General features: G+C 43.0%; 1 protein-coding gene and 1 non-coding gene across 4 annotated transcripts; both read right to left on the bottom strand.

The window, feature by feature from the left end:
- Positions 1-18175: 18175 nt before the first annotated feature.
- trnae-cuc (transfer RNA glutamic acid (anticodon CUC)) lies at positions 18176-18247 on the bottom strand. The gene has a single exon. It is a non-coding gene; the product is annotated as a tRNA-Glu (tRNA).
- Positions 18248-24357: 6110 nt separating this feature from the next.
- On the bottom strand, positions 24358-126120 carry rerea (arginine-glutamic acid dipeptide (RE) repeats a). Of its 3 annotated transcripts, none has more exons than XM_089012354.1 (22): positions 125686-126120; positions 101238-101742; positions 90202-90272; positions 65210-65315; positions 63264-63360; positions 61068-61172; positions 56951-56999; positions 55796-55920; positions 55125-55224; positions 53529-53627; positions 46904-46984; positions 37191-37353; positions 37002-37094; positions 35849-36048; positions 34804-34965; positions 34612-34725; positions 32913-34243; positions 31666-31888; positions 30870-31587; positions 28117-28260; positions 27871-28051; positions 24358-26702 (listed from the first exon to the last, which is right to left on the bottom strand). In XM_089012354.1, exons 2-22 carry the CDS (start codon positions 101596-101598, stop codon positions 26669-26671), a joined length of 4557 nt encoding a protein of 1518 aa, XP_088868480.1. In that variant the 5' UTR covers positions 101599-101742; positions 125686-126120; the 3' UTR covers positions 24358-26668. The 3 variants fall into 3 exon arrangements, with proteins under 3 accessions (XP_088868480.1, XP_088868472.1, XP_088868488.1); XM_089012346.1 differs by having other exon boundaries at positions 28117-28290; positions 125686-126119; XM_089012362.1 differs by lacking the exons at positions 61068-61172; positions 63264-63360; positions 65210-65315; ... (1 more) ...; positions 101238-101742; positions 125686-126120 and adding an exon at positions 59756-59983.
- Positions 126121-144179: the final 18059 nt, after the last annotated feature.

The raw sequence follows: 144179 nt of genomic DNA, 5'->3' as shown, positions 1-144179 counted from the left end.
TCAAGGGTGGCTGGACCAGAAGAGAAGTAACATCGTGCATTTTTTTTCCCAAGTTTTACAATTTTGGGGAAATGTGCGATGCAACTCAATGTGAAGTTGCCACTGCTAGCACCAGCATATCATAAAAGACGCCATTCCAAACAAAAGCCAGTTTCTAGTTTTGACAAAAAGGTCATTTGGAATGCTTTTGAAGAAAAAAAAACATGAACACAATCTATCCCATTCGGTGTATTCTGAAGAAACGTGGGTTTCAGATGGAAAATAGGTTTCTTTTGCAACCTCGCACATATATTTTTGATACTCCTAACCGATTCCAGATCTTTCTACATATGAAACCCTTTTCGGGACAGTCGTTACATTGGATGGTTTATCATGTTATTAAGTGACATGGTGCATGAAAGGGTTAAACACAAAAAAAAGCTACGCTACCTTCATGGTAAACTATCTTGCAAAATTGAGCGATTGATCAATATTAGCATCCCTGTAACAAGTTCGAGGTTAACACATGAAAAGCAAAAACGGATACAAACTAATTATTCACGGGTATACTACACAGCACAGGTGTCAAAGTCAAGACCAGGGGGCCAAATCTGGCCCACTACATCATTTTATTCGGCCCGAGAAAGCATATCGAATAGGTCAAGTTCCATGCTAGCAAAAGTCTGAACCAAAATTTCAAATTGTCCCATGTAAACCACAATAACAGTTATTAGTTTTGACGATGAATTTGAAAACTAGTTTGCCGGCCCTGGTGCTTCTTTGCCTTGCAATGTTTTATACACTTTTCAGCAAATTTCTGGTGAGGCGTGGGGAGTTTTGTTACCGGCTGCCGAGGCTATTTTTGCGTAGCACCACATACTGTCTGTTAGGACCAGGGGCTTTTCTCTGATTGCACACTCCTTCCACCACAACCACAACCCTCCATCCCCCCTCCCCAGCCGCTATGCCGTCCTTCCCCTCCGTCAGGAATCTATATTTCATAAGCGAGCTGTGGAGCTCTAGCGCCCAATTATCAGCAGATAAGGCGCAGGAAGCCCTGGAGCGCCTGCACGGCTATTTAGACGGACGGCGGGAGGGCGGGAGGGGGAAACTCAGGCGGGGGTTGGAGGGAGCGGCAGAGCAAAAAGGCAGGCAGGCAGGGACTCAACCCCCTGAGGGGTGCGTCGCCCTCACTGCGCTATTTACCCCCTCCCCTCTCTCCCTCATTGACAGCCTCCCCCTACCCCCTACCTCTACCGCCGCCCTCGCTTCCCTCCCCCCCATCAGCGGCAGGGTTCAATTAGTGCCGGCGGCGGCAAGCACCCGCCGCCCCGCTAAGCCTGCGAGCCCGAGCGTCTATCAGCACACACCGACCAACAACACGCAAGGCTGACTTCATCCGGCGCGCTTGCGTCACAACCGACTTGCAAAAAGCTCAGAAGTGAGCACAACAAGGCCAGCTATAGTCCACTTTCGCCATTTTATTTCACCTCCCTGTCTTTCTCTGTTGTTGTTTTAATTGAATCTAGATAGAAATACAGTCTGCAATCAGAGCAAAGTGTAATCTAATGGTCTCAACATCGCAGGATCGGGAAGCGGGGGGAGTCAAACTTGATGTGCTCCTCACGTTTTTTAGAAACCGATGGAAAAACAAAACGCCGACTGGCACCGCTGAGCAAGGTCAATCAGGGGTCAGGCGCGGCTCACGGATACGAGACGGATATCGATTCGCGGGGACAGGCCGCAAGTGCACACACATTCTTTCCCCTCCTCTTTTTCCTCTGCAGTCACAGGGCAGGCGTCAGCCAATAGATCAGCCAGGAGCAGGAAATGGCCCAGGTCAGAGGGGACAGGGTGTGTGCGTGTGTGTGTGCGTCTGTGACAAAAAGACTAACAGCCTGCTGAAAGCCACTCTCAGACAGAGACATTCAGGACCTTCTGGCTTTATCAATTCACCTCGAATCAGTAAAGAAAAATGGCCCAACCAAAAAACACTGATGGCCTCCATTTTACTGCCCCTGCGTGTCGTGTCTTACATCCCGTACATACAAGTCAGCCACTTTCACCGGGATTTAAGGCTGTTTACGAGTGTATCTATCTTTCGCAAAGCTTTGATAACGCATCCCTTTTACCCGCCTGAGGTGTGTGTGGCGTTGTTGCCATGGTGCGGGGATAAGACGGACGTGAGGCGAGGCCGCATCGGCAGGACCGCAGGCTCAGCTGGAGTCCTGCGCGTACGGCGTCTGCCGGCGCACAGGGCGTCATGTGTGTGCATGTGCCATGTCTGATTGCTGTGCATGACTGAACCAGTATAGGCCCGTGTATGTGTGCCTAAATGTGTCTATACTGTATATGTGAGGGAAAGTCAGAGGGTAGTGAAGCGGAGGAGGGCAGGCGACGCTTCCAGGCATAGAAAGCAGGCCATCTCCCACTATGGACGCTTTCAAAGAGGAAGGGGAGGAGGTGCGTGGGGGCTGAGCTTGAAAGAAATGAAGCAGCAGAAGATTCCAGCCTATAAGAGTTCATTTGCATGTGATAAGCTTTTCTATTCTGGTCACACCTAATAATAAGTGCATATCACGCCTAGTCTAATGGGGAGAGTCATACAATGGTGTTCAACGGGCGCTTTGCGACGCAGCGGAATCGCCAAGGTCAAACAATCTCTTCCGGGATAATGGCTGGAACACAAGTTTTTCCGTCTTGGAACTGGAATGCGAGTGGCTTACTTCACCCGTGTAGGGGATAGCGGACGCCGTATGATGAGCGTTTATTGGGCTAAACTAGCCACCCATTCATTGCCGAAACTATATTTGTTGGATTTTTGGTTTTACTCAAGCACTTATTTGAATTTGTCTCGTTTTTTTTTTTTGTCGCGGTTCAGTTTATGACCAACGGGTGGCACTGTAGGGCCCTGCCTGCAGCGGCACAGGTGTTGGTCTTTTTAATCAGTGGCAGTTAAAAAGACTCCCGGCACGACAATTCAGTGTCGGGTTATTGTTGGTTTCACCCTGTCAAGTTTGTTTCGTCTTGTCATGTTTTACTCGTGGTTTTGTTTGGTACTTTGGACCTTTTTGTTCTGATGACTTTGTTGTTTGAGATTTTGTAGCTGTTGAGTTTATTTAATACAATTTGTCAATTACACGTTCCTCCCTTCTGTCTGCATTTTTGGGGTCCACCACTACCACCGCCTTGTAAATCGCGACATTTTTCATGGCATCAATAGATAACACACGGCAAATTTATTTATATAGTACGCCATACACCGCACCACTCAAAGTCCTTCACACCACATCTAAAGGTTTGAACAACAAAATTCAAATGAACAAAACATCTTATTCACAACAGATATTGAATATACAGATATGGAATAAAAAGATTTAAAAAGGAAATGAAATAAATTCTAATGATTTTTTTAAATGACTAAAAAGTCAATTGAATTTGACTTTAAAGACATTTGAAAGACCTTAATTGAAGGAAATGTTTTGTGGGCGGAGAAAACGTTAAAAAAATCACAGTCGAACCTCAGTTTTCAACCACAATGCGTTCCAGAAACCTGTTCAAAAATCAAGTTGGTTGAAAACCGGAACAGTTCCCATTTATAATCAATGTAATCAATGTCTGCTTTTTTTATAGTGATTGAAGAATCCAAACACGCCTGTTCAAAATGGATCGCTACACGAGGAATATGTCTCGTCACAATGAGACGTCACATGAGGAATGTGACATTTAAGGAAGCGGGGGGGAGTCAAGTGGTGCATTCAAGTGCACTCAGTTTGGTCGAGAAACAATATTTGGCTGTAAACAGAGGCATAAAAAACCTGAAATCTTTGGTCGAGAACTGAGACCTTCAAAATCTGAGGTTTGACTGTATTTAAAGTACTTGGGGATGACTCCATTTCCAATGGCAACTTATTCCATTTGTGTGCAGCATATCAGCAAAATGTCGTTTCCCTCAATCCTGCTGAAATGATTTTGCAATGCGTTGAACAGAATTCAGTGCATTTCTTTTTACTTGACGGTGAACATGCAATGACCTCGGACAGCAAATACAACCTGATGACTAATGCAAGAGGAACCAATTTGGAGGCTGCGTCCTTCAAATGACCCCCTCACGGGCTGCGTCCTTCAAAGACTTTTCCAAATGATGGCATAATTTTCAACGGGCCGATCGACTTTTTGATTGACGGTGTTCTGTATCGCCGCAAGATGGCGGTAATGCACTCTACTGGTAGGAAATACAAAGTGTCGAAGAAGAGTGTTGTCGAGGACAGTCAACGACTAACAACCTGGATCGCAAACGAACTTGTAGTTTTTCATGCGTCTACGTGTGTTGTTGACTGTGTACTTTTTCAGCAGCCTCTTTAGAGGAAAACAAGTTGAAGACAAACGACAAGCTCAGAGCGACAGCATAACAGGAGGAAGCCAACTTCCCCAGTTGACACTCTACGTGGAGAGTCCCCCCGGCTGCTCAATTCAGACATCTGGCATCAGTTAGCTTTCAGCGCTTTGACGCGTTTCCTGTGCTGCTGCTGCTTCACGCAAGGCCGAACGGCCACGGTGCAGCCCTCCCGGCGCTACGAAAGCCAAACCCTGGAGATGATCCGCGGCGTGGCTTAGAAACCCACATACTAACACGAAATAAACCACATGAAGGAGGAATTTCAAATCACGTTGAGTTTGGCTCAAAAACTTGACGATAAACGTGTGACGGTGATATTGTCATCTTTGTGATCATTTGATGTCACCTCGAGAGATAGGTGAAAGGTGGGGAGGGGTGATGAGCAAACAGCAGTGTCTCCCTAAAATTTTGAATACTGTCAATCAAAGAAAGCAGTAGAATTCAAGCCAAGGTTTGACTGATTTTTGCTAAATTGATCACTGGTCTGCAAAATCCTTCTGATTAAAAATTATTTGAGAAATCATCGGCTTTTGAGCCACCCATGGCGCGATCGTTATGCTCACAAATTGTTGTTTTTTTTAACCCCACAATTTGGATCAATTACTCACAGTATATCATTACATAAACATTAAATGCAGCGTAAGAAACTTTAGACTGTCTTCTGTCAGAGTTAATTTCTAAGTTATATGGGTTTGGAGTTGTCTGAGCTTGAAATGGGGGCGACTGTATACAAAAGGCAAATGCTGCCTCGTGGGAAGAAAAAACATTGTTACAGGTCTGAACAAAGCTTGAAACGCACCACCTCACAAGAAAAAAACAAAACCGAACAAATTTGGGAATGGTGTTCCACCTCATGCTTTTTTTCAATTCCCAAACAAATTCCGGAATGGCAGTGAATGAGCTCATCTTTTTTTTTTTAACAGGAAATCCAATTCCTATCTCCACTTTTATTCTGTATGCCCACTGACTAATCAAATGCTCACAAATGAATTTTGACCAGTCTGTTCTTTTCAAAGAAACTGCACACCGAATTAATTCCATTTAGTCTTTATCGATGAAAAGGTTTCTTCAGCCGTCATTTGTACGTCAGCGTTTCATCAGCCGTCATCTGTACTTGTACTGCACGTTGAAGGTGTCGGATGTTAGTTTTAAACAAATGTGTTTAGTTTTAAACAAATGTGTTTAGTTTTAAACAAATTCTCCAAAAAAAGACTTTCAACATCGCAGGGATAATACTAGTGGGCCTCAATCGGCAGTACATATGCACCTAAAAGCTAGCAACCACTTATTTGACGACAATGAGGTTAAAATCTTAGCGAAAGAAAATAGATGGTTTGAAAGGGGAGTAAAAGAAGCTATTTTCATAAAACAGCAAAATCCTTCCCTAAACCACCATGGTGGGGTGAGGTTCAATTTGGATCGTTCATACAACAGACTGCTTAGGCAACATAGGCTTAGTTATGCTGATGAGGTGATACCAGAGCAAATGGGGCAATCAGGCAAATGAAGAAACAAACCAAACAAAAACAAATAATACTTCCCACAAAGCCTTGCAGCTCTGCGGTGGAGTAAAGCCTCATGGGTCACGCAAAGGATTATGGGTCGTGAAAGTAGTCACAAAAAAAGCATCGAAAGACACAAAAGCACGGCAATGAAGAAGGAAAGGGGTGACAGGAAGGAGCTTTTGAATAGGATTTCCTGTATAGGAACGACTCCCTACATGAATAGCGTGCAAAACAATCTTTGAGTTAACGGTGCTTCGTTACAGCCGCAGCTGTTGTGAAAATGGTGTACATAAAAATGTGTTGTTTACTGTGCCGACCTGGTTAATGGTGCACACATGAAACACCCCAAAAATGTAAACCTAAAGATGAAAAAGACCAAAAGCTATTTTTTAATTCATTTTGCATATGAGTACAAGAAAGCCATTTTGGTTTAGGGCTTAGAATCAAGTGGTATCTCAATTTACGTACTTAGTTGGATACATAACTTTGCTTGTGACTCAATTCTATATAATTTTTCCAATAAAATGATAGACCGTCCATCGATCCATTCATCCAACCAAATACATCCATCCAAATCCACCCATCCCTCCACCCATGAATCCATCCATCATCCATCCATCCAACTATACATCCAAACCCAACCAAAATCCATCCACCCATATACATACATCCATCCAAATACATCCATCCATCCATCATCCATCCATCCATCCATCATCCACCCCATCCATCATCCACCCCATCCATCCAACCATCCATCCAAACCCAACCAAAATCCATCCACCCATCCATCCAAATACATCCATCCATCAACCATCCATCCATCCAAATCCATCCATCCAAACCAACCAAAATCCATCCATGCATCCATACAGCCATACATCCAAACCCACCCAAAATTCATCCATCCATCCGCCCCATTCATCCATCCATCCACCCCATCAATTCATCAATCAATCCATCCACCCATCCATCCATCCACACATGAACCCTGCATCTTTGCTCTGTGAGGCCGACATGCTTATGCCCCTCAATCAGTTCAATTGTATCTATATATTTTACATTTTTGCAACTTTATGTCATTTTCAGGAACCCCCCAAACACCACGTTTGATCAAACATGAACACGACATTGTTAAAAGAGCACAAAGCCATATTTCCTTTCGGCCCAAAGACAATGATATGAAACAGAGCTCTAATCATTTCTGGTTTTCTCACACCTCTTACATTGGAACCGTGTTCGATAAGCGAAAACAAAATTCAGGAATGGCTTCAGATGACAAAATAAAGGTGTTTAGAAATGTTACTAGGATGTGTATTCCCGTAAGAATATGCACCGACATTTAGTCAAACTTGAAAAATTCCATGGACAAAAGTTCAGTTAAAGCATAGCATTTTTGTCCTGGATAGGTAATCCACACACATTACACACTTGCATAACTTCATCATTATCTCATGTTATTATTAGCACATTATTTTTATTCTGGGACAGCCTCCATTTTCACCCATTCTGTCTGGCGTGAGTGTGAACGAGGACAAATGAAAGTTTAAGGAGGCAGTATTGATTTGCGTGAAGGTCAGGGTCATCGCTGTCGAAAAAAAAACTAACATCAACAAACAACTGCCAGCAGCCTCCTTAGCTAAGCGACTCACCTTTTGACCTGGTCAACCGTTGCCATGGCGAATAACCCTGAACCAGAGGACCTATATTTTTTGCCACATCACAGAGCTCGGCGCGGATTGTGCAACAAGCAAACATGTTGACCATATGTACTGAAACAAATAGTGAAAACAACAGGACAGAAATTGATGATGTTTCAAATTGCCATTATTCATCGTCTAAACCGAGGATGGGTAACTTCATTAATGGAAGGCGTGGCAGTTTTTCATCAGCCATATTCGGGGCCACACATGAGCTGTGGCCCCGAATAACGTAAAAACGTAAAATATATATGTATATGCGGTGGAATCTATGTAAAATACGCTCAGTAGAAGTCATTTGAAGTGATTTTCCAAATTACGGACACAACTTGTCCGTAGGCGTCGGTTGTCCTTGAAGGGACTGCTCTCCAGCACACCCACAAGGACTGAAACCAGAATGGCAGTGAAATGGTGGTTACAACCACCAACGTCCAATTTAGCTCCACCCCAAATGACTATTGGGTGATTGTTTTTTTTCATTTTCAACAGCCAATAAAGTTTTCAAAAGTAAACATGGCGTCACATGACGCTATGTTAAAAACCGCCATGGAAATCATGAACAAAAAAAAATTGGTGGCGGGGTCAAATGTTTAGTTCCACCCCGCTGCACTCTGTAGCCAGCGCCACTCACCAATGACGACGTTCCACTTTGCCGGAGCTTTGGCGCCATCGGGTAGCATCTTAGGTCATTACAAAAAGAAGTGAGTGAGAGTGTACGCGAGGACTTTAGTGGATTTGATTTATACCCCGCGCATGAAATACTGAAGACATTGCCTGTTGTAAATCATCACATTGGGCCGTAACAAACATCACCCAAAACGTCATCCCTTTGCAACCTTCCAACTCATGTCGGACACCCCGAGAGACCCCTGGCTCACGCACTCTTTCCATCTCGCCTCCAAGTCGCCCCGTTCATCGCTCGCTCCCTCTCATGCGCCTCCCTCCCTGCTAAGCGGCGAGCGAAGCAAGCCTCTGGCAGTGTGTTCCTATCCTGCAGGCGCCCTCAGGTTCCAACCTGTCAATATCTCAGCAAAGAATCTTGGCTGTGCCGTGGCTCAGTTAACTTCCTCACCCGCCGCAAAACGCCGATGGAGGTGGTGATGGGGGTGGGGGGTGTGGGGATTCTGACCCGCTGCCAGCCCAGAGGCAAGCGGCCGTCACCCTCGCAACCCCCCCCCCCCCCCCCCCCAGTCCCTTTGGCAAACACACCGCGTGCATAGCCATAAAGGCCAGCATCCTGGCAGCCACAGCCTGCAATATGGCAGCTGACGGCAGTTTTTCTGCTCACTGACGTCTTAGATGTTTTGGATGGCGGTCACGTCGAAGCTTGCTGAGGGTAAAAAAAAAAAAAAAAAAAGGGAAGGGAAGGGGGAAGGGGGTTTGAAGAGGGAAGCTTGTGTCCTCAAAATTAGGGAGCGAGAACAACAGAGGGCAAAAAAAGGCAGACATTTTGAAATGATGGAAGTTTCGTGACAAGGGAAGTCAAGGTGAGGTTTTGATGTTGGTCTCCGTACTGAATGCACATATGCCTCATCCCAACGTGTGACAACATGTCTCATGTGTGCGCACGGTGACGCACAACCCCCCCAACACACACACACACAAAGTTCCTGGCGGCGAGGCACGGCGGCTGTCTGCTTGGAGCTCAGGTTACTGCCAACCGGCGGGACAGACTTTATGGAAGCCTGCTCCCACACCCACTCGAACCATCCACCAGGCTCCGGAGGAGGTATCGGGTTGCCAGTTCAGCGCCGGACGGGCTTTGCGCTGGCGGCAGCTTGTGATCTCGGTTTTGTGTGTGGATGTGTGTGTGCTGGTTTGATCTCCCACTCTATCCACGTACAAACGTGAGGGTAGTGACGCACAAAGCTGCCGTATCCTCCAGGTAGCGTTTCCTCCATCATATAGCAAAAAAAAAAAAAGATTCCAGCCTCAGAGCGTTGCCTCAAATACAGTTTGATGAAGAGCATGAAACGCAAACAAAGCGAACCCGCAGTTAAGAGTTGTTTGTCAATGTGTCCACAAACCTCAACGCACGAATGATTGGCTCATCTCGGACAAACAAAAGGGCAAAGGTCAACAAGAGATGAATTTGTCCTGATGCAATTGACAATGGGCAACTGTTGTTATTGTTGTTACTCTTGAGCGGTAGCCTTCTGTTGTCATTCTTTTGGTCACTATTAGCGATTTCTATTAACCTCTGCTGCGAAACCAGTAAGTTCGGAGCATTTAGCCCTTGTTCAAACTGCTAGCCTAAATCCGATGTTTACACCAAGCCGACTGAAAATGGATGGTTATTTTTGTAGTGACAAATCACATGAAATCGGATATTTGTGAATTGCTATTCTCTTTAGAAATGTCTGACTTTTTTCCCCCAATATGTCTACTCAATTCCTTAGTAGTCACCAATACGGACAATAACTACTGATACTGTCCTGATAAGTACTTTTTAGAAATACGTAATTTTATTTAGTTACAGGGCTGCATGTTTTGGGTATTTTAGATGCTATAAAACGTTTTTCTGGTGTCAGTTAGGAAACAAAAAAGTGACGTCGGTTGTCCTTTAAACCTGCCACCCTAACTGCACGTCACTGGTCAATAAAACTACAGTCACTGTAAAAATGTTTTGCTACTGAAGTTTTCAGGAATCACACGATTCGGAACATAAATTCTCATCATTGTTACAATTTTTTTTCTCACACTTCAATAGTATTTGGCTGTATTCGCATGAGTATGTTTATTTTTCCATTTCAATGTCTTTCTTTGACGGTGAAATATTAATTCCTCAACAATTTTTAGTGAAAACTGAGGCATGGGGAAATGCATGGTTTCCACCCGCCATCCGCAAATATATCATCTATTTATTTCTATACAATTTGCCATTCACTTTTGCATACACATTATTTATTATTCATGAACATTTGCCATATATACACGATTGACTTATATTTATTCTGCTCAGTCTTATTGCCTACTGATATGAACACGTGCACGGATATTTTAAATTTAGATATGATAGTTAATGTACACTCCCACTATCTTCTTTGCTGCCATAACATTGGAATTGTTCACTTTCTATTGGGAAAAATGCTTATTATTTTCAAATGTTTAAAACGTCACTCTTGTGTAGCTGTTTACACCCTTACTTACTATTGTTGCATTTGTGTTGACGCTTGTGTAGTTGTTATTTAGCATTTTAGTCCCAAGTGCTAGCGGGTTATTGCGTCGGGTTCGGTGAACGTAAACCAAGGGTGTCAAACTCATTTTTTGCCACCTTGTAGTTATGGTTTCTTTCCAGGGGTCGTTATGAATTTGGAAAAGCCATTAGAATGTTTAATCCTCGCCTTATATTACATAAAGAGGGCACAACAAATTCATGAATCACTAATGTTCAAATATGAAGTCAAAAATAATGACTGTTATTATGGTTTTCATGGGACAATTTGAAATTTTGGTTCAGACTTAAGCAAGCATCATGAAATTTCACAAGATTGATTTGCTTTTGTGGGCCGAATAAATTGATGTTGAGGGCCAGATTTGGCCCCCAGGCCTTGACTTTGACACCTCTGATTTAAACAGTGACATTGTTCAGGAGAATGTAAAAATATATGTAGATTGAAATAATAACTTAAAAAAAAATCTGATGTCAGCACTAAATCGTAATTGGGCACTTAGACGTGCAGTGTTACTTCAGTTTGGGCAGTGAAGCAAAGGAGTGGCAGACATGACGGAGGCCCCCGTCTACACTTATGGTTCGAACTGTCGCTCTTTGGGAGTTGTTGGCCCGACAGATTGGGGGAAACTGGAACGACGCAAAATCCCCAGTGCTTTTATATCCTGTGACGGCATGAGGGAGCAACAGTCCAGACGTGCCACCCAGAGGAAGCTCATTCAAACCACAGTGATGTCATTCTCTCACTCACAACCCAAAGCTTAACAGCGTGACAGAGTGGAACATGCATTTTCTGGTAAAGGGAGATTTTTTTTTACCCACAGCCAATGCCAGGGAAGCTGGCATTTCCGCCTTTTCTTTTTTTTATTGAGAAGAGGGCCGAAAAACCCCAAATTCGAGGTTATACAGTGCCCCCTATGGATTGGAAAAAGTACTTGAAATTACTCTGCTTGCAGCTTGAGTTTTCATAATTGGAGTAGGTTCAAAACGTTTGGGACTCCCACATTATCCCAACTGAGATGGTTTTACAATTATAAAAGCGAGGCTAAATAAAAGCCAAGCCAATTTTTCTCAACCCCACAAGTATCGGAAATAATATGATCTGATGAATTTGATGTTTCCGCCCGCATGCTACGGAGACAACGGAGCAATGTCATAAAATTTGACCTATTTGAAGGGGGAAGGGCCACTCAAAAGGTCAATATTGAAAAGTCCTGCTTTATGCAAAAACCTTGCAATGGTTCCCCGACTGGCTGGCTCGCTAGCGTGGCATGGAACGCCACTCATGAATAATGCATGGGGACATCTGCCACCCCTGAATTATAGATCTGTGCCGTCCAAGCATATGGGGGGTGGGGGGGGGGAGCCCAGTGAGCGCTAATGGCCAACTCCCCGTGACAAAATATGGGTTAGAGACACGTGAACGATCGTCGGGTGGTGCAACCTTTCAGTCATGTGACTGCAAGATGGACTGTAAAAGTGATTATTTACATGTGAGCCGACACGTGTAATGTGTATATTTGTCGGTGCCGCTGCAAGTCTCCGGTAAATGAATTCAAGCGATTCCACTATGTCGCCGTTGTCTAGTACAGACAAAACTCGTTTTTTGACCATAATCCGTTCCAGAAACCTGTTGTAAACCAATTAGTCGGAAACCGAACCATTTTCCATTATAATCAATGTAATCAATGCTTATCGTGATTGAACAATACAAACACGCCTGCTCAAATTATTTGTCATTTAGTTTTTTTTTCTTTTGGCTTCAAGATGGCACCGCGAGAGTGGCTGGCTTTCCATCAGCTCCTGTATTTTTTTCTACTTCTTTCATTCCTTTCATCTTCCTTTCATAATTCTGCTGCTGTGAAATGTTAATTTCACCACTGCGAGACTAATAAAGGTAAATCCAATCCAATGCAATCCAATCCAAAATGTAACGCTACACAAGGACAACGTGTCGGTCACAATGAGACACGACACAAGGAAGTGACGTATCAGGAAGTGGGGAGGATTTAAGTGGTGCGTTCAGGTGCACTCAGTTTGCTCAAGAACCGATTTTTGTTTGTAACCCAAGTATAAAAAAAACTACATTTTTTTTGTCGAAAACGAAATCTTCAAAAACCGCGGTTTGACTGTAGATCCTTACAAGCTTACCGTCCCACAGAAAAGCCGCCGTCGCGTTTCTATGCGGACTATATTCAACATTCCACGTTAAGACTTTCACGGCATGAACTATCGGGCTACTTTTTTCTTAACCAAACTGAAATGAGTACGTTGATGTCGCTGAAAAGGAAGCTCTCAAACCCTCCGCCTAACAAGCAATGGCTGAAATCTTCGGAGTCTTTCATGCAGGCTTCCTCCACTGAAGTGCAGTCTGCTTGAATATTCTATACTTTAGAGGAGTGCGGCGAAATTAAAGCGCTGTGGGAGGGTTGGGAGGGTTGTTGGCATGCATTTTCTTTGGACCCAGCTGAGCAGGAGGCCCGGTCTAGAAGAGACCACTTCGATCACCGCCTTTCACTGCGGGATTATCCTCTTATCAGCGCCGTAAAAGCCCGACTAAGAAGCAGTGGTAATTAGCCTATCTTTAATTAACGAGCGCCTCCTTCCAAAAGCCACCCACGGCCCGTGTCGGCTTCCGTTTGGAAGGCGGTCAGCCCAATATCAAGACAAGCAGACTTAATCTTGTTTTTCGTAGGAGTAAGAAAGAGTCAACGCGTAGAAAGGCGGCAAAGTTCATTTTCGGGCGGTGAGTAAGCACACCGGAAAGAGGATCTGATGTAGTCTTCTCTTCAGAATCAGAATCAGAATCAGAATCATTTTTATTGCCAAGTATGTAGAACACACAAGGAATTTGTTTCCGGTAGAACACGCTATCGTTGTCAAAAAAAAACTGCTAAGTGGCACTATACAGTTCCATTTTGGCTACTGTTGAAAGAGTTCAAAGAGTTAATGGCTTGTCTTTCATATTTCAAAAAGAGTCTTCGACCAGGCCCATAAGGACTCTTAGTTTGTCGTGCTAGACTCTAACCAGTGACACGTCAAATGCCAAGCTGCAAAACTCACATGTACCATATTTCCCGGTGTATAAGGTGCACCCAAAAGCCTTAATTTCCTTCAAAATATGGCCTTGCGCCTTATATCCACCTTATATGTGAAGTAATATTGAACCACAAAAGGTTTGGCAACTACTGTCAGCAGCCACCGACTCCATTTCCCCACGCAGAAGAAGTTGTGCGTCACCCCAGCCTCTACTGTCTTATAATGTAGGTGTGCCTTATGGTATGGTGCACCTTATATATGTGTAACGGATTTGTGCACTAACATTATTAAATTATGACGGAAGTGACGCAGCGGCGCACAGTATGGCACAAAGTCCCGCCCATAGTTCTCACACCTACTTGGACAAGTCTTATGGTGAGTCGCATTTCTCAGATGGTCTGGATTAACTCGCATTTTCATGACAATATTTTATTTTGTTTCCCCTTTTGTACTGTCTATTGTATCTGATTTGTTCCCTGATTCCTTTCGAGTCCAGATTACAGTGAGACCTCAACTTACAAACACTTTATCTTACAAACTTTTCGTCTTACAAACGTTAAATTTATGAAAATTAAACCTTATAATAAGCACTATTTTCATAATACACACCCACCACGGCTGGCGGAGTGATCTTCGGTGGATGCACACGACCGAACAGCACCAGAGGTTAAGTTACCAACGGTCCTTATGGAAGGTGACTCTCCTTCCATAAGCCATCAACGACCATCAAAAAGGTAAATAAAACTTTATTTTACAGCACAGTTTATTTCTTTAATTACAGTCCTCAATGACTAATGCGCCTCTCTTTCCAAACAGCAATTCCCTTTGACCTTCGACCTCTAACGCCATTCCATCAAAAAATAAATGACCATCACAAATGTAAATAAAGTGACTTTATGATACAATGCCGTATATTTTTTTTCATTACAATACAATAGCACATTTATTATACATAGAATAAGAATATGTTGTGTGTAGTTTTAAGACTTATTTAGTTGAAAAGTAGATTTTATGGAAACCCCGGAACGGATTATTCCCATTTTAATGGTTTCCTATGGGATTTTTTCTTCAAGATACACACTTTTCGCCTTACACACTCTGTCTGGGAACCAATTAAGTTCGTAAGTTGAGGTCTCACTGTACTTTTTATATCATTATTGAATTCAAGTTTTGTGGCGGTGCAAGATGGCTGCCCATTGACAAGTTTTGAAGCACTTGTGCTTCATAGTGCTTTTCTGTTGCGCAATTATTCACAAGATGAAACCCATGCGACTTCACCCATCCCTTCTGCCATACTGTGTTGCAGGTAAACGATTATTTCATTTCGTTTTTATTGTACTGTATTTCGTGTCTCGTGTCATGTTTCATTTGGCCGTGAGTGTCAGTGGCGTGTCGAACTGTGCCACCATTATCCATAGTGAACTGACGACGTCCGAGCGAGGTCTCGCTGTTGTGAAATCCGTCACATATGGAAGAAGTTTGAAAATACACCATTCATTGGTGGTGCGTCTCATACACCAGAAAATATGGTAATCAAAAAGCATGATATTGTGCTCTGCCCCAGAAATTCCGCTGAAAGGATGCTCGGCGCCACCTATGGCAGGAGGCGGACTGATTTCAACCAGTAAGTGCATCCTCCTCCCATCACAGACTGAAATATGAAAGGACTAACAATGTGCCATCTCGACATCGGAAGAAGTTCAACCACTGGCGGCAGTCTTAGGTTGCCAAAATCTGAATACATTCATTTCCCACCAGCGTTTTCACCTTAATTTGCATCTCCGCAACGAAAATGCCGCTGTGTATGGCAGTGCGGTTGCACAAGAGGCCCGGGGGAAGCGCTACATGCACATTTCCTCCTTAAATTTACTCTCTGCTAAGGTATATTCGTGAGTGCTTCTGAAAATTTTGTCTGCATCATGTTGTCTGAACATTAACTCATTCACTGCAATTCCCAAATTTATTCGGGAATTGAAAATATGACATGGAGCGCCATTCCCGAATTTGTTCGGTTTTTATTTGTTGTTGCGGGGGGTGCCAATAAAGCTCCGATCGCGAGGGGGCGGCATTTGCCTTTTGTACAGCCGCCCCCATTTAAAGCTCAGATAACTCCAGACCCATGTAACTTAGAAATTAACTCTTTTTTTCTGATGAAAGAAGAGATTCTAAGGTTTCTTATGCTGCATTTAATGTTTATGTAGTCCTAAAAGTCAATATCCTGTGGGTCCTGGAATTTGAGTGAAAATGACAAAAACCCTGACATTGGAGTGGACACATTTTTTGCACATCGTCTGGCAATGAATGAGTTAACAATTCAATGAAAGCGAAGACCACGGGACTTAAATTCACCGCAAAATGTGAGATCATATACTGTGAGTGGTCGGTCCAAATGGTTGGGTTAAAAAAACAACAACAACAACCTTGGTTGTCAGGAACAGTGGCAGTGCAAGATGGCTGCCCATTGACTTCATGTGGATCACATTGATAAGTAAATACGTTTATAACTCCCATGCTCATCATCTGGAACAACACGAGCAACCAAATTTGAGTTCTTCCAACAGCTCACCTAACCGTTAAATATAAAGATGAAAGAGATGATAGAAACTCAAGCCACATTTAATTTTCGCATGAGCGATGCACTAATTTCTGCAAGCTAATAGAAACTAAGCCACAAGGTCACGAGAAGGAGAAAACGGGGACAACGTGACCGCTTCAGACAAAAAGTGCTCAAGGGAGGGCTGGACGTGGAGCTGGCCCGGACCTGGCACAGACGAGAAGGGGGGTATGGGGGGGTTGCGGAGAGGCGGCGTGGGGACGGCCCCAGCATGCATACATTAGCAGTGCTTAGGCGCACTAATTGCTTCTCACTTAGACAAATCTCCTGCAAATCACGACTGCGCCGCCAGCACTGCCCAGGCCCCCCCGGGAAGTCGAGACGGCAGGCAGGCGGGCGGGCGGGCGGGCGGATGGAGCGGCAGGCAGAGTGGGAGGAAGAGGGGGAGGGAATGGGGGGTGAGTGGAGCGTGTGTTGCAGAGGCGCCTCAGAGCAGAATGGGGGAGGGATGATGCTCCCTTGAGAATGAAGGAAGAAGGGGGGTGGAGGGGGGTCCAACTCCAACTATTGTCCTGTCTCTCTCTCGCTATAGTCAATTCTATGTGCACCATCCCCATTTTTTTCTGCCCGTTTTACAGACGCCACGCCACCAACAAAGCTCCCCTCTCCTACCCCCACACACACACACACACACACACACACAATACTACCCACCACCCCGTCTCTCCACCACCCCCTCTCTCGCCTCACGGAAAAGTAGAGGAAAGATGAAACTCTACAGGGTGCGGGTGGAGGGTGAGGGGGGGATGTTGATGGGGGACGCGGGAGAAAATCAATAAGACAGATGGATAGCCGGATAACAGGGTTCGGCATGCTTGAGCGGTGAGGCAATCCAGAGGTTGCCCACACAACTTCCACATAGACAAGAGGCGAAGACAAAAACAGGACGCGAGAAAAGAGTGAGTTGATCAGCCTCAGGAAGAAGCCGTCATCCGCATCATGCGTGGACAAAGTCACTCACGCACATGCATACAAAACACACACACACAAGTGCAAGGGCAAATATCAAAAATTAGTGCAGAAAATAGCAAAAGCCCGGCACATGTATTCTATTTTTTAAATCAAAATTGGTAATCTACGATGGTGGGTGCCATGAGATGTCTCATCCAAGTGAATTATTCATCAATCCAAGTTTACGCTGTTTTAGTCACAAGGATGAGAGATTCGGTGTAGTTAAAAATATTTTAAAATTTATTTAAAAAAATAGGGAATAAAATCAAGTTCAGAGCCGACTTTGATAAAGAATACAAAGTGAAGTGACAGCAACATCATTCAAGTAAGAGCTACAGTTACACAATATCAATAGCGCCATCTGCTGTGTTTCCTCGCTTCTTCTCTTCATGCTACGCAGCAAGCATGTGTGTACATGTTTGACAGTGGCGCCACCCAGCGACGATAAGCCTAAAGCTCACCTCGTTGCTTGTAGTTCCACCCCGAAAAGCCGTCGTAGAGTCAGATTTAAAAGCTTACTTTGGGAAATGCAGTGTTACTTACTTCACTCTGTTCGTTATTCATGATTATTGTTTTCGCCTTATCATTTCAGCCATATCATTTGTTGTTGTACGACATATCCAAGCTGTCTTTGGGTTATCAGGGAGGTACACCCTGAACTGGTTCGCAGCTAAGCAGTTGCTGTAGTATTTCACAACATAAAACACATTCATTTTTTCTTAGTTTTAAGTTTGAATTGAGCTGCTGTAACTGTACCGTATCCAAAATTGATTGGATAAGACCAGTGATGATTGGTCACGTGTGGCACAAAATGTGTTCCCTGACCGGGAATCGAACCCGGGCCGCGGCGGTGAGAGCGGCGAATCCTAACCACTAGACCACCAGGGACTAACAGACAGTTCGTACAGTGCGGCTCTCAAAAACGAACCACCAAACTATATATTCATCTGTAACAATTTTGGATAGTATAAAACGAGCATCAGTGACAGTTTAATATTTGTGACAGTTTAATATTTGGTGTTCAACATATAATACCACCGACACGACAGTACTTCTGTAGGTTTGGATATTCCACGTCGTCCACTAGAGGGCAGTGTCTGCTAACTTCTATGTCAACGCAGCATGAAGAGACAACACATTCATTTTGCAGTTCGTGGGTTGTCAAGGTTCACTTTGAGTTAAAAAAAAAAAATGAACTAAATTAATGTCTACGTAACATGTAACTTCGTTTATTATAATTTGCAACTTCTTAAACGTCCCAGTTTCCCACCAAAAAGTAAAAGTTGACCAAACTTCTCAATCCAAATTTAAACAATGTCGTAGAGTACATTCAAAACATATTGGTCACTATTTTCCACGTTGAAATAATGACACTGACTGATTTCAATGTCAAATCACCCCCTACCAATTACACAACATTCAGCCCAGCATCACAACCATGATAATTGAGGAAAATAATTTCACATGTTGCTAAAAATAACCCCTCATTCTGAAAGATTATCTGATATAGGACAACATTGTATAAAATGGTGTTGACCAGTGGTGTATAATCACTTCACTCTGCAAATACTTAATGGACAGAAGCTTCTGAGGCAGCATAGTTTGCGCAAAGAGTGTCTGTTCTTTGTTGTAAGCAAAGTATATCCCGCAAACCCTCACTGTTTCCTCAACAGCTGCTAAATACATTAAATCTGCAGCCAGCGACTGGCTTTACAGGATGAGGGAAAGAGAGGAAGAAAGGTTGGGGGTGGAAGGACTGTTGGAATAAACTATCGACTATCACACCTCAGGGCTGCTGGAGAGAACATATTGGAGCCTGTTGACACATGTCCAACAGTCAAGGTGTCATATTGTCATTTCAAATGCATCACACACTGAACGCTTGGTGCGCAAAGACCTCGGGATCACAGTGTCTCATATATACATTCCCACAGACCAAAGTACTGTACTTCTATTAACATGGATACAGAAAATAAAACTTACCTTGTTGAGGAATGGGTTCCGACAGCGAAGCCATTTTTTTTGTGTGTGTTGATGGAAAGGTGAACGTCACTCCAGAAGCCATCTGGAAATTTTCAACCAGGTCCTTCCACTTTGTTGATGATGACAAGATGTGTTGAGGACAGCACTGTTTTTGGTTCTTTGCTGCTTCATAGTTCTGAGGTTGTAGGTGTGAATCTTCATCAGTTTGGGCAGCTTTTCTACAAATGGGCCCGCACTTCTTGCCGCATTCCAAAACATACGTGGGAAGAATCATTGAAAGTTCTTGTTTAGTGATATTCCAAGAGTAGTCTGAGTCTCATAAGTGGTGCGCAAAAATAACTGAATTCGGCGTTTAAAATGTAAAATATTAAAGTGGATTTGTGAATCACAGCTGAGCCATACTACTGTCGTGATTGGCATTTGTTTGCATGACATGTAGGTTGGTGTCTTGCGCCCTGTGTTGCTCGTTAGGTTTTTGTGTCCACCTGTTCTCGGCAAATTGGTCCCTTGTGTCGACTAATCAGCTCCTTTCAGCCACTGGTGTGCTGCCTGCCATGTTCTTTGTTGTCACAGCAGTTGGCTTGGATTTAGTTTCCTGCTTTGGTAGATTGTGATGCCAGAGCGTCTTGTAAATTGCAAAGTTTTCCTTTATGTTGTTATTTAATAATACAGTAAAGTCTCGTTATATCGATATCGGATATATCGATAGTCCCGGTTATATCGATACTATTTCTATGCACGCACGGAGAAAATTACATGCAAACAGGGTCGGATATATCGATAGTCCCGGTTATATCGATATTTTTTCAGACTCCCTTGAATATCGATATAACGAGACTTTACTGTATATACTTTTATTTTGAAGTAAATATTCCACACTGCCTGCACATGAGTTCCATACCTGTCAACCTGTACGTTTTTGCCGTACAAAGTACGCTTATTATGCATTTTAAGACGTGTTCGACGTACACGAAAATCTGGACGGAAAAACGCAAATCTGTCAATTATGGGTACCATCCGGTATACACCGACTATCACGAAACAGCAAATCAATCAAGTCTATATCGTTTTTTTTTCGTTGCAAATGAAGCGAGCGGTTTGATGCTACTGTACGTATGCATCCGCCGCCTGGGGATTTCCCATTGCATCATTCATCATGTAATTTCATCATTTATTAAGAATATGTACAGAATGATATAACGAAACACATGTACAATATAACATGTTAAACTACATGAATAAACACGTTTGAAAAAAAAATGGTGTCCGGTTATTTTGTATTTTGTAAGGAAAGATACGACAGTTTGTAAGGGCATGGAGCCGTGGAGGTTGACAGGTATGTGAGTCAGCTCAGTGTACCACAAATGCATCGGCGACCCGCATTATAATTACATAAAATTTGCAGTGACTTTTAAAACGGTCTAAATCAGGGGTGTGAAATAAAAAACAATGACTGTTATTGTGGTTTACATGCAAAATTTAGCAAACATGGAATTTCACATTTCGCGGGCCAAACAAAATGATGTGGTGGGTCAGATTTGGCCCCCGGGCCTTGACTTTGAAAACCTGTAGCCTAAATAGACTTCCCCACAGGAATTTTTGTCCGTGTGCCTTTTGGTGGGTTTATCAGGCAGCATTCCACAGACAAACTGTCCTCCACAGACTCCCGTGGGAGATAAATTACATGATAGAGGTGAGGAGGGGGGAAAAAAAAAAACAATCGGCAATCCATCTGAGTCACAAATGGACAGCCTCTCGGTGCAGCGGCTAAATGCTTCACCAGCGCAATTTATCACACATATACGCACGGCCATTTGCACAAACAACATCAGGAGGGAGATTCATTGTGTCTGCTGCAGCCCCCCATTTACCATGACACTGACCCCCGCGACCCCTAAGGTTTGTCACTGCGCTTGAGTTGATATTATTTAAAAGTGAGCTGATGAAATTGCATCGGGGAAGAAGATAATTTACTGGCTGTGATTTATTTTGTGACAAGCGGCCTTTTCAAAGGCCCCCACTGCAGGTATGAAACTCAAAGCCTGATCTAAGACACCATATTGATCACTGTGGTTGAAGTACCAATTGATAGATTTAAAGGATGACCGACGTCACTTTTTTGTTTCTTAACTGACATCAGAAAAACGTTTTATAGCATCTAAAATACCCAAAACACGCAGGCTGATATTTTTAGTCAAATGCAAAACACTGATAAAAATGACTTAAAGTGTCCGAAATCTGCAAAAAAATTGAGCTGCGAATTGGGCATTTTCAGAAAGTCCCGCCCCCAGTTCGTGACGTCACGCCAAGACGTCTTGCATTGCTGGAGAATCAAAACAATGGCGTCAGATTCAGAGAATATGCTTTCTTGTTACACATCCAGTTATGAATATGATTCAAATAGTTCTGAAGAGGAAAGCATACATGTTTGCAATCGAATTTATTCCGTGCCATTTTGAGGCAACATTGGGGGGAAATGTCTCACCCAAAAAGAGGCAGAAAATGGCGTCCAAGCCCGTTTACACAGGCTGATAAATTCCTTCCATGGAGCTTGGTCGCCCTCTTCTGGCGTCTTTTTGGTGCAACATGAGGTTTTCAGATCAAAAAAGTACAGCAAAATACATTGACGTGATGGAAGGACTGCTACAATGTGTCTTTGTTCGGTCAGCGGCGTTCCTTCAGTGACGTCACGTACGGACTCGTCACCAACTCAAAAACAAGACTTCCTGAATAGTCAGCGCGAGTCTTAAAACGTAAAATATAGCTATATGCGGTGGAATCTTTGTAAAATACGCTCAGTAGAAGTCATTTGAAGCCCTTTTACATATTATGGACACAACTTGTCCGGAGACGTCGGTTGTCCCTTAAAACAACATTTATACAGCTATGGTGCTCACTAAAGGAAGAATTTCCATGCATAAACATTCAGGAGGATGCTCCGCCCGGATCTCTGCGGCCAGCAGTTTGTTTTATGACAAGGCATTAAAGAGGAGTCTGCTAGTCTGCCAACAAGCTAAGTCGCTACGCTTCATTGGACTAAAACTGGTGTCTGCTTCGTTTGCAATCTCTTCTCTCTAAGCTCAAACATGCAAATCGGAAGAAGAGGAATGCAAGAAACCCGGTGAGGATATCGGCTCGGATGGGAATGTGGGTGCAGGATATCATTTAAAGGACAACCGACGCCTGCGAACAAGTTGTGTCCATAATTTGTAAAATGGCTTCTAATGACTTCTACTGGGCGTATTTTACAAAGATTCCACCGCATATAGCTATATTTCACGTTTTAAGACCCGCGCTGAATATTCCGGAAGTCTTGTTTTTGAGTTGGTGACGAGCGCTCACGTCACGGAAGGAACACCCCTGACCTAGAAAAGACACACTGTAGCAGTCCTTCCATCACGTCAATGCATGTTGCGGTACTTTGTTTGGTCTGAAAATTTCATGTTGATCCGCGTTGCAATTGTAAGATTGCCATTTTATGAGGTTGTCATGAATCCACATGCTCATTGTGAAAATCACCTGTTTCATGACAATATTTCCTCAAGTCACATGTCATTTCCTGGCCAACACCAACCTCTTGTGGATGTCTCGTAAATCACACCACACTGGCAGCTGTGGATTGATTCAGATGTCGCACTACTTACTGAAGAAAAGATGTAATTAAAATTCACATGAGCATCTCAATTTATGCTCACATATATTTTTGAAAATACCAAAACTAACGGATGGATTGATGGAAGAACAAAAGGAGAGCAACAACTGAAAGCAAAATCTGGATACAAAGCTGCTAGGAGACCAGACGGAAGTTGAACAGACGGAAGTTGAACACTAAGAGAGGAAACAACAGGTATTGCCGGATAAAGATGCTAGGGAGTAAAAATCTAAGGAAGAGCAAAGAAGTTGCCAATATCACAATAACAACTTCAAACACAACCTGAGAGACGTTGTATGCGCATCTGAGGTACGAGTGAGGGGAAGACACGTCAGATTAAAACACGTCTGGCTCATTTCTGGCCCAAAAGTGGTATTTACTTTTAAAAGACATGACATTTGGTTGGCCACAGTGAAAGATGGCCGCCACTCCCTTCCTTCCCCAAACATTACAGCGACTCCGCAGGGTATGTGATCCACAGCAGAATGCAATTTAGCAATTTAAGCGATTTACCATCTTGCAGCCTCCCTGGTGTAGTGATCATTTTACTGGAAAACCTCACGTTCACCTTTGCTTGAAATATAAACGATCGTTTCCTGCCGGATTGCTGACACACACATACGAAGCCTCATTCCAAGAAAGAAAAAGGAAAAAAAAAGAAAGAATGTTAGCATATTTTGTTATAGCTATTTGCATGGATGACGTGTTTATTTACCATGATTTGCAAGCGTCACATTTCTTAAACTGCGGTCTTGGATTGGATTGGATTAGCCTTTATTAGTCTCGCAGTGGAGAAATTTAAATTCACAGCAGCAAAGTGATGAAAGTAAGAGGAAAGGAATGCAATAAGTAGGAAAAAGAAAATACAGGAGCTGGTGTAAAGGGAGCCTCTCTCGACACCATTTTGAAGCCAAAACAACAACAAAAAAACCCAAATAACAAATAACGTGACACAACACAAGAGACAGAGTCTTAAGCACCTTCTTTGTTGTATGAAGCAGTTCTAGATGAAAGCGGAAAGGATCAAAGCGTCCTTTTCACCAGTGGATCAGGGACATCAGAGTGAAATGTGTACGTCTGCTACAAGCGAAATGTTGAACGCAAACACGAAGCCGTAGCATCCATTGACGAAAAGAGACGGTCTCACATCTCCTGTTGCACGGAAATCCGCTTCAACTCCAAGCTGCGACAGTTCCACATATATCGGCGCTCTATGTCGACGCTCCTTTCTTCTCATCGCGGGCTCCTCAAACTTTGCTAAAAAAACAAAGCCGAACAAATTCAGCAATAGCGCTCTGTCATATTTTCAATACATTTGGGAAGCGAATGAGTGAAAGATGACAGACAGAAACGAATGGGCAAATTCAAGTCCCAGATTGTGGTGTAACTTAGTCGTTTATTTTAATTCCACAAGTTTTTCAAAAAAATTACAAAATACTCAAATGGAGAGAACACAGGACTCACATTTTTTTCTTATTCTTTCTATTTTTTGTTTACATTGTGTCATCCCATGGAGACTACTCATATGTACAATAAGCTTCAAGATACCAGCATATATAGAAATCTTGGCAGTCAGAACGGACATTCTGCTGCTGCCGCTTTGAAACGAGAAGGTAAACCATTGACAACACTGAACACCAAAGGTTTGGAGACACAAAAAGGGGGTCGGGGGTCGGACTGGGGGTCAAAGGCGCGGACACTGGGGGGGTGATGAGTGCGTCAGAAAATGGGATGGTCAGGCTTTTTTTTCTCCCACCGTAGGTATGACATGGTCATTTAAATGCGAGTACAGTTTCTTCATTTGGCAAAAAAGAAAATGATAAAAACAAGTCAAACAGTCTCTGTTGGAAAACGTGAGGTGAGGCGCACGTTGGTGTGAAACACACACACACACAAGCACACGTCCTGGTGGTCTCATATCGACAGGCCACAGCGAACATGACGGGAGAGGAAGCCACCACTAAAAAGGTCCCGTGATGAATATCAAACTCCCGTACCATTAAAGGACAACCGACACCTCTGGACAAGTTGTGTCCATTATTTGTAAAATGGCTTCAAATGACTTCTACTGAGCGTATTTTACAAAGATTCCACCGCATATAGCTATATTTTACGTTTTAAGACTCGCGCTGAATATTCAGGAAGTCTTGTTTTAGATTTGATGACGATCCCCTACGTGACGTCACTGAAGGAACGCCCCTGACCGAAAAAAAAAGACACATTGTAGCAGTCCTTCCATCACGTCAATGTATTTTGCGGTACTTGTTTGATCTGAAAACCTCGTGTTGCACCAAAAAGCCGCCAGAAGAGCGCAACCAAGCTCCATGGAAGGGAGCTTGTGGAAACGAGCTGATTAATTCCTCAGAGGAGCTTGGACGCCATTTTCTGCCTCTTTTTGGGTGCTACATTTCCCCCCCTAGATGCCTCAAAATGGCACGGAATAAATTGTTTAATCGATTGCAAACATGTATGCTTTCCTCTTCAGAACTATTTGAATTATATTCATAACTGGATGAGTAACAAGAAAGCATCTTTTCAGAATCTGAAGCCATTGTTTTGATTCTCGAGCAAGGTAAGACGTCTTGGCGTGACACCACGAACAAGGGGGCGGGACCTTCTGAAACTGGCCACTTCCGGGTTCAATTTGAAGTAGTTTTTAGACACTTTAAGTCATTTTTATTTGTGTTTTGCATTTCACTAAAAATATCATCCTGCGTGTTTTCGGTATTTTCGATGCTATATAACGTTTTTCTGATGTCAGTTCGGAAACAGAAAAGTGGTGTCGGTTGTCCTTTAAAAAAATGACTTCTGGAACTGTCCAAATTGTTGTTGTTGTTGTTGTTGGTAAATGGGGGGAGGGGTGTGTGGGTTATTTTATATGACTGATTTTGGCGTTAAATAATGACGGCAGAGGATAAAAATAAAATTTCAGTGCAATCAATTTTCGTCGTCGTCAAGGATGAAGTGAAGCTTCAAGTGTTTCAAGTCACAAAGTCGACACGCCGCGTCGACACATTCTGAAAAGGCTGGTGTGCGACGGATGAGTGGGGGTGCCACACGGGTTCGGGAGGACATTGAGGGGGTATCACATGGGCTACGCCGGACTAAATCTAACACGGCAATGTCAGACCAAGGTCACAAATCAAATGGCTCAAATGAAAAGAATAATGCCATGTTGCTCCCCTCTGGAACAAGGGATAATGCATCAACACAACTGCAGCGGAGGTTGAAACCACTTGTTTGTCCACACCTAGTAATAATAATAATTATAATAATTATATGTTTATATATACTATTTACAAATTCAAAAAAAGAAGGAAAAACTCCATGCGGTAGCTCTTCCGAAAGTGATTTAAAAAAAAAAAAAAGCTCCAACGATGTATTAAAATAAATGAGTTTAAGATAGCACTTGTTATTTTCCATAAGCGGCCATGTTTTTTTTTGTGTTGTGTGGGGGGAGGGGAAAGCACAGTGTGTCTTCTTCTAGCACCTACAAAAACAAAATGTCAGGGAAGCTTGTCATGCAGGAGGTCTTAAGGATGTTGTGTCATTTTTATTGGCTAAGAATATGTCCGGGTGGGCGGTGGATAGTGGTGGTGGTGTGGGGAGATAAATTGGATCCAATTGGCTTTTTTTTGCGTTCTTCACAACTTCCTGTCGCCTCCCTCGGTCCGTTACAGTTGTTTGTCGCTCTCTTTCTTCAGTCGGCTGAAAAGGAGGGGAGAATAACACGCGTGTTAAACCTCCTTGTGTTGTTTGGACGTTCCTGTGATGATAACATTTATGATTTTGAAATTTCTTAGTTAATATTTAAACTCATTCACTGGCAGACGATGTGCAAAAAACATGTCTACTCCAGTGCCAGGGTTTTTGTCATTTTCACTCAAATTGCAGGACCATCAGAATATTGCGTTTTAGGACGACAAAAACATTCAACGCAGCATAAAAAAACCTAAGACTGTCTTATTTTATCAGGAAAAAAAAGAGTTAATTCATAAGTTATACACATCTGGAGTAATCTGAGCTTGAAATGGGGACAGCTGTACAAAAAGATAAGTACTGCCCCTTTGTGGGAGGGAAAAACATTAGCAGAGGTCTGACCAGTGCTTTATTGGTATATAATAAGAAAAAACAAAACCCGAAGAAATTCGGGAATGGCGCTCCACGTCATATTTTCAATTCTCAAATAAATTTGGGAATGGCAGTGAATGAGCTAAAGATCTTCTTCTTTTCCTTTCGGCTTTTCCCTTCAAGGGGTCGCCACAGCAAATCAGTGTCCTCTATCTTGAGAGGTTTGATCCGCATGTTTGTTTCGGCCAAGCTTTTACGTCGGATGCCCTTCCTGACACAACCCTCTGTATTTATCCGGGCTTGGGACCGGCACAAGAACACATATGTCCCTTTGTGGCTACAGAACATTGGATACACCGTTAAAAACCTTCGACTTTCTTCTTTCATCAGAAAACAAAAAGTAAAATCCTAAGTTATATGAGTCCAGAGTTATATGAGCTTGAAATGGGGGCGGCTGTACAAAATACAATATAATACATACCTATTGGTTTATATAGCGCTTTAACAACAGCTGAATCTGGAACAAAGCATTAATTTTGAAAAAAAAAAAAAAAAAAAAAAAAAAAGGAAATGCCGCCCCCTTGTGGAAAAGAAAAAATATGATGATTTTCTATAAAAATCACATATTTTTTCCGTGTTGATTATGTTTATAAAAGTTATTCTAAGTGCCTTGCAGGCTAGGTTCGAGAGGACAGTAATTTGCTCTGTGCTGTATGTCATGCAGATTAGCATATTTGACAAGAAAGCTGACTTTCGGTCATGAGTCATTAATATTACACAACCCGCGACGGCGCCCGGGTCTGACCTGTAGTAATCCTCCTGACCAGGCAGCGGGCCTCCGTGCATGTGATGGTGACCGTGCAGCCACTGCTGCTCCATGGCCAGCCGCTGGAGTTCGGCCGACTGGGCGTGCATGGCCTGCAGCTGATGGGCCGCCGACATGGGCGGCGGCAGACCTCCGGGTAGGTCCCGAGGGTACGGAGCTCCTGCGCAAAGCCAAATATGTCAGAGAGGACAAGACGAGATTCCGCCAGAGCGGCCTGTCGCTTACCGAAAACCGGATGGCGCAGCATCTCGTGTTCGTGCGGCGGCTGTCCGAGGAGCGGGTTGGGGATGGCGGCGGGCGGGTAAGGGAAGCGAGCCAGGTGCGGTCCGGCCGCCAGCGGGTCTACGGCCAGGGGGTGCGCCCCGGAACCTGGAGGACACACAAGACATTCACCACCACCTGCTGGGGGTCAGAGCCTTACGTTCAAAGGTACAGGGCAACATGTTCATTCAACATACATGTACAACTTGTCAAGTGCCATACAATAGACAAGCTAGTCATTACAACTAGTTGATATTTATTTCATTGTGAAAGGACAACCGACGCCTCCAAACAAGTTGTGTCCATAATTTATAAAATGGCTTCAAATGTCTTCTACTGAGCGGATTTTAATAAGATTCCACCGCATATAGCTATATTTTACCTTTTAAGACTCGCGCTGAATATTCAGGAAGTCTTGTTTTCGATTTGATGACGATCCCCTACGTGACGTCACTGAAGGAACGCCACTGACCGAGAAAGCGACACACAATGCATTTTGCGGTACTTTGTTCGGTCTGAAAACTTCGTGTTGATGGCGAAATTAGAAGGAAAACTCAGAAATAACACGTTGAATCGTTGTGTGTTGCACCAAGACAACTATTTGATACTAGTTGACACAAATTCCCTGCAGACAAATCAGCCCATTTCCAACGGAGCTCGTGCACCATCTTGTGCATTTTCTGGGCGCTACATTGGAGTCCAGATGGCTCGAATTGATACAGAAGGACTCCTTTCATCGATTAAATCGAATCGATTAAAGGAGTCCTCCCATATCAATTCGAGCCGTCAATGGCAGCAATGTAGCGTCCCAGAAAATGCACAAGACGGTGCCAAAGCTCTGTTGGAAATGGGTTGATTTGCCTGCTGGAAATTTGTGGCAGCGAATATCGCACACAACGATTCACCATCGCGTTATTTATGTGTTTTCCTTCTAATTTCGCCATCAACACGGATCAACACGAAGTTTTCGTCATCAACTCGAAAACAAGACTTCCTGAATATTCAGTGCGAGTCTTAAAACGTAAAATATAGCTATATGCGGTGGAATCTTTGTAAAATACGCTCAGTAGAAGTCATTTGAAGCCATTTTACAAATTATGGACACAACTTGTCCAGACGGAGGCGTCGGTTGTCCTTTAAATTGCATTCGATTCAGCATTTTGGGGTTATCGATCTCATATTTCAGCATTTTGTTACAAGTCAGTATCAGTTATTTGCCATTGTCGACATTGTGAATGATTCATAGAATGAGCATATACGCTACACACAAAACGTGAGGAGTATTGGGCTTCGAGGTGAAATTTCAGGATGGACTGTATTTTACGTTATATAAGGCCAAATGAATGGTGACCCCAATGAAAGGCACCCCAGACTTTTCAATGAATGACAATAGTTTTCCAAATATAATATGTAAAAGTTTTCCAAATATAAGGCACGCCACATTATAAGGCGCTACAGCACAGGTGTCAAAGTCAAGGCCCGCGGGCCAAATCCGGCCCACCACATCATTTTTTTCGGCCCGTGAAAGCAAATCAAACTTGTTAAATTCCATGATGATTGCTAAAATCTGAGCCAAAATTTCACATTTTTGGATGTCAACCACAATAAAAGTCATTATTCTTGACTTCAGATTTGAAAACGAGTTATTCATTAATTTGCTGTGTGCTCTATATGTAATATTTGAAGGGATTTAAACATTCTAATGGATTCCCCAAATTCATAACGGCCCTCGAGAGGAAACCATAACTACAATGTGGCCCGCGGCAAAAAATGACTTTGACACCCCTGCGCTACAGTAAAGGCTGGAGATATGCACTACTTCTTCTACTGGGTGAAATGGAGTTGGTGGCAGCTGCCAGTAGTTGCGGCTCAATATATAACTACACATATAAGGCGCAGGGTCATCTTTTGAAGAAATTCAAGGCTTTTGGGTGCGCCTTATACACCGGAAAATGTGGTACCTAAAATGAACTGGGATCTTTAACAGGAATCATAATTTGATCTTCTCTACATTTTTGAATGCACGTGTCAAGCTAAATGTACATTTATGCTGCTTTTCATCATGATTTGCACATTTTGACACAGCGACGGTGTATTTGGGTCAGAAAAGTTCCTCGGTTGGTCAGGATGAAAAGCTGCTTTTTTTTCCACCCCCGATTGATTGGTGCAGTTCAATTTCCCATTACTTTGAGATTTCACTGCTTGAGATCAGCAAGTTCTAGAAAACGTATTGAAGAGATGGAGCCATTTAAAAGTTTGGAGAAGGTCAAATCCAGGTCATCTGGAGAGTGCATTCAAGGTTTATAATACTACTACTAATAATAATAATAATAATGTTTCTTCAGCCGTCATCTGTACTTTTTTTGAAGGTGTCGGACGTTTTGCCTCCCATCCAAGAGGCTTTGTTAGCGAACTAAAGTCTTACTGGTTGTATCGGCCATATATATATATATATATATTAACAATAATAATAATAATAATAATAATAATAATAATAATAATAATAATACATTTCATTTTGAAGCGCCTTTCAAAACTCTCAAGGATACTTTAGAGTCATAGGATATTCTTTTCTGCGGGTGAGCAGCGGCAGCCACACGCGCCAGCGTTCACTCAACCCGGAAGTCCTATCCTGAAACTTGACCGCCAAGCCCAATACGGCCAAGGCTTTGTGAATAGCGTCGGATGTTTTGTGTATGAGCAGGGCTTTGTTTTACCTTGGTGAAGAGGGTCTTGCTGGTGCAGGTGCAGATGGGAGTGGATGTGGGAGTGCTGATGGTGGTGCGGCGTGACGTTGAACATCTGGAGCCTGGCGATGGGGTCGTTGGCCACGGAGGCCATCCTCTCGGCGTGGAGCCTCTCCGCCGCCAGCCTCTCCGGGTAGCTCATGTCCGGCCGCAGCTGAGGCCCGGCGAGAGCCAGCCGCTCGCGCTCCAACGGGTTCAAGCCCGGGTGGAAGGTGGCGAAGGGGTGAGGGGCCATGTGGGGCAACGTGATGGCCCCGTGCCGGGCAAAGTGCTCCATGGGATTGGTGGAAGGGTGCAGTGAGTCCAATTCGGGAGGTTTGACCTCAAAACCGGGTTTCATCCGTTCCCGCAGCTCCCGCTCGCGGATCTCCCTCTCGCGCATCTCGCGCTCCCGCAGCTCGCGCTCCCGCATGGCCGGGTCGGCGTTGTAGAGGCCCGGCATGTGATAGGCCAGCAGCGGGTCGGCGGGGTTGAGGGACACGAAGAAGGGGTGGTTGCGATTGGTCGGGGACATGACGTGCGGTCGGGCGTATTCGCTGAGGGTGCGCAGGGCGGGCGTGTCGGGACCGATGTAGGGAGGCACGGCCGCGATCGTGGTGGGGGGTCCGTCAAAGGGCGGGCGCATGTGGGCCGGACCGGCCATTTGCGGTTCGCCCATTCTGCTCTCGTGGGCCGAAGAGGAGGCTTTCTGTGGAGGGGGACACAAGTTGTGTTGAGAAAGTGCTCAAATATCGCCACTCGCGTTGAAACGAGCGCAAAAACTCACCGCCGCTCGCTCGGCCTCTTTTTCTCGTTCCCGCTCTCTCTCTCGCTCTTTTTCCCTCTCCCTCTCTCTCTCCTTCTCCTCTCGCACTTTCTGCTCCGCTTCTCGTTTGGCCTTCTCCACGGCTTCCTCGCGTTTCTTGGCCAGTTTGGAGGAAGCCAAGGGAGTGAAGTAAAAATCGGTCCTGGCGCACGAGTTGTAACCGCGGTCCAGATGCTTGTAGAACCTGAGTTCAAAAACAGAGAAGAGAATTATCATCAAAATCAACAGTAACGCATTCCCTGCCACACAATGGAGAAAAAATGTGTCCACTCCAGTGCCAGGGCTTTTGTCATTTCCACTTAAATTGAAGGACACACAGAATATTGAGTTTTAGGACTACATCAACATTCAGTGCAGCGTAAGAAACCGTAAACTCTTTTCTTTCATCAAAAAAAAGAGTGAATTCCTAAATTAAATGGGTCTGTAGTTATATGAGCTTAAAATGGGGGCAGCCACCCAAAAAGGCAAATGCTGTATATTTTCAATTCCCGAATAAATTAAGGAATGGCAGTGAATGAGTAAAGAATGTCAAAATCAGCACACAGGCCATATTTTGAAGCCAGGAAAATTGTCATTTGATTAATGATTAAGTAGGGGGTCGCGGTTGGGGCCATCAAGATCTACATGTTGTGTTGTTTAACCCTCATATTATGTTGAAAAAAAAAAATCACGTTGATTATGTTGTGGGTCATTTTTACCCGGATGTAAAACCCCACACAAAACGGTCAAATAGCTTTTGTGTTTCTGAGATGTTCTAAACATACTTGAAGAGTGAACATACAGTAAAGTCTCGTTATATCGATATTCTCGGGAGTCCGAAAAAATATCGATATAACCGGGACTATCGATATATCCGACCCTGCGCGCATGTAATTTTCTCCTTGCGTTCATGGAAATAGTATCGTAATAAGCGGTACTATCGATATAACGAGACATTACTGTATTTTCTATCCCATTGGGATATTTTAGAACAGTTTTAAAGAAAGGACAAAGAAAGGATATCCAGTGCTTTAGCAAAAACACAAAAACGCAAACGGGTCAAATTGACCCGTCACGTAATAGGAGGACTTAAATCATTCAGGACGGGTTATTTTTATTTTTTTTCTTGTAGGAGTGCGATGGGACAGGAGGGAAAATCATTCAGAAGCACCAAAAAATACAAACTAACATTCGATGGAAAGTCACATCACTGTTTGTTTGGGACGTACCGTGCCGACTGGCTGGCGTGGCTTGGCGTGTTGACGACGGCGGGTTCTGGGGAGGGACTCCTTTGTGGTGGCGGGGGGCTCTCTGGCTCCTCGGTCTCGTCCAGCGGCTCCTCTTTGATGTGCACAGGGGGGAGCCCCACGCCAAGACCCCCGCAAGAGACGGACGCGGGCAGCGGCATGGAGATGGACGAGGGTGGCAAGGAGGAAGACACGGCTTGCAAGCCCGGTACGGGGTTGGGGGGGCCGCTTGGAGGTAGAACTGTACTGTAAGGGTGGGGGGAGAAGGGCAGCTGCGGCGGCCCGTTGGGGTGCGAGACCCCCGCAGAGGGCGGCAGTGAAGGAGCCGGAGGAGGCTGGTGGCCGGACGACGGAGGGAGGCTTTGGGACTGGGTGAGAACCGGAGGCTGCGCTGGGGGGGGCTGAAGCTGCTGCCCCTGCGGCATGAGCTGGAGCGGAGGTGGGTGCGCCGACGGAGGGTGGTGGGTGGAGAGCGAGCTGAGGGGCTTGAGGGCAGGAGGTGGGGGCAGGTTGGACGGCATCTGCGGGAATGGGGGCGCCGACACGTGCGGCGAGTGTTTGTGGGACTGCGGCGTGGCCATCTGAGAGATCGGCGTTGTGGGCGGGGGCTTGATGTGAGGCATTGACATTGGCGCGGGTGGGAGCGGTTGCTCTCGAGGAGGTTGTCCTCCACTGTGAGAAGATGACTGCGAGGGCGGGGTGTGCGGCCTCGGTTGCAACTGGCCCGGTATCGGCGGGGGCGGGACCTGAGACTGACTGACAGGGAAGCCCTGGGCAGACAGCAAGTGGGGGTGGGCCGTCTGAAGCGGATGCGGCATGGGCGGCACGGGGCCGTGATGCGAGCTGGGTAATGACGGAGGTGGAACCGGGGGGCCCGGAAGCGGGGCTTGAGTCAGGGGCGAATGCGGAGAGGGCAGCCTTTGAGGATGCAGGGAGGATCCCGATTGGATGAGAGCCAAGGGGCTCGTTTGAGGAAGAGGCGGCAGAGAGATCGAAGCCGCCGTCGGGGAGAGCTGCGGGGGCAGCGATGGGGCCGTGGAAGGGGGCGGCGGCGGGACAGGGGAGGCGGCCGTCGAGGTGCTTGGCTGACACTGGATGACCGCAGGGTGCTGGCTCTGCAGCAGCTGCTGTTGCTGGGCAGAAGAGTCCGAGTCACTCTCGTTGTCACGAGGGCTGGGGATGCTCGGGGAAGAGCTGCGGTTGTCCTGGTCAATGTCCTTCGGATCGCTGCTCAGCTCCTCGTTGATACTGCGTCCATCCGAGCTCTCGCCCTCGCCCTCACACTCGGAGGGGGAGTCTGCTCGACTCAGCTCCTGTGGATGGAGAGAATCGTGTGTTTACATCACTGGTGTCAAAGTCAAGGCCCGGGGGCCAAATCTGGCCCGCCACATCATTTTATTCAGACCGCGAAAGAGAATCAAGCATGTCAAGTGCCATGATGCTGAACCAAAATGTCAAATTGTCATACGTAAACCACAATAACAGTCATCTTTCTTGACTTCAGATTTGAAATGTAGTTATTGATTCATTTATTGTGCGATTGTTGTGGGATGAAACATTCTCATGGCTTCCCCAAATTGAAAACGACCCCCCCAAGAGGAAACCCTAACTGCAATGTGGCGCGTGGCAAAAAAAATGAGTTTGACACGTTTGGCTTACATACACAAACAGATGAACTCACTTGTGTTTTGGACTTTTTGGCACCCGCCCTCTCGGGTTCTTCTGTGTCTGAAGCTCCCTTCTCGCGCTGACGTTTGGCACTCTTCATGGGTGAAGGAACCTCCTCTTTAATCTTCTGTTGGGGCCACAGACGGATGGGAATTACAAAACATTCAAGAAAGCCAAGTTGAAGGTTGATCACTTGGCGTTTTACCTTGCTGGGCTTCTTCATGGTGTCCGTCTTGCTGTCGGTGCTGTCGGTACTCGCGGCGCTGGGGGACGTACGTCCGCTGGAGCGCAGATCCTCATTAATAGGCGAGGCTCGGCCATCGGGACTGGCTGTTTGCTTCTTACGACCACTACGTAGCGTTGACATCTATTGACGACAACGAATAAGTCTTTCAAAATAAAAGCATGTAAAGTTGGCCCAAGATGACTCAGTGGTGATGGACCCTGAGAGTTAAAGGACAACCGACATCACTTTTTTGGTTTCGTAACTGACATCAGAAAAACGTTTTATAGCATCTAAAATACCCAAAATGATATTTCTAGTCAAAACACCAATAAAAATGACTTAAAGTGTGCTGAAACTGCAAAAAATTGAAACCGGAAGTGGCCATTTTCAGAAGACAAGACGTTTTACCTCGCTCGAGAATCAAAACAATGGCTTCAGATTCAGAGAATATGCTTTCGTGTTACTCATCCAGTTATGAATATGATTCAAATAGTGCTAAAGAGGCAAAGTATAAATGTCGATTTGCAATCGATTAAAGGCCTTCCGGGTCATTTTGAGGGATCAAGACTGATGTGTAGCGTCACAGAAAATGCAGAAGATGGCGCCAGAGCTCCAGTGGAAATAGGTTTATTTTTCAGCTTGGAAATTTTGTCAGCGAAAGTCAAAGAGAGATTCACCATTGCGTTATTGATGTGTTTTCCTTCTAATTTCGCCATCAACACGGATCAACAGGAAGTTTTCAGACCAAACAAAGTACCGCAAAATGCATTGTTTGTCCTTTCTCGGTCAGGGGCGTTCCTTCAGTGATATGACGTGAGGACTCGTCACCAATTCGAAAACAAGACTTCCTGAATATTCAGTGCGAGTCTTAAAACGTAAAATATAGCTATATGCGGTGGAATCTTTGTAAAATACGCTCAGTAGAAGTCATTTGAAGTGATTTTACAAATTATGGACACAACTTGTCCGGTGACGTCGGTTGTCCTTTAAAGGACAGAGAGAAGAAGGGGTAAAAAGTGCGCACCGAGCCTCGGTTGCGTCTGGTCCTCATGCTATGTTTCCCGCTGAGTCCATCTTCTTCCTCTTTGACAGGTTTGAACATAAATGGCGGTGGGTCCACGGGCTTCTCGATGGGAGGTAGCTCCCCGTACTTCTTGAAGTGAATGCGGCAGTCTGTGCACAGCAATATGTTCTCTCTGCCTCCGTGGTGCCAGTCTTTGGAGGCTGAAGGGTTGCAAAAAAAAAAAAAAAGATGTGACATATTTTCAGTAATGACAATACGAATGAGATCAGTGAAGCTCAAGTTAGCAACCTCGCTGATTGCGGCATTGTGTTAATCTGCGTGTGATCAAATGGGCACCAGCTGTGAGTCGAGAGGATAGATAATGAGGTGGTGAGCCATTGAGCTTTGGCCTCGTGTCTGATTTGATCGAATTAGTCTCAACATCATCTGATGCCCATCTGTCTTGCTGCACAGTGATAAGGAGTCAGCCAATGCTGATGCAATCCAGGCCAGGGTCCGTAAATCACAGATGCCCAAACTACAGCCCGAGGGCCATTTGCGGCCTACCATCTATTTTTCAGCGGCCCGTGACATGACGAAAAAAAAATTACATTACATTTGACATGTGCTGTAAAATTAGCTAAAAAGGTGAAGATAGGCAGAGTCAGATGGGAGGGCGTACTGTCGAACTTGGCTATATTTGAAGAGACAAATCAACCATTACCGTTTAAAATAATGGTGTCAAAGTCAAGGCCCGGGGGCCAAATCTGGCCCACCACATCATTTTATTCGGCCCGATAAAGCAAATCAAGCATGTCAAGTTCCGTGATGGTAGCTTAAGTCAGAAACAAAATTTCAAATTGCTGTATGAACACCACAATTACAGTCATTCTTGATTTCAGATTTGAAAACTAGTTCTTCATTAATTTGTTTGACACCCTTGGTTGAAAATAATCATTTGTTGTCAAAACACCATAATGAATAAAGACAATATCAATTTTGGGGGTAAAAATAGCTTTTTCCAGCCGTGTGGCTGATTTGAAGAATAACATTAATGATCCTCAAGTAACTGAAAATTGTTCTCTATCGTTTTTTTCTTCCATTTTGTTTTGTGTGGGGACTTCAAACGAAAAAGTGTGAATGACTCTGCCATAAGCGAATCGCAGCGGCTTACTGGTCGTGAAGCAGTGGCGGCAAGCGTAGCCTTTCAGCTCCTGTTCACTGTCCTCACTGTCAAAGTCATCTTCACTGGCTGAACTGAGGTCCACTAGAAGAGAAAAAGGACATCACACGTTATATACCTTTAGCCAAACGCCAAAGGATATGAGGTCACCCACTCTGTTAGAGAGTGTTAAATACATACAAAATTCACTCGAAGGTGGACGGGAAGGAGTGTTGACAGGAGTTGAAGCCGTTCGTGTCTTGATACGCCGAAAGACGGGTTGGCGGCGATGTCTGCGATGGGCTCGACAGCTGGCTGCCTCGGGGGTCTTCTTCCAGTAGTAGTAGAAGGTAATTAGCTCACCCTGGAAACAAAAAAAAAGTGATGTGAAGCCGATGGAGAATAAAGAAATAAAGAGAGAAATCACAAACCAAAGGAAAAAAATAGAGCAGAATATGAACAATATGTCAAATCGAGAGACGGCAGAGCAGTAGAGTCCATGCCAGGATTTGTAGCTGGCCGGGCATGTTTGCGCTGTAGGCCCGTCTGTCCGAGGATTAGGCGAGAAGCCTGACTGAAGGCGAGGATATGAGGATCAGTGCGCTGGTGGCTGCCTGGGTGGCAGCAGTTTGAATGGGAACAAAAGAAGGTGTCAGGCAGCGCTTTGGAGCTACAAATGGGGAGTGAAATGGCTCCTCGCCCCTTCATTGGAAGAGTCAATTGCACTTTAATCAAACATTTGGTGGGGTGATCTTGCAAGCAAGCCTGTTGAATAAATCCAGCCCGTAGGAAGGCTCGTCAGGAAATCAATCGCCAAATGAAACATTCAACCCTTGCAATCGTGTCGACCAAAGCATTCCGCCCATACATATTAAGTGCAGCTCTCTGGACACGCTCGTAAAACACAAGCATGTCATTTCCTTCTTTTAACTTGTGAGCCAGCACTTGACCCAACACACACACACACAACATACACAGACTGGCCTCCCTTCCAGATTCATGAAGGAGTGGTGCGGTTGTCGAGTGAGTCGTAAGTTAACTGTAACCTTTGAAGTCAAGAGGGCATTCGTTTTTCTAGCCGAGGTCTGTTTAACTGCTGTTTGAGAAAGAGTTTAAACGCCAACTGATTGTTTCATTTCGAAAACTTGACAGATGAATGAGTGCGTTGTGTGCTAGAAGTCAACCCAAACATTTTGTTTACAATAAAAATATTCTAGACATGTCCAAAATCTGACGCGGGGGCCAAAGGCGGCCCGTGGTTGATTTTCATCCGGCCCACAGCCTCCGTCATAAAATCAATAACGCCTGGCTAGCATGTATAATAAATACATTGGGGAGTAGTGCTTAAGTGCTGCCATCTCGAGGCTCAATCAGGAACAGCAAATTCTTATATGAGTAATTGGCTGAATAAATAATAATACAGTAAAGTCTCGTTATATCGATATCGGATATATCGATAGTCCCGGTTATATCGATATTTTTTCGGACTCCCTTGAATATCGATATAACGAGACTTTACTGTAATACATTTTATTTCAAGCGCCTTTCAAAGCTCTCAAGGACACTTTACAGTCACAGTAGAGCATAGATACAATAATAAGCTACAGGGTAGTTTATTTCGCAGCAAAAACGGTTGTTGATGTACCCCCTATTTTCTAGAATAGTGGTTTTCTACATTAAAAAAAAAAATCTAAAATGGCAACAATCGCCAAAAGAACAATCACTTCTGTTCAACTGTTACAAACAAACATGTGTTTAAAAAAAGTGAAGCGAAGTGAATATTCAATGTTCAATGTCAATTCAATTTGGATATGTATGTTTTAAAATGAACCAAAACACGCATTTGATAGCTAAAAATTAAAATAAAAAAGAACATGTGAAACACAGAGTGGCACGCTGAAATGTATTTAAATTAATTTGTGTTATATGTAAAGAAAGTCTGCCAAGGTTTGTCCCCCTACATTTGCAACACAACAAATCTGACCCCTTTTACAAAAACTTTGGAAAACCCTGGACTCAATTCAGATGAATGTTGCATGTGTGGAATATGCATTACTCCCCCCCCCCCCCCTTTTTTTTTAAGTGGGCAGCCATTTTGTCACTTGCTTTCAGGGTGAAAAATAACACAGTTGCTCAGGTAACGACCAATCCCGTTTCATCTTCAGAAAACAAGAGAACCGTCACTATATATATTTTTTTTCTAGTGTTACATTTTCTGTTTAATCTACAGCTTGTCGGTGTCACACTAGCATAAATCTACTGAAAGAGTCGTCAAAAAAGGTTGACCATAACAATCAAAGGAAAAAAAGTTATGTTCAAGAGATTCAAGATGCAATTGTATTCAACTTTATTCTTATCCCAAAGTGAAATTAAATCCAAGTTAATATCATGGTGCTGTAATAATGCGCAGAGAACAAGATTGGTCAGTGGTTGCTCATTAAAAGAGTGTTAGGAAAGTGAGTTTATGCTTTTTCAATGGTTGCTTTTCTTGGCAGAAAATGATTTGCCTCGTGGACTTATGAGCCAGTTTAATCAGGTATCCTCACACGACGGTTGAATTTAAATATGTACCTACGGATGCTGAAAACTTGCTCTTTGCAGTCAAAGCAATACTGAAAACACTTTTTTTTCCTGATTGCTACACTCGAGCACATCTGGAGTAGTTGAATTGATTTCAAACGTGGGAGCTCAGCACAGATGAGGCTGAATAACTCTTTCGATAGAAACTTTTTTTTAATGAAAGATTTTACTGAAGGCACATTTGAAAACTAATTTGTGCGTAATGTCACGACATAGAAACAAGTTAGCAGTTGATAGGCTCCTTCCAACTCCACTAGAGAAGGCACAACATTCTGCATGCGTCATCGTGACTTTTTCTCAGCAATGCCTTCCCGCTTCCTGGTTGCGGCCCGACACCTACGCCTTCAACAGCTGCTTGGCAGACAAAATGTTCTGCCTCTCCATCATTCACACCGTCTCAAGTACCATTGCATTGGGCACGGGTTAACACATGAACATGTGCCTTTAAACGGGCATGAACAGCTCCGTCGATGGACCGGTGTGGCTGGTTGCTAATGGCGGAGCAAGGAGTGGTTAACCAGTTGTCGATGCAGTTCCTGTATTTTCTGGTGTACAAGGCGCACCCAAAAGCGGGTGCGCCTAATACACTGGAAAATACGGTATATGCTAGAGTAGCATAAGAGACATGTCAACCAAAACGCTGGTTTTAGATTGACGTCCGAGAGCAAAGAATTCCAGTCCAGCGTGGCCTTGGCTGGCCGAGCTCTAATTCCCCGCGCCTGTCCACTAAATCATACCAAAGCAGTACAGAGTGCGCTGCCACTCGGTGGAACATGAAATAGTGACAACATAAGCTCAGCATTATGAGGCTTTTTACAGAGCTTCCATCTGCAGGAGCTTTCTGGTCAGTGGATTATCCAACATTGGGAAGGGTTTACCCTCGGAACACGACACTCGGAGCTTCCATTCCATTTATTGCCATTTAAAACGGTTGCCTTCAAACAAACAGATGTGTGACATATACATTGGAGTACAAGATTCGAGTATGCTAATGTTTCTACTCCACAGAGAGCGACCAGGCTGAGAAACAAAGCGAGGGCTTGGGAGTGAAACTTTAGTGATGGGAACAACTCGAATGCTATCAAACGAAGCGCTCGGCATCAAGCGGTGATTCACATGGTGTTGAATCACAACTTACGATGCTCCTGCTTTTAAGGATTAGACCTGATGAGGTTCCAATCATCTAGGCGTAATTGCTGGTTGGGAGGCCAAATGGGAAGACTTCGGAAGTCTCGAGCGAACAGTCACAACAGAGAGAGAGGGCTAAACGTGTGCATTTACACTCTCATCCCTGCTCGGGCTAAGGCATGAACAGATGGTTTGTGTTTTTCCTGGCAGATTTGTGACTGAGCCACAAAAGGCCCCCGCTTTGACAGGAAGCCAAACGGTTAAGGCCATTACTGGCGGGAGCACGGAAAGAAAAAACGAACAGAGGAAAGCAGAAAGAGGGGGTGGGCCGACTGTGGAGGAGAGCCGAAAGGGAGTAAAAAGCCAACAGTGGATAACAATGGACAATCAAGCACACAACCCGACCACAACCTTTTCCAAAACAGCTCTCAGAGAATATGATCACACAACTATTTGTGGGTTACGGTGACTGATGGAGAGTTGTGTAAACATCATTTGAAGCTGCCTGAACTGGCACTCTTCCCGCTTACTGACACGCACCGAGAGGTACGGTTGAGTTTGTTTCAACCGAGGTGAAATTCGAAACTGTATTTATGGATGTGCTTTGTGTTTGGACCACGTGTGTCGACGGGATGCTAATAGTAAAAGCCTAGCGAAGTAAATCATAGGATGCCATCTTGGCACAACCCAGTGTTTTGGGTTGCGTGTGAGAGTGACTTTGGACCAGATGTTTTTTTGTTGTTGTTGTTGTGCTCTTGATCACTTCTGACGACAAAACTGAAAAATAATGTGAATCAAGCCATACATGTGGTTCCCGGACAGATTGTGGTTGCACTGCGCGATGCCTTTCTGCTTCTTTGATCTAAAATCCTATTAATTTATTTGTAATCAATTTGGGCAAAAATATTTGATCACGACAACATTAGAGCCAAGAGCAAATTGCAGAATGGATGTAAAACTAAATTATGGATTATTTTGGGCCGCTGGGTAAATACCTCCTTTGCTTGGCTCACTACGCCTTGTCCTGTCCTCTCTCGCCTCCCTCTTGTTTTGCTGTTGCATCAGTTTCTCACAAGAGGGACTCATCTTTCACAGATAAGAACACAACTCCAATGTGAAATTAAAATATACAATGATATTATTGGATTTCTGAGATATTTTTGCCTCGGCCGGTTGGTGTTCTGTTCACTGTCTTCTCGCCTTATACCACAGGTGTCAAAGTCAAGGCCCGCGGGCCAAATCCGGCCCGCCACATCAATTTTTTCGGCCCGCGAAAGCAAATCATACGTATGAAATACCATGATGCTTACTAAATTCTTAACCAAAATTTCATATTTTTGGATATAAACCACAATAACAGTCATTGTACTTGACTTCAGATTTGAAAACTAGTTATTTATTAATTTGTTGTGTGCTCTATATGTAATATGTGGATCGGATTAAACATTCTAATGGCTTCCCCAAATTCATAACGGCTCTCGGGAGGAAACCATACCTACAATGTGGCCCGCGGCAAAAAATGACTTTGACACCCCTGCCTTATGCTATCCTTTTTTTCAGTTCAGTTAAATTCCCAATTAAAAGAAAGCACAACACAGAACACCACTGAGGGAGTAGAGCACAGGTGTCAAAGTCAAGGCCAGGGGGCCAATTCTGGCCCGCCACATCATTTTATTCGGCCCGCGAAAGCAAATCCAACTCGTGCAATTCCATGATGCTTGCTCAAGTCCAAACAAACATTCCAAATTGTTGTATGTACACCACAATAACAGTCATTATTTTTTACTTCATATTTAAAAACTAGTTATTCACCAATTTGCTGTGCGCTCTATATGTAATATGTATGCATTCTAATGCCTTCAAAATCATAACGCCTCCTGAGAGGAACCCGTAACTACAATGTGGCCTGCGGCAAAAAATGACTTTGACACCCTTGCCTTATACTAATTAACCATGTTCGCTTCATCTAAATTCCCAATTCTGCATGAACAGGAAACGTGCGTGTGTATATTACATTAGTTATTCTTACATATTAATATTTGTAATTAACAAAAAAAAAAATCAGAGGATTCAGATTTCCTGTTTTGAAGCCAGTTGTCAAATTGATCACTAAAACACTGTCAGGAGGAATTTCAATAAGAGGTATGCAGCTCAAATTCCCACAGTTTGATGTCATGATTCAAAAGCGCCCACATCACATTATAATAAACCTAATTGACCCATTCACTAAATTTTAATATAGCCCCAATGAAAGGCGAGCGGTGACGGCGTTTAGTTTCTATGCAGACGGTATTAGCTGAATTGCAAAAGACTAGTTGGCAGAGCGGGGTGCATGTGAAAGGCGGTTAAATAGACAACTCTTCCCTGCTGTGCGGAGCCTTTCAGCAAGAGAATGACTGAATAAGCCCTGCTTTCATGGGTCAGGGATGCACATGCTGAAGAATCAGCACTCGTGTTTTTCCTGCTGTAAGCGCTTTTCCCAATGAAAGCAGATTGGATGACAACAAAGTCTTTTTTTTTGTGTGCTGATAAGACTGTTCCCTCCCCAAAACACAACATGAAGCAGAGCAAGGCGCTCAATTATAAAGGGAATGATAGCTGTCCTAGGTCCATCTTTTAGACAGGGAAAAAAAATACTTTTGCTGAGCTTCTCCTCTTGCTTCCTGTCAGTTCGTAGAACATCACCACGGACAGTCAAGTCTACCAGCCTACAAGTCAAATCAATTGGCACCGCACGGAAGCCGTTCCGTGACACTTTCAACATCTGCCGCTAACTGACATGGGCGTCTGTCGTTTGTAGCTGCTTTAATTAAGATTTCAAGCAAAGTATTTGTAAATCAAACTCCTGCCCAGGGTTCTGGCTGCTGATCTAAGGACGTGACAATTAATTTACTCTGACGTTTGGAACAGATTGGACGAGGGCAAACATCTGCTTTGAGGTTGAGTTGAAAACAGTTTTTTTCCCCCTAGTCGGGCATTTTGTTCATGACACGACCCCGAGGGCTCAAGTGCTCTCTTTTTCTTCAAGGATACAGAGATTGCACACTATCTGAACACCCACTGATAATGAGTTGCTGGGAAAACAAACAAAAAATACTTGTTCCTGTTACTTGTGCCCTCAAATCTCCATGTTTACTGTCACCCAATAAATCCAAGGCTCTCACAAATGACAACGTTCGTCCATCAGTCTGTAAATCCAAAATCTCACTGACATTTCGTTTCAAAGGATGATGTTAACAAATTACAGTGGCTGATGGTAAACCCAGACTCCGCTTATCTGAGGATGCGTTGAAACCAAAACCCAAATCAAACCCAAACACATGCTTTGGGTTTGACACAGGACACAAACTGAAAAAAGGAATTTAAATTTGTGAATGAATGTAACAAGCTCCACTAAGTCATATGTCGATGGTATGCAAGTTGACTGTCTCTGTGAGTTTAGGTATTGGAAACATAATTCTCTATATACGGTATTCGATGACTACTAGCTGATCAGTTCATTGAACACATTATTTCAAGAGTTTAGATATCTGCAGATATTTGTTTATTGGGAATACGATGGTCGACTTGGTGGTGGTGCTGTTCGACTGTGTGGTTTGGTGTTCGTTCGCCAAAAACCTAGACTATATGCTCGCGAATTTAATGTTCGTGAGGCAAAAAGTTTTCGAGTTAAAGGATTCGTGAGCTGAGGTATCACTGTATATTGTGTATAGCGACGTGCATACTAAACATGAAATGCTAACACGCTAACATTTACTTTCTAAGGGGAAAGAGCTAACATCTCAATGTTCCATTTAATTCGGCCACTGAACAGCAACCTCAGAACACCTTTTTGTGGGGGACAAAAACACAAAAAAAATGCCAATGACACTAGTAGGCTGACACTAGTAGGCTAACACAGTTTGCGTTCTGCTACTTTGCCACTTTTACTTATTTTTACTTATTTAATTACTGGCAGGAGAGAGCTGGTTTCCTATGACACCAACTCCGGACTTAAGGAAATGGTGGCAGCAAGGCCAGTCAGACGACACACCCACTTCCCCCTCCGGGCCCATTTTCGGATTTTATATGAAGCATTCCAGAGTGTTAGTCAGGCCTGGTGTGTTTACACAGTGCTGGGTGCTTTGCCCTCAGCTCAGGCTTGTTTGAGCCAATGCTGCAGCTTCAGCGCCGATTCGGCTAATAAGGTCGAACAGGAGGAAACGACAAGAGTACCAAAGCACCCCGAGGGCCTTTAAGGACAGCACTATAGCTCAATCACAGTGGTTCCGACGTGAGAAAAGTAGAACAGAAGTATATATGCGTGAAAAGAGTGGTCACATACCAAATTATTGTTGTGCTCGTGTTTTCGAGGTAGGATTTAGGAAGGAGGCGGCAGCAAATAAACAAGAGCTTTCGTTCGGGTATTAAATGGCACTCGCTCCGATCAGTACAAACGCAAGTTCAGTCATAAGCAGAGTTTTAGTCTGTGCGCAAAAAAGCCAGGCTGCTTAGTGTCGACAGTAAGCTAACGTCCAGCCTTCTTAGCTTTCTCTTCCACTCGCCGTTACACTGCTGTGTCATTTTCTCCCCCTTTTTTCCAACGTGTTTAAAGGGCAGTTTATTTTCCATTTGCTGAGGGAAAATTAATCTTTCTCTGGTGTATGGCGGTGGCAGGTCTCAAACCTGGAGGAGGTCTATTACATCTCCTGCCAAGAAGACTCCCCTCCAGGTTGAATTGAACTCATACCTTTTATTATAGCCAATCTGGACCAAGCATACATTATAATAATTAAACAAAACCTTTGCAGGAAATTGTATCCATATATAATATTGAGGAAATTGTAATTGGGCTTTGAAAACAAACAAACAAAAAAAAATGGCCGCTGGCGTAGAGGTGGGTAAACAAAGCATTGACATTTGGCTAATGCACTAATTTTCAATTCATTTGCAAGTTTAACTGTGCTCTATAATTATTACATGACATTTTGCATACACATTTTTATTAAACCTCAGCTATAATTGACCTGGCATGTCTGTCTGATTTGAAAATGGAATAACAAATAAAAAGTTTCACAAGCCCTGTGCCAAAAGTGCCACTCAACAGTTCACGGGGCAATGATAAAACATGAAAGTCTATAATATATGTATGAGACATATTGCTGGCCTTGACAGTTCAAAGCAGAAAAGAAAATGGAGCTGCATAAAAATGATACAGACTCGAGAGGGTCTCACAGGAACAACAGTTTGCTTAAAGAGTCAAAATCGCCAAAAGTAATAACCGCCCAAGTCAAAAGTGTGCGACTTCCGAGCAACATGGACATACAAATGTCATTTAGTAAACAAATAGTTGAAGGAATATAGCCATCTGGACACGATTTATCCATGGTTGTTTTGCTTTTTTTTTTAATTATCGGCACAAATTTCAATACAAACGAGTTAATCATTACGCTTCTTAGAATTTGACCCAGTTGGTCACAGAGTTAGTCGGTGATGATTAACATGCTGTATGAAGCACGGAGAAAAGTGTGCACACACCCTGCCAGTGTACAGGAACAAACAAAAACAAAACATTTGTATTCATCCATTGTCTCGAAATAGTTTTGTTTAACGCACAAAAATCTAAATCATGAGCCCTGTTAAACCTTACTATTTATTGGTAATGAACAACAAACATCACTTACTATATTATGACTAACATTATTGTACAAGAATACTTTGAATTAATGGATTCTATCTTGTGCAGCCTGTAGAATTCAACTTCATCTGGAAGTATCTGCTCTGAATGTCACAGTGAGAGATTTCCGAAATAGGGTAAGGGAGAAAACTCCCTCAAAGTAATGTGATTGGATTCCCATTATCCCACCAAAGGCTTTGGTATGACATGTCGTTCCACTTACAGGTGCTGCATACTTGCTCTGTATCTCTGACGAATGCGATAAACGTACACTCATAAATCCAAATTGCACAATTTGCTTATGCAGATTAACTGTATTTTATAACATTTTGCAAGGGTGCTGAAAAAAAAGATCAAATGTCACTTTTTTAATCCAATAACAGTAAAATATATTAAAGTAAATATATTAAAACTGACATAAATATATTAAGTAACAGTAAATAATTTTGCCAAGCACTTTTTTTACATTTAACATTTTCAATCATCCTATTTGAGACGCAAAAATTGAAAAGATACATTTTAAAAAGAAGAGGAAAATAAGTAACTGTACCGTTTCTTTGTTAGGTAGGAGCTCCTTCCGGATCCTAAAGAAGTTTTTGCCGAACTGCCTCAAGCCTTTAATGAAGCGTTTCTGCAAATATGATAGACAGAGAGCTTGTTAGTATTTGATTCAGCAATGCTGCAAGAAGCGTTGTTTTCATTTCACACGAGTGCGGTTCAAGAGTTGTGATGCGTATCTAAAAACTGCGTGGGCAATTTAAAGTGCATTGCAAACATAGTCATGTCAGTGCAAAGGAGAATAAATAGTAGGGCAAAAGAGACATTGGGATTATGTGTGTGTGGGAGGGCATGTAAAACAAGACACACATGGGGAGGACATGTTGATCACAAAACTGAAGTTGAAAGGGTACACCGAAACTTTACTCTCAATACATGTACGACACAGACCATTTTGATGTATTTCCATTTCGTTATTCGAGACGGACTATCAACAGACCTGAACCGAAATTAAAAGATCGCAGAATGAAATGATGACAGACTGACACTTATCTGGTTTGACCAGCGAACGTCAGCTCAATGAGAAACTATACAAAAAATCTACCTGACTAAACGCATTTTTATCCTTAAACATGACCAGATTACAAAACATTAAAAAAGCAACCAGACAACCATCAGATTTACTTTCTTGTTCCAGAGGCGAGCCCCCGTCCGTTTTCCCTAAGTAACTTCAGTTTAAAAGCAGGAAAAAAAAGTCCTGGGGGATAAGCAAAATCCCCTAACACCAAATCTCAGGAAAAGAAAGAATCAAGGAGTAAATCCACAATGTCTCCGATGGTATAATACTATTTTTCCGCTTGTTTTTTTCCCAAGCAAGAAATAGCTTGTCACCCTCGCTCTCCCACTACAAAGGGGAAAGGCTTTACATGTGATCTTTCTGCAAGAGCGCCTCTGGATTTCCAGCAGGAGGGAAAACCCGGACAGGATTTTTGTATTTCCCCCATTCACCTCATTCGTGTCGGGGGAACAGCTCCCTGATTCCAACGTGTTCGTGTTTCAAAACTCAAGTGTTTTAACAAATGCCCAAGCAATTATATAATAATACATGTACTTGAAGTTGAAACACAGACATACACAAGAAAACAACAATTCGAAAAAGCCCGAAACTGACACGGCTGGCCGATATGTGATGTGTGGTGTCGGGACATTGGAAGGAGACAAGAGAGGAGGAAAACCAGACACAGATTTTCTCAAACGTTTTCCACGGCGCCTACAATAAGTTATGTAACCAACACAATGTTTACCCAATAGAGTGGGGAACAAAAGCCATATTTACTAGACACAAAACCAGATACAAAAAATACATCCTACTTTTTTTAAGAGAATGACGTAATTACAGCGAGAAAACAAAACAGGAAGGGGGACAATGTATTCATTTCAGTTCAGGCAAACAAGCAGCGTGAACCCTACAATGAAAGAAATCATACTGCAGGACTGAGGTGGTTGATTTGCACAAATGTGACGGTGTAGTGTCTGATTAACCAGCAGATGGAGCCGTCTCCAACCGACGCAATTCAGGCCAGAATTTACTGCCTCAAACCACACCTGAGGTCTGAGGCTTCCAACAAAGTAGCGCCCTAAAACAATCAACTTGTGACATTTGGCCACTGAGGTCAAATAATGACAAAACAATGCCTTGACTATGAGCATTTCAAGTCTTTTAAACATGTGAGGAGCAAACTGGTGACCAAGCACAATCGCTAAGGAATGGAGGGAGACTTCACCAATATTTAGAAACCCTGTCGGAGATACACGGTGGTGTGATGCCTACTTTTTCAGCCGTCGTGAGGTTCACTTCAATTTCTATGTCTGTCCTAATTATGTCACCTTAATTATGTTCCCGCCGATATAATTTACACCGTCTGTCATGCCTCCTCTCCTCCTTCCCCAGTTTTCTTTCTCTTGGTAGCTGCCCCCTCCCTCTCTCCATGTCGGCTCCATTTCAGCTCACTGCTCTCCAAACCCAGCTAATAAATCATCCACCAATCTGCTCCCGGAATCACTCTGCCCCTACTCCTATTGCTCCAGCCCTCCGTTGCTGGGCAACACAGCGCCAGAGGAGTGGTTTGGAGGCGTCGGATAGTGAGAGAGAGGAAGGAGAGGGGGATGAAGGAGGGTGGGGGGGATAAGGCTGGGAGTGCTACCAAATGGCCAGCCGCTGTGCAGAAACAGGCCTCTCTGTCGGGAGTGTGTTTCCCCTCCCTATTGTGGGTGGAGAGGGGACATTGAAAACAAGCTCAATAGGTCTTTGTTGCCTGTGAGCACTTCCTGCTTTATAATTCATTGCTGGAAGTTGTAAAACCGGTTTTCATCATGTGTACATAAACTCGTGTACAAAATATCAGAAAAAAAAAATCAGCATTGCTAGCTATCCCATTTTGATGTGCTATTTTGTGTGCCAAGTCAAACCTTGGTCAACAAAACACCCTTTCACGCAATATGGAGCCATTACAGCAGACTTGCTAAAAGCCATCTTTTCAGAATAAGTCAGGAACACACATAAGGAGCCAGGGGGCGATGGTGGAGTGCCACCTAAATTGAAAGAAGCACATTTGTATATTGTCATAGAAGGATTGCCTGATATATATGACAAGGATATCTAAAAATGACCACAATTGTAGCCTTTGGCCAAATAACTAACTTTTAGAAGTTTAAGACATGTCAAATTGAGATTTCAGAACTAACACAAATTGTCAGATTAATGAGGCTAAGTGTGGCTAGCGAGTGTTGGGACGATAATTTTTTTTACATAAATACAAAGTACCACGATACCAGTACTTGAACCTAAAACTATATGAACTCACACTTAAACTTTCGAGGACAACCGACGTCACTTTCTTGTTTCCTAACTGACATCAGAAAAACATTTAATAGCATCTAAAATACCCAAAACACGCAGGATGATATTTTTAGTCAAATACAAAACACCAATAAAAATGACTTAAAGTGTCAAAAAACTGCCACAAATCCGCTCAAAACTGGGGATTTTCAGAAAGTCCCGCCCCCAGTTCGTGACGTCACGCCAGGTCGTCTTGCCGTGCTCAAGAAACAAAACAATGGGCTCACAGAGTTCAGATTCGGAGAAGATGCTTTCTTGTTACGAATAGATTCAAATAGTTCTGAAGAGGAACGCATAAATGTTTGCAATCGATTAAAGGAGTAATTCGGTGTCATTTTGAGGCATCTGGACTGAAATGTAGCGTCCCAGAAAATGCACAAGATGGCGCCCAAGCTCCGTTGGAAATGGGCTGATTTGTCTGCTGAGAATTTGTGTCAGCGAGTATCAAATAGTAGTCTTGGTGCAACACACGGTGATTCACCATCGCGTTATTTATGTGTTTTCATTCTAATTTGGCCAGTTTTCAGACCAAACAAAGTATCCAAAATGCATTGTGTGTCGCTTTCTCGGTCAGGGGCGTTCCAAACGTGATGTCAGGAATCGTCACCAACTCAAAAACAAGACTTCCTGAATATTCAACACAAGTCTTAAAACGTAAAATATAACTATATGCGGTGGAATCTTTGTCAAATACGCTCAGTAGAAGTCATTTGAAGCAATTTTACAAATTATGGACACAACTTGTCCATAGGCGTCGGTTGTCCTTTAAGGGACCAAAATAGAAAATCAATTTCAAATGCACACAAGCTATTTTGACCTTTTTAATGCACCCAGTAACCTGATAACACGATAAACTATCACTGAAAGGGTAACATTTACTTGAGAAAAATTCTGTGACAACATCAATTTACCAAAGTCTACATGTGCCGACATATATTCTGCACAGGAATTGTGGCCAGATAAACATATCTGAAGAGTTTAGTGAAGGTCCAGGATTATGTGTCAGCAGCTGCTACCAAAGAGACATGTGAGGGCAAGGCAAGTCAAAGTGGAGGAGGGGAGGCTGGCTGACAAGTGACCTTGAAGACAGGCCACTGCTATCATTCCAGTGACACCCGCTGTCACTAGCATTCACATCTCTCATAAGTATAGCCGAGGGTCAGACGAAAAGAGCAGGCGGGGATAATGACGCTCAAATCTGGAGGAGAAGAGATGTAAAAGGAAGGCAAGGCGAGCGATAAATAAATGAAGAGAGAGAGACTCAGCTTGCTTTCTCTGAACCGGGCAGACTGACACAATTCCCTTGAGGCCATAAGGCGGAAAAGGCACAACTGGTGAGCAGATTGCTACTGGATATCCCCAGGTTGGGCATGTGTGGCACAAATGGCCTCCGCACCACACACACTAGACACTACCACTAAAGCTGATGATCATCTCAAGGATCATCAACATTCATGTAAGGTTACTTTGTCACCTTTTCATAGATCGTGGGTGTCAAAGCCCAGAGCCAGGGGGCAAATCTGGCCCGCAACATCATTTTATTCGGCCCGTGAAAGCAAATTAAATTTCCAAGTTGTTTGTTAAAGGACAACCGATGCCTCCGGACAAGTTGTGTCCATAATTTGTAAAATTGCTTCAAATGACTTCTACTGAGCGTATTTTAATAAGATTCCACCGCATATAGCTATATTTTACCTTTTAAGACTCGCGCTGAATATTCAGGAAGTCTTGTTTTTGGGTTGGTGACGATTCCTGATGTCACGTCACGGAGGGAACGCCCCTGACCGAGAAAGCGAAACACTGTAGCAGTCCTTTCATCACCTCAATGCATTCTTTGTTTGGTCTTAAAACTTCGTGTTGATGGCGAAATTAGATGGAAAATACATAAATAACGCAATGGTGAATCGTTGTGTGTTGCACCAAGACAACTATTTCATATTCGCTCACACAAAATCCCAGCAGACAAATCAGCCCATTTCCAACAGAGCTTGGGCGCCATCTTCTGCATTTTCTGGGTGCTACATTGGAGTCCAGATGCCTCAAAATGACACAGAATGACTTCTTTTATCGATTGCAAACATGTATGCTTTCCTCTTCAGAACTACAGTAAAGTCTCGTTATATCGATATTCTCGGGAGTCCGAAAAAATATCGATATAACCGGGACTATCGATATATCCGACCCTGTTTGCATGTAATTTTCTCCGTGCGTGCATAGAAATAGTATCGATATAACCGGGACTATCGATATATCCGATATCGATATAACGAGACTTTACTGTATTTGAATCATATTAACATATTATAACTGGATGAGTAACAAGAAAGCATCTTCTCCGAATCTGAAGTCATTGTTTTGATTCTCGAGCAAGGCAAGACGTCTTGGCGTGACATCACGTACAAGGGTGGGACCTTCTGAAACTGGCCACTTCCGGGTTCAATTTGAAGTAGTTTTTGGACACTTTAAGTCAAGGGTGTCAAGGTCATTTTTTGCCGCGGGCCACATTGTAGTTATGGTTTCCTCTCGAGGGCCGTTATGAATTTGGGGAACCCATTAGAATGTTTAAATCCCTTCAAATATTACATATAGAGCACACAGCAAATTAATGAATAACTCGTTTTCAAATCTGAAGTCAAGAATAATGACTTTTATTGTGGTTGACATCCAAAAATATGACATTTTGGCTCAGATTTTAGCAATCATCATGGAATTTAACAAGTTTGATTTGCTTTCGCGGGCCGAAAAAAAATGATGTGGTGGGCCGGATTTGGCCCGCGGGCCTTGACTTTGACACCTGTGCTTTAAGTCATTTTTATTGGTGTTTTGCATTTGACTAAAAATATCATCCTGCGTGTTTTGGGTATTTTAGGTGCTATATAACGTTTTTCTGATGTCAGTTAGGAAACAAAAAAGTGGTGTCGGTTGTCCTTTAAGCCTGAAAGCAAAATTTGAAATTTTCCCATGTAAACCTTTTTATTTCAAATTCGAAAACTACTAAAGGCTTTTTCATTTTGATTCATTAATTTGTTGTGTGCTCTGTATGAAATATGTAGAGGGGATTTAACATTCTAATGTCCCTGAGAGGAAACCGGAACTACAATGTGACGTGCGGCAAAAAAATGAGTTTGAAACCTTTGCCACATAAGTTTCACATGGTAACAACAATGTTGAGAAGCCTTCTTTTTTAATATGTCCATCACATCACCACTTGCTCTGCATCTGAGTCGCTCAACTCAAAACTGAACAAAAGGGGGCCAAGCTTCAGGCTTACCAGTAATATCACGTTCAAGAAACAGAAAAAAGAGGAGGAAGAAGACACCACCGAAAGAATTCTGTCAATGTACTTCACTTGAATTAAGAGAGGTGTGACTATTTACTTATTGTGGCACGGCGCTCTGTTCACCTCCTATTCGCCACTTTTCATTCCATTTCTTGAACTTCTTTCTCAAAATGCACATCAAAATTGAAATGGCAGATCAGTCGCAACCATTTCCAGGCTCACCCCCAAAGATTTACTCTGTGGGTGATAAACCGGATGCAGCTGCTTTTGAGGGTGGGAGGAGTTGGAACGTTTTTTTTTTTTTGAGACCCAGGACATGAGCACTGCTTTAACTTGCTCTCAACAGCACCCTCCACAGGCATGAAATCGTCTGTCAGCTGTTAAACACGTCGTCACAATATCAAAGAGAATAACCTCACCGGATACTCAAGGATCCTTTGCCTAATTCGCGTTTTGACATGCGCACAACATGTTGTATGAACGTTGCCGTTTTCTTACCACTTCATCGTCCGACCAACATTTCTCAATCAACTTTGGTACCGGCTTCTTCACCAGCCGCTGGAGAGCTTTGCCGGCATCGTAGCTGCTCTCATGAAGCTGCAGGGGGAAAAAAAAGATGACAATAAAAAACTAGGAAATGAAAAATGCAAATTATTGTAAAGCATTCAAATTGAACTCGGACTGAACTTTTTTTAATTGTAACAGGAATGGAGCATTTACCTTGAAAAAATCAATATAAAATAGGCTTGTTGAACTCCATTTTGCAGCAAAAATCCAATATTTTTTTTTTTTTTGGGCTCACTGGGCCATAGTAATTTTTTTTAATGTAACCAAATTAAACGGGATATTATTCCCAAATAAATCCAATTAAAATTCCAATAACTTGTATTGCCCATAAAACATTTTTATTGAAATAAAAATAAATTAACATTTTTAAGAATCTGTTTTTTTGCCTTTATGCTATTTATTTAGATACTTTGTTCTTTTCTTAGCAATTTTTTTTTACCTCTGGGATAAATTTCACAGTTTCATCACAGAGAACCTGTGCTACCAAAAAGACAGTGTTAAATATGTTCAAGTCACATGTATTGTGGCGTGAGATAGAGCCATTTCCCAACATGCTTGTTCCTCACATTTGGCTTTTTTTCTTGCCACTTTACATCTCTATTGTCTGCAGATAATGTATTTGTGGTTTAATGTCCAGCTGTCTACAGTCAGCTACTATTGGTCAAGGTGATGCTGTATTATGTTAGTTCAATTAAGGAGTTTGATACATACGACCATGAGAATAGTTGTTGATATCAATACTAGAAATGTCTTTTTTGAACGATACTTTTCAGATCTTTCCTGTATGTAACATCAAAAAAAAAACTAGTAGCATGCTTTTATTGTGAAAAGTGTAACATTTTAATCCCTTGGAGTACTGTTTTCTCCCACTATATTTACGATATTACCCTAGTATAAGTCTCAGGGAAAATTCTCATCTGTTTCGGCGTGTGCATTTTGTTGAGGAGATATATGATGACTGATGACAAAATATATTTCAAAGAATGGACAATGATCAAAAACCTCAGCTTGCACCTGAAAGGAAAATCCGAAACGCTGAGCAACGCCGACCGAGACAAAGGCAGTCGCAATGCAGCTTTGAGGCTGGTGTCATATTAAATTGGCTGCAAAATAGACATTAGTGAGGCTCTTCCTCTGAGGAAAAAAAACTAAAGTACTACTCATTGGAATTGCAAATCCATAGAGGTAGATTGACAGACAATGACCAGCCAGCTCTGTTAATGTATTGCTTTATAGAATTGGAATACAAATGCCCTGTTTATGGCCCCCTCTCATCTCCTCTGTAGGATTTTATATCTCTGTATTCAAATTTGGTCTGACAGCCACATCTCGCATTATATTTGATGTTAAAAGAAGCCCCCCGGAGGGAGAGTTTACTGCAGGAAGGTGCTCTGCTAGCTCAGGGGCCGTATCATTGCGTGTCACTGAAGCGATGCTGTAATGAGTGGACTCCCGGTGATTCAAACATTACGACGGTGTTTTTGACTATGTTAAACCGAGTGTTGCGAATGATGGTATGGCCCTTACAGTGTTGAGTGCGTTTAATGTAGTGTCATCTCGAGAGGCTGCGAGACATCCATCCTCTGTTGAGCCTCCGTCACACATCCCCGCAAAGGCGGCCATGCTCCTGTGGATGCAGCAGATAATCAACGTGAACGACCATAATAACTATATCACCCACGTTAGTTAGTGGCCTCCTTCAATATTACTGATCAATATCGGCCTCGATGGAAGCATAGCGATCTGTCATGAGCTGAGACAATTTGCTACGGTAGTTGGTCGTTTAACTGCCAATGATTGAAAAAGATGAAACACAGCAAAAATGAAAACAGTGTTTACAAATTGGAATAAATTATTTTGGGTGCAGTAGGTCACATATTGCAATGTGTAAAAAGTTGCTGAGTGTGTAGAGATAGGGAGAAAGCTGGATAGCTAGGTAGCTAGCTAGCTAGCTATTCTGCTAGCTAGCTAGCGACACACACTTTTTTTTGTAGCTCCAATTCAAAATTGCTTCATTGATTTTGGCACACATACTTCCCATTCTTTACATTTTATTACCAATATTGTAAAAAAATAGGTCAAGATAGTTGTTTTACGATATTTTTATACTCTTCCTTTACGAAACAAATGTTGATTTTTTTTTCCCCCCTTATATAAACAAACGTTGGGTGACACCAAAGCATGTGACTCGGGCTCACCTTGCGGCTCTGAGGTACATGAGAAGGTCACAATCGTTGACCCCCGGCATCCAGACCAGCTCCTCATTCTCTGTTATGGCCTGTCCACCAGAGGAAGGGAAAGGCTGCAGCTCTGGAAGCTTAGCCTAAATAGTTTGGGGTTGAGAAGGAGTAAGGCAGATGGTGTCACACTACAAATAGCACGCAGAGGAAAATATCACCTTTCATCAACATTTCACTCAAGGACAGGGATGGTGATACGGAGATGCGTCAAAGGCAATTGCACTTTATATAGTGTGGTGGATGATGGTATGCAGGATTTTATTGGGTTTATTCCAAATGAAAACGCAACCTCCCCCAATGATTTCATGTTGACAGACTGTATTAAATCATATAAATCACATAAGGCTCAAAACGATTCAAACCTCTGTCAAATGTTGAGTTACAGTGATATGTACTTGTTGTGTTCTGGGTAGAAATTATAAGACACAACCTTTCATAAAAAAAAAAAAAAAAAAAATACATCATTAAAAAAAATAAGATATTTGTATAAATTTAAAGGAGAACCGGCATCACTTTTTTTTGTTTTTTAACTGACATCAGAAAAACGTTTTATAGCATCTAAAATACCCAACATATATGGCTGTACAAAAGGCAAATGTCCTCATGGGAGGGAAAAACATTGCCAGAGGTCTGATCGAAGCTTTAAACGCACCCCCCCGCAAGAAAAAAACAGAACCCATACAAATTGTGAATGAGTTAATGCAGGAAAAAATGAGCCACATTCAAGCCATTCAAACAGAAGAATTTGCATATGCTGCAAAGAAACTGGAGTATTTTCCTATTATTAACCATCACATCTCAAAAGCCAAGTACGAGGCACTTTTGATGAAAACGTGATGAGGTGAAACAGACGTGGTCTCCCATTCAGTTCTAAGGTCCACCCATCTACTTGGGGACCGATGTATGCTCTTGTATTTGAACGTTGGTCATATTTGCGGGACTTGAAAAGTATTCTTTTTTTTTTGTTGATTTGATTGAATTGATGTGCAATCATACCAGCTAAGGTGTTTTGAGAACATTCACACAATTTCCAAAGTAAAATAAAACATTAAACAACAGCCATTTTCCAATGGAGAGGGCAGCTATACGATTTAGAAGAATGCGATGACTTACTTGGTGACTGGGGCCCACCCGGATTTCCCCCTGAGTGCTGTTTAGCCGCCTGAGGAGACAAAGGGATTGATTAAAACCGACATTATCGACTTGGAAACCTTTCAAAAAGTTTGCATTGTACTTGATGAATTAACTTTTAATGTGAAATTCAAACAACTCTTAACCATTCCAACACAACGAATTGGACAGCAGTACGTTTGCATGCTCGCTATTGTGAATGCACCCATAAAACGGAATCCTCTAAAAGAAAAAGAGGGGCAGGGGGTTGAGGGGGCCTCTGCAACGGCTGCCGGTACAAATGTCGGTAGCCATAGCAACTGCACTTTAATAACAGTGCTTCCAATCTCCAGCTGCAGTGGATTAAAGAAAATGACAAGCTGTTCCTTTTGAGAAGCCTTTCCCTGCGGTTGCCTAGGTAACAGCGCTGATTTTCATAGAGCCATGCGCAGGGCAGCCCAGAATGTGTCAGTGTGATTTGCACCCCGAGAAGCGCGCACTCCATCATCGGGAGTTGGCTGAAATACGAGAGGCCAGCTAGTCTGAGAGAGGTTCTTATTTGATTCAATGTTTTCTGCAGCGGCCATGATGTTCTTCGCAGAACAAACAGGACACAGTGGGGCAAACCAGTGCGGGAATAATTCCTTTTACAACAAGTTCAGACTCTGCATATCCCCAAAATTTAGCAAAATGCTATTTTTATGACAGACAATCCCATCGGTAACTTTGGTAACCAAGAATTATGATTGGTGAATAAATCATGGTGAGGGCACAGAGGACAAGCAGAGTTGGCATCAAGATTGACAAACACTTAATCATCCTTTCAGTTGTTCTCACGAGGACCCAACAATCCCATTTATGGGATCTTTTTCTTGAAGGGATAAATTGACGGTGAAGGTACACAAATCAACCCTGCTCAAATTTACAACTTTGAATATTAATTTTGCTGAGACAGAGTTTCATCATAACTGTGTGGTTCGACAGTGTGAAATGAACGTGTCCACACAGTCACTGACCGTATTAGCTTTACAGCATGCCCTGCCCTAAAGAAAAAAGGGGAAAAAGCCTAAATAACAAGGTGCTTTTTTGAAAAAAAAAAAAAAAAAAAAAAAAAAAAAAATAAATAAAAAAAATAAAAAAAAAAAAAAAAATTACAGACTATATTAATAGTCTAAGATGTAAATACACCACAAACTATAACCTTAAAACAAATTTCCCCATTGTGGGACTATTAAAGGCTTTCTGATTCTGGTTTAGCATTTTAAAACTCATTACTTTTGACATTTAAATAGCTTACCAATACAGGTAACGCGTTTGTTGTATTAAGTTCATCCTGTCTACTTGATATCTAATTTAAAACAGATTCTTTTCTTACAGACAGTGTATTGTAGGTGTTCAGACACAAACACGTCAGGGAGTTGAACACCTACAATACACTGTCTGTAAGAAAAGAATATGTTTTAAATTAAATTGAATACAGGTAACATCCAACTTACGACCGGGTTCCGTTTCGACAGAACGGTCCTAAGTCAAATGGTCGTGAATCGAAAAGCATTCAAAATGGCTGACGCGAGGTTTGTACGACAAGATAGTATACAATGTCAATCGGTTGTTTTTAAGCAATGTTTTCAATTGAATACTATTAAATACCAAAATGTTGACAGGTCGTGTTAACATCCAACTTACGACCAGGTTCCGTTCCGACAGAACGGTCGTAAGTCAAATGGTCGTGAATCGAAAAGCATTCAAAATGGCTGACAGAAGGTTTATACGACAGGATAGTATACAATGTCAATCTGTTATAATAATTCTGTTAGCATGAAATTAATAAATAATGATAATAATAGTGATATAATCATGAATATTATTATTATTATTATTGCGATGATAATAATAATACTACTCATTTCATTTATAAGCACCTTTCAAAACTCTCAAGGACACTTAACAGTCACAGGATAAGTTTTAGATTACTACACTAACTGAGTTCCACCACCTGCACATGCTTGAATTTTCTATCATTAATTCATGCATCCATCCATTTTCCATACCACTTATCCCTCATTAGGGTCGGGGGGGGGGGGGGGGGGGGTGCTGGAGCCTATCCCTGCCGTCTTTGGGCACTAAGCGGAGGACACCCTGAATTGGTTCCCAGCCAATCGCAGTTAATTCATGCATTGTTATTCTTATTTTAATGGGATGATGATAATAACTTTATTGGTCACATTATTTGATGCAAAAACGGGTTATATGATTAAATAAGGGAAGTAGGGAAGCAAGTTTATTTTGGTTCAAATGAACGCTATTGAGCGGGTCTATGAAAATGAATGAAAAAAAAAACTGAGAATGTGCAACAAGCCCAGCTGTTTATGACAAGCATTTCCAATCCAAACTTTGTGTGTGCTCGCAATCAGTCTTAGCTCCGCCCCCTTTATCAATTTCAACCAATAGCGGCGCGAGTGTGTGGCACACTGACATAATTGCTGCAGAGTAAAAACAAGAGACGAGCGAAATCGGCGGCTTTCAAACGCTTTTACCCACCGCCACGCGTGGCTTGTGGTTGTGTCAAGCATGCTTTGTGCGCAACCCACTGAGCGATTGTAAACAGGATTTGCAAAATGGAGCCACACTCGCCCCCGTTGTCCCCGATCGACGGAATGTGATACCGTCACGCAAAGCACGCTAGCGTGGACATCAACCGCGTTATTTCAGGTGTTGAGTCTCGGGATTCGCGAGCTCGAACGCACAATGACAGCGAAACAAGCGTATGATAGATAAGCAAGCGACGCTGTTCCGAGGGAAACGTACCTCCGGGGGCTGAACAAGTCGTCCATGTCCGACATGGATCCTTCTTTTGCGTGTGACACCGCGCGTGTGCGACGCTCCCCCCTGCTCTCACCTTATCTGTGCGTGGGTGCTCAAAATGGAGCGGCGCTTACTGAGTTTGTGCCGTGACCTCAGCAGCCCGAGAGCTCACGCACGGCGCCGTCAGCTCGCCTCGCTGTTTACGGGGGACGCCAACTGAGCATGTGCCGCGACCCCGTAGCGGCGGACGGCCAACCAGAGGCGCCGACACGCGTACGCACGAGTCGGAAATCGGTGCCCCTCTCAACCCACGACCACCCCCCCGCCCGTGTGTGTGCGCGCGCGCCATCATAAACACGGGTGCAATTGCGAGGCTGCCGAAGCGCCGCTTTGAATACCAAACGTGTGGAGCAGAGGAAGAGAAGGGAGGGTGGGGAGAGGTGAGAATGAACAGAGCTCGGTGAGAGGGGGGTGCCGTCAATTGGCAACCCTCCCACGACCACAACGACGACAGACCGTCGGTGCAACACGTGACAAGCCGCAACGAGTGAACGGTACCGGATTGGAATCACAATCGCTGGCTGACGTGTCTGCTTTAGTGACATTGTCGCACACCGTCCAGCAGATGGCGACATTTTTACAGTGGAACCCCCAGACAGCGAACGATACGGTTCAATCGGTTTTTGTAACAGTCACAATATTCATGTCGATGTAGAACGATCAGTTGTGGGGAGGCCAGTTGTGTAGAGACCGTGGCCCAGGGGGAGAGTCATAGAATGTCCTCTTCTCGCACGGGACACTTGCCTCCAATGTCACTCATAAAGGCACACGGCTGGGTATGAATGTCGGGTGTGAATGTCGGAGGGGCTTTAAGCTGCACACCGGCAACCACGCTTCAGTCAGCCCGCCTTCGGGCAGCTGTGGCTGCATTCCGAATTTACTGCCACCAGTGTGAACACGTGTGTGTGCATTAAAAACGGAGCCACTGTGAGTGCCGTGGGTGTCCAGAAAACCACCATATAAATCCTGTGCATTATTATATATGCTTTTTTATTTATTGTGTTTTAAAATGCCATTGTTTGGACAAACTTAATTTAAACTATTCCAACCAGAATCACAAATCGTTTGGAACTAGAGTCAGAAGCGGATTCATTCATATTCGGACAATTGCCAACCGCAGTCACCATCCATATTTTAACACAAATCTTTCCATTGTGAAAAATGATGGAACTACAATGTAAATTAGTAAACTTCAACTCTGGTTTAAGCATATATTTCAAGGATGGGGATAAATAGGGAAAGAAAAGCTTCTCACCTGGTCTCTGGGTTATATCCAAGGATATAGAAAAAGGAGTCAATGCGGGCTTTGAACTCCCTGGCAGCAAAAATGTCGGAGAAATGTGAAATGTTGCATTTCCCCCTGCGAAAGAGCAGACAAATAGTATCAGACACCATTGCGGCAGATAGGGACCATACTTGCCCTCAAAGAGCAAGAATCCACATAGAATTAACAGCAATTTAATATCCATTGGGAAATGTATACATGCACACATAGATAAAAACACGGTAAATGGTATATATAGATTATATATGATTCTGATAGACAGACAGACAGACAGAGAGAGAGAAGTAGATAGGTAGGTCGGTAGATAGGTCGGTAGGTAGGTTGGTAGGTAGGTAGATAGGTTGGTTGGTCGGTAAATAGGTAGGTAGCTAGGTAGGTATAGACAGACAGACAGACAGACAGACAGACAGACAGACAGACAGACAGATAGACAGATAGATAGATAGATAGATAGATAGATAGATAGATAGATAGATAGATAGATAGATAGATAGATAAAGCCCTATTGTAACGTGTTCCCTTTAACACAACTTTATCTAGTGGTTGGATAGCAGAACTGCAGGCACTATTGTAGCTTCCCTTCTATGCGCCTTATAATGCAGTGTGCCCTATCTTTTTTTTTTTTTTTTTTTTTTACGATGGTGGTGGGGTTAAAATAGGCCAATCATTGACTGTATGCCTTATACTCCAAAGCACTTTGGTGTGTAAAATATTGTGCAAAAACGAAAAAAAAAAAAAAAAAAAAAAAAAAAAAAAAAAAAAAAAAAATCAGACATTTTTAAAAATTCGCTGCTAAACATTCAAAATGTATTTTCTATGAAAACAAACAGCACAAAGGGGGAGGAAAAGCCACCAAATATGTTATACTTAAAATACATATTCAAGAATATGTATTTTGGAGTGGGGAGGGAATCTGAGTAAATGAATATTCTCAAATATGCGGGAGAGCCGCAGTGTTTTAAAGCTTCTGACTAGTATAAAGTCAACATCTTAATTAGACATTCCTGGGATGTACATGTATAAAACTCAAGTAAATCACTTTCCAGTGGAACACCACAATGAGACGGGACAGAATGTGAGCAATGACGTCTCTCTTTTCCCACTCCTAACTCGGGCCAAATTGTACTGCGACACCACACTGTCTGACCACTGACAACACGAAGATAAGTTGTCTCGCACAGACATCAGCCAACGCCACCAGTAAAAAAAAATAAAAATAAAGGGCAACGGGAGCATTTATCTTGAGAGAACTGCACCAATACAGCATCCCACTGGAATTCCATCCCATTTATCTGAAGCCCTGTTGTACAAGCTAAATAAAAGGGTGCGCCATGTTGGACAAGGCGTAGCTAATTTTTCCTAAAATTCGTGGTTTTGGATGACCGGGCAGAACGAACATAAATATACAGTAAAGTCTCGTTATATCGATATTCAAGGGAGTCCGAAAAAATATCGAAATAACCGGGACTATCGATATATCCGGTATCGATATAACGAGACTTTACTGTATATACAATACAGTGATACGCTTTAGCTAACGAACTTTTCGCCTTACGAACGTTAAATTCGCGAGAATATAATCTTGGCATACAAACTATTTTTTTGGGAAAGACACGGAGCGCCGCAATGAGTGATGTGTCGTTCTGCCTCTTTTGTGGTGCTACACGAAGTTTTCAGACCAGCCAAGTACAGCCAAATGCATTGACGCGATGGAAGGACTATTACAATGTGTCCTTTTTTTTTGTCAGGGGCGTTCCTTCAGTGACGTAGGGTGAGGATTCGTTACCAACTCACAAACAAGACTTCCGGAATATTCGGCGCGAGTCTTAAAACGTAAAATATAGCTATATGCGGTGGAATCTTTGTAAACTACGCTCAGGAGAAGTCATTTGAAGCCATTTTACAAATTATGGACACAACTTGTCCGGAGACGTCGGTTGTCCTTTAAATCACATTATTCCGTGCAGTCATTTCACAATCTCGGAACAGATTTCCGGTTTATCTTCGGAGTTCAATCGTATACTGTGGTCATATTGGGTCCAAAATGATATCCACCCTTTGTTTGGAATTGCAGTTGCAGCACTTGCATTTTTTTTGGGATAGATAACATTGAGTACGTACGAGAATGCTGCAGCCATATTGAGATATGAGATCATTTGCGCATACCTGAGAGCAGCAGCATGATACGTGTCCACATAGTCAGAGATGAAGAGCTCTCGACTCCTGACCACTGGGTCTGTGATAACCAGCTCACGGCCGGAGTCTGGGAAAGAAACGAATGGAGCGTGTTATCTGCTAAGCATGGAGTGACCAAAAAAAAAGCCATGTGTTTAACTCATCATATCAGGACAGTCACTCTTTATGTCGTGAGTCATAAATACATTCGGAGAGGTCAATAATATGCCCTATAAATGAGCAAAGCCAATAAAATGTGTTCCCCCTGAGGGGAGGACATCATGTCTTCGACTTCAATGACCCTTGGAGAAGAAGGGGGTGGGGTGGCGGGAGCATCTCAGCAGCGCAGAGAATGAAATGGCACTTTGATGAACGAGCTGATTTGTTGTGATATGCTGAGACCACTGTAGTACGACCTTGTGACATTAATCCTCATAATACAGAGTCCCTGTTGCAAGGACGCGCTGCGGACGGCATCGCACCACACTGACACTTTTTACCCTACGGTAAGACAAATCAAAAATATGCTGCGCTCAGTTCCTAAAACGGATGGCGTGAACTAAAAGCCTTGCTTCTGACCCTTGTTTAGTTGTCACTGTTTGTTTATGCATTTGACCTCGGATTCCAGGCCCCCGCTGGTACGGTGTATATATTTAGAGGCATTTGCATACTGGGAGGTAAACTGAGAGGAGTGCTGTCATCGGGGCGCCGCTCGCTAACAGGATTTGTCAACAGGTGAGCAGCTTGTGAAAAGGTGCACACATTAGCTCCTTATTGTTTTGAAAAGGAGTTTAAAGAAGCACTTGAAATGTAATGTCGACAAGTACAGTAAAGTCTCGTTATATCGATATTCAAGGGAGTCCGAAAAAATATCGATATAACCGGGACTATCGATATATCCGACCCTGTTTGCGTGTAATTTTCTCCGTGCGTGCATAGAAATAGTATCGATATAACCGGGACTATCGATATATCCGATATCGATATAACGAGACTTTACTGTATTTAAAAAAAATAGATGAGAATGACTATGAATTGGGGCGTAAATAAATAAACAAATCGCTAAATAAAAACATAAACAGATACATGAATAGACGAGTAAACAAACAAACAAATAAATAAAATATAAAAATAAAAAGTAAATACAAAAAGAGGTGATACCAACATATTCACATGTATTATTTTAAAAAATACAGTATTTTCCAGTGTATAAGGCGCACCCAAAAGCCTTGATTTTCTTGAAAAGATGACCCGGCCGCCTTATACGCAGGTGTGCCTTATATGTGAAGTAACATTGAGCCACAATAGGTCTCGCAACTCCGGTCAGCAGCTACCGACCTCATTTCCCCCTGGAGAAGAAGTCGCGCGTAGCCCCAGCCTCTACTGTAGCGCCTTATAATGTAATGTGCCTTATATGTTTTTATATATTATACACCGGAAAATACGGTACTCTTTTCACTCAAGGAGCAACCATTAAAAAAATGATTGTTTTGTTTTCCAGCTCATGTTTGTATATGAAATTGTTTATGTGTGCATCAGTTGGTCCACCCTTACCCCCCATTTTGTTGAGGATGTAGAAAACAGGGATTGTGTTTACTCCCCGGTGAAGTCGATCATGGGGAGAGTAACGGCCGTTGTTGAGACTGTGTATGCTCAAGGGCCACATGGCACTGCAGGTTATTAACACTTGACAGCACTGCTGTGTGGCCTGAGGGAGCGTTACCAAGGGAACAGTGGATGGAGCACCAGTGATTTCGCTCCTCTGCCCAGGACACTAAACCATGCTTTCCATTTGAAATACAAGCCACATCCCCTTCTTGTAGCCCTTATTACACATCTGGAGAACAGAAGTGCGTGTGTGTGTGTGTGTGTGTGTGTGTGTGTGTGTGTGTGCGTGTGCAAAGGAAAGATATGTGTGTCACAGTACACAAGCTCACCGTTCTCATTGTTGCGATCCTGCACCAGGTGCTGGTAGACAGAGTCGGGCACTTCTGATTGGCGGTAGTACCATTTCACATTCATCAGCAGATGGTCCCGTTTACTCTGCAATACAGAGAAATGACGTTGAGTTTGATCACACCGTCGCAAACTAGCCCCCTTGTCAACAAATGAACTACAAAGGGATATGTGAGTCATTTCAAGCTTGACTACAGCAAAGATAGGATGTGGGAAGTTATTGTCAGAACCGCGTGAGGTTCGTTTTACGCCCAATTAACCAGGTTGTGATTCAAATGAGCTATTTCCACATCATTTTTGCAGAAAATCGAAGCACGGATGCTCAAAAGACGGCCATCTACTGGTTTTGTTATCAAGTGCATTTCTGGAAAGGCTTGTAATTTCTTAGATGGCCACCAGGTGGAGGCACAGCAGTGATAAGGAAGTCTCACGTCGATGGCCAGTCAAAGAAAAAGGAGGGTGGGGAGAAATTGAGGCGAGGCATGAAAAGAGTAAAATACTGTTTTCATTTAATGTTATCATTTTTTTTGTGCTTTCCCATAAACTCAACTGAGCGTCACTGTCGTTTCATGGAACATTTATAGACACTGCTGGGCTAGGACACTATCTTGTGTGTATTAACCACCACTATCAGGATGGAAAAAAAGAAAGAAAGAAAGAAGTGAAATGTACGTCCCTTTTCTGTCTTATCCAATTTGTATGGAGGGAAACATGAGGTCAGAGTTAAGATATTTCGAGTACATTGTTCCGTTATTTCACTGGGGAAGAGGCTGAGCTGAGCAAATCATTCTCAAGCCCACCTCTGCTTTTCCCATTCGCCTCCAAATCCCTCCTTCCCCCGTTTAATCGTTCTCATTCCAGTGCTCCACTCCATTTTCTTCCCCTCAACCTTGAATACGATTGGAGGAAGTGAGCGTGGACGTGTTAAACGGCAGCTGGTATGCACTCAAGTCAGCTGCATTGACTCCTCTGGGGTGACGGTCAGTATTCACACATAACCACACACACACACACACTTGGAGTCGACAGAGAGCTACGCTAATGGACTGAGACAGAACCTCAGCAGAGCGTGAAGAAATCAGTGCGGTGACGCCATGGCCTTCCTCCCCCATGTCAAGTTTCCCCAACCGCCTCAGTGTCTTTCGACTTTCATAGGCATGATTGCTTTTAAGACAGTGAAGCAAGTAGTTTTCCAGTGCGAATACATAATTAAGGCTTAAAGAAGAAATGATACAAGTGTGCTGCCTGAAAAAAAAAGGATGTTGTAGCACCTGTGGATAGGCAAACAAAAAGCTTCATGTTGATAAAAAAACACTCATTTGATTACATAAAATGTTTCTTTTTGCGACATCATATCCAAAATAGATCCTGCTCCACAGAGCATATTGCCGCTTGGAAGCTCAAAGTGGCGTTAAGCCCTCTTGCACAGAATTCACAGAGCGACGGAAAGGAAGACAGAGTGCCACATATGGAGTACGGTAGATGTGGGGGAGAGGCATAGCTTTCAATTATGACTGCTGTAAAAAAATGTGGAAAGTAAATCAAAGGGGGTTGTTGAACAACGAAGAGTGGCTATAAAAGGATTGCTTAGATTGAACTGGATTTTGATGAAAGCCATCAGTGAAAACTAACAAAATGACAAAACGACAGCGCGCAGATCTTGCTCGTTGACTGTGTGTAAAATAAAACGCCGGCCATCTCGGTTCGTCCCGCCAGAGGCGAAACACAACCCTGCCCTGCTTCCTTCTGAGCCCCCAAACCCCGGGAATGCTCCTCATAAGCATACGGGCTAAAAGGCAAAGCCAGTGCTGAGAGGCAGAAATGAAAAAGGTTTTAAAAAAAGAGTGGGTTTGGATTAAGGTAGGGGGGAAGGGTGGGGGGGGGGGGTCTCTCGTTTGGTCAGACTTATAAATACAAGTGTCCCTGTGCTTTGCCGAAAGTCTCAAGAGGACAAGGCAAGCCCTTCATTGAGCATGGAGATATAAATCTGAGAGTCATGCTTTGGGGCTTGAACACAATGGCGGTGAATAACCCCGTCACCCCCACTATCCCGCCCACCGTCTCACTATCTCAGCTTGGCCTGTGGCATTCCTGGCCCCACTCAGAAACCCAAGAAAAAGAAGAGGCCCGCAACAGTTACACTAGAAATACTTTAGAAAATATCCCTCCAAAGCAAATATCTTTATGAATAAAGAAACCAATGGTGGCTTTTCATCTGCTTTCTAAAAAGCAAGCAAAAGAACATTATGCCAGTTAGTTAATTCTCCTTCTCGCTGGCTTTGGCCGCCTGGCCCCTTGAATGCATCATGGGTGAGCGCTTCTCTTTGTGTGACTGCATGGGTGTGCAGTCACCTCTACAGCTGGGGCCGCCGTGCACGCACGTCACAATGAAAAGCGTAAGACGGAAGAAAGAACGTAAATGTGTGTTCATTTAAGGGAGTAAATTGTAATGGGGGTGTGAATGGAGGATTAATTCCATCTTTCCATTCAGACAGGTTGCAATTAACTCATTTGCTGCCATTCCCGAATTTATTTGGGAATTGTAAAGTGTGACGTGGAGCGCCATTCCCGAATTTGTTCAAGTTTTTTTTTTCTTGCTTGGGTGCCGATAAAGCGCTGGTCAGACCTCTGGCAATGTTATTACCCTTCCACGACGGGGCAGCCTTTGCCTTTTGTCCATGTTAGCACTTTGTTACAGCTTCACCTGTTGTTAAAGCGCTATTTAAAACAGACAAGTTGTGTCCATAATTTGTAAAATCGCTTCAAATGACTTCTACTGAGCGTATTTTACAAAGATTCCACTGCAGATAGCTATATTTTACTTTTTAAGACTGACGCTGAATATTCAGGAAGTCTTGTTTTTGAGTTGGTGACGATTCCTGACGTCGCGGAAGGAACGCCCTTGACCGAGAAAGAAGAAAGGACGCTGACAAAAGTTCCCAGGAGACAAATCAGCCCATTTCCAACGGAGCTCGGGCGCCATCTTCTGCATTTTCTGGGACGCTACGCATCAAAATGACCCAGAAGAACTTCTTTAATCGATTGCAAACATTTATGCTTTCCTCTTTACAACTATATGAATCATATTCATAACTGAATGAGTAACAAGAAAGCATCTTCTCCGAATCTGAAGCCATTGTTTTGATTCTCGAGCAAGGCAAGATGTCTTGGCGTGACATCACGAACAAGGGGGCGGGACCTTCTGAAACTGGCCACTTCCGGGTTTAATTTATAGTAGTTTTTGGACACTTTAAGTCATTTTTATTGGTGTTTTGCATTTGACTAAAAATATCATCCTGCGTGTTTTGGGTATTTTAGATGCTATAAAGCATTTTTTCTGTCAGTTAGGAAACAAAAAAGTGGTGTCGGTTGTCCTTTAAATCAATATGTATGTATTGTGTTTTGTGCAGAAGCTCCCATTTCAAGCTCCGATACCTCCAGACCCATGACTGTTTATAATAATAAGACTTTTTTATTTTAGTGCCTTTCAAAACTCTCAAGAACACTTTACAGTCACGGGATAAGAATCGTTTTTTGTTTTCTGCGGGTGAGCAGCAGCAGCCATTCGCGCCAGCGTTCACTCAACCCGGAAGTAACACAACTTCACTCCACTAATGTGAGTGTTTATATAGACAGACTACACTATACAATACAATACAATAAATCCAAATTTATATAGTGTTTGCACAACAGCTGCAGCTGTAACAAAGCGCTTCACATAATAGTCAACACAAAGCAAAATACAGTAAAGTCTCGTTATATCGATATTCTCGGGAGTCGGAAAAAATATAGATATAACCTGACTATCGATATATCCGACCCTGCGGCATGTAAATTTTCTCCTTGCGTTCATAGAAATAGTATCGTAATAAGCAGTACTATCGATATAACCGATATCGATATAACGAGACTTTACTGTAATAAACATAACAAGACATGAAAACATGGACAGTTGTGCAATCTTAACGATTTTCTCCATGTACTCTATGATGTTTGAGTCCAAGACAAAGACTTTATTACATGAAGCAGTTCTAGATGAAAGAGGAGAGGACAAAAGCCTCCTTTTCACCAGTGGATTAGACGTTATGTAGTCCTAAAACTCAATATTCTGTGGATTCTGCAATTTCCGTACAAATGACAAAAACCCTGGCACTTGGGTAGACACATTTTTGCACATTGTCTGGCAGTGAATGAGATAAAACAATTCTTTTCAACGCGAAGCGAATGGCGAGCCTCATACCAGTCCACGTTGGTCTTTATCTCACATCTGTTCACCGCGGCCTTTCCAATAAAGTTATTGCTGAGTAAGCGAACGGCAACAACTTCAGAGAATATTATGACAAACAGCGTGCCGCAAACCTCATGCTCTCCTTTCCTACCGCACACTGTAACACAAGCGCTTTGCTTTTAAACTAAACCAGACCCCTCTTGCTCCCACACGCCAGGCCCCCGGTGCACCTCATTAACAGGAAACCTCTGTTTATTTTCTCTGCTTTTCAAACACTCTCTTCTTCCTCTGCTAACTCTGTTAGCGACCCCCTAGCCCCCTGCCGTCGCCCCCTCTGGTGACATCAGCAAGCAGGATCTATGACTTCCTTCAGGAGCTGGAAGGAAGGAAAGACGGGTGTGCAAGAAATGCAGACAAACGGACAGCAGTCGCGCGGTGCTAGCAAGGAATGTCGAGCGCTTTGGCTTGGCTAGCAGGCGCTGTTGTGCTAACAGCTTAGTAACCCCCTCCCCCCGTCCCAGAGGGCAGGGGTGGGCCCGAGCATAGTCAATCAGTGCTGGTAGCAGTGTGACATTGACAGGCAAAGGCTCAAAATGGCACAGAGGACAAGCTCTTGGGGGCGGGTACATGGGGGAGAAGTGTTTCACCGCCCCAGCCGCAAAGGCGGTGGGGTGGGGTGGGGGGTGTGCACGACCGAAGAACAAAAGACTGATTGTAGCATTTGGAAGCAGAGATGAAATCTGGTAGGACTAATCTTCCATTCTAACATGATAAGATTAGTGAAGTTGGGGGTGAGGAAGGATGAGCTGGTTGGGAGGATCCGCACGTGCACGTGGAACAACACACGTATGCAAGACAAATATGACGGGAGCCTGGTTGGAAAGCATTTGCACCTTCCTCTCTTGCGTTTTCATCTTGCTCTCCACTAATTTACTCCTTCTTTTTTTGCGAGCTGGAGAGATGTGCCAAACACACCGACACTCAGTAAACGCTTCCATCTGGATGACACACACTCCCAAACAACTATTTCGCCGTGTGTGTGTGTGTGTGTGTGTGTGAATATAAACTGGTGGGATAGACGAGATCTGCTGTGCTCATGTAATCTTCAACATCACGACGACTGACAAAGAGAAAGGGGGTTAGCAAGAAACGCCGGCTTGCAATGAGCGAACACATACACACACACACACACACATTCATGCACACACAAATCACAGGCTTTCAGGATAAGCATCACTTTTCTTCTCCCAGCCCCGCGGTCGACTAAAGCAGGCTGAAACCGTGTGTCAGAGGTAAAAGACAGCACCTCTAAATCAGGCTGTGAGAGGAAGCGGCAGCAGAATTCCACTCTGCACCCCAGCCCCTCCCCCAATTCACTCTGTACGGGCTTTACAGCGGCCACTGGGATGAAGGAAGGACTACTGGACCCCTCAAGCGTTCCTGTCTTCAGTACATTTAATAAACACTAAACAAACATGGATTACAATATTGTGGAAGGGGAACTGTGCACAGTCTGCTTTGCCCGTTCAGGAAAGAGAGCAAATAGAGGCCATGTGTGTGGAAAGGAAAGATGATTATGATGAGCAGGACGTGGAGGAGGAATAAGTGTGTGTGTGTGTGTGTTGGAAGAGAGGGGGCAAGTCCCAGCTGTGGTGGTGGTTCTGACAGAACCTTTGCTCCGAGCCTACACAGGGGCGCCTCTCCCTCCGCATCCCTTTGGCTTGACCTGTTTGAATATCGAATGCGGTGATCTCTGCTTTGAACACACCGGGCCCATCTGTCAGCGTAGCTCCATATTAGATGAACGCTTCAAAGGTGGTAAATTTTGCTCTCCCTTCTGCTGCTTCTTTTTTTTAAAGCCATTGGCCATGTCTGCCTTACACACCAAAACATTTGAAGGAACAGGAAGAAACATCTGCTTAACATACATCCATAAACGGATGTATACTCAAACCTTCAAGTATAAACTGAATGAAAATGGCTGAATGGATGAAAAGGTTTCTTCAGCCGTCATCTGTACTTTTTTGAAGGTGCCGGACGTTTCGCTCCTTATCCAAGAAGCTTCGTCAGCAAACCGAAGTCTTACTGGTAGTTTCAGTCCTATATATACCCCTACTGTCACGTCTGGACACTGGCAGTTTCGGTCCTATACATACCCCTACTGTCACGTCTGGACAGTAGGGATATATATAGGGCCGAAACTACCAGTAAGACTTTAGTTTGCTGACGAAGCTTCTTGGATAAGAAACGAAACGTCCGACACATTCAAAGAAGTACAGATGACGGCTGGAGAAACATTTTCATCAATGGACCATTTCTGTACGACTGAGAGCTTACACAGACGAAAATGGCTGAAGCGCATTCTCTTTTTCCCTCTTCTTCATAATATACAATATCATAACAATCCCTCGAAGCCATGCTGCCTCAAGGCAGTGAGCAGCAAACAAATGAAATCACGCGCTAATCTGATTGGATGCATAATCCTCCTTTCTGCCAAATGGTATTGTTGAGTTCAGTTTGGTAAGCCAGGGTAGACCTTGATAAGTTTGGAATTTGGAGCTTTAGAAAAACGCCGCCGTCAACCGGTGATGCCGCATCCTGCACTGTAAAAACAATCTGCAATTTTGACTAGGTAAGGTTATTACGTTGAGCATTCGTCGCCGCATAAAATGTGTGTGAACGCTTGACTACCTACCCATCATTCCAGGTTTCTAAAAATAGATCTTGTAAAGAAGAGCACAACGGGGATAAAACCGCTGCTAGCAGCAGCAAACAATATCATACGATACGATGAAAACAAGAGAGGGGAAAACAATTTTCACGAACCATCAATAAAACAATCAATAAAACGGCAACCAAGTGTAATGCAATTTGGGATTTTGAGGTTTCTATACAATACATATTGATTTGTATAGAATTTCAACAATGAGCACATGTGTTGCGAACAGAGCAAGAATCAGTCCAAATACTGTCCGTAGAAGTATGAGTTTAAAAAAAGGGTGGGGCGTGGGGGCTTTCTAGGTAGGCCCACTCAATTTTAAATGTTCCAAAAAGCCCCAGAGGCAAAGACTATATGCATGGCAGAAATAATAAGAAAACGCATGATGTTGACCATACGAGCCTGCACCCACTGAGCACCGGGGGTGAGAACGGACAGAGAACACTAACCTTGAGCCCAACATAAATATTTGTCTTTGACTGAAGAAAAAATGTATTCGACGCAAAGCGCGGTAGGATAAAAACAACAACACAATCACTCATAATGATGATTATCTTCAGAAGAGCAATACAAAGAACTGAGGATTGATTTAGTCGACACGCACACAAAAAAAGAACAAGGCTATTGACTAGAATGCAGATCCAAGTGAGACTTCAAACGCTGGCTGTGTGAGGACAGATGGAGGCAGTTAGTGGAGCTCATATCTGCTGTTCAGATCATAATACTGACTTTATTTTTCAAGCCCTAACGCTCAACGAGACAGAGTTACAGCCTGCCAGAAAACATTGTCATTTCTGCCTACAGCCTTTCATTTAGATGCTTCAAAGCCAACTAGCTTTGATACCTGCCTTTCTTGTGTGTGTGTGTGTGTGTGTGTGTGTGTGTGTGTGTGTGTGTGTGTGTGTGTGTGTGTGTGTGTGTGTGTGTGTGTGTGTGTGTGTGTATGTGTGTGTGTGTTTGTGCGTGTGTGGAGCCTGGGATCTTTAATTTGGACCAGAGACTTGCTGGGTCTCAAGGCAATAACTCAGAAAGGAACCCCCCTACACTCCCCAGTGTATATATATATATATATATATATATATATATATATATATATATATATATATATATATATATATATATATATATATATATATATACACTCCCCATATGTGTATATATATATATATATATATATATATATATATATATATATATATATATAGTTTTTGGGCTACACACTTTTCGCCTTACACACTGTCATTCTCTCCGACCTGCCACTCCATTCCATCAAGCATTCAACGACCATCACAAAGGAAATTAAAATGACTTTATTATACAGTGCAGTGTATTTCTTCCATTACAATACAATAGCACATTGATTATACATAGAATAAAGTATATTGTGTGTAGTTTTAAGGCTTAAAAATTATATTTTATGGAGACCTGGGAACGGATTATTCTCATTTTAATGGTTTCCTATGGAAAATTAAATTTTGGGATACACACTTTTGGCCTTAGACACTCTGTCTGGGAAACAATTAAGTTCGTAAGCCAAGGTATCACTGTATTGTATTTTGTACAGTTGCACCCATTTCAAGCTCCGATATATTGAATAAAAGATAGACCACATTTCTGCTGGATGTTACGTTGTGTCAAGTGCCTCAACCTGTTTTGCTTGGGAAGGCATTTTCCTGAAATCCATTGTTTCAGCATTCCCTAATTACCATAATGGCATAGCCTGAAAAGCTAATGAGACATCTCACTTGTACTGGACCGTCTGGACAAATGAGGAGGGGGAGGGCAGAGCATCACGTCAGGAGGATATGAATATCAGGCTTTGTGTCGATGTGTGTGGACATAATGGACACTTGCCCGGATGACTAATCCAAACCTTGGGTGTGTGTATGTGTGTGAACATGCACGCACATGTGCGCGTTTAGCCTCCTGGGCAAAGCATGGCAGAGAAGGAGTTGTGGGCTGACTGTGTGCAGTAACGGAAGACAGGAAATGAGAAAGCTTGCCGAAGCTTGCGCTAATTGACACCGCCCCGAAACGATTTAGCGCACGCACACACATACGAGCATGAACAATGAATGCTATAAACACACACGCTGCACTAACGTTTCACCCTTAATGTCGCTTGCCGGCATGAACAAAAGTGCAAATTGCAAATGATTCGAGCAATACCGGGGGGATGTCAACAACATTGCAGACACCGCACAAATATTGTTTGCATCTTGCTGGCAGGAACATAATCATTGCAAATAAATGTGTTTTAATATCCGGAGTTGTGATTGGCAATTGACTTGGCTTCCTTTATTCATTCACTGCCAGTCCTTTTCAAAGGAGAATTGCCAAATTTGACAGCAGTTTGACAGAATTTTGACTGATCTTTCAACAAAAGAAACACAGAGACTCTTACTTCTGTTATTTTCTCTTGCCAGTTTTGACCTTTCTCCTGTCTTGGGTAATTAGCAGTCGAACGGGGGTCTGTTTCACCCCCCCCCCCCCATTCCCCACCAAAAACAAAACAAAACACTAGTTTCAGACCAAAAAGCAGAGAAACTAGCTGCATGTAAAAAGAATCACATCAAGTGGACGTGTGGCTTAGATGCTAATATGCTAATATATATATATATATACATATATACATATATAGTTTTTATTTTTATTTTTATTTTTTTGGGGGGGGGGAGGAGGAAATGACACCTCCAGATATAAAAACAACCATCAACCAGTCAGGCTTTGTCACCAATCATCAAGACGATCAGAAAAATAAATATTTCAACATATTGAGTAAGTGTGTCATCATTGAGGGTAATGACCAGACGGCCCACCAAAGCCATAGAGAAAAACTCATTTGGGGTGGGGGAGGGTCAACATTTTCAACCATAAATGCCTACTAAAAACACAGATAAACATTTCAGACACAGGAAAAAAATATATATCTCTATCTATATACACAGAAACCTTATATTATTAACAATGGCAGCACGGACCTATGCTTGCTGTAATGTCTTATTTTGGAGAGCCGTTCAATGATGTCATTGATTGATTGATGACATTCCAAATGATCACCATCAGTGTCACTTTTATCATGAGGCAAATTTGCAGATAGGCTTGATTTGTCCTCTTCATCATGCTGCAACGAATCCCATCGGTCGCAGTGGATTTTCACCCCCCCCCCCCCCACACACACACACACTGTTCCACACTATCAGCATCAATTGGCAAGCATCAGCAATTGTTGCTCTTGTAAGCGTTATTCTTACACTTTTCTCTTCACACGTATCCATATTTGGTAAAAGATTTCATCATTCAAGCCCCCCCCCACCGAACCATGCAAATGACATATGAATATTCAGTATGGGGGCGGAGTCAGATCATTTCATTGTGCCACTGTGACGTGTTCGGATCTAATGACACACTCGTTGATTTCATTGGCAGCATGAAGTCGAAGTACCAGAGGGGCGGGGTGTGGTTTATAGTCCGACAAGTAAGTAGCTCAATGACTTCTTGCCCACGTTGCCTGCCTCAATTCCCCCAAGACACAATCAATCATCATTCAGTTCCAAATCAATTTGGACCATCCCAAATTGTGCGCACATCCTCGGATCTGAGTTCTGAGAAGAGGTGGAAGGCTTCCCTGCGTGTGCACATGGAGCTGATATGAATATGTCATTCATTTAATATGTGCCACGGCAGCAGTCATTTCCGCATGCATGCTCAGAGACAAACATTCAAAGATGTTTGCGTAGTAACAAAAACGCCCAGGAGAACGGTGACACATGGCTGAGAGTTAATGAAGTGAGAGGCATGCAAAAAAAAAAAATCTGTTCTAAAAGCTGAAACAGGTCCAACGGCTAGCTTAGAACGGCTCAAGCATGAACAATTGTATTGTTTTATTCGGCATCTGTAGCTATCCATCGCTCTGCCTCCCTCCCTGAATGTGGATCTGAAGGTGACCTTGCCTATCATTCAGTCTCTGGCGATGACACCGGTCATTATCGTGAATACGGCACCGCTAAGCACTGAGGAGTAGGTGACCCGCTATGCACAGTCGCTTTGTACAATATGCAAATAGGTGCATGCAAATGACCAACCCGCATGCAATGATAACATCAGCGCAGATGCAAATTCGGTAAATATGTGCATGTGTTTGTACTCAACGCTACGTCCCTACAGCTGTGGCATACAAAATCAAACAGCTACTTAGGGCAAATGAATAACTGACGAGTCGCGTGAAAACAACTCACGGAACCCCCTCTATCTCCCCCCCCCCCCCCCTTTACACACATACACAAAGCATGGAGCAGCCTCCTGCCGTGCTGCAACAAGAGATTTATTGTCGACGACCCAGCTGCAATAACAAGGCATGGCCAGTGCTCAAAGGATGTGAAACACATGACTCTCAGTCTAGACTGACAAAAAACAGTTGCCTTCTTGTCACATCGTTATGGGCGCAACGTTAAAAATACACCAAGTGACCAGAAGAGCCGCTATAAATGATCTCATTTTCTGTTTAGTTTGTATTCCAAGAGTCACATGCAAGGAAGAATGATAGCTGTTATACATCTGTGCCTTTTGGACTCATTTCGCATAATTGTGACTTCAACATGGAAGACACTTTAAATGGACGCGAGAGATCAAGGGAAAATGCACATATTGATGTGTAATAACAACGTAATAACAGTGTAATAACGTTCATGGATATCATAGGCATATATATAAACAAAAAGAGGAGGTGTGCACTTATCGAGAGGGGATACAGCATACATTGAGAGAACAATAACCAACATAGTTCTGTCAAAAAAAGGATATAAATAGGCTTTATTGTCACACTCTCACACACACACACTGACCCAGACAACACAGCAAGTGTGTGTAAATCAAAAGGCATATTTGAATCTCTCGTACAGAGTGACGAAGGCTGCATTTGTTTTGTCTGGTTCGAGGAGGCATTTTACTGTCAATGGTGGAATTACTCGCTTCAGCTCACTCTATCCGGGGAAAGAGAGGACGGCTGTTTAGCCGCAGTGACAACAAAAGACAAGCAAAGAATAGGGAAGAGAGGTCAGAGGTGTCCCTGCGATGGTGTTTTCTTTATGTCTACGACTTCAACCACGTCGGTGTTGTGTGGTGTACAAGTGGCCGGCCGGGTCAGTGTAATTAGCTATGAAAGCGCGCTTGAGGCAGGAAAACAAAATAAAAGTCCGAAACACATTGAGGCCATTACAATGAGGAACCCCCCCAAACCCCTCCCAAAAAAACAGCATCACGCCACACAAGTGGATGATGCACGCGCTTTTTATAGGGGAGGCTTCCAAACCGCCGCAAAGGAAGCGTCGGTTTAAAGCACTGAGCTGTTCTCCCTCACATCCTGCCTCCCAGCTTTGAAAGGCGACACGGGTCACTGTATCAGGTAGACAGAATTGCACACAATCCTGTCAAAGCAACCACTAAAACCAAACACGAACCGGATGAAGCAAGAGCTGCGAGATATGTCATGTATGTGAACTTAGATACCACCCTCCCACAGACGCTCTCCTTGGCTACTGGCCGATAAGGTGATTTGACGTTGCGTCGTTTGGCTGTGAAGAGAAATTTGACTAACAGTGTCGCTATCCAATAGCGAGGCAGCTCTCCCGAACAGTGGGTATCATTGCCTTAGCAGCCCATACATTACTGCGGTCCATCCACGCCCCCGTAGCATGGCGCGACCAATGTGGGGGAGCGGCAACCAAACAAACAAACCCTGGGATCCTCCCACGGCGCTGGAATGGAGGAGAATGCTCAAAATGTGCCGCTTCAGCTGGTGATTGACACAAAGCCTCTTGTTTATACCGGCGCCACAGAGATTTGCATACGTTTACCATACCCCCACCTCCACACACCCCTTCTGGTGTCCTCATGAGTACCCCCACCACCCCCCCTCCCCCCGTCCCTGCATGAAGTGGATATTACCCCACCCTGCTGCTCTGATATTGATCAACCTCCTCCCTCATCCCCCTTGCTCCCCCTTTCTTCTCTCTCCTCTCTTCATAACCCGCTGCATTGATTCCACCTCTCCCTCTGAGGCCGCCGGCGTGGAGTGATTACACACACAGCTCACGCATACACAAACACCCATGTCTCAGGCACACGTATACACACACACACACACACACACACACACACACACACACACACACACACACACACACACACACACACACACACACACACACACACGCACAGACACACTCTGGCGGCTATGAAGCTAAGTGGCTGTTGCGGCAGTCTGTGAAAACACAGTTTCTTTTCATTGGAGGTAAGCGGTGATTTCAAGCTTAGCATTACTCTTGCAAATATGGCCAGCATAGGCTGTTAGCAAGGCACATCGACATGTGTGCTCATGTACGTTTTTTTTTTTTTGGGGGGGGGGGGAGTGTGGGGAATAAAAATTGTGCTAAAGATGGCTGTGGTTGGACTTGACGGGTGGGCTTTAGACACCTTGTGATTCTGTACAGAGCCGCGCTGAGCAGATCCACGCTCCTTATATGGGTCTGCGGTGCTGTGCTCACCAACCAGCTCAAACCAAGCATCCTGTCCGTCCGTGTTCTCCAGTCAAGGAAGCAAGCGAGCGAATTCCACGAGCATAACGGCAAAAGATAGACAAAGGATTATTATGGTTTGTGTAAACTGAGCACTATTGAAAGAGATTTGCCACGCTTGACTGACCTAATCTGTGCCAGCAGCCTATTGCGTAGCTAAATAAACGATTTACCAGAAATGGGGGGAGGAGGGGAAAATAAAGGGTAGAGGGGGCTGTTGTTTTGGCATACATTTCGCATTGTGTAACACCATTTCTACTCATGATGTTTAATTAGTGTTTTAATCACACTGGTGGACATTCAATCACGCTCATGAATGTCCCAAGATGAAGTCACAACCCCCCCCTAAAATGACGACACCCAGTTTGAGCTGATGAATTTACAATTGCAGTGTAGGCAAGATTGTCTTTTTCAAGACCCCCACCCCACCGCCAATAGAGCAAAGAGTGTAACAGTCACATTCAATATATAATCTACACGCTGACCCCCGTTTGGCATTTAGATGGCATTTTAGCAGAGCGGCAAACAGTTTGCTCCTAATTATGGCCGGCTGCTGCTATATCCTGACACACATCCACAATTCAAGCAGGATTATTAGTTCTATTCTCTTCAGGGTAAACCCACGCCTCTGTCATTAGATTTAATGTTAAATTGGGCCAGGGGTGTAAGTGCTTGAGATAACGAAAGCCCAAGAAAAGCGAGTCAAGCAATTTTTTTCCCTCCAGTACCTTTTGCTGTTCAATTAACACTTTTATTGCATGCAGTGTTACTTCCTCAAAGCAGTGATTTAAATGCTATTATCCGACAATTAAACGAAAAAAAGCTGTGCGTCATTCAGCTAGCGTGCAAGAAACTATGGATGTTACCAAAGAAAACAGAATATAATCCTCGCTAGCAGCACTTTGGAAACATACAACTACCGTATATTCCGGTGTATAAGGCGCACCCCCAATGAATGAATCAGATTCAGAAAGCCTTTAATAGTCCCACAATGGGTACATTTGAAAATTGTATTCAAGTGCCCCCACTTCAATGTGACAGGTGTCACTGAATAATGGTTTATTTTCAAGCCTTTTTCATATATAAGGTGCACCTTCAATGAATGAAAAAAAAATCCAAATATAATATTTAAATATATAAAAGTTTTCCAAATATAAGGCAAACCACAATATAAGGCACTACAGTAGAAGAGGTTACATACTACTTCTTCTACAGGGGGAAATGGAGTCGTGGCTGCTGATCGTAGTTGTGAATCAATATGACACACCTGCATATAAGGCGCAGGGACATCTTTTGAAGAAAATTAAGGCTTTTTGGTGCGCCTTATACACCAGAAAATACAGTACTTCATGAACTGAATCATGTTGCAGAGAGGTCAACATCAATTAAGTCAGAAATACGTTCAGTCATCTGCAGGGATGAAAACAAACAGATGAGCTGAGCTTTTGAAGTGATCGGGCAAGGGGCTCGAATGACAGAACACCCCTTATGCAAAATACATTACTAGATTCCATCAATCATTCCTTGAAAAATATCCCGATATAAAAAGCCCCTCAAGTCAATGAGAATAAACGGAAATCAGGGGTTTCAATCCCTGTATGCCGAGACACCAACAGCAAATGGTCCACTTTACTCACAATGCCTCGAAGCAAAAGATTGATCACAGGGTCCAGACAGCAGAAAAGAGGGATAAAGGGGAAGTCGGGGGAAGCCATGTGGAATAAGGTCAAGAATGCCATAAGGTATGGAAAGTGCCAACGGTGAGAAACTCACAAAACGACGTTCGGCCTCAAACGGACAGCCCTGTCGGTCGGCGCGCTGGAAATAGGAATGTAGCTCAATAATATTAACACCAACTTTGTGAATTTGGAGTCAACTTCCATTTTTATTTTGTTTTTTTGGTGTGCAAAATCCATAATTGCAGCTATTTCGGCCATTGTACTCATGTGCCCCCAACTTCAGTGTGACAGATGTCAATGAAAACGGAATTGACAACTGTTTAAAAAAACGAGGACTTAGTGTTGTCATGATAATTTCATCAAGAATATTTGACAACAAGCAAAATGCGACATTTTTAGCTCCCTCTGCTTTGTACACAAGCGTTAACTGCGTGCTGGAACAAAGGCATCGCCGTTCACAAACACGCTGCCAAGCTGTTAAGTACATTTTTATAATGAGCGTGGCAGGAGCCGAAATGAGTGTGGGGTACAGAGACGGACGGTAGCCTAGCTGGTGCTCTTTGATTCCAACAAATGTATTCTCTATTTCAAAGGGTGTTTGTGCTTATTTCACAGCAACAATCAACTGGTATTTGTGTCAAATTGTACCGTGGACGAGACCGTGTTTAGTTCACAAGGAGAGTGGTGGCGGTATAATGGTGGAAAAGTTGAGTACGGCAATAATCTATTCATCCATCCGTCCGTCTGTCCATCCATTTATTATCCCATCGATCCATACTCTGATATGCTTAATTTCCACAAAGGTCACCTGGGCGTGTCTGAGCTTATTCCAGCTGTCTTCAGGCAGTAGGCGGGGGACACCCTGAACCGGTTGCCAGCCAATCGCTGGGAACATAGAGACCAACAACCATCTGTGCTCAAACTTACACAAAGGGACAATTCCGAGTGTGCAATCAGCTTGTCATGCATGTTTTTGGGAAACCAAAGTACCCAGAGAAAATTCATGGAGGCACGGGGAATCGAACCCGGCACATCTGCACTGTGAGGTCTACACACTACAAAAATACATAACTAAAATACATGCAAATATGTCTGATGCACAATACAAATTTGACTAAAGCTTTACAGGAAATAGGCATCTTAATTCAGATGGTTTAAAATATTCTCACGATCGATCCTGGATGCCACAAAAGGACTCGACTTTGGAACTATTTTAGGATTAATTGTTTCATTTCTTTTTTTTAGTAGTACTATGTTTCATAATGTTAAAACACTTTTACACAATAAGGAAAACTTCACTGTATAATAACATGCATAGCTAATGAGGGTATTATGATACGCAATTTGACCCTGAAACTACTGGTAATCATTTTCATTCTTTTAATCTGGAAACGAAAAAGGCTGGAACGCTTTTCTATACTCATAACAATGTATCACCTTTATGGCTTGGGAACATCCATGTTTGTTTTTTACTTAGAACACAATAATGTGGTACATATGAATCCATTTTACCTTGAGTGAGCGACCGGTGCAAACCTGTGAGACTAAAACTGCCCACTCATTCAAAAGATGCACATGTGGTGATGTGATACTCGATGAATCTCATCCACAGGCAGTGAGTGACGGATGGGCAAACACAATTTAGATGGAATCTTAATTAAAAAATTAGAATAATTAATCTGTCACAACACATGTGGGTGGAAGTAGAACGGCCAAAGCTGAGAACAGAGCATCCTTTGTATCCAAGGAAATACCATTCTATATTTGGTGAATCCCAGAAGAAACAAGTGACAAATATGGAGTACGGAGCCTTTGAAATGCCGCCAAGCGTTGGGAGCGTCTGTTGAGGCTCTTTCTGCGTTTTATGTACTAAAAAGCCACATTTGAGTGTCAAGCTTCAGGACTCTGCACTCCTGTTTATTGGTACTTGGGCAGCCGCAGCAAATAAATCCCGATGACATATCAGATAAAAACGCTCTTTGGTTTTTGCAAAGTGTTGCGTGAATACGCTGTTGCGGACGCTTTGCAAGACATGAAAAAAAGCTACTTTGAAGCGGGATGGTATTCCTTTCATGATCAAGGAACGCTGTGAGTCAGCTGCTTTCAATCAACCAGCATTCAGAGGTGGTGAGGACACCAAATAGCTGCGAGTCGAGCCGGAACGCATGTACAGAATGTCAAGACTGTGCTGTGGGGGAACCGCTGGAGATGGCAGCCCCTGGCGGTTCGTCGCCAGGCAATCGGCCTCACAGGTTTACCCATGTGGGGACATTCCGCAGACTTCACAGCAATTTCTGAAAATTTCCTCTGATCCAGTCTACTACTTCTCTTTGCCATTTCCTTCCTTCCTTTCTTCTCTTTCTGCTCGAGTAAATGTACACCATGTGTTCTTCAATGTGGGTTGAGAGAAAAGTGGGCGGAGGGGGAAAATACGGGTCCTGTGTTGAGTGTGTGAATACGATACCGCGGTAAATCTTTGTTTCCACGGCAATAGCCGCCTTCTCCCCTGTTGTATATCTCAGTCTTTTTTTTTATTGGCATGACACACACTGAGCGAGCTGCAAATTACCCCGAGTTAAGATGAGAACCCACAGAAGAGAGAAGGAGGAGGAAGAAAAAGGGTGAGAATGCAAAGGAAGACAAGGAGCGGAATGGAAAAATGTGAAGTGGGTGAGGACAAAGACGTGGTATAAAATTAAATGGCTGTTTTTAGAGCAGAGGCCAATCCAATTAAAGCTTGACCAATCCACGCAAATGTGTTTAGTGTCCGGTTACTACGCACGGCTCTCGGGAAGCCAAGCAAAGGGTAAGAGATCATTCAAAAACACGCCTGGAATTGGAAAAAGAAGGACTGACAGTGAAAAAGATGGGAAGAAAGAGTTCAATAATTGCAGCCATCTTTGGAATTGACTCAAGGAGTCGGCAACACGTGGGCATGTCTGATAAATTAGCCTCTCCGGTGAAAGATATGACAGAATATGAAGAATGATTTGGGACCTTGAGAGTTGCAGTAAATAAATACGCAAAGGTTATGACAATAGTACAATTGCTTCTCTGAGTAGGGGGAAAAATGTCACGCGAAACATATTCCGGAGGTTGTTTATTACTCCCTTCACACGGGGAAGTTGATTTAATGTCATTTATTCTCCACACAAAGAACATCCACATTAGATGCTTCACATGAACACCTCTGATGTGTCATGAAACAGTGTCAAGCGTTCACTTCTTAAGGATCTTGATAGGTGTAAAACTTTAGACTGTGTTCATTTTAAATGATGAGGTTGAAGGAAACAACAAGGTACAAGAGAGAGCATGAACCTTTGTGACTGAATAACTTAGCAATGGAGGTTCTTGTTTTTGCTTGAAAAATAATAATGCTCTCCCCTGGCCTCAAAATAACCAAACTGTCACCACTCAACCATGGAAAAGACAATCGCCACGCTAATACCCTGCAAATAATACAACCGGGTGAGCAACTTGTTTCCATGGCAGCGCTTAAATAAAACAAGTGGACAGTCAAGGTAAAGGGGGGGGGGGGGAGAAAAAAAGAAAAACACCGTTTGTTTTCAGTCTCAAAAGGGAGGTGAAAAAGAGTCATTTCCGAATGTGGTTGAGTCATATCATCTCAACATTGCCATTTTGTATTGCTTTATTTATTCATCATGGTTCTCCAGTGAACAATCAATGTAACTTTACTCCCCATTAGAAACGGCGCCCTGGAGCCAAGCTAAAAGACGCAGTTTGCAATTGGCTTCAACCGGATCAAGAAAATGCACCGCGCTTGCAATGCTAACACCCGCCTTGTCCGTTTAGTAGCGCGTGTTTGCTTTGGCACATGTTGCCAAGAAACATCGCCTCCGCTAAATGACCCGGTGTTATTACAAGAGCAGCATAAATGGCTTCATCTCAATGAAAAATCAAGAGGAAAAAGAAAAGGGATTGGGAGAGCATGCAGAACCGGTGCCTGTGCTTACCTCACAGAGGGGGATTAATCACAACTGTCAAAATGGAGAAAGTCTCCGCGGTGGAGGAACAAAAGTGTTTTACTCACGGGGACTGGTCACATAATATAGAGAGAATCGAAAGGGAGTTGGGGGGGGGGGGGGGGTTGACGTGTTAAGCTGCCGTAGCCAAATCACAGGTAATGACCATGACCGTTTTTGGGTACAGTTTTCCGTTTAAAGGTAAGCGACAACGATGGCCTATCAAGTGGTCGGCAGCTGTTGCTGTACGCTTTGATTAGGTTAAGGCCGCTGTCGCCGCTACTCAACGCGGGGGGGCGTTCAAGGTGGAATGCTTCAATCAAAAAGGGCTTGCAGCAAGACTCAGCTGGCTGGCCATGTCTACATAGGCAAGATGCCTTTGTCCAAGCTGTTTCCTATCAGAGAAAGCAACGGCAAGCGGATGCTTGAAGACAGCTCCGTAGATATACACATGCACACAAAATGGAGAAAGGCAAAGAAACTCCAGGCGCCTGTGAAATGTTACCGTTAGGTTACAGCAGGCGAGTGGACCAGGGAATTAAAAGAGGCGATTCTCTCTCACACGCTCCCGCATGCTGCCGCGCACGTGTGGAAGATTGCACCTAATGACTGCAATGCCCCTTTCTCTAGAGAAGGCGGCGGCTGCTGTTCCACTTGATAAATATTAACAAGAAGTACGACGGATGGCGGTGCTCACTGATCCATAATTGCATTTCAAAATGTTCAACGGGCAAAAGGGGTGGGTGATAAAAACAGGGAACGCAGCCCTCGGGAGTGACATGTGATGCCTGTCAAGTGAATCGCTTAGTATCACATGAATAGAAGAGACTATTTGGTGCAAGACATTCAAAGATTGTACATCAGAGTGACACATGTTGCCTATTCTGGACTTATCGTCACAGAGTTCTTCATATAAGGATAACGCTCCGTTGAGGTTCGATTGGATAGATAACGTGACTGCATTGTCCAAAACCGCATTGAGTTGTACATCGAGGTCACGGTATCCGACCTACTGTATTTTCCGGTGTATAAGGCGCACCCAAAAGCCTGAATTCTCTTCAAACGATGACCTTGCGCCTTATACGCCAGTGCGCGTTATATGTGAAGTAATATTAAGCCATAACAGGTCTCACAACTACTGTCAGCAGCCACGACTCCATTTCCCCCTGTAGAAGAAGTATTTGCCATTTGAGCATTGTTTCAATCAGACATCCTTCTCCCTCAACCTCAATTGTCTCTCCTCGGTCTCCATTTTTCTCATCTGTCTGCTCCTTTGCTTCATCCCCCCCACTCACCCTCCGCCTTCCTCACTCCTCTTTATCTGTCATCAGTCACCCACCTCTTCCCAGCCAACGTTCTAGTCATTGTGTCCACATCCTCAACACTCATTGACCCTCCTCCCCCATCCCCAACCACCCACAGGACCTCCTCTGCTTTAATCTAACCTCATTTTGCTGTTATTGGCTAAGTCAGCTGCGTTCAAGCCGTGCTGCCTCCCCCTCCATTGTTTCTTCCCCACATCCTTGTACCCCGCCCTCACTTGCTCATGAAGCGATTGCGGCGTTTCTGCCTCGGGGAACCGGGCAAGTATGCCAGTGCACACAGAGCCTCTCTTCCCCTCTTTAATTACACAACCTGTTCAATACAGGATTTATTGACTGCAGTCCATAATTCACCATCATCAGGTGGAGGGTCTTTGTGTGTGTGTGCGGTGAAAGACACACCACCATATTTTGTACACTTAAATGTGTTTCTGTGGAAAATACAACGGTGGGAGTGTGTTTCGAAAGGCTTCCAGTCATGTAACTTGAGGGTATTCACGTGTATTATTGTTCTTGATGAGATATCAAGTGTGCCTGTCGTCTACCACGACGCCATTATTAATCATTTAAATGGGATAAATATTTGCGTGTCGTATTCTCTCATTGGATATTTTAAATTGAACTTTTGGTCTTTGTGGATGTCGATCGGAGCTGACATCGCTTTGTTCTTTAATCAGCAAGCTAAATGAGAATTAAATCAACAGTGCCTCAGTCGGTTGTAGCCAAGTTGTGCAGTCCATTTTGTCTCAACTGCTTCAAGATGTGGTTGTAATCAATCCCACACAATCAACGCCATTTGAATTATAAATGAATCCATTATTAAGACAATCCCTTTGTTTAATATTCAACAGGGCTGCCACTAATTATTTCCATGATTTTTCCAACATTTTTTTCAAATGGTGCTGATCATGCTTTTTGAAAGCAAAAACAAAAGAAAATGTTTATACTGATCACAAAGAAGCAGTTACCATCCATGGAGGATTTGTTATCGTGAAGCTGCAATACTGATTTGATAAAAACAAAATGCCACCAAAATTGTTATCTGTCAAAAAATAAAGATTCTGGAATTTGATCATTGATTAGGTGTCAATAAACGGCACCTCTACGATTCAGAAATCATTGGTAACAGTTACTTTGAAGAATCCTAATTGAAAATGGTTGAAATGTCTTCCAAGTACTGGCTGCTCTTTCCTGGCAGACATTTCAGCGTGGAAAGAGTAAAATGAGATCTATACGACTTGATCAATGAGTCACAGAGGTTGTTGTCAACACTGCGGTGCCATCTGGTGACTAAACAAACAAGGGAAGACGATTGCTCTACGTTGCAGGATTTTCTTCTTGCATATGTAACTGTTGGCAGCCCTGCTCCGCTTGTGTTTAAGCGCATGAGTAACAGAGAATGACACGCCTGTGAATCATCTCAAAGTCGAAAATATCCTTGGAGTGAAAGACAGAAAAAGAACCGGGACGGGCTGCAAACCGCACGGATGAGACAACAAATGACAGTGCGATGGCCGCATTCGGGTATTTATACACACTAATTTGATTCATAGGTCATTAGCTAAAAGACACAAGTGGGGCGGTTTCAGTTTTGGATGGAGAGATGCGGGAAGGCGGGAGGGGCAAAGGATATTGATATGGTTGTTTGCTACGAGGGGGTGAGGGGAGGCAATGAAATTTCCTTCCTCTCGGATGCGCCTTTACAGCCCAGTCTCGCACAGGAAGGGTGCAAGGGATGTCGATCAATAGTTGCCCCTGCTTGAAAAGAAGCAGAGGCAAGGCGCAGATGCGGGGAAGAATAAAATGGGGAATACACTGTTTTGCTGTCTAAAGAGAGCTCAAATCCAAGTAGGCTTGTGTGGCCTGCTGTTTTCAGTGCGTGGTGACAAAAGCAGGAAGCAAGAACGTTTTCAGAGCAATAGCTTGAGAGCTTCCTGAGTGCCCCCTGAAGGGAAAATTACGTGAATCATTTTCACGTTCGTCTGGGTATTTCAGCTCTGCGATGCAAGAATTTACAATAACGACCAATGTTATCTAATATTGTTCCCCTGGATGAAAAAAGATTGTATTTGACAGTGCATACAGTTTGCCGGCCATTTGCGATTTGTAGCAAAGCCATTGGGGCTTGTTGCTGTAAACTAGAATGACAAGATAACACCCGTTCAAACAAATACATGCATGCAGATGGCTGTTCATTAATTACAGGTTGGGGTGGGGGGAGTGACAGGGCATGAGACACAGATGTAGAGCAAGAGAAAGAGAGGAGAGTGAGAGTAAGGTCACCTGGAGGAGATGAGGTTTTTTTTTCCTGTGGAGAGACTCATTGCTGTCTCGTACAGGTCTCCTCTGGGACTCTTGGTCAAGGTGGAGAGTGCGTGCGTGCATGCGTACACGCACAGGTTAGAATGCGATTAAAGGCCGGCTGTTGAGGGGCCAAATTGCCCTATTGCAAGCCCTGCTCATTAAAAAAAAAAACATAAAGCTGACCCTGATAATGGAAGTGGGCCATTTATACAGTCATTGATATTATCATCAATGTTCATTTTGCAATGTGCAATTTTCCATGATAGGGTATTAATATTGTCTCAAAAGAAAAACGGGTACGTTTATTGGCTGGAAAGTAGGAATAAAGTGATCTACAATCAGTCCTCATTGGGACATTTTAGAATTCAGTCATGGGACACTGTGGCTGAGCTGAAGATTTGAGCGAATTCAACTTGGGGGAATGTAGAAATGGAAGAGTCGCCCATTTTTTTTTTGACAACGATACTAGTGCAGCGTGTTCTACCGGAAACAAATTCCTTGTGTGTTCTACATACTTGGCAATAAAGATGATTCTGATTCTGATTAGGCTGAAAATGATTCAGGTGTTGGCGAGACTGACGTTGGTCAAAATAAGTGGAAGATCGCCGTGACGAGCGAGTCAGCCAGATATCCACCGCAAACCAAATGAAAACGGATCTTGACTGGATAAATAATGCTCAGCAACACACACATGAAACCCTCACCGATTTAGTCAACAAGCACTATAGCAATGACAAAGCATGTAAACGGCGGTGTGACGTAACGCCGTCATCTATTACACTTGCATAGATTACTTTGCGTGAGCAGGCAATGGTATGTCAATGTTTGATAACATTGTTATATATATATATATATTACAATATCTATAAATGGTAAACCTTTTGTTTAGCATTGTATACATAAAACTCATTTTTCTCATATCAATAACTGCGGCACTCACAGACCAAGACACTTACTGCAACTACAAAAAAAAATGGATGATGATGCTGATAGCGTAGCAGGTGACATTAAAGTGACGTAAAAATAAAACAGTTCATATGTATATCCTGGATATGATTTGAATCTCGTTACTGTTAAATATGCGACAGAGCATCATTGGTATACATGTATATAGCTATCTAGCTAGCTATCTATTAGCTATCCGTTAGCTATTGATTAGCTTGCTAGCTAGCTTTCTATCCATTTGAGTTACTTCCGGGTTGAGTGAACCCCGGCGCATGTGGCTGCTGCTGCTCACCCACAGAAAAACTTATCCCGTGACTGTCTAGTGAACTTGAGAGTTTTGAAAGGTGCTTATAAATGAAATGTATTATTATTATGTATGTATTATTATAGTGCAATGTTTTGTACCGCGTTTAAAAAAAACAAATGACAAATTGTTAAAAAAAAATGTCATTCCATCTTTCTTTTGTGAAGCAAATGCAGATTTTTTTGTGAAATAACATCAAATGATCAACCGTAAAAAAATAATAATAACAATAATTATAGTCTTTGTTTCTGACCTATTCTATCAAACATATTTGCATGTAGTACATAGCATGAATACACAACTCACACATGCGCAAGTTTTCGTTCATATCCACAGAGATATATACATTGGCAAAAATCCTGTGTGTGCGTACGTGTGCACAAAGCCTCTCAGGTGATCCTCCCATCATGACCCTGGCTTTTGGTAGCCATTATTTTGGGTCCCCTGAGGGTGAGTTGACACTAAGCGAGCCCCTCAATGGTCTATGGAAACAGCCAATCTATGAAAAGACATCTAAAGCTCACTGACAGCAGCAGGTGTACAAAGTGCCTCTTTTGGAAATGAAGGTCTGTGTATTATACTGAATAAGTAGCAGTGGTTGGCTAACAACACATTTTCAAACTGGCCAAACATGATTTTCACAAACAATGAGTCAGCAAAAGAAGTAAATGGCCATTTTAATTGGGAGACCAAATTCAATGAGAATTAGAGCCCCCAAATTAATTTGGTGAACACGCTGACAAACGTGTTTAGTTGCACTCCAGCATGAGTGCATTTACACTACACTGCAATGTAAAATAAAAACACACACAGCTGAACACGCACGCAGCCAGCCGCTTTATAGGATTTTACAGATTGCACTACGTGTGAGCACACGAAAACAAAAGGAGAGGATAAAAAAAAAAACAACTCACCAGTTTGAACTCTTGAATGCTACAAATGAAGTAGGGAGTGTTGGGCCGGCGACTCTCAATGTACACACAATCTGAAATAAAACATAGAAAGTGTGTTAGCGTGAAGACACTTCCAGAGTCATTTGTGCTTTGATGCAGACAAGCTCAGTCAGAAATTATTTGTTCCCCTCTGCTGAAAAGACTTTTTTTTTCCCCTCCTCATTGAGTCAAATTCAAATGGGATGCCAGTAATAGGATTAAGGACTTTTGGAGCACTACGAGGTTGCTTTTCCAAAGCAAACATTACGCCCCGAGGGGAATTATGCCATTGTTCCACTCCATTTAAACATCCGAACGCAATACTGGAGTTCACTCTGACCCCCCACCACTGTAACCTTGGAAAAGTTTTGCAGTGACATTCTAGTGAGTTTGCTTTGCTGGGATATGGAAATTTACGCCCTGCCAAATTAAATAACTCTCACAAATGTAAAAAAAAAAAAAATGGTTCCGTCTTAAAATGTGGAATGTGGGGGCGGGGACTGGTGGTATAACCGGGTCATGAACAACACAGTCCCCCCGCTCCCCTTTGCAGAAGAAAAACATTCTTGCTGCGGCCGACAAAATACTGTGAGCCACTTGAGAAAAGAAGAGGATAGATTTAAAGGGGGCCGGGGGGGTAATTGCGGCTGCTCCACCTGCGGCAGCACTTGCGCTGCATATGTTAGGAAAAAAAAGTGCTTTAAAAAAGATGTTTGACAACCATCATTTTTTTAACATATTTTCCAGTGTTTAAGGTGCATCCAAAAGTCTTAATTTTCTTCAAAACGTGACCCTGTGCCTTATGCGCCTTATATGTGAAGTAATATTGAGCCACAACACTCCTTTTACCCCCACTGGCAAGTCGTGCGTAACCCCAACCTTTATTGAAGCGGCTTATAATGTGGTGTACCTTATACATTATATTTATACATTTATACGTTATATTTGGAAAACTTGTTTCATTCATTGAGGGTGCGCCTTTAATGATAATACATTTCATTTATAAGCGCCTTTCAGGAACTTCCAAGGACACTTTACTTTACAGTAAAAAGGATATTTTTTTCTGCAGGTGAGCAGCGGCAGCCACACGCGGAAAAAGTTTGAAAAAGCACCATTCATTGGGAGTGCTCCTTATACTCCGGAAAATACAGTACAACAGAGAACCTTGAATGCAGGAGTTGTTTTTTACTGCAAGTCTATATTGTATTGTAACTCAATGCCATTGTGTTTTTTTTTTTATACCGTCAACTAATGTAGAATGATTCAACAGAATCTTTGTTTTGGTGCTTCCCAGGAGTGCACATAATTTGCACACTAAAGCCAAAAATCTTGAGCACTGTATTTTACGCACTATAAGGCGCACATTAAAGGACAACCGACACCTCAGGATAAATTGTGTCCATAATTTGTAAAATCACTTCAAATGACTTCGACTGAGCGTATTTTACAAAGATTCCACCGCATATAGCTGTATTTTATGTTTTAAGACTCGCACTGAATATTCAGGAAGTCTTGTTTTTCAGCTGGTGACGATTCCTGACGTTACGTTACTGAAGGAACGCCCCCGACCGAAAAAAGGACACATTGTAGCAGTCCTTCCATCACGTCAATGCCTTGTTTGGTCTGAAAACTTTGTGTTGCACCAAAAAGACGCAGAAGAGAGTGACAAAGCTCTGTGTCAGGAATTAATGACTGTAAAAAATAATGCCTGTTATTCTAGTTTACATGGGACAATTTGACATTTTGATTCAGACTTTAGCAAACATGGAATATCACAAGTTTGATTTGCTTTCGTGGGCCGAATAAAATGATGTAGCGGGCCAAATTTGGCCACTGGGCCTTGACTTTGACACCTGTGCTTTTGACTGTATACAAAGTGAATTTAAATTCATCCAAGTAATTGCTTCTGAGATTAACACTGCATACATGCACAAATGCAATCTACAATCAGTCACATTGTACCAAAGCCTTCTTCTCAACAGAAAGTGTGCGGCAAGCGCTTTCTCCGACACACAGTATTCCGTTATTTATATGTTTGTGTCAGCTGAGTTATTGATCAGGATGCGGTTTATCTTACCACTTGCAAAAGGAGGAGAAAAAAACGGGGCGGGAAAGGATATTTAATGGCCCTTACAGCCAGGAGCCCATTTGTAGAGGTGTGGCTGTCAATATACACGCGCTCTTGTGACATCACTGGCTTTGTTTTGAGGCTGTGTGTGTGTGTGTTTGTAACCCCGGGGTGGGCTTGTTATCTGCTAAAGGGTGAATGAGCTGTTTGGAAGAGTGCGAGTGAAGAGGAAGAGGAGGGGGTTATCACCCTCACTGGCTCCGAGTGATGCATTATATCTCTCTCAATGCCCCCCCCCACCCCCAAAAACGCTCTCTCTTCTTTGCTGCCGTCTCCCAACCATCCCAGGAAGTCATTTACAAGATAGCATGAATGAAAATATGCATCAGTACTACTGCGCGATGTGCGAGTGACACAGTGTTTGATCATGTTGAGGTAGGCGGCCAAAGGAGGAAGATGGAGGGGAGAAGTGCAGCGACTAAGGGAGGGGGGGGGGGGGGTGAGAACAAAAGAGACTAATCTGAGCGAGATGGCATGAAACTGAGGAGGGGGAATGAGGGTTTTGTGTCCCTTCACGTCACCCACACGTCGATTTAGAGGGGCCGGATCAGCTTTCGACAGGCAAGCTCAGTTCAACAGGCATAAACATCAGACAGTGAGAGTCAAAAAGGATGAGTGGTCGATAGAAAACAGTGGCGGGGACGAGGGGGGTGCTTTGGATCTGCTTCATTCATAGCATTTGAGCCGGTTGAGTCAATGTCAAGAGCATTTTGTGAATTTATTCCCTCGGCTACCTCCAAAATATGTTTCTTTGTGCTGTTATCGCAGCTATTTAAACAAATGGGATCGTAAAAACAAAGCAGAATGTTTCATCTACAAATGTGTGCTCGAAGTAGAGATGTAAAAATGAGCCGAGAGGGTTGAGGGATTCAGTTGGAGCGGTGGTAGGTCAGGGTTTATATATGAGGGGGAGGGGTCGTTTTTCTTTTTTTCCCCAAGGAAGGGTTTGAAGGGTGCGGACCCGTTGCAGTGACACCACGTGATGGGAGCAACTGACGATTTAGCGACTGTATTTTATTTTTATTTGAAGTTATCGTTTCAAGCATCTGGCCATGACATTCACCGCTTTCACTGCTGTGTTCGCAGAATCACCAACTTTGCTAGAATTCACAACGCACGACCTTGATCGTTATGTTTTCAATGCCGTATTCCCTTTACAATGGAGATGATTTAAAAGCTGATAAAAGTGGACCCATAGCATGAGATATTACGCTGAGACGCAGGTGAGGGAGGGATACCTGGTCATAGCGAAGGTAATACTCAATGCAAATGACATATTTCTTTTTACATAACATGTCCTGTGTTTTTGCCCAAAGCAACAAGCAATAATTAAACGATTATGAGTAAACTGTCTGAGAAATGATCAAATAACCGAGTAAAAACAAAAACAAAAAAAAAAGCTTCATCAGCAGCCATCATTTTAATTTTTTTCACTTGCCTCCACCCGACAAGAAACAGCAAACCGGCGTACCATTCAACCAGGCTGAAAGGCAGGTTAAACGAGTTCAGTCTTTCAAAACATGGGAGATAAATAATCATTACTCTACAAAAAACTGATCAGCGCTTTCCTAATTACAATTTCACTCTTGGGATCAGATATTCAATGTATTACTTTGACACACACTGTTTTTTTCTCTGCCTGCCTCATTGTTCAGCCAGGCTTTCTCTTATGGCTGCCAAGCGTACCTAATCTAAAACACACCTCGTCTCAGCTATAGAGCTGTGTCCTTCTCTCTCTCTCTCTCTCTCTCTCACAGAGCAAATAGGATGCTGTTTAATTTGCCGCAACGTTCCAAGAAAGAGGAAGGGGGGAGTTGGGAGCGTCTCTTTTTAGAAAGCAACAAGATAGGGTTCCTTGTCGCGAAGGCAACAACACTGGGGAGAAAAAAAAATTGCAATGCGATAAACAATAACAACAGAATGTGATAGGCAACATGTCCATATTACTGTTTAAAAAAAATGTAAAGAGCCCATAATGAGGATGCAAAATGGGGACTAGCATTTTCCCCCCTCAGAAGTCAACTGCCTATTTAATTTAAATCACAACCAAAATCAAAAGCTGAAGGGTGCCGGTTACCCACGCTGTGCTCACACTAATTGGCGTATTTCACAATGTACACATGTTTCTTTGAACTGAACCAATCCTTTCAAGTGTGAATACCAAGATGAGAATTGTTTTTAATGATGCCGAATGGGGGGAAAAAATGGGGTGACAATGGCAGGTAAAAATTGCATGTGGGCTCAAAGCAAATCTGGGCACAAACGGAATAAATTTCCGCAACTAATAGCTAGCCATCTATCCCCCTGGTGTGTACTAATCCCAAAATTAAATCGCAAAAGGAATGCAATAAGGGAACCACAGGGGTGTAAGAGGACCAGCAGGCAAATAAATAAAATGCCTTCGAGCAGGGGTCGGGAACCTTTTTGACTAAGAGAGCCATAAAAGTAAAATATTTAGAAATGTTTTTCAGCGAGAGCCACACACACGCACAAACATGCACGCAAACACGCACGTATGCGCGGCCACTTTTCAACAAAATGTCAAAAGGTATTATTTAAATTAACTTTGTGATAGTACTCAATGTTGAATGGTTTTCAGTTCCTCGTGATTGGTAAAAATCCAGCCAAACAATCGGAATTAAATTCCACTTGCGAAATTACTACTAGCTAGCCTGCACACGGCTCATAAGCTTCCATTGCTATCTGCAATATACTTCTCTCAAAAGTATATTGATGCTAACGTTAGCATGGGGCTTGTTAAAATGCCACTGACAATTGACTGTTTCATCGATGGTATTGTTTCATTGCAAATTAGAATCAGAACCTTTTTTCTCCTCAAAGGTGAATCCTCCGGTGCATTCAAGCTGAAGTGTACTCGTCGGGCTCATTTAAAGGGGCGTTTACCTGTTTCAACATGACGGCCAGTATCATCCAATCAAAATTGCGCGGTCCGCCAACCTAGGTCAGTGTCATCCAATTAAAATTGCGCTTTCCGCCAACTGCACCCACAACAGGAAATGAACGGCGAAAAAGCGAGAATATGTGTTTAGTTTTATCGGCGAGTCATGTGCAATCATCTAAAGAGCCATATATGGCTCATGAGCCATCGGTTCCCGACCCCTGCCTTAGAGGAAGATAGACTGATGATCCGATGTGAAGTCTGCCTGAAAAATGTGTGGAACAAATAACAATAACTGCTTCAAAATGTTGAATTTTGAGTACTCCTTTGAATTAAGGAGAACAGTTTTGGCATGGGTAATCTATCATTTAGCTGATCCCATCATCATTTTGTGCAGCAGCATATTCACATTTGAAGCACCTCTGCCTAGAAACGTTTTGCCGACCCTTTGGCTTGGATTCACACTTTTCTTTCAGTTATTTTGTGGGGGATGGTGGTCATGATTAAAAACTGAAGAAAGCTCAGCACATTACATTACAGTAATTGGGGGAAAAAAAACTGCTATGAGTTGACCCGGTGTCCTGTCCAGACTGTACGCGACTTTGTGCAGTTAGCTGAGATAGGCTCCTATTTTTAATTTGCTTACTTCAACACTTTAATGTCGATGAAATGGCAGCAAAGAGCAAATCCGACAAAACCCCGCCTCTAAAGTACCCAAACAAATGTTTCGTGGCTGTTGATCTGCAGTTGTCAGCAACACGCTGAATGGAAGTCTTTCAACAAAATATCGCACATGTATTTGTCCACAATGACAAATATTTAGTTTGGACAGCAACCCAGACGAAAGGATGTGTTTATAAGCGCCATTGGTGCCTTGTGCCACTTCTTGCTGGGTTAGCCTAACAGTGAATGAGTTAACAAAAATAATTCAACTACAATTTGTATTGTACTTGTATTTGATTTGTTTGATTTTTAAAGCATTTTTGCATCGTATTTAGAGCACCAAACGTAGTTTATTTTCAAAATCTTGCAAACAAGGAACATACAAAAAAACAAAACAATAAAGCCTGAATCAAAACAAATTATTAAAAAAAGAACAAAAACAAAAATAAAATGATTAAAAACAAAACCACTTCAGAAAATAACAATAAAACCAAATAAAAACAATAAAAACAACAACTGAAAGCTGATGACATTGAAATTTGCAAAACTATTATATTTTTGGCTCTCACTGGAAAATGAGTGACAAATACCCAGCAGGCCAAATTGTCAACCCCCTTGCAACATGGCAGGCTTACATCTGACTGAGCTACGATGAGAGAACAGAGGTTCTTTGACACCCACCCCCCACCCCCCGCTTGTTTTCCGCTCAGCAAAACCACATTCTACTCTTTTAACAGGCGGCAGGTGGTTGAATTTCACTAAAAACTTCTTTCCCAAGAGTCGCCAGCGTGGGGAGACGTGGGAGAGAAGACAAGGTTTTTTAAAAAAATAGATCTATGTACTTTAGGGACAAGCTACACACTGTTGTGTTTCAATACAAGATGACTTGAAGGCCTTAGGCTGTCTGCAAATTTCCCCATTGTGGGACGAATAAATGTTTTGTGATTCTGATTCTGATACAGCGAGCCGATCAACAGCTTGACTTGAGATGTGCTGTGCATATCTGGCCCAAAGCCCAAATGGTGTCCTGGCTAATGCAATAGTGGCCTTTCTTGTACTGAACCATATTACAGTGGCTCGTCAAGAAGAATCTATCCTCGGGTGCAAAATGGAAATATTTTCTTCATTGTTTGGGCAGCAACAACAAAGCAGTAATATTAACTCATTCGCAGCCATTCCCGAATTTATTCAGGAATTGAAAAGTGTGACGTGGAGCATCATTCCCAAATTTGTTCGGGGTTTGGGTTTTCTTGCAGGGGGTGCAGATAACCCGCTGATCAGACCTCTAGCAATGTTTTCCCCTTCCACGATGGGGCAGCATTTGCCTTTTGTCCATGTTCACGTTTTATTCCAGCTTCTTCGCTATATAAACCAATATGTATGTATTGCACAGTATTTTTGTCAGCTGCCCTCATTTCAAACTCATATAACTCCAGATCCATATAACTTAGGAATTAACACTTTTTTTCTGATGAAAGAAGAGAGTCTAAGGCACAGGTGTCAAAGTCACCAATATCGTTCCAATATCGTTTAAAAAAACAGACATTGATTACATTGATTATAATTGGAAATGTTTCGGTTTTCGAACAAATCGATTTTCAAACAGGTTTCTGGAAAAGATTATGGTTGAGTTTGTACTGTACAATGTTAAATTCAGTGATTAAAATGATATCGACAAAAAACAGCCCCGATTCAAAAACTGCTTCACTCATAAAATAGGTCATACATTCCTAATAGAGCTAAATCGTTGGAGGCGCATGCTGTGTGTCACTGCCAACAGTTGTTTCTTGAGTGTAAGGGAGAAAAAAGGGGGCCTGTTATACAGCACCGTGTGTCAAACATACTCCAACTGCACATGACACACAGTGACACACAAGCACTCATGAGTGCAATGGCAGCTACGGCAAAACGTGCTAGCCGTCCACATCGAGTTACCTAAACAACCTCGAACGCGCTTGGTGTTTTTGTAATGATGAGCGAGCTGCGATCTCACAGACTTTATAAGGCACTGTCACGACTATAATCTGCATCTTTGATGATAATTTACTCAATTATTGTTTTTTTTTCTGAGTCGGGGAAATTTACCAACAGTGAGGCAGCCACGTTGTGCGACATACAAAGGTACGGGGGGAGGTGGAGAGTGAGATGGGGAGGGCAGGTGGTTTCCATTAGCTCTCGCCATTTTAAACAGAGGGAGTGAGTTCGGAAGGAAGGCGGCATGCTATAGCGGTCCGCCACCCACAGCACCGAACGCCGTTTTGCTGAAGACAAGGAAGTAGTGTGGTTACTGTGTGTAATATGACACCACATAATAGGACAGGATTGCTGTGCCTGTTAATAAAAAAAACATTGTCAACACTGCGGAACGTCGTGTACTTGTGATTTTTCACAACTGTTTATTACCTTGAGTGTTTACCTCTGTGTATGTACAACAGTACCACTCATCTACCTCTGGCTATTTTAATAATCTCCAAGGATTGATAAACTGAATTCTGGGCTCTGGAGGTGTTTATCTGAGAAAGCGAAGCCACAGTTGATTTGGCGTGTCTGCTTTGCACTGGATGGAACTCGTTTCCGCTCAAGCACACAACAAGGCGGGACAGCATCTCGCACACACTAGCACATGCGCAGCTTCATCTCTTTAAACTGCAGCAAAGCTAGCGTCAGCTGCGGGACTACCCAGGAGCCGTTTGCTCATCGTCTCCCAGTTTTTTCCATCCAGTCAACCATAAGCTGCCTGAACCCATCTCGCGGGGATAGAGAGGCTAAGCCGCGCGCGCGGGTGTCTAGAAATTGGGACTGTGAAGACTATTTGGATACTCGCTCACCTTAAGTGACAACAGAAATGTGCACTTGATGATATAGGAAGGAATCAAAATATCGTTTGGGGCTTGGTTTCATGTACAGGCGTTTGTGTTCTCAACTCAGTCCCTCTCCTCCAGTGGGAGGAGGCCAGGCAAATCCCTCACCCAGGGTGGTCAGTTTTACATATTGTGTGTCACTAGACGGCTATAAAGGGATTTAACATTTAGTAAAGCATAATCCAACGCGGGCTTTGTGCCTGTCTAAGCTGCGCACATCAAATCTGATTGCAAGAAGGCTGCTCGCAAAGCGGGAGTAGGCAAACACTCAATGCACTCACACACGGGGGCTTATCACTTGAACAATAAGCAAAGGAGACAGCGGGAGGTCAGTTACTGAGGCGGAGGATCTTCCGTGTTGACAATAGGTGGTAAATTGCATACTGGTGTAGCAGCTCATCCCTGATCGAACACGGCCTAGCAACTGGAGTGTGGAGGAGTCGAGGGAGAGGAGGGCGGGGGCCGGCGAGGTTGTGACAACCGGGCAGCGCTCGACCTGTCAAGCTAATTGAAGACGAAGACAGGAAACATAAATATTCTCCATCAAGCCAGTACCGGCTCCACTCTGATGTGGAAATAGAAAGATTCGGCAGGGCTAATCCACTGAGACGCTCGACTTTGTTTATGTGCTTTTTGAATGTGTCATTGATGTGACTGACTGCTTATATATTTTTTTTTCTTTGTCGGTCCTCCTTACGCACCCCCCACCGTCCGCATGGTTGAATAAAGAGACAAAGCCGTGGTGTGCTCTGTCTATTAAACATTTTGGCAGGGGGGGGGGGGGGTCTGTGGAATGTGTGCAGATTATTAGAAAGAGATGCGAAAAGGGAGCAATAGGTAGGTATTGTTTGAGCAGAGTCTGCCGGTTTAAATATCACGATTGATAATGCAAGCGTGATTCAGCTAACAGTCATAGCGGGCTGTCTTGCAGCATTAGCGTCGTCGTTCTTGTGGCCATGGGAAGAAAAGGAAGTGATTGTGTGGTAACATGTCGAACACAAGCGTTGAAGATACATACAGCCTTGTACTTGAGCTTTTGTTTGCAATTTTAATGTATGAAAAAAGAACGAGAGATCTAACACTGGCTTTCTGGACACATGTGGACATTCAACATACTCGTGAACAACTTTCATGAAACATTGCCAAAGCGGCTGACATTAAAACAGCTTTGGCTTTCGCAAGGAGAAAGCATCCTGTATTTTACACACTCAAAAGCCTTGATTTTCTTCCAAAGATGACCCAGTGCACTTTATATGTGAAGTCATCGAGATTTTGTTCTCAATTAAACTGTTTTGTTGACATTCCCTTTAGCGCAACATCATCTAATTCAATGTGTCAAAGTCAAGGCCCAGGGGCAAAAATCTGGCCCACCGCATCATTTTATTCAGCCCGTGAAAGCAAATCAAGCATGTCAAGTGCCATAATGCTAGCTAAAGTCTGAACCAAAATGGCAAATTGTCATATGAAAACCACAATAAGTCATTATTCTTTACTTTAGGTTTGAAAACTAGTTATTCATTAATTTGTTGTGCTCTCTATATGAAATATTTGGACTGGATTCAACATTCTAAAGCAGCGGTCAGGAACCTTTTTGACTAAGAGAACCATAAAATATTTAAAAATGTTTTTCAGTGAGAGCCACACATATGTGAGCGCGCGCGCACACACACACACACACACACACACATGCAGCCACTTTTCAACAAAATGTTAGAATGTATTATTTTAAATAACTTTGTGATAGTACTCACCGTTAACATGAATGGTTTTCAGTTCCTCGTGATTGGTAAAAATCCAGCCAAACAATCGGATTGAAATTCCACTTGTCCACTAGGGTTGGGTTAGGGTTAGGGTCAAAAGAGCCATATATGGCTCGCGAGCCATAGCTTCCCTACCTCTGTTCTGAAGGGTTCACCAAATTGATGACAGCCACCGAGAGGTAAGAAACCGAAAACTACAACGTGACCCGCGACCAAAAATGAGTTTAACACCCCTGCTATATGTCATTCATTCAAGTTGTGCATTACAATCCGGTGCGCCTTATAGTGTGGAAAATATGGTACTTTCCGATGAGTTCGATCATGTTTGTATAAAGTCATAAATGTGGCCGCCGTTGCGATCAGATCTATTGAAGCAGCACTTTGCTTTATTGACTCAACCCGAGACGAAGCACATTGAGGGTCAACTTGGAATTGATTGCATGATGCACTGGCCTTTCGCCCGAGGTCGTCATTGCAATCTGTAAATAGCAAATTGCAAAGGGCACCGTTTCAATGTTTTTGTTTTATTTGTGTCGGCAGCAACTGGGGGAATGAGAGCGCAGCGGTTCGCGTGTTGTTTAAGATGATTTTCGTAATGGCAGTTTGATGAACGGGGACCAACTGGGCTTACTACATTTACTCTGCAGCCATGCGGCAACGCCGGCCGCCCCCTGCCGATAATTAGATTAGACGGGACAAAGACTTACCTCCTGGTCTGTAAACAACGTCGTCTTCTGTGATGAAGGATGTGATTTCTCCGTTCTCTGTGCGCTCGTAGCGGGACTTCTTCTTGGGCATCTTTTTCTTGCCCTTCTTGCCGGCTTCCTCGGCCGTGCCGCTGCCTCCACCTGTGCTGCCATTGTCATTGTCCTCATCTTCGCTATGTTCGCTCTCTGCATAGTTCTTGGCGCCGCCTTCCAGCGTACAACTGCGCCTGGGCCTGGAGCTCTCGCACTCACCCCGTTCGCCGTCTTGCCTGCGGGACTTTCCGGACTCCCTCTTGTCCCTGTCCCGATCTCTGTCTCTGTCCCGCTCTTTCTCCCTCTCCTTCTCTTTGTCAGCCGTCATGATCCGCCACGTGCCTTCCTCAGTCCTCTCACGGCTGGGCCTCCGTGAAAGGTAGACTGTGAGCCTGGGCTTCAGTCTTCTGAATTTACTAGTCAAATCCAGGGAAAATTTGGCCACACCAACAACCCCAGTGTTTCAGAAAACCTGGAAGAGGGGGACAGCAGGGGTAGGGGGGGGGGGGGGTAGAAGAAAACAAGCGTGAGCATCATCTTGGCTGGGCAGAAGTTAATCGTTTGTGCATGAGCAGTACAAGATCGCTCCAAGAGGGCAGGCGACTGGGGAGGCGAGCATTAATTGTTGGCAGCATCCTCCGCAGTCATTAACACTTGTGAGAGCAGCTTTATCAAACGGGCAGAACCTTCTCGCTTCCCGCTAGAACATTTGCAATCTCTTAACACGGAACGAGGATGTGTACACAGTCAAAGGATGTTGAAAAGAAAGTCAGAACATGTTAAATGAAGGTTATAGCCGAATAACTCAGACAAAACAGGGATGGGGGATGAAGTTAGCAGCCAGTAAACGTGTCCGGGGGGAAGCGGGGGAGGGGGGTTCTGGTATAAACAGCAGCGGAGCGAACAGCATGAAACTCACTGACAGTTTGCTGGCTTGCTTCTCCACAAACCATCTATAATGACACCGGACTGAATCCTGTTTGCTGCGGATGTGGATGTACTCTGGCTTACTGGACTGTGGCTCAATCCAAGGCCTTCACCACAGCCTCTGCTGTGTTAATGTCAAATGACAGGTCTTTCAGGGGGGGCTGGGAGGGGGGGGGGGGGGAAATGTAGCAATCCAGTGGGGAAGGAAATGGGCCATTTTCAGCTATGCCAAATATGTCCTTTTGGGTAGCATAATGAAAACCTTCGAGTGGGCAAAGTTGCACAAGCCTGTTGAGTGCACAACTTGTACTCCACCTGAAAACGAGCTCAACACTTCATAAACCTGCGTTGCCCTCACTAACCCCCACAGCAACAAATTAACAGGAAGTAGTTATTACATTCCCACGCGGGAATAGGCAACCTGTGTTACCAGGGCTGTGATAGCAGAGCGAAGAGGCTGGAATGGCAAACGGAAGTGAAGAAAAAGCATTTACAGTCCAAGTTGTGAAATTAGAAACACGCACACAAACACACACACGCACGCACAAGGGAGGTGTTTGGTGACGACCATGCTCCTAAACAGCGGGTGCTGTCACTTTGTGAGCAGACACTAACCGACAGGGCAGCTGCTCCTGTTGTCGGCTTGCTCGCAAACACCGGGCCTGATTAAACCGCAGCCTCATCACAGCCCCATTAATCACCTAATGATGAGTTACCACGGCGACCACGAGGCTGCCAGCCTGGGCGCAAGGGGGACGCATTAAAGTGCGCATGATATCCAAGCGGCTCGGGAGACTTTGGTGCACGTGTGAGTGTGTGTGACATCTTCAAAACTACCCCCGGGCCTCCTGAAGTCTCCATTTCAAGTAGCTTGCCTTGTCAGGTGTGAGGAACATGAAAACACTGATGACTGCTGCGTTTGATCGCACAGCCCTAATCCGGGTGGGCCGGCAGAATCGGTGTATGAGTTAAGCACCTCTCCTCTCCTCTAATTAGAAACATAAGCCTCTTTCTGTGAAACCAACAACGTTACAATTTGAGGGCTAGGAAAGTCCACTTTGAAGTTAGCGGCTCACTCACGATCTTTACAATCTGGGTGCCATAAATGTTCATCTAGATTCACTTTGAAATAATCCAAAGACTCTGTATCGTATGACTACGCTCATGGCGTCCTTGATGTATCACAGACATGTCCAAAGTCCGGCCTGGGCACCAAATGTGGCCCGTGGTCAATTTTCATCCAGCCCGCAGCCTCCGTCGTTAAATCAATAACGTCTGGCCTGCATGGAGAATTAATACATTGGGCATTAGCGCTGTTACCTGTGCGTGCTAAGTGCTGCCATCTCATTTAGGAACAAATAATTACAGACGCTCTCCAATTTATGAACGAGATACTGTGCATTCCGAGCAGTCATTCATCAGGTGAATTCGTTCGTAAGTTGCTTCAGTGCTATATTTTGTATGGAATGTATGTTTAAGGCTTACATAAGTATGTTTAAGGTTTATATAAGTATGTTTAAGGCTTGCATAAGTAACCTGTATTGGTTTGTACTGAAAAATAAACATTTAATAAAATATATGCCCTATAAAGATATGTACATGTACAACTGGAGAAAATACTACGTTACTACAAAAATGTTCGGATGTACCGTTGTTTGTAATTCGAATGTTCGTAAGTAGGAGTAGTAGTCTGGGCTGACAGGTTCAAGGTTGGGTGGAAATTGGAATACCGTATTTTCCGGCGTATAAGGCGCACCCCCAACAAATGGTGTATTTTCAAACTTTTTCCACGGATAAGGCGCACCTTTAATGAATGACAAGTTTTCCAAATATAATATAGAAATACAGAAGTTTTCCAAATATAAGGCACACCACATTATAAGGCACTACAGTAGAGACTGGGGTTACGCACGACTTCTTCTACAGGGTGAAATAGCGTCGTGGCTGCTGAGAGTAGTTGTGAGACCTGTTGTGGTTAAATATGACTTCACATATAAGGCGCAGGGTCACCTTTTGAAGAAAATCAAGGCTTTTGCGTGTGCCTTATACACCAGAAAATAGGGTATTTCTTCACTGAAATACGTAACAACTATGTCTGCCTCATATATTACGAGACAGTGACCGTTTTTGTTCAATGTGAAGCAATTTATTAAAAAAATAATTGCCAAGGTTGCCCCCCCTACATTCTTAACACACCAAATCTGGCTCCCTATTCAAAAGGTTTGGAACCCAGATGCATAAAGTCCCCATCGTAATTCAAAAGGTGCCAAAAAAAAAAAACATCGCTCATCTGAAACCGAAGCGCGAGATCGCTTCAAAAGAGCAGTTTGAAGCAAACCACGGATGGCTAAGGCGAGTCGGTGTGAAGTCCTAATGGCGAAAAGTCCGAATAGAGTGATTACTTGCTGGAGCAGGAGAAAGACGTGGAGCAGACGGTGACTCGCCGAGAAACAAAGTGCTTTGTGGAAAAGCGGCGGCATGAGCGGGACAGGTGAGCCTTGGAGCTATTACACATCAATCACGGGGGGGCGGGACCTTTTGAAAGATACCAGCTGTCTTAATGGAAAAGGGGGCAGGGGGGGAAGTGGCCAGACAGAAGTTAAAGTAGTCCCAGACAACGATGCCTAATCCACCATTTACATTAGTGCAACTACATTTCTTCTGTGTTTAATTTTTTTAATGACTCCGCTGGGCTGCGACAGCCACTAAGTTTGCGGCTTGATTAAAACATTAATCCCTACGATAGCCACACAACAGGTTTTCGGTACCAGAACCTGACCGCCACCCTCCCCGCACCCAGTTTCTCATACAATCTTTTAAACAAATCGGTTTTATTTATTTACTCCCTGTCGTTACATCAATTCATTCGGGAATTGAAAAGCATGACACGGAGCACCATTCCCAAATTTGTTCGGTTTTTTTTTCTTGCAGGGGCGTGAGGATCAAGCTCCAGTCAGACCTCTGGTAATGTTTTTCCGTCCTATGAGGGGGCAGTATTTGCCTTTTGTACAGGTGCCTCCATTTTAAGTTCAGATAACACCAGACCCATAGAATTTGGGAATTAACTCTTTTTTTGATGAAAGAAAAGAGTCGAAGGTTTCTTACGCTGCATTGAATGCTTAAGTAGTTAAAAACACAATCCTTTGTGGGTACTGCCATTACAGTGAAAATGACAAAAACCTTGGCACTGGAGTGGACACATTTTTGCACATTGTCTGGCAATATTTTAACCAACACCCTGTCTTAAAGGACAACCAACACCATTTTTTGTTTCATCGTCAGAAAAACGTTTTATAGCATCTAAAATACCCAAAACACACAGGCTGATATTTTTAGTCAAATGCAAAACACCAATAAAAATGACTTAAAGTGTGCTAAAACTGCCAAAAAAATTGAGGTGCGAATTGGACATTTTCAGAAAGTCCTGCCCCCAGTTCGTGACGTTGCGCCAAGACGTCTTGCCTTTCTGGAGAATCAAAACAATGGCTTCAGATTCGGAGAAGATGCTTTCTTGTGACTCATCCAGTTATGAATATGATTCAAATAGTTCTGAAGAGGAAAGCATAAATGCTTTCAATCAAATAAAGAAGTTATTCCGTGTCATTTTGAGGCATCTGGACAGAAATGTAGCACCCGGAAAATGCACAAGATGGCGCCAAAGCTCCGTTGGAAATGGGCTGATTTGTCTGCTGGGAATTTGTGACAACTCGTATCAAATAGTAGTCTTGGTGCAACACACAACGATTCACCATCGCATTATTTATGTGTTTTCCTTCTAATTTCGCCATCAACCTGGATCAACACGAAGTTTTCAGACCAAAAAAAGTACCCTAAAATGCAATGTGTGTCACTTATCTTGGTCAGTGACAATACCTACTGTGACGTCACAGTAGGTATTGTCACCAACTCAAAAACAAGACTTCCTGAATATTCAGCGCGAGTCTTAAAATGTAAAATATAGCTATATGCCGTGGAATCTTTGTCAAATACGCTCAGTAAAAGTCATTTGAAGTGATTTTACAAATTATGGACACAACTTGTCCGGCGGACTCGGTTGTCCTTGAAGTACAAATGACATTGGGAGTGCTTGTTTTAACCAAAGCGGGAACATCAAAAAAGGGCTTTTTATGTGGAGTGGGGGTTGGTGGGTCTCTACCGCCATCACCGTATACTCCTTGGTCAAACTGCGATGTTGCAAAATGTGATTGCCTGACGACTGCACAAAGGGAAGGAACAAAATACTCCCACGAATACAGATTACAGGAAAACAATCCTAGCGTAAAGATACCAACATGATCCTCGTCAGTGAGCGGATGCTGACTGGAATGTTGTTGGGAATGCAGCAGGTTTTTGTCAGCTACAATCCATTACTCAGTGAGTGAGATCTAATTTGAGCTGTCATCCAAGCCACCAAGAAAGCAGGCGCTCAATGAAAGACTCAGCTGGAGGAGCAGCGGAGGGCACTCCAGCGGGGGATTCTTTGCGGTGCTTGCACTCAACGCCTTTTGTCTTACCTTGTGTAATCACATCTTGCTTGATTCTCAAGAGCCCTGCGTTTTAGGTTACTTGGCACGGCCAAGAAACTTGTCTTCTTTGGTTGTCTTTTAATTCACTGACAAATGGCCAAACGGCCTCCGCCTTGTGCTTGTTTGCAAAGGTGCCATGTTTGGCTTAAGTGAGTTTGTTTGGTATCGACTGAGACTGATTGGGCAAAAGTATTCGATGAATCCCTTTCAATCATTGCAATTTCCACACAAAGTGCAACAACAGTCTGACCGACGATTGTTGTGCGCAATATTCAAGGCACAAGAATCCTTATATCAGGGTTGTCCAAACTTTTTGTAAAGGGGGCTAGATTTGGTGGGTTATAAATGTAGGGCAGGGGTGGGCAAACTCTTTGACTCGCGGGCCACAATGGGTTCTAAAATTTGACAGAGGGCATTTGGAGGGAGTGTTTGGGCCGGATGTACTAAATCATTAAATGTAGTCTGTGCAAACCTCATAGCACAGTAAGAACACTACAAAACAATTTATTAAAAACGGGGAAAATAGCCCTTATCAGTTAATAAATTTGTCTCAAGGAATATGCAAGATATTGCATTTACATACTATTTCACAGATACCTGGAATATGGGGTAGGCAACCTTATTTCCAGGCAGGCAACTTTTCAGAGTTGTCTGCTAACTTTTTGTCATGAGTTTCAGACACTGTTTTTACTATAATTTGGACAAGTTCGGCGGGCCGGATTAAAAAGCCTAACGGGACCGTATGTTGCCCGCGGGCCGTAGTTTGCCCATGTCTGATGGAGGGGGACCAATCTTGGTGAACGTTCTTCACGTATTACAGCAATTAATTTCAATACATTTCAGAGAGCCATTCTGTTTCACCTCTTTTTATTTTAATTTCAGCTATCTTAAGCATGTGTTTTGGTCTATTTGAAACATGCATTTCAACATTGAATTGACATTGAAAGTTAAAATTGAATATTCACTTAATTTCACTTAATTCATTTTTTGTGACAGTTGAACACAATTGTACTCTTGGGCACATGCAGGTAAGATCACTACTGTCCAAATTATGAATTCTACATGTGGGCCAGATGTTATTTATTGTATGACGGAGGCTGCAGGCCGGATAAAAATTGACCACGGGCCTCATTTGGCCCCCGGACCGGACTTTGGACATTAAGCCTTATATGGACCAGTGCCAGGGGAGTTGAGCCTGATAATTGAGTCATTATCTATGAAAATAATGGTTGATTAGATTAAGTGGAAGCCATTGATGGTTATGTCTTGTAGCAAACTGAAATTGAAATGGGCTGCAGTTGGCTGCAACGAGAAGAGGCACTTCAGGTCTAAACTCATTTGAAAAATACAAAAAAACGAACAAAGCTTCAGCAAAGGGAGATGCACTGCCCGGCTCAGTACGACATTGGCAGTGGAGCTATCAGAATATTAAGTGAGAGATTTTCCCATCCTTTTTAAAAGACGATTGAAAACGGCCCCAAAAATTGGTCCACGTAAAACTCAAATAGCCGTGTCCTAATACGTGCTTAGTTCCACTCCTAAAAATGTGATTCTTCTGCTTTTGCCTAAATGTCGCTACACACACCCACACACCCCCCTCACAATGATTAATCCGAGACTATTCCTAAAGTGTGCCTTATCAGTGAATGTGAAATGTGGTGTATGTGGCGTAATATCCTACATAAGTATCTGCAGTCGAGTGCTTTCCACCTCACGTTGATAAGGATCAGACTGTGAGCACCACGGGGTTGAATTGAAGCCTCCATCTCACCGTGAAGACAAAATCATTTTCGTCTTCATCGTGTGTGTTTGTGTGTGTGAAACTACATTTATATACAGGCAATATTCATGTTCAGATCAAAAATTCTGGTTTCCTAAATATTCCCGATAACATGGCAAAGCATGTACAGATATCAGCAAACCAATAAACGCCAGTTCCACTTTTTACTGTCGACTGTCAATGGAAAACATTGTATTCATGTGACTCACCGCAGGAACAAAGCAGTCATTTTCCTTTTTTGTTCCAAAAGTGTTGCGCAACAGACTCACTGACTTATATACACACACACACACACACATATGTAGTAACTGTGTCTTTACACCATGGAGATAGATAAGTGAAAATGCCTTAGAGAAACCAATGTATTCAAGTTAGGCACGCTATGGTGAATAAGGGGCTACTTCCTGTCTTTCAAAGACTAAAATTCTTTGCGGATAGAGCATGCGCAAAACAAAAAAAAAAATGTAGCTTTCTTTGGAGGGACTCCAACGCGCTTCCATTTGAACAAATATGCGGTCTAGGAAAAGAGGTAACCGAGGGGGGTCTTATTCGTGTCTCATAACGTCGCCTTTGTGTGTTTGCCAAATGGTCTTAGGGAAGGACGCTGCGGTCCAAGGATATGTGTTTTGTACAGAACGTGCCAGTGAACCCAATAGTGGCTTTAAGATAGTAGCTTACACTGTATGACCAGACGATGCGAGCGCGAGATCCACTTGAGCACCTCAAAGGGGTTTTCACAAGGTTTCCATGAAGCTCCTGATGGCTGCATGCATGGTTACATCTCCCCCTCTCTTCCAAGTGAGACACTCTTGAAACAAGTTAAAGGGCCTCTTTACCCAGGCTATTGATAAGAAGGAAACAGAGAATGTGAAACATGTGGTGGCCAAAGGCCTTATGAATGTGACTCTTAATTGAGTTTCTTCGGATGGCCTTTTAGCGAGGAATATGCTTCATGAAGACGGCTTTCTATTTGAAGAAAAGAAACATCCCTCATTTTCACTCTTGGATCCAAGCAGCATACTGTCAGCTGAATGATCTAATCCATTAGTTCAAATACAAGTGGTAGTCTAAATAAATGTGGTGAGGAGAAGGAATGTATTTATGAGCTTTCCCTACATCGTCACGGTACCACCCAGAGTGATGTGACAGATAAGACAGCTCCAAGGCTGGCGACGAGCAAGGCAGGCCAACGCGGGTACGGAAGGTTGTCTTGGGTAACGTCCCATAGAAACAAAATTATTAGGCCGGTCCACAAAAAAACGATCTCCAAATGATATTCGCGAGCTACATTGTGGGGAAATACTGCCCACAATCGTTGAGGGACAAAACGCCCCATTCAACATAACATAATAACACCATCGGATGATATTTCCTCGAATTAGAGAAGCTCGTTTTCAAAACGCAACCAACATTAACCCTTTCAAAAGAATGAAAGAAAATATTTGTCTTCTGAACATCTTCATTGTCTGGTAGTCTCGATATTACTGCAACAGTATTGTCAGACACAGATATGACTCACAAATCATCGCGTATGAGCCACAGCAAGAAACTGTCAGCGAACCTTCGGCGCTTGACAGCACTTGCTTGCACAATGAAAACAATGGCTTCTGAAAGCAGTCAGTGGGGGAGGGGGGTGTGGAATATTCAGCTTTGACACCCACCATCTCGGCTGCGGTGGCCACTGATCCTCGACAATGAGGAGTGGCGTCCTCTGAAATGCACAACAAAGAAAATGAAGAAGTGTAAAAAATAACCACAATGGATAAAGCACAGTTGAGACTTGATGGGAAACTTTATCTTGCTGGATGTCTTTTTTACTTTATTATTACACACACATAAAAAAAGTGTGGGAAGTGGCCAGGAGTGATCTAAAAAGACTGCTGGGGTAAGCAGGATCCAAGCTCAGTGCTCCCATATCCTTGGTAGAGCTCATAAAACACACAGTTCAGGACTGGGCCCCCCTAACAGCAGTGGCATTTTAGTACTATACCATAAAGACACGGCCACACACGTGCATGTCACACACACTATATAATAATGAATTTCATATATATACATACATATATATATACACACACACACACACACACACACACACACACACACACACACACACACACACACACACACACACATATATATATATATATATATATATATATATATATATATGGAACATCGACTAATGTTATATTTTTCAGTTATATGTTTTATACATATAACTGTTTTAAATGTAATATATATAATGTGTGTGTATATATATATATATATATATATACTGTATATACATGTATACATACATACATACATACATACATACATACATACATTATATATATTTCATTTAAAACAGTTATATGTATAAAACACACATATTTAATAAATATATTTTAAATCACAATACACACTGCATATTTTTGTAATAATATAATATAAATGAGCAATAATAAAAGACACACACAGCAATGCCAGTCGGTTTTAAAAATGGTTAAAGGGGGTACGACATGCATGATTCACACGATAAATAGCAAGCTAATGCTTGTGTCTTCCCTTGAAAATACACAGAATCTAAAACAGGCAATTCAAGAACAATCAGGTTCCTGGTGCAACCCGTTCAGTGTACAGCACTCATCTCCAGATTAAACTCTTTTGAGTGCAAAGAGATTCGGGTGATCTGATGGCGCATGTGTTGTGCTTCCAAGCACGCGTACACACACAGACAAGATGCGCGTTTCAGATTACTCATTACACCCTCTACTGTGCACAGTCCAAATAGGATACAAAGCAGCTGACTTGCATCCCGACGCCTTCAAAACGTGGGGGGATGTGCATCAGAGAGGCTGTGGATAAGCCGCAGATATTCCTGGAATGTTAATGTTAAGCTTTGACCGCGGAAGTCTTTTTTTTTTGGCTTCTCTTTCTCTCACTGGACCATTAACGACAACTTACAACTAACGCCTGCCCGCACAGCGAACACATGAAGTAACCCTGAACATTTTACCTTACACTCATTGCCCACGTCAAGTCTAAAATACTCTGAAACCTCTCTGTTAGAATGCACACTTTCCTTGTACAAAGTATAATGCGACCAAAACCTGTTTAGGGGGAAATGTAACATAAACCTTTTAAAATAAGAACAATTTGTATCCCAAAACGAACTGCGGGTGACCTCAGCGCTTTAACTGTAAGGTCAAGCCTGTTGTTATGTTTTCACATACACCGCACGCCTCACTTTTGGACAAGAACTGCGCTTCAAGCACTTGTGCCATCTCCAAGGGCGAAAGCGGGTTTTGTAGCGCTACGGTCAATTTAAAATAGCTTGCTAGCGGCGTGTACAGCATTTTCACTACAGAGGCGCATTCATCTTTGTTTACACCTATTTCAATCTTCAAATGTGTCGGCCATTGACACACGTGGACGCACACGTACCAACACAACTGGACAGTATTTGCGGTGCAGGTCAGTTCGCGTGTTCAGCCAGTAAATGGCTGGAGTGTAATGCGCCTTGACCTTCTGTCTTTCTTTCCGATGCACCTAACGTACATTGCTGTCGCTCCCTATATATCACGGGGGCAAATGGTGCCCTTCACCCCGCTCTCTCCTGTCCTCTCTTTAAAAAGCTGGGGGGCGGTGGGGTGTTCAATTGACAGGCCAGCCGGGTTCCTCACTGAGCACAAGATGGGGAGGGGTTGTTCAGCCAGGGCAATGAATAATTATGCTTCATAATGTGACTCCCCTTATTTCCTGACCACCAAATGATAATTAATGGGAGGGACAAGGAGGGGGGGGGCATTCAAGAGTCTGCCTTTCAGTTTCTCAAACAAGGGGGTCGGAATGGCCGTTTCTCTCCTGCCACTATCAAAGCAGCATGGCTCATCCCTGTCAAAAAAAATGCTCTCATCTTATTTATGGAGCCAGTAGTTCTGCTGGGGAGAGCGAGCACGCCGCGTTGCTTCAGTCAGCAAAACTAGCCGGATCACTTTACACAGCAGTTTGCCGTTTCCAGCTCTTCACTCGCTTTCGCAGCAGGGCAAACGTACGATGAATTGATGTGTTTCATGCTTCAAGTGAAAGCCGCTGGAAAGACACAACAGGAGTGGGGGCTGACATGATGAGTTGGGTGTTTCATTTTAAACGTATGGATATAAAATCAGTGATGTGGCATAGCAAAATCCAGTCCTGATCGAAACGGTTTCCACACTAAGAGCTTTATTGATCTTGCCGCTCATTTGCGATGGGTGAAAAGGGGCCGTTGGTAATACAGGGATGGGAAGTGCTTCAAGAACCGTGTGATGTTTACGCACCTATTTCCAACCCTGACATGGAAGATGTTAATGCACACCACTTACTGGGTTAGTTGGAAGCCGCCGTGGCTTGGGAACGTTCTTGAAATGGAATAAAAGCTGCAGTGTGACCCTAAAGCGTCGAACATGAAAGGTGAAAGTAGTTGCTTTCACAACAGCAATCCAGTAATGACTAAACAGGGTGCCTGAATACAGTCAGGCCCAGATGAGCGCAGAGCCCTCATTATGCTTCACTCGTGACGCAGACCAAAGACGAGACAGGAAGCCTTTCATGGTACAATTCATGCAATGTGCCACGCATTCAAACTCACAATCTCCATGAATCTCAACTTTACACCACCGATGTGACCTCTTAGCTGCGCCGGAAACTTCAATTCTATTTCGTGTAAAAAGAAAAGACGCGAGACACCAGGCAAGAGGCTAAGAAGTGCGCGGGATGAAGCGGAGCAAACCCAAAGAGAGGTAAAGGGCAAAGCAATAGTGTCGTTCCACCTCTGGTAGGAGTTCAAGTGACATGTGCCATAACAGACAGAGTGCGGCTCTTTACTTTTCATTCGCCAGCAGGTTGGATGACACGCACGCGCACCGCGAATAACCTTGGGCTGGAACGTCGACTAATGTTGTATGTGGCCTTATGGTAGAGTATAGGCTCTAAATAGACCGTCCATTTCTCAGCGGCAGTACGTAATGGGTCTATTTAACTCACCCCAGCCCCACCCCACCATTAAATATTTATCCTTGCAGAGTGACAAGGTGAGAAGCATTGCCAAAATACAAATCGTGTGTCTTCTCCTCACGCCGCACACAACAAAGGGATGCCCCACCCCCCCAAGGCATCATCTACAAGTGTTCATTTAATCAGCACGAGATAGAAGCAGCAAACATTTCTCAACAACCCAGTCCCAGAGGAATGCCTTATCAGGAATGAGATCTCCTTCAAAAACAACACACTGAGCGTTTTGAGGATGAAAAAGCCTGATTGCTGCTTACAACTCCTCTCTGGCTATGATGTCCTCTCCAATGATTTCAGAACAAAGCCGCCCCCCCCCCAAACCCCCCACTCCATTTTGACCAGGAGTTATGCTGTGTATTCGATTGGTTCCAATCCTCTTTGTTAGCTTTGTTATGCTAGCAAGATAAGCCCCTATGGTGGGTGGTTGGGTGTGTCAGAGCAAGCAGTGTACTGCATGAGCGCCAAATCCGGCAGTCTGAGAGGCAGGGGCGGTAGGGGGACGGCAGGTTGTATAGATCCCCAGGACACAGATGTCCTGGTCTTGTCATCACAATGACTCACGCGAACTCCAAGAACCTGATGTTTGCAAACTGAAGTGCTTATGAGCGGGTGTTCGCTTGATCTTTTGACTTGTTTCCGTCAAAATCTGGAGTAAAATTAACAGACCCGCACTCAGCTTCCGTACCCTACCCGGAAGATGTCAGAGAAAGGCAGTGACGATGGGGAAAAATGTATGTTCAATTTGTCAGTTGCTCTTGTTTTTCAAAAGAACTCAAGCGCTGAACTCGTTCCCATGCCGGTGTCATATGGTGTACAATAATATTGCCTGAAGGAGTTGCGCAATACGCGGATGTAGCTCCAATTGCACCAATCCAACCTGCACCAGGACGCATTTCATCAACTGCTTCATTCTAATCTATATCATGAATAGAATTTTTAATCATCAATTTGTTCCTTAATCAATTACTAATCCCATCTCCAGTACAAGTAGCACGTAGATAGGTAGCACGGCGGAGTCAGTTGACTGCAGATAGAGAATTTGTCTTCTGCGCAGAGACAGGAATGAACTAGAGGATGCCATTTTCAAAATCCCGCAGACGTTAAGTCATTTGGTTTTCCCGTTTGCAAGAAAGGTCAGAATCCAGCATCTGTTCCTTTTGTTTGCGAAATTAATTGGCAGATTAGTCAAGATGGTCTGTTGTAGCTCACGTGTTGATTGTGATCCGGTCTTAGTTCACACCCCAACGTGGAATCTCACACCTAATCAGGGTTTTACCACTTCAAACTGTACCGTGTCGACAAGACGTCAATTATAGCGCTCGGTGGAACGTGGCTTACGGATCACTGCTGACTCTGACGTTCGCCCTCAGAAAGGCGTGTTGGCAAGCTGGCCTGATTCGGAAATGGTCTCGCAAATGTAGTCATCTGACTCTGTCAAAGCAGTGTTGATCTTAAGTATAGCTTTCTCATTGAAGCAATTAAAGTCACTCTGTCAGTTGAAGGTGGCAAACACGAAACAAAACATATTTCTGGGGCTAAAGATTTTCTTTAGAATGACCTTAATCTTCAGGCTTTTAAATCGACGTCAAACGACGCAGAACTTTTCACCAAACATGTGGGCTACACATAAGACGGTAGAGCATCCATCATATTACAACAATTGGCACCTTTAGCGCTTCAATTTTTTCATCTTTTAACTCATTCACTGCCAAATGATGTGCAAAAACTGTGTCCATGACAGTGCCAGGGTGTTTGTCAGGTTCACTCAAATTGTAGGACCCAAAGAATACTGAGTCGTAGGACTACATCAACATTTAATACAGCATAAGAAACCTTAGACTCTCTTCTTTCATCAGTAAAAAAAGAGTTAATTCCTAAATTATTTGGGTCTGGAGTTATATAAGCTTGAAATGAGGGTAGCTTTCCAAAATGCAATGCAATACATACATATTGGTTTATATACTGCTTTAACAAAAGCTGACACTGTAAGAAAACGCTAACATGGAAAAAAGGGAAATCCAGCCCTTTTGTGGAAGAGAAAAACATTGCCAGAGGTCTTACCAGCACTTTATCGACACCCCCGCAAGAAAAATCAAAACCACGAACAAATTCGGGAATGGCACTCCGCGCCACACTTTTCAATTCAATATTTTCGGAGATGGCAGTGAATGAGTTAAGAAGCAACGATTTGTAAACAACAGGACTGTGAATTTCTATAGGCACTATATAAATATATGAATGAAATTTAAGTAAATATGAAAAATAAAGGCGAGAGCCCAACAGGAATAACACAAGAGTGCATGCAATGCTAGTAAAACATTTAGAGGTGCTAATTTGTGGTTTATTTGTTGTTTAAACTAATAGGCAATTACAGTCAAACCTCAGTTTTCGACCATAATCCGTTCCAGATATCTGTTCGAAAACCGATTTGGTCGAAAATTGAAATTTTTACCATTATAATCCATGTTTTTTTGTGTGATTAAACAATACAAACACACCTGCTCACAATGGAACGCAACACGAGGCTAATGTGTCAGTCACAATGAGACGCGACAGATGGAAGTGACATATAAGGAAGCTGAGTAGAGTCGGATGGTGCATTCAGGTGTGCTCAGTTTGGTCGAAAACCAGTTTTCGGTTGTAAACCGAGGCATAAAAAAATAATTGAGTCGAAAACCGAATTGGTCTAGAACTGAGATGTATCCCCGACCCCGAATGGCAGGGGTCCACTGCAGTCACATAATTCAAAGTGATGAAAATATGCAGGCACAAAGAACACCAAAACAACAAGCACTACTACCGAAAAAAGGCAGGATTTGGCGGTAAATGCATAAACATGAGCAGGGGGAAAAACAGTAAATGCCTCTGGAGAACAGATGAGTGGCAGACTATTAGCCAGACACAGCATCATTGTCTACTGTTTAGACTGGATAGGTCATGCTCCAATAAGCACAATCAAACCATGAGAGCATCTGTTGCCTTTAACTCTCTCCTCTTTTTGTTTTATGGCACACGGTCACAGTGAATGATTTACCCAAGCTCTACCATTTTCCGCGTGTGCCTGACATGTTTTAAATGCTTAGTCGTCGGGCAGATGTCTGGGCAAAGCGTCGATATTTCCTTTCGAAAAGCTTTCCTCATCAAACGAGAAACGCACACCGGTATCGGCACGCTGTTCTTGTTTACATATCTGGATTGTGCAGTCATCTATTCCTAAGAATATGGCCAACCCCACCCCCAAAATACCCTCTTTCTCTTTCTTTCTCCCCTCTAACCTACCCTGCCTCGACTCAGCGTGACAATCAACCCAATTAGATGAGCCTGTGACTGAACACGAGTGATGCTGTAAGCACTCTTACATGCACACCCACATCAAGAAAAGCGATTAGTCTGTCGTTTTAGCATTAAAAAAAAAAAAGATGATTTGCCGGTTCAGAGAGAGATCAGCCCCTGACATGCAGCCCGGGGCAGCTCACAGTGTCTACCTCATTATTTTTGCAGGAACAAGGCCATTGGTGATCCCTGCAAGGTGCTCTCATTACGATAGGGGCTGTTATATGCAATAATCATTCATTATTAGTGGGTATCATATTGGCAGGGGTCCCACTGATTAACAAGTTACATGACACTTGAAAATTTGTTTTGAAGATTTACAATTAAAAGAATATAAAAAGTCCCTGAATCGCATCGCTATGTATCGGATTATCTTTAATGAGCTAGGCACACCAGTTTAAAATCGGTATCAATCAGTTTGATGTCGGTGATCATTTGTTGCTTCTTTGAATTGTATTCATTTGGGCTTTGGAGAGCTTTTACATCATTGGTCAATATCTTACCTCGAGTCTTGAGATACACAATGAATTATCTTTTATGGGCCGGATGATAACTAAGTAGAAACGCCTACATGCCAAAAATCAATCTCCCCTATATTTTACAATTTACAGAACAACTTAGCGTTGTCATTTTAAAATACAAATAAAAGGTCATGCCCTCCCTGAAAACATGTTAACTGGTGAGCTAGTTGGTGACTAGCAAGCTGTCGCTAGCAAGTTTCGAGAACGTAGAGGGCGGCTTGAATTTTCACAATTTTGAACTCTCAATTCAGGAGCTTGCTCTTTTTTTTAATCACTTCTTATAGCTTCTCTGTAGTCTATCAAATGTAGACATCCTTTCGGTTTCACAAGGAATGGAAATAAACGTCAAAGTCACCCCACTCGACGTAATATGTGCCTTAAAATTGCATTACTCACTTGATATTTGACAGACAAAGGAAAGTAATCCTCCACGTCATGTCACTTTATTGAAGTGGAAGATAGAAGTAGCTTCGAAGAAGTACACCACTCCCACACAGTGACTGAATGTTGGGATTATTTTTTTTTTTCAAACGCAAGCTGACAAGTGCAAATGACACCAGGCGAGGGACAAAGCCATTTATTGCTGCTTTGAGAGAGGTCTACCAGTTGTGATAGCTTGCAATGCTCCGGCGCTTCCTCGATAAATAGAGAGGAGGCTGCCGTAATGTTTTCCAATTTATGTTGCCGGGGGTGACAAATGAAAAGCAAAATGACCCTCATGCCTAATCAAATGAGTGAGTGACAACAAGTCAATATTTTCTCATTGTGTGGGCAAGCGATATATCTGCGCAGGAACGGGCAATTGTGTGCCTGTGTCTGCGCTAGGACGAAGGCAATGCTCGATTTGCAGCGCTATGTGGGATAATGTGCCAATAATCCAGCTCGGCGCAGCTGTTAAAACCGCCGCCAATAAAGAACGGTATCAAAAGAACCTTTATGAAGGAGAGGTTAAATTACCAGTCCGGCAGACATGGTCTAGAGTCTAGACTATGCACTTCAAACAAACACTCCATCCTGGAAGGGCTACAGGCTAGAAAAGACACAATTAAAATTGGACATTGATCTGTTGAGATGTTGGGATGAATAAACCATTTTAAGAGCAGCCAAAAGAAGGAGAAAGTGTGGGCCAACACTTTCTGAGATCTTTGTAAAAACGGAACAAATGACATTTGAAAATATAAGAGGGCGGGGGACAGAAAGAGAGAAATACTGGATATGCCGTGAAAGATGACATCCATTTTTGTTTTTGTGCCAAATAAGTTACTTGTCATTTCCAAAAGACATGACTTAAAGAAAACTGTAATTAGCTCATGTTGGATTACCCCCTGAGAACGAAAAGAAAAAGAAAAAAAAAACGCCACTCTTTCCCTCAAGACAAAATGGTGCAACATAATTGCTACCAGTCCAGTTCAACACAAACAAGATCAATGGCAAAATGTATCAGCAAATATTACCATTCGCTGCCTGGCAAGTAATCATTACGGAATGGCATCGATGCATTATTCATTGACTAATGTATAATTCAGAGTTAACAGCAGATTCTATGCATAAATAAAGTGGGGGGGATAGATTTAAACGCATTAAAATGTTGACTCGCTAAAAGAGGAGACGGATTCACGGCATGGACACTATCTTGCTGTAGTTACTTGATTATCATATTTTGTAACAATTGCTCCGAAATTAAGAGGTGGAAACTGCAAAGTAGTGTGTGGACAGGAAAAACAGGTTTGTTTGGAGAGCATCCCAAAGGGTGAGGACTTGCTTCGTGGAGGGATTAAATTTCTGAACAATGGGGAGCAATCCATAAAAACACATTAAAGTCTTAAAGGACAACCGACGTCTCCGGACAAGTTGTGTCCATAATTTGTAAAATGGCTTCAAATGACTTCTACTGAGTGTATTTTAATAAGATTCCACCGCATATAGCTATATTTGACATTTTAAGACTCGTTCTGAATATTCAGGAAGTCTTGTTTTTGAGTTGGTGACAAGTCCGTACGTGACGTCACTAAAGGAACGCCCCCTGACCGAAAAAAAAAAAGACATTGTAGCAGTCCTTCCATCATGTCAATGTATTTTGCTGTATTGTTTGGTCTGAAAACCTTGTGTTGCACCCAAAAGCCGCCAGAAGAGGGTGTCCAAGCTCCATATAAGGAATTTATCAGCCTGTGGAAACGGAGGTGGCCACAGGAGGTCGCCATTTTGTGCCTCTTTTCTGGTGATCGTTTCTCCCCAATGTTGCCTCAAAATGGCATGGAATAAATTCTTTAATCGATTGCAAACATGTATTCTTTCCTCTTCAGAACTACAGTAAAGTCTCGTTATATCGATATCGGATATATCGATAGTCCCGGTTATATCGATACTATTTCTATGCACGCACGGAGAAAATTACATGCAAACAGGGTCGGATATATCGATAGTCCCGGTTATATCGATATTTTTTCGGACTCCCTTGAATATCGATATAACGAGACTTTACTGTATTTGAATCATATTCATAACTGGAGGTGTAACAAGAAAGCATATTCTCCGAATCTGAAGCCATTGTTTTGATTCTCAAGCAATGCAAGACGTCTTGGCGTGACGTCACAAACTGGGGGCGGGACTTTCTGAAAATGGCCAAATCGCAGCTCAATTTTTTGCAGATTTTGGACACTGCGTGTTTTGGGTATTTTAGATGCTATAAAACGTTTTTCTGATGTCAGTTAAGAAACGAAAAAGTGACGTCGGTTGTCCTTTAACTATAGTTGCGTTAATGTCTCGTGATTGAGGAGTCAAGCTTGGGCGTTGACGCTCTAGAGTTGTTGTCAGATGGGATGTCAATCGGGAGGCACCATATGACGACGTTCAGAGCAGGTAGTCCCGTGGGGGGGGTCGCCATTCCACTTTATGACTGTGTGCCGGCTTGAACAAAGCCAGATGTCTCTCTCTCTTTCACTCTCTCTCTCTCTCTGGCTCGCTCTCTCACACACAAACACTTAACATGTGTGAAAGTGCCCTCCGATGAGCTGAGCCGTTTCAAGGATGTGCACACAAGAGGAGAGAAGCAAAAAGATAGGACCTGTTTTCAATTATGCCAATTTCTCACTCATTGGTGGCTCCTGGGGTTTATATTAATTAAACATTTTGGCCCTTCCGCTGTGCATACAACAAATTAGATGGATTTTTCTTATGAACAATCCAAGCACAACACCATTTTCCTCTTTATGCTTGAGTTCTTTCTTCACCCAGCAGAAAGTACTGCCTCCATAGCGCCCTTTTCATGTGAGCTACATCAAATATGTGGCAAGTATGGACTTGGTGAACCACAACCTGGGATGATTTACCAGACGGGCTCTATCATTTTGGTTGGGCTTAGAATTAAATGATCACATAGGACAGGAAAAAAATGCAGTTTAAAATGCATAGCAGGATAGTCGTTGGGATTGCCACTTTGTAGCCAGACATTCGGAACACCCCCCTAAAAAAAAAAAGACTCCTGACGCCTCAAAACGTTTGAATAGTCGTTGCGGGTGCATGTGTGAAATGTAAACAAAGACTTGTAAGTAGCGTGTCTCAAATGTACACAGGGCGTGGTCCAGTTTGGAACTCCAGTCGGCTTCCTGATTACTGTCATGGTAACGTTGAGTGCTACTCTGCTTCTCGATGGAGTGTATTACAAATCTATCCGGCACTGTGAAGCGATTCTCCCTGCACGTAATTACAACAATAAATTAAAATGCGACATCAGCACCGACTAAAGCAGCTATGGTTTTGATTATACCGCAAGCATGTCTGGATTGAACACTTGTCCTTGCCAATGCGATTATTCACAAATGTTTGCAGCTGCTACATAAACAAATAATCAAAATGAAAAAAAATCTTGGGAAGGAGGGAAAAAAATGTGTGTTTTGTTCAGTTCAAAACAACCACGTGTAAAACCTCTTTCACACAAGCATGTCTGTCTGTTTGTGTGTGGGGTGAGGGGTGGAAATGATGGCAACAATGGCATGGAAGCCAAGGTTTCTCATTGATTTTCTGCCTCTATGTTGAGGCGGCTTTCGCAAATCCTACATTGTTGAGGTCAAAAAATGGAAGGGTGACAACAACGGGTTATGTGTGTGTGTGTGTGTGTTCACTAAACTAACCAGCATTAACACACCCAGACGGTAGTAATTAACAGACATTCATCTAATCAGTGACTTACAAATGTGGTTTTTTTCCTTCATGAGGCAAACTGTCATTTTCATTCACAGAAAACACGTATCACATGCGGCTCGTTTCTATATACAGTCAAACCTAGTTTTTTTTACCATAATCCATTCCAGAAACCTGTTCGAAAACCCATTTGGTCAAAAACCGAAACATTTCCCATTATAATCAATTTTTTTTGCGTGATTGAACACTACAAACACGCCTGTTGACAATGTAACGCTACACGAGGATAATGTGTCGGTCACAATGAGACGCAACACATGGAAGTGACGTATAAGGAAGCAGAGGGGAGTCGAGTGGTACATTCAGGTGCGCTCTGTTTGGTCGAGAACCAATTTTCGGTTGTAAAATAAGGCATAAAAAAAACGTAATTTTTGGTAAAAAAACGAATTGGTTGAGAAGCGAGACGTTCGAAAAACGAGATTTGACTGTAACTGAAACAATTCAATGTGTGAACAAAATTGATTAAAAAAATGCAGCGGACCCCAGCGGACTTTGGTATGTGAAGGACAGGCATGCCATCATTGCATCACATACAACTCTTTCCTCCAATTCTTTGTCTATTACATCATTGGAGATGAAAAATAACAGACAATCTTGAGATTTTTTTTTCCACCTTCTACCAGCCAGCAGCTGCCATCGTCCTGTCAGAGGAAGGAAAAAGGGGGCCAGAGACACAGCACGGTGCAATCCCAGCAGGGCCGTTGTGCGAGCACATTAAATAATATTTTTCCAGTGCTGTCAAACATTCATCTGCCTTTAAGCGGCTGGACAGCCGGTGCAGCTTGTTTCTATGAAACATGTCTCTCCCTCTTTCTCCTGAAACAGCCTCTTTGATACAGATGTCAGATTCCTCAGAGGTGACACTCCAACATGTGCCAGTGTGTGAGCTGAATGTTTACCAGCTCTCTGCTACAATTGCTGTTTGTGCAGAGGGGGGTGACTCACGCTGCTACCTCACCTTCCTTACTTTACATGAAAAACCATAGCAGACAAGAGGAACCGGACTGGGATCAAAGGGCACGCCGGTTTCAAAGTAGCTGCGAGTGTCGGTAAACAGTGTTTGAAACATAACATCAGAAAGTAACAAACGGCAGGTTGAGTTTGCGATTTTGTGGGTTGATTTTCATCCCGTTGTAGACTCGCCACAAACACTTGGGATACCGTGCACATCACCTGAACATAGATGGCCATCTGCAAGTAATGAAACTAAATGGCGAGCAGTGCTTTGCAGAGAGGCTGCATTCTTGTTGACACAGTCAAACTTCAGTTTTCGAACGTCTTGGTTCGCGATCAATGCGGTTTACAACCAAAAATTTAGTTTTTTTTTAAGATCTCGGTTTACAGCTGAAAGTGGGACCAAACTGAGCACACCTGAATGCACCACTCGACTCCCCTGCCCTTCCTTATACGCCACTTCCTCATGTCGCATCTCATTGTGACCCGACGCAGTTATTGAATATTTTTTTTTATTAAAAAGCAGATGTATTGGTTGAGATCTCTGTAAATCGGGTGTTATCCTCATTTAGCGTTCCATTGTAAGCAGGCGTGTTTATACTGCTGAATCTTTTTTTTTTTAAAGCAGACGTGTCTGATTGAGATCTCCGCAAATCGGACGTTATTCTCGTATCGCGTAAATCGATGTGTTTGTATTGTTCAATCCTGATTAACTCATTCTCTGCCATTCCCGAATTTATTCCGAATTGAAAAGCATGATGTGGAGTGCCATTGCTGAATTTGTTTGGATTTCGGTTATTCTCGCGGGGGTGTGCGGATTAGGTTCGGTCAGACCTCTGGCAATGTTTTTTTTTCTCCCACAAGGGGGCAGCATTTGCCTTTTGTACAGCCGCCCCCACTTCAAGCTCAGATAATTCCAGACCCATACAATTTAGGAATTAACTTTTTTTCTGACAAAAGAAGAGAGTGTTTCTTACACTGCATTGAATATTTATGTAGTCCTAAAACTCAGTATTATGTCAGTCTTGCAATTTGAGTGAAAATGACAAAAACCCTGGCACTGGAGTGGACAAACTTTTGCACATAATTAGGCAGTGAATGAGTTAAAAAGCAGACATTGTTTACATTAATTATCAACGAGAAATGTTTTGTTTTTCGAACAAATCGGCTTTCAAGCAGGTGAGTCGATGGAACGGAACGGATTATGGTTTGACTGTATCTGAATCCAATCACACTACTAGAAACAGAACGGAAAGGAGTCAAACTCCCAATGAAACGTTTCCTTATTCTCACCTATGGGGGTGCCAAGAGCTAAATACATAAAGAAAATGAGTGTTTGACGAACACTCATCAAAGTGTTAAGTTCTATTTTTGTTGCAGTGACAGCAAAAGTGATGAAGTGGCAATGTACCGTAAAAAGCTTTTCATCATGTTAAGGGGGGCTGAGTGTCGCCCAAGTATAAAGTGTTAAGAACCACACAAGCCGAAATATAAACATAACACCTAATTCTGACCGCAGTCAAATAAACACCATTACAGAAATTGACCTGAAAAAAACAAGTATGAATAAATCAACAGCGTAGTGGAATTATAGTAAGACTCAAGGAGGATTGCTAAATTGGCAAGGGATAAAACAGCAATAAAGCAATCTATGATAACATTATCACTTGTTACATAGCCGCGGTGCATAAATTCTTAACAAATGAGATAATCCCCTTTTCACCTCATGAGCGATTGCACCACGATGACGATATGAAAAGAAACTCTGATGAAACAATGTTGATGTGGCGCAGATCTTAATCGGAAACAGTCCGCCGTGAGCCTCAGTCAAATGTTTAACCAGAACTGCACCTGGTGTTTATACAATGCCACACAGCTACATTCCTCTATGACTTTTATAACACAAGCTGCCCTTTACTAGTCGAACCGTTTTCGAGAGTTTAAACATCCTTTACATTCCAATAACGAGTCGTTATCTGCAGGCGAGTACACGCTGCGTCTCCTAACTCCGGTAGATTAATCACATCTGAATCATTAAACTAGAGGTCACTTCTTTTCATTTGGTAGTCATGCAGGGGGAAGTGCAGAAGCCATATAAGCATGTTAGAAGATTAAGATCCTCGTAATTTGCACCGCAACGTCGGGGTAAGAACTGGGCGAAACATTCAAGGAGGGAGGGCAGAAATTGTTTTGATAATGGCAGCGATTGGAGGCAACCACTACCCAGCTAATAAGGGTTTTTTTTTTCATCTTTGTGATTTTGTGGACATGGGCCCTTGGTGTGAATGACTTCTGACTCGTGTCACATGAATACTCAATATTACCAATTTTGACTTGAGTGCGCTCATACATACACACACACACACACACACACACACACACACACACACACACACACTCCTCATAGACTGGAAAACATTAGATAAGCGGCCTTTCAGACAAATAATTTAGTCTGCTTTCAAATCCTCATGTGCCTCACTGAATACCCACCAACTAAGCAACCCCCCCACCCCTCTGCTCTTTTCAGCAACAGGCACAGCCCCTCTTCTTTTCACCCCCACAGTGAGAGCCGCATGTGCTCGGGCCAGAGTTCATAGCCTCTGGGGTGCTGAAGGGGGAAGTCAAGTTAATCTGGTGGTCCTTCAACAGTTTTCATATGGGGCACCATTCACAGGTAGAGTTCTTTCACACCCCAAAAGGTCGTCAACTTTCTGTTCTGACGTTGTAGTCATCACAATCCAAGAGCTACATGCAACGTCTGGGTTGAATTTGGGGGAATCCCGCTCCACCAATTGAAACAGTGGGAAGAGATCACATCAAAGCGTTTTGTTTGTTTGTTTGTTTGTTTGTTTGTTTTTTTTGTTTTACCCTCTCCCCACTTCCAAAAGCATCTTGTGTCAAAACAACATTCAAGTTTTACAACTACCTAACCAACTTTTAATTTAGGCACAGCACACCAGGTCACACGCACTCGCTGCAAGCAGCATAAACACAACAAGGACAGGGCACATTATAAATGCCACCTGGCTTTAGTCTTCAGATAGTTTTCATTCCGCACGCGCTGGCAGCCCACCTCCATCAACCAAACCAACCACCCTCCCCCTACCTCGTTTCCCCCTCTGCGTTCAACTACTCACCCGCCAGTCTGGTGATTCTTGGGGAGTCCCGGTGCAAACAAGTTCTTCAAATCCTCTCCCGGGATGACCCAACGAACTCGCTGCACCAAATCCAGATCCCCTCACAAAGCAGACTTTTCCCTCTTCGGCGAATAAATCCCCCCACCCCGCTCCAATGGCCACATGCAGAAGGAGCCGAGGCGAGCGGCACTTGTTTCAACAAAAGACTGCTTCAACTCGCTCCGAGATCCGACGGCAACGAGGCGAGCGAGAGCGACGTTCTGCGGTACCTCCCCCCCCCCCGCAACCCGGTCCGAAGTATTCCTACTCGCTGTTTCATCCACCACGAGAAGGGGGCGGGGGGGAAACAAAAAGTAGCCCCGTAGCTGCTGGTTGCTTGGAGGGCGACGAGAAGGCAGCGAGTTTGCCGTTTACAGGCTCCGCTTCCTTTTTTTCCACACAAACACACACGCGCGCACACACCACACGCACAATCATCTGCACACACGCGAACCCCCCCCCCCCCTTCTCGGGCATCACTTCTCTATGCGCGCGCACACGAACGCACACATATTCCTTATCCCCCCCCCCCCCGCCTCTTCCCCTTCCTCAGCTGTTCAACAGACGCATCCACATGGCTGACCTAGTCTTCACTGAGACGCAATCACCCTTAAATTCGAAAAGAGACACAAATAGAGAGTGGAGAGGATTTAAAAATAATTATCATGAGAAAGACTGTAGGAATTGAAATTTTAGCACGCCTGGATGTTAGGGCAGTGATGAAAACGTGAATGTTCACACAAAAAAAGACCCTCGTTCATTGACGACTTAAATGGGACATCACGTGACAATGGCAACTTCACGAGGACAAAGACTGCGTGTGAATGGCAAAATATTTGGTTTTTCAAAGTAACTTAAAAACACCACATGATGTGTACTGACTGTGAAAATCTGATGTTATGCATCTGTCGAAATGAATGAAGTGCTTTGAAAATATTTTTTACATTTCGTTACAGGATACCCTAAATTATCATGCATATCCAAAGTATGGCCCGGGGGCCAAATGCGGCCGTGGTCAATTTTCATCCGGCCCGCAGCCTCCATCATAAAATCAATAATGTCTGGCCCGCATGTAGAATCAGAATCATCTTTATTGCCAAGTATGTGGAACACACAAGGAATTTGTTTCCGGTAGAACACGCTGCACTACTATCATCATCCAAAATTTCAAAAAGAGGCACTATACCGTTTTTTTAAATTAATACATTGGGCAGTTGCACTGTTACTTGTGTGTGCTAAGTGCTGTCATCTAGAGGCGGAATTAGGAGCAGCAAATTTGTATATGAATAATTGACTCACTGAATAAGTGGCCTAATTTTCTAAAATAGCGATTTCATTTTTTTACTAAAAAGGCGACAATGAACAAAAGAACAATTACTTCTGTTCAACTGTTACATAAAAGTTAGTGTTGATAAAAGTTAAGTGAATATTGCTGCTGTGAAATGTAAATTTCTCCATTGCGAGATGAATAAAGGTAAATCCAAATTCCAAGCCAATTCAATTAAAATTTTTAATGTCAATTCAATATTGACATGCATGTTTCAAATTCCTTGCGCTCACCCAGAGTCAACTGGGTTAGGCTTCTGCTCACTTGTGACTCTCAAGAAGATAAGCGGAAAATGGAAGGCTGAGATCCACTATGTAATAATTTATCAACTGATAATTGAGTATGTTGTAATTATGAGATAGTTAAGTCAGAATAACAACGCAGCCAAGCGGTGTTCTAAAACTATTTTTCATTTCACTAATGACTGAATTGCTTAGTCCACTTTGTAAAAAACCCTCGATGGTGACTAGGGAGGGGGGATTGAGTGAACGATTTTGAACACAGCCCTGGTGTTGCACTTCAAAAATGTTGAAACCAAACCATGTAGCAGATTGAAAATATTTATCAAGGGCAAGACGGTGATCAGTGGTGGTGGTAGCTTCATGGTTCAAAAGGAGACGGGGTCGCTGTCTGCACTGAATACGGATGTTCGCAGTGGCAGCCCAAAGTGGACCATTTTGCATAATTTGAACTAAAATCATTGAAAAAAAATGTCTGCTGATTTTTACATCTATTCCATCTACAGTTAGTAAAAAAAAAACTCAAACACGGATGACCTGGTCCATCAGTTCTTTTTAAAAATCAAATGTGGCCTTGAGCAAAAATGCTTACCCACCCCTGATGATGTGGGTAGATGCACCAGAGGCAAAAAGCAAATGGATGCTGTTCAGGCTTAGAAAGCTCATTTGCATTTTGAGAAAATGAATTAATTAGTTACCCTACCCATTTTGTTAATGGAAAGTCACGTGATTGGTGCATTTAGAATATCACCAGTGGTTCCATTATCACGGCGTCTTTCAAACACCCTCCCGTCAAATTTATTTGTGGCGATTTTAGTGCTAAAATGACAATTTGCTTTGTCCTCAGGGGGAAAAAAAAACAACAGCTCAATCCAGCCTTTCCCGGGTGGTGTCAAAGCAGCAGGGAAACAACAATGGGGCGCGCTAAGTTATGAAACAACAACGGTATTTCCATTTCATTGAGCAGGTGGTTTGACACATTTTCATTGTCTTAAACACGACATTGGATCACTGTCAGAATCCAATTAGCCAACGCAAATAGTCAGCGCGATGGGCTCTTTTTTTGCACGGAAGCCAAACATGAGCGGGAGAGACGGGCAGTGGGGGATCAATAGAAATTGAGTCGAGGGTGGTGTGGTGTTCTCGTGTGCGTGTGTGTATATGTGCTTTGGGTGGTGGTGAAGGGGGTGGGGGTCTTTCATTGTCCTACAAACCATGTTGGCCGTCTCCTTTTCAATAGAGGCAAGGAGGCGGGGGTGCTTTCTCCTGTATACACAACCGCTTCCAGCTCCCAAGGCAACTACTCGCCACTCTGCAGCTCAGTCATCATACTTTACCTCGACATACATATTTTACACTGAACACGAATGGTGTTTGTAAGCATGCACAAAGCATCGTCGCTGCTCTGAAATGAAACCGCTGATGTTCTGTTCAACACAGATTGGGTGCTTTTGAAACTCGGAGCTGAGCCGTAAACAATTTTAAACCTCCTGTAGAGTACATGGCGACATTTGAAAAATGCTCTCTCTCAAATAAAAAAAAAAAAACACTAAGCATGATTATTTTGACTGAAATATAAATCATGATTTTTGAAAAATGATTCATTGAATTAACTCAATGTCATTCCCAAATTTATTCGGGAATTGAAAAGCGTGACGTGCAGCGCCATTCCCAAATTTGTTCAGGTTTTGTTTTTTCTTTCGTGGGGGTGCAGATCCAGCTCCGGCCACACCTCTGGCAATGTAATTCCCTCCCACGAGGGGGCAGCATTTGCATTTTCTACAGCCCCCCCCCCCCCCACTTCAAGCTCCGATAATTCCAGACCCATATAACTTACTAATGCACAGTTTTTTTCTGATTAAAGAAGAAAGTTTAAGGCAGGGGTGTCAAAGTCATTTTTTTGCCCCGGGCCACATTGTAGTTATGGTTTCCTGTCGAGGGCCGTTATGAATTTGGGGAACCCATTAGAATGTTTAAATCCCTTCAAATATTACATATAGAGCACACAGCAAATTAATGAATAACTCGTTTTCAAATCTGAAGTCAAGAATAATGACTTTTATTGTGGTTGACATCCAAAAATATGAAATTTTGGCTCAGATTTTAGCAATCATCATGGAATTTAACAAGTTTGATTTGCTTTCGCGGGCCGAAAAAAATGATGTGACGGGCCAGATTTGGCCCCGGGCCTTCACTTTGACACCTGTGGTTTAAGGTTTTTATGCTGCATGTAGTCTTAAAACTCAATATTAGGCTGCAATTTGAGTGAAAATGACAAAAACCCTGGCACTGGAGTGGACACATACCGTATTTATTCAAGTATAACGCGCAAAATGTTCTACCTAAAAAGAACGCAAAGTTTGGCTGCGCATTATAAACGAGGCCTGGGGAAAAATATAATTATTTAATGCTTCATCCCTTTTATATTTAATGCTTTATCCCTTCCCTATTCTGCCCTTTCAGTTTCGATTCTCGGAAAGACCCGGTTCACGGGCGTGTTTTTTTTTCACAATTACCAATATCCAGAGTTTTGATTCATTGTTTACATTGTCAATAAATGATTTTTTATCACAATGCTTGGCCTGAGCCGAGATAAAGTGAAACACAATTTTATAACGATTTGTAATTGAAAATTAGGGGGGGTCCGTATTTGCACATCGTCTGGCAGTGAATGAGTTAAAAAAAAAACAAGACATTGATGATAATGGGAAATGTTTCGGTTTTGGCACATCATCTCACAGTGAATTAATATAAATATTCCATTACTAAACCATTACTAAAAATATTAATATTCAATTAATATAAAATGTTTTATTTTCACAAGTCTTGGGACTTACTGCGGCTTGCCTACAGCCGCAGTGATTGTGTTGGCCCTGATCGACCGTCAGTTGACAATTATCAGACGACATTTGTGATCATTGAATCCAATCAAAGCCTCTAAATGCAGATCAATCACACAGTGTATCTAATTGTTCCGGTAAAAGTGTGACATTTTCCCCCAAGAGATTCTCTCTGATAAAAATGATGTATTCATTTCTATGATAACCTGAAGAAAATAAATGTAGCCATTATTGTCTCTACATCACAATGACATTAAGGAATGTTCATGGGTGTCACTATTTCACACACAACTAAAGAGTTATGCTTTGTTAAAAGGGAAAAAAACAAATGTTACAGTTTAAATGTGACACATTGAGGTACTGGTATGTGATGTGATGCACACACATATCACAAGGATTAATGCCGTTATGACTTCATTAATTAAACGTATTGCACCTTGCATTGCACTGTGGGAATTGAATTGCTGCGCAATGCTGCGACATTCCTTTCATTGATGACACAAAAACAAAAGAGAGAAAAATCAAGCGTGTCTGCTCTGTATTAACAGCACAAACACCGATTGAGGTGTCATGAAATAGCGTACCGCACATTCACGGTTATGCAAGCAAAATGGTGCATTCAGGGTACTTTGACAGCATGGGGAATTTGTCAACACACCGCTCTATTCTGCACATTATCCATTATTATTTGATAATAACGTTTTAAAGATCACGAAAAGCCAAAATCGAAATGTGATTACATTTTGATTAATCGTCTAGGTCTACTTTCACGTACTGTAAACATCTCTGCCTTCTCTACACCGCATTCCCTGTTCAGTCGCAGGGAGCTGGAGGCCGTCCCAGCTGACTTGGGGTAAAAGGCAAACAACACCTTGGACTACTCAACAGTCAATCACGGGACGCATGTGAAGACAGAAAACCATTTACACTCAACCCACGCTGCCTCTGCATGAAAGTCAGGGGAATAAACCCCAGTCACGCAATCAGTGACCGAAAATGGCTTTCCGAATCAAATCTGCATTTGCACCATTGGGAGATTGATTAAAAAAAATCCGCCCAGATTGCAAAAGTAAAACATTCTAGAGGTTTGAATGGAGCTGTATTTTATTAAATGCGTTCAAAATGGGGGCAAAGTGGTGTGTAAGACTAAAGAATAAGAATACAGGCAGTTACGGTCATCAATAAGTAAAAATGCTTAAAGGACAACCGACACCATTTTTTTGTTTTCTAACTGACATCAGAAAAACGTTTTATAGCATATATATAGCATCTAAAATACCCAAAACACACAAGCTGATATTTTTGGTCAAATGAAAAACACCAATAAAAATGACTTAAAGTGTCCCAAAACTACTTCAAAATGACCTCATAAAGTTTCAGTTTCAGAAGGTCCCGCCCCCAAGACGTCAAAACAATGGTTTCAGATTCGGAGAAGATGCTTTCTTGTTACTTATCCAGTTATGAATATGATTCAAATAGTTCTGAAGAGGAAAGCATAAATGTTTGCAATCGATTAAAGAAGTCCTCCCGTATCAATTCGAGCCACCAGGACACCAATGTAGCGTCCCAGAAAATGCACAAGATGGCGCCCAAGCTCCATTGGAAATGGGCTGATTTGTCTGCTGGGAATTTGTGTCAGCTAGTATCAAATAGTAGTCTTGGTGCAACAACGATTCACCATCGCGTTATTTATGTGTTTTCCTTCTAATTTCGCCATCAAAACGGATCAACACGAAGTTTTCAGACCAAACAAAGTACCCAAAATGCATTGTGTGTCACTTTCTCGGTCAGTGACGATACCTACCGTGACGTCACGGTAGGTATCGTCACCAACACAAAAACAAGACTTCCTGAATATTCAGCGCGAGTCTTAAAACGTAAAATACAGCTATATACTGTGTAATATTTGTAAAATATGCTCAGTAGAAGTCATTTGAAGTGATTTTACAAATTATGGACACAACTTGCCGGAGGCGTCAGTTGTCCTTTAAGAGAAAAACATGATTTTATGATTACATGATTACAAATGGGTGTGTGTGTAAAAAGTCAAAATATGATGAGAAAACACAAAGGATTGAGAACAATGTTTTGGTTTGCAAAATGTGGGTGTTTTCCAAACAAAGTACCTCAACTGGATTTGTTCTCTGTGTTTCTCTATTAGACAGATTTTGTCCCATTCCCATAGTTGAATTAGTGCTTGTGTAGACAGGATGTTACTCAATGACCCACGATCTAATAAAAAGCGCCCCCACCCCAACCCCATGCCACAGCTACACTACACTCTGGTGATTGTACTGTCACGCACGATTTATCCACATTTTGGGGAATTAATTCATGTAGGAGAAGGTAACTTTTGAATCTGTGTCCACTGTGATGACCGTCGGTCTAGAAAAAAGCTGAAACCAACAAGACAGAACATTATGTGGAACATTAGGTTCATCTTAAAGTGGATCTTCAGTTTGGCCAGGCAGAAAAGAAAGGAATGGCAAGCGCCTCCACGACGGCTTTGTTCAGCAAAGCTGGGTAGGCTCACGGGCGCCAGTTCCCCTCCCCTGGCGGATGGGATCCCATTATCGGGGCGACGAGAACTCCACCTCCAGGATTTCACAGCTCCTCTGTTTATCACATAGCTCTGTCAAGTTGGGCACCATTAACCGATAATGAAAGGAGACAACCGGTGCAGGTTACAAGCGAAGCAGTCCACATTCTACAGGCCTAAGCATGTATCTGGGAAGATGACTGTGTCTATTCAAATAATCCATTCCAATCCCTTTTTCCTGCCATGAGCGCCTTCTACTAAACTACCGTCAATCCAAGCGGAAACAAAAATGTTGACTCATTGATTTCAACATGAAACCTTATATCATCATGCTTGTAACATGTGGCTGTTCCACAATTCTCAAAATTGTATTTTATAGATTTTTTTTTGTGTCTGTCGTTGATGTTAGACGGTGTGAATCTGGGTGTGAATGGTTGTTTGTCTCTATATGTGCCCTGCGACTGACTGGCGACCATTTCTGGTTTTAGTCAGCTCGGATTGGCCCCAGCACCTGCTGTGACCTCGTTTCAGGAGTAGGTGGTGTTGAAAATGGATGGATGGGTTTCCGACAAACCAATTAATTAATTCTGTGAAGGATTTCTTTGTTGGGAACGGACCGATAACAGGTGCCGATAACGATATCAGGTATCGGTATCGGGTTGATACCAAGCTGATTTATATTGGTATCGACCACACTCTTGTGGCCGTTTTACCAAAAGGATTTTAAGACAAATGGCTCAGACTGAGAGATGATTTCTTTGTCTGACATTGGATACATTCCCAATTCACAGCAGCAAAGTTATGAAAGACTGGAAAGGAAGAATAATAAGTAGAAAAACAATATAGAAGCTACTCCATTTTGCCACTCCGTTATGCCCTTTTATAAGGTTTACACAAATAATTAGCAAGAATTGACCTGGATGTCATATACAACTCAAAGTCAAGCTCCATGTGCGCTCATTATAAATAGATGTAAATGTTTCACAGAAGCTGTGGCGGACACAAAAAAACACACACAAACACATGCACGGTGTTTGCTTTAGCCTGATTGCTCCACACAAAAAGCCACTCAGAGGAAAAGGAAGACCTCAGAAACACAAATCAGTGAACCAGTAGCTGAAACAAGAGGGGAAGAAAACAGACATGGATGAGTGAGCCAAGCTTGGGAGAAACCTCGGAGGCCCTGGCCTCTTAAGTACTCCTATCTTGTAACTTCATTTAATACATTCACCAGGGATGAGCCGACAAGTTGCGGAGGTAGTTGGGGGCCGTGGGGGGGGCTGGAGTAAAAGGAACAGACTTGTAAAGTGAGAGGTAGGTTTACTTTATGGCGGAAGGAGGTGCACTTGAGAAGGACTTTAACACATGACTAAATCTTTGCAGTGCAACGACGAGGCCGGAATATAATACGCGAGGGTAATTTTACCATTGGACAGAGTGGCTTGCTTATGTTCGAAACTTCCACGGAGCTTTTCCAGATGGAGCTTTTAGCGCAAAGACAATCTCAACCGCACATAGTCGAACATTAAAGAACAAAGACCGTGTGACTGACGGCTGCTTCAACACATGACCGCAACAGTCGATAGATAGCTCCAACCTGCATTTTTTTTCTTTTCAATGAAATGGCCCTTTTAATCTTCATGGGTCGAAAATCATACAAGAAAACAAGGTTTTACACTAGTAATTAACACATAGATCGCCTCGGGTTAGTTGTGAAAAAGGAAAGCATGTAAAAAAAAAAACGATATCTCCTTAAAGCTCAAAGAAACTACAGCACTAAATACATCAGTTGAATAAGTATAGATATGCAAGTATCTGTGAGAAGTCGAGGAGGAGACAAAAGGCAGAGAGATAATCAAGATGTCCACTGGAAGGCGTCCAGAGAGACAGCTTCTAATCATGACAGAAGCGTAATTTATGAGTATTAGCAGCGAAACGGCAAGTGAAGCCAAGGAATGGTATTTTCCCTCCAGGCAATCAGCGCAAGGTCTCGGCTCACACAGATATCTTGTTTACAAAGCTATTCACACTTCCATTTGGCTGCCTTGCAAACACTACGGAAACTAAAGAGACTTTCGCAGGCTGCATATGTCGCATGTCTTTGCCAAGTTACTTGGGGGAAGAAAAGTCAATCATAAGAGCCATTTTGTCAATGTGATCCTGTTGTGTAAGTCTTATTCCATATGGCTGCAGTTCAGAAGAGGCATGACTCTTGTTTCCATTTTCGATTGTACATTTGTCAGCGGTAAACATCATTTTACACGGACGTTACACTCAACTCAATATGACAGCAAAACACAAATGCAAACTGTGTGCTTTGCTACGATCAACTTGTATTATTAAATACAGTATTTTATTGACGAGATGGGAAAAATCTTGGCAGAATATTCTACATTCATTGTCTAAAACACTGCCATGTAGAACAACGCTGCCCTAGCAGTTTCCGTAGTAGCCTATGTCAGCAAGACCACATTCAGACTGCAAGCAGATATGATTTGACTTTTTTTTAATGACAGTCTGAATGACTCAATTCCATTTGTTTTCAATTTTCATCAGTGTAATTTTGAAATGTGGTATTATAACATTTTTTTTTTTACAAGAAGACATCACTTGAACATGTAAAAACTCCACCATCAAAAGACTCATTAAAAAAGTTACGGCACTTGCTAAACCGTTCAGATAGCAGAGTGCATTTCAACGTTCTGATTTTTCACAGGCATTCTTCAAGTTCTACCGTGGACAGTCCGATCTGTCTGATTCACCAAGCAACACTGAACCTCATTCATTGGAATAAAAAGGGAGCAGTTCAGGCCACCATGCCTGATCACACAACAGTCTGTAAGGAAATGACAGCGTATTTCAGAAGAGAGGCAGAGAGAGACAGAGACAGAGAGACAGAGATAGACAGACAGAGAGGCAGAGAGAGAGACAGAGAGAGACAGAGACAGACAGAGAGATAGAGAGAGACAGAGTCAAACAGGCAGAGAGAGAGGCAGAGAGAGAGACAGAGAGAGATAGACAGAGAGATAGAGAGAGATAAAGGCAGAGACAGAGAGACAGACAGAGACGCAGAGAAGCAGAGAGAGACAGAGAGAGAGGGAGAGAGAGAGACAGAGACAAAGAGAGACAGAGGCAGAGACAGACAGACAGAGAGGCAGAGATAGAGACAGAGAGGCAGATAGATAGAGACAGAGAGAGAGAGAGAGAGAGAGAGAGAGAGAGAGAGAGAGAGAGAGAGAGAGAGAGAGAGAGAGAGAGACGGAGACAGAGAGACAGACAGAGAGAAGCAGAGAGAGAGACAGAGAGAGACACAGACATAGACAGAGAGAGACTGAGAGACAAACAGAGAGGCAGAGAGAGACAGACAGAGGCAGAGAGAGAAACAAAGACAGACAGAGGCAAAAACAGAGACAGAAGCAAAGACAAAGAGAGAGAGGGAGTGTGAGAGAGAGAGAAAAAGAAAGAGAGAGGCAAAGACAGAGAGAGAGAGAGTGAGAGATCCCTTTGTGGACTGTGTCAGACAACGAAACAATACACAGGCCTGACTCTTAACCAGGAGTGGATTAGTGCTGGCTGAAACTGCGTTGGGGCGTGAGCATAGCAGACCAAGCACAAGATCAGGGAAGCGATAAAGAAGGGCGCTCATGTTTTGTGTTTCCTGAAGTGTTGGACATTCATTTGCTCAGCGTGACGGTGACACTTGACATACTGCCACCCTATGGACAAAGACTATAGCTGCAACTTCAAGGTCAACGCTAAATAAAATCATGTGAAAAAGAATAATTAATATCATGCTGGAGAGGTGTTTGTTGGACACATTTCTTATTCTGGTCGAAGTTTGCAATGAAAGGTTTCTTAGATAATGGCGACCAAAATGTGTTAAAATGAAGGAATAGCTCCCAATATAACGTTAAATTGGACTCATAACAGAACATTATATAATCTCTCTATCAAACCAACACATCTGATAAAGCGAGATATCATTATTGCGCAAGTCAAGGTATAAACAAATAGCTCCCAAGCTAGTAGTACTTATTCCAAAATCAATTCCTCCACGCCAGTCATACTCAAACGCTTATAGCATGAGTGACACAGCTCTAAAATTCACAGATAGTGTTACGTGGAATATGCACGGCTGTTATAGGTTCGAGGAACAGGATTTCAAATCCTTCAAGGCCCTTTTACCAGCGCATGTGTTTTTTTCCCTCCCTTTCAGCATCTGTCATCACAAACGACTCACAGAAGTAATGTGGAAGTCCAGCATGCAGTCAATGTCAACACGGAGGGGGGGGGGGGGGGGGTGTTATTCAGCGTGACGGCACAAAGGCAACTCATTGAGACTGTGTTCCCAGATTAGACTGTTTTTCACAAGAGAGAGCAGCCAGTTTGGATATTAGTGCTGAGGTCAAGAGGAGACACTTTGCTGTGTGTTGCACAGCACACTTTTAAAGGACAACCGACGTCACTTTTTTGTTTTTTAACTGACACCAGAAAAACGTTTTATAGCATCTAAAATACCCAAAACAGGCAGGATGATATTTTTATTCAAATGCAAAACACCAATAAAAATGACTTAAAGTGTCCAAAATCTGCAAAAAAATTGAGTTGCGAATTGGGCATTTTCAGAAAGTCCCGCCCCAAGTTCGTGAGTTCGTGACGTCACACCAAGACGTCTAGCATTGCTAGTGAATCAAAACAATTGCTTCAGATTCGGAGAATATGATTTCTTGTTACACATCCAGTTATGAATATGATTTAAATAGTTCTGAAGAGGAAAGCATACATGTTTGCAATCGATTAAATAATTTATTTGTGCCATTTTGAGGCAAATTTGGAGGGAAATCTCTCACCAAAAAAAAGAGGCGCAAAATGGCGACCTCCTGTGGCCACCTCCGTTTCCACAGGCTGATAAATTCCTTATATGGAGCTTGGACGCCCTCTTCTGGCCTTCCGGCGGCTTTTGGGTGCAACACGAGGTCCCCAGACCAAACAAGTACAGCAAAATACATTGACGTGATGGAAGGACAGCTAGAATGCGTCTTTTTTTACGGTCAGGGGCGGTCCTTTAGTGATGTCACGTACGGACTCGTCACCAACTCAAAAAAAGACTTCCTGAATATTCAGCGCGAGTCTTAAAACGTAAAATATAGGGACACAGACGTATTTGTCACTCAAGAAAAGAATTTGATTCTTGCACACCCCTGCTGTTCGCATGAAGGAGCCATGCGGTGAATATCGCAAGCTCAATTGTTGTCATTGACAACGTATAATAGTTGAAAATAAATCTACCACCAATGATGATCCTGAAACAGATAGATATTATTTTCATCTGACATGCAAGTTGGATGCATTTGCAACAAAAAATTGCCATTGTCAGACAAAAATAAAACCTGATTGTTTGCTTGAGCTTGATAATAGCCACTTGCTAGTTGAACATGTCCCTTCCCCGACATCCAAAGATCTATGTTGATATACCGCCTTGACACCAATTACTGCTTGAAGGTGATATTGCGATGTACTATTTTAAAAGTGTGACATAAAGAGGACGGAAATAATGCAAGAGCTGCGACTAGGTGAGTTTTAGCTAATAGCTGATAATAGGTTCTACATGGGTGGGGAAAAAGGTGACTAGAGAACTGTGAATAGACAGGAGGTTCACTGTACTCTGGCGAATGAGCAAGCTTTGCTACGTGCCACCTTTCATATTCACCTCTGTTTTGCAGCTCGAAAGGAAACACTCCCAAGGAAATAGTAGACTTGACTTTACTTCAGAGCTGCTGTCTAGCTGTTTTTTTTTCTTTGTATCCTTCCATAGTCTCAAAATATGTTTTAAAATTTGGAGGACAATGTGTATTGCGTCAATTGTTATAATACTGCTTTCTAGGTTGAGAGCTAGGACTAAATAAATGAAGCATCTACACACACAAAAAAAAAAACACACACACGCACGCACACGCACAGTAGATACCCTGCAGGTATGTTTTAACATTATGTTGTTCTGAAGTGGTGAAGCGGAAACTGCAAATTGCTTGTGCGGATGAACATATTTTGCATAATGCATGAAGAACCTAACAGTGACTGTGTGTGTTCATGTGCATGTGCACACGTATGCAAGAGGGAGCGATAGAGAGTTGGAGAGAGATACACGGGCACGATAGAGTAACAGCGTTGAGCCGCGCGCTAACCTAACAAGCTGCATGCTTGCAGTCAATGTAATCAGAGCAGCGGGGAGTTGACAGAAAAAGCTTGGCGCAGCGTGAGCTCCTTAAATCAGCACACAGAATATAGAGGATGGATTGAGGTGGAAAAGACGGAAGCTGCGGAATGGGAAGGAGCGGGTGTGCGTAGGCCACAGCGCAGTCAGAGGCGTTCCAAACGTGACGTCACGTGGGGATCGTCATCAACTCCAAAACAAGACTTCCTGAATATTCAGCGCACGTTTTAAACATAAAATATAGCTATATGCAGTGGAATCTTTGTAAAATACGCTCAGTAGAAGTCATTTGAAGTGATTTTACAAATTATGGACACAACTTGTCCGGAGGCGTCGGTTGTCCTTTAAATAACGCTTAGATGACCACAATTATCGACTTAAAATATCCGTTAAAATGCTTGACAATGGTTGGAAGTATAAGAAACTGCTCAGAAAACAGCTAGTATCTGGTCAGAGTCACTGCTCTCATCGAGTGACACTATTGATTCATTTATTCCATGTCAAGGGCCAAGACCAAATAACACCGGATAGAAACCTACAACATGGAACGGCGATGACAAAGACACCTGCTGTGAGCGAGAGGGGCCGGGACAGTGTGTGTTATGCGGTGAGATGGCCGTTAATCCATTCAGACAAAAAGCTTGAGCATGTACATTTCAAGCGGTAGCGAAGGCAGCAAAAGCAATGGGTCGGTCGGGAGAACACGAGTGATGATGATGACAGGAAGCAACGTGGCTGAAAGCACCACAGACAGGTAGAGAAAGCTATCAAAGCAGTCCAACAGGCAAGAATAGAAACATTTCTTGGCGCGGGGGGCAGCGATAGTCAGCACTATCGTGTCATGAGGCATTGTTGACTAACCTTGACTGCATTCACCTCCAAGCTCTTTGGCTCTCAACAAGTATTGACAAACTGACAGTCTGCAAAAGAAACACAGACGGACACATAGAGGACAAGTGGGAGGGATGTTTTTTTTGTTTTACATGAACGGTATGAAAAATGGCACAAATGAGGTGACAGCGGCTCGTCGCGTATTTGAGGGTGAGGCCGGAGGCCATATTTGCTCTAAAAGTGCATGGTGAAAACAATAAATAGCAATCCTGGTTGATATAGTCTATGGGGGAAAAGTATTCAGAAACAGTGCTCATTTCCCACCACTCAATAAACGCGAATCTCGGCACTAACCCGCATGACATACTAAAAGAAAACACACACACACTCACCCCACCATTTTCCCCTGAGCCCCCCACTTTTGCGCCTCACTCGACAAGGGCTTGGAAATAAAAACATCACAGCATTGCCTTGCCTCGCAACACCTGTTCAATAACGCTGACATTTCACATTCGGCATCCGCAAGCTGAGACGTTCTCGGAATTTAAACCAAAGACACACAGCAATCGCTTACATTTCAATGTAAGCGGTGCAACGTAAGCACTTCAAACTGCATGGACAAAACGTGTCTGTGTGTGGATGTGTGTGTGTTTGTGCCAATCGTTTTAATTAAAGGACAACAGACGTCTCTGGACAGGTTGTGTCCATAATACAGTAAAGTCTCGTTATATCGATATCGGATATATCGATAGTCCCGGTTATATCGATACTATTTCTATGCACGCACGGAGAAAATTACATGCAAACAGGGTCGGATATATCGATAGTCCCGGTTATATCGATATTTTTTCGGACTCCCTTGAATATCGATATAACGAGACTTTACTGTATGTAAAATGTCTTCAAATGACTTCTACTGTTGGTCCTGCAATTTGAGTGAAAATGACAAAAACCCTGGCACTGGAGTGGACACATTTTTGCACATCGTCTGGCAGTGAATGAGTTAAATTATAAGATTTCCACTGTCAATTAACATTTGGAATAGCAGAAGCCAAGAACGTGATCCCCCAGACTTTAAATGCATCACAACATTGTCATACTTAATATTCCTGCTACGATGATGACGACCTGAAGAGGAAAAATTAAACTTGCCTCCTGGTGCCTAGGTTTGATGATCACCAGGTGCAACCTAACTCGGATGGCTGAGCAGAGACAGCTGTTTGATAGCATTAAAAACATCAGAGCTGCGCCATAACTACAGATTAAATGGCAGTAAATCTGAGGATTAGAACCGTAGATGAATAGCCCACAGTGATTTGGCAACATTGGGATTTCAACCGTGACAGACCATCACGACCATCCTGACGTTACAAGAAGCGAACTTCATTGATCCCACGGCGTTGAATTCACAACATTATTAAATTATGAAAAGAATTACCAACACAAATCAGAAAACGTTATTTACAAACACCATCATGGTTAAATAGTTGCAACAAAGTGTATGATGTTCCACGGACATTTTAGTTTCGGGGCATTTATTGGCACTGAAATCCTAAAATGGGTCTCCTCTCTTTGATTTGCTTCCGTCTAGTCTTGATTGCCCAAGTCAAGCTTACAACAAACGGCTCATTTCACAAGTCGTAAAAGAGTCACTGCCAAAACTGTGAGAGGCTCTCAAAATGTGCATCCTGATATTCTACGTACAGACGCAATAATTATATTTCTGGGTAATGTGGTTTGGTGACGATTACATGTGAGCACGTTGGGGGTGAAAGGCGTGATCCAACTGATAAACCGGCCTTTTCCCTGTTAAGCTTTCAGACGGGCTCGGTCTTTGAATTCCAAAGCTGGCGCGCACACACACACACACACACACACACACACACACATACACACGCTGTGATTTGCTCTGCTGCCGGGAGACCTTTTTGACACGACAATCCAAAAATCCTCGACTGAAATCCTCCATCCCACTTGACCAACGCAACCCCTTAGGAAGGAAGCCGCTGCACATCATGAGACCAGCATCTATGACCTCAGCTGTAATGTAAAATGTATTATTATTATTAAATATTTTTAAATGTGATTAATCTCACTCTTTTCAGGCGTGAGACCTTTTTTTAATAAAGTGAATGCATATGGGCAAAACGAGGAAAAGGCATCAGGTTTAAAAACTAAACCTGCGATTGTTAGAATCATTGTTCCTGAGGGGTATGTTTTTAATTAAAACTAATCGCAATAACACAATTAAAAACATTCTTGAGGGCTCAATTAATCTTTTTTTCCCCTTTATGCTATTAAGTCAAGGGACACAAAACTGTTGGTCAACAAACTATGGCGTACACGCATCACAAAAGTCCAGTTTAGTTAGAATCACCCAATAATTCAATATGGCATGTAAACATATCGACGGTCTTGTCCTACAATGTGCTAAAATCAATGGTGAGAAAACGCCAGTGTCTATCATTGTATTGAACTATTTTAAATAAAGTCCTTGTCGAAGAATAGACTGTTAATTCATCCCATCGACACGCCACCAGTGAGCAGTGAAGACAACTCCAGACACACCTCCCTATTCACGAGAGAATACAAAACAGGCTGTCCGACAAACCCGAGGTCCAAATTAAAATCAAACGCGTTTTCACGTGTCCTCGCCGTACGCAGACACGCTGCCATCGAATCATTCTCGTGTTTGTACAACCACATTAATGTGCAGCGACTGTTTCCACTTGCACACGGTGCTGCGCCAGGGTGCTTCTGTTAAATATGCATGCTTGAAGAACTGAAGACAAAACACTGCGGCGCAGACGGGTGGAGGAATATCCATATCGTAATAACATCACAGCACATTAGCTTCAGCCGCACGCGGTGAGATTTGATTTTGAATAATGCGCTCTGATTTATGCCGTCGGGGAAAATCACGTTTGACATTTTTATGCGTTGGGAGGAATCCGTAAAGAGAGTTTAATGAGGTTATTAAAATAAGTGAGCGTACAAAGCCACGGACAATGAAACAATAAGACGTAGAATCAATAAAGGCATCATCAGTAGCATTCTTTAATAGAAAATGAGCAATTTCATTTCTAGGTGAGAAATGCAGATGCATATGCACACTGACTAAGTTGTACAAAGCACCCCTAATAAGGTTCTGCCATATCTTATTAGTAACCTATTGTGTCCCTGGGCTGCAGTGTGCTTGGAACGCCGAGCATTCATTCGTACTTGTTCAATCAACTTGCAACAAGCAAAACGTGATATTGAAACTGCACACACATTGGCAACGCGGATTTGCATACGCCGACCGGAATGTTGTCTACTATGGATGTTAATTAACCTCTTGTACTTCTTAAACAGAAACCACAAACAGAAATAGAAATCCATAGCAGAGCTGGGGGACGGGCTGTCGTAATGAATTGCATTGTACTGTACAGATATTACCTCCTCGGGCTTCAATCATTAGCGCCCCCCCCCCCCCCCCCTCCCTTCCATCTATTTCTGTCACAAGACTGTCATTTGAGAGCAGACTGATTGTGTTAGAAGGTAGCTGATTGTGATGATGAGCACAGTACTGCTGATGAGAAGATGGGCCATCTTCAGAGTGGGATGGGGGCGGGATAGGGTGGGGGTAGTAATACAATGTCAATAACAGGCAACGGTGACGTAAAGGCTGCATTATTTCCAAATGAATAATCTGTGAACTCATTTGTCGTGTCCACTGTCTAACAGTAGCCCTTGAGCAATGTCATACGAACATATGAATCAAATTTTAATGAGGCTCTTCCCTCCGCTGGGCTAATTCTGGTGTTTGGGCTATCACCACCCTGTGACAAGGATGAATGGTATTGATATTTCTCTTCAAAGCTGTCAGATTAAGTCCGCTATTATTGCCTTGTTCGTACATGCGCAGTGTTTGACCTCTGCATTTAACCCTTCAGGTACACAGGCCACATATAGAGAACATCAACCAATCATACAATACAATACAAGCCCTTATATAACCGCTGCAAGCTGTAACAAAGCTAGACATGAAATAAGATCAAATGGCATTCCAAAACAATAAATGAAAGGCCAAAGTTATTAAGACAATTGATTCAGCAAAAAGGTACACAAACCCTGTGGGCTCACATCTACAAGGGGCTAAAAATCCATCCTTGGAAGTCTTCCTTGTCTCATGTTTCCTTCTTTGAGTCATTCATTAACTTTGCTTTTGGTATTATCCTTGGTTCATTGTGGCTGTGCAGAGCTCACGTAGTACCGTATTTTCTAGTGTATAAGGCGCACCCAAAAGGCTTGATTTTTTTCAAAGGATGACCCTGTGCCTTATACGCAAGTACGCCTTATATGTGAAGTAATATTGAACCACAACAGGACTCGCAACTACTGTCACCAGCCACCGACTCAATTTCCCCTTGTAGAAGAAGTAGTGCATAGCCCCAGCCTCTACTGTAGCACACCTTATAATACG

This window comes from Hippocampus bargibanti, linkage group LG01, assembly GCF_051943395.1.
Source record: "Hippocampus bargibanti isolate YZ-2025 linkage group LG01, ASM5194339v1, whole genome shotgun sequence".
In the NCBI taxonomy this organism is placed as follows: Eukaryota; Metazoa; Chordata; class Actinopteri; order Syngnathiformes; family Syngnathidae; genus Hippocampus; species Hippocampus bargibanti.
Note: the sequence above shows the minus strand (reverse complement) of the source record. Positions and strands in the feature narration are given on the sequence as shown.

Bases quoted from the DNA above. Each gene is read 5' to 3' on its own strand.
- rerea (XM_089012346.1), bottom strand. From the start codon at position 101,598: ATGACGGCTGACAAAGAGAAGGAGAGGGAGAAAGAGCGGGACAGAGAC. The intron at 34,244-34,611 runs GTGAGTTCATCT...CTCCATCCACAG, and splicing joins CCAAAAAGTCCAAAACACAA to GAGCTGAGTCGAGCAGACTC. The intron at 26,703-27,870 runs GTCAGACCCGGG...CCTCCTTTTCAG, and splicing joins GGTCAGGAGGATTACTACAG to CCGACTGAAGAAAGAGAGCG.